The 139,144-nt window shown below is 47.3% G+C and overlaps 7 protein-coding genes across 16 annotated transcripts; 5 read left to right on the plus strand and 2 right to left on the minus strand.

Moving 5' to 3' along the window:
• Nucleotides 1-14,479: 14,479 nt before the first annotated feature.
• Nucleotides 14,480-58,909, plus strand: SLF2 (SMC5-SMC6 complex localization factor 2). Of its 2 annotated transcripts, none has more exons than XM_069460446.1 (20): nucleotides 14,480-14,769; nucleotides 17,482-17,525; nucleotides 18,108-18,844; nucleotides 20,221-20,278; nucleotides 24,293-25,281; nucleotides 26,269-26,339; nucleotides 29,668-29,790; nucleotides 30,193-30,360; nucleotides 31,425-31,527; nucleotides 37,689-37,764; nucleotides 38,526-38,667; nucleotides 43,780-43,882; nucleotides 44,442-44,618; nucleotides 45,918-46,015; nucleotides 46,582-46,669; nucleotides 48,157-48,288; nucleotides 48,733-48,810; nucleotides 50,791-50,877; nucleotides 53,547-53,615; nucleotides 55,625-58,909. In XM_069460446.1, the coding sequence occupies exons 1-20, from the start codon at nucleotides 14,630-14,632 to the stop codon at nucleotides 55,658-55,660; spliced, it is 3,519 nt and encodes a 1,172-aa protein (XP_069316547.1). In that variant the 5' UTR covers nucleotides 14,480-14,629; the 3' UTR covers nucleotides 55,661-58,909. The 2 variants fall into 2 exon arrangements, with proteins under 2 accessions (XP_069316547.1, XP_069316548.1); XM_069460447.1 differs by having other exon boundaries at nucleotides 14,555-14,769; nucleotides 24,296-25,281; nucleotides 55,625-56,188.
• A 4,619-nt stretch (nucleotides 58,910-63,528) lies between these two features.
• On the plus strand, nucleotides 63,529-75,916 carry SEMA4G (semaphorin 4G). Of its 4 annotated transcripts, XR_011231667.1 has the most exons (16): nucleotides 63,529-63,605; nucleotides 66,503-67,008; nucleotides 67,100-67,248; nucleotides 67,518-67,580; nucleotides 70,381-70,479; nucleotides 70,597-70,690; nucleotides 70,824-70,937; nucleotides 71,127-71,296; nucleotides 71,379-71,548; nucleotides 71,793-71,937; nucleotides 72,066-72,288; nucleotides 72,520-72,635; nucleotides 72,772-72,932; nucleotides 73,119-73,180; nucleotides 74,662-75,719; nucleotides 75,854-75,916. XR_011231667.1 is itself a non-coding variant. In XM_069460757.1 (15 exons), exons 2-15 carry the CDS (start codon nucleotides 66,885-66,887, stop codon nucleotides 75,489-75,491), a joined length of 2,535 nt encoding a protein of 844 aa, XP_069316858.1. In that variant the 5' UTR covers nucleotides 63,529-63,605; nucleotides 66,503-66,884; the 3' UTR covers nucleotides 75,492-75,900. The 4 variants fall into 4 exon arrangements, 3 of the variants coding, with proteins under 3 accessions (XP_069316858.1, XP_069316856.1, XP_069316857.1); XM_069460757.1 differs by having other exon boundaries at nucleotides 72,772-72,947; nucleotides 74,662-75,900; XM_069460755.1 differs by having other exon boundaries at nucleotides 74,662-75,900.
• A 2,112-nt stretch (nucleotides 75,917-78,028) lies between these two features.
• On the minus strand, nucleotides 78,029-78,831 carry MRPL43 (mitochondrial ribosomal protein L43). Its single transcript, XM_069460758.1, has 3 exons — nucleotides 78,660-78,831; nucleotides 78,456-78,562; nucleotides 78,029-78,345 (listed from the first exon to the last, which is right to left on the minus strand). The coding sequence occupies exons 1-3, from the start codon at nucleotides 78,788-78,790 to the stop codon at nucleotides 78,104-78,106; spliced, it is 480 nt and encodes a 159-aa protein (XP_069316859.1). The 5' UTR covers nucleotides 78,791-78,831; the 3' UTR covers nucleotides 78,029-78,103.
• Nucleotides 78,832-78,918: 87 nt separating this feature from the next.
• TWNK (twinkle mtDNA helicase) lies at nucleotides 78,919-84,292 on the plus strand. 2 transcript variants are annotated; one of them, XM_069461218.1, is made up of 5 exons: nucleotides 78,919-80,829; nucleotides 81,017-81,257; nucleotides 81,500-81,607; nucleotides 81,917-82,058; nucleotides 83,009-84,292. In XM_069461218.1, the coding sequence occupies exons 1-5, from the start codon at nucleotides 79,587-79,589 to the stop codon at nucleotides 83,282-83,284; spliced, it is 2,010 nt and encodes a 669-aa protein (XP_069317319.1). In that variant the 5' UTR covers nucleotides 78,919-79,586; the 3' UTR covers nucleotides 83,285-84,292. The 2 variants fall into 2 exon arrangements, with proteins under 2 accessions (XP_069317319.1, XP_069317320.1); XM_069461219.1 differs by having other exon boundaries at nucleotides 78,919-80,808.
• Nucleotides 84,293-86,689: 2,397 nt separating this feature from the next.
• Nucleotides 86,690-96,363, plus strand: LZTS2 (leucine zipper tumor suppressor 2). Of its 5 annotated transcripts, XM_069461023.1 has the most exons (6): nucleotides 86,690-86,793; nucleotides 87,222-87,531; nucleotides 92,048-92,497; nucleotides 93,123-93,785; nucleotides 94,305-94,562; nucleotides 95,352-96,363. In XM_069461023.1, exons 3-6 carry the CDS (start codon nucleotides 92,090-92,092, stop codon nucleotides 96,033-96,035), a joined length of 2,013 nt encoding a protein of 670 aa, XP_069317124.1. In that variant the 5' UTR covers nucleotides 86,690-86,793; nucleotides 87,222-87,531; nucleotides 92,048-92,089; the 3' UTR covers nucleotides 96,036-96,363. The 5 variants fall into 5 exon arrangements, with proteins under 5 accessions (XP_069317124.1, XP_069317125.1, XP_069317126.1 ...); XM_069461024.1 differs by lacking the exon at nucleotides 87,222-87,531; XM_069461025.1 differs by lacking the exons at nucleotides 86,690-86,793; nucleotides 87,222-87,531 and adding an exon at nucleotides 89,411-89,526.
• Nucleotides 96,364-97,324: 961 nt separating this feature from the next.
• On the minus strand, nucleotides 97,325-114,198 carry PDZD7 (PDZ domain containing 7). The gene is made up of 16 exons (XM_069460176.1): nucleotides 113,973-114,198; nucleotides 109,878-110,018; nucleotides 109,372-109,546; nucleotides 108,730-108,906; nucleotides 108,359-108,506; nucleotides 107,129-107,189; nucleotides 106,325-106,720; nucleotides 105,657-105,851; nucleotides 103,926-103,973; nucleotides 103,173-103,348; nucleotides 100,036-100,127; nucleotides 99,806-99,897; nucleotides 99,620-99,691; nucleotides 98,521-99,114; nucleotides 98,105-98,205; nucleotides 97,325-97,708 (listed from the first exon to the last, which is right to left on the minus strand). The coding sequence occupies exons 1-16, from the start codon at nucleotides 114,196-114,198 to the stop codon at nucleotides 97,325-97,327; spliced, it is 3,078 nt and encodes a 1,025-aa protein (XP_069316277.1).
• A 2,141-nt stretch (nucleotides 114,199-116,339) lies between these two features.
• Nucleotides 116,340-123,621, plus strand: SFXN3 (sideroflexin 3). Its single transcript, XM_069460252.1, has 11 exons — nucleotides 116,340-116,391; nucleotides 117,609-117,772; nucleotides 118,202-118,376; nucleotides 118,735-118,829; nucleotides 119,213-119,288; nucleotides 119,451-119,536; nucleotides 119,807-119,934; nucleotides 120,128-120,177; nucleotides 121,410-121,459; nucleotides 121,938-121,985; nucleotides 122,248-123,621. Exons 2-11 carry the CDS (start codon nucleotides 117,612-117,614, stop codon nucleotides 122,342-122,344), a joined length of 966 nt encoding a protein of 321 aa, XP_069316353.1. The 5' UTR covers nucleotides 116,340-116,391; nucleotides 117,609-117,611; the 3' UTR covers nucleotides 122,345-123,621.
• Nucleotides 123,622-139,144: the final 15,523 nt, after the last annotated feature.

Below are 139,144 nucleotides of genomic sequence, written 5' to 3' on the forward strand. Positions count from 1 at the left end.
CTCTTCGCCACCAACTGGCCGCCGTTAGACTGGCTCTGTGTTCCTGTGGCTTAGCCTTCATCCCTAGGCAGTCAGGATACCGGTGAGCATCCTCTGCCTGGGAGAGGCTGACTTTTGCTGGTGTCATTGCCACCACCCATTTAAACACTGCTTTATGAAAACCCACTGTGCTCAATACCTTCAACTGATCACATCCACATTTCGCATTTCTCCAGCTTGCCAGAACATTTACATAAAGTTCTGAATCATACAAGGAAATAGCCTGAGGACCTGTTTACATAGGAAAAAGAGCTGAGGTTTTATTGGAGGGTCTGAAATAATGTCAACTCCAGGGGGTCAAGATAAGCTGGAAAAGAGAAAAACAGAGTTTGGAGTCTTAACAGATGAATGCCTACCGAGTCCAGCTGGACAAGGGGAGACGGGTAGAGTGTGGCCAGGAGTCAGAGGTGGCAGCGGGAGGGCACAGAAGAATCAGAAGAAACCGTAGTGAATCAAGGATAAGCCTTCAGACTGGGCAGCAATATCTCAGTAGCTTAAAATGGAGCTGAGACCATTCACACAACCACAAAACTGATGAACGATATTCCCAGACAAAGCCTAACTGTCCACTGCCTGCACTTTATGTTTAATTTTGTATTTAATCTTCATTGTTTTCCTGATTACAAAAATAACCCATACTCATCATAAAAATGTCAAAATTTACAGAAACATATAACATAGAAATTTAAATTCTATTCATCAGTGATATAACCACTTTTAAGTTGAGGTACATTTATCCAGATTGCTTTCTCTGCATATATGAACATTTAATGATATGCATATATATGTAAAATTTTACAAAATTAGCATTATAAAATCATGGCCAGACTTAAAGCTTAAGCAGCCCTAAACCTGGAAATGTTTACTGTGTCCCCTGGCCTCACACATGTGTAATTCAAAATAAAAATACTAAACAATAAAATAAGCAAAAAGTCAAAGTTTTGATTTTTCCTTTAATATTTATTTCAGTGCTTTTTAAAATATATATATTCTCTCAAAAAATTATAGGGTTTCGGGGGGTTTGGTTTTTGTTTTTTTGCTTTCTTGGTACCCCAAGCATATGCCTGCTTTGCAAATTTTACAATCTAACGATTTGTAAAATACACATTACACAATGTCTTGCAACTCGTTTTTTTTCTTTCATATATCTGTCCATGTCAGTATCTAAACATCATTGTGATTGGCAGGTGTGAGCTCCTTTCAGAGAAAAAACAAGGTCTTTCAAACGCTAATGCTTGTAACCAAGTGTTAGGATCTTGGAGGAATTTTCATGGCTTTAATAAATTAGTATTACAACCACTGGCAAGGAGGGTTTTTCCATTCAGAATTGAGTTCACAAGCAACTGAACTGCTTTTAAATCTTTATGGAAAGAGGTGAGATATAAATTAACTTGTTCATTTATTCATGTGTAGTTCAACTCAGGAGCAGTGAATGCTCTCATCATAATTAGGGGTGAAGGTAAAAATCAGGGAATATTGGCCAGGCATAGTGGCTCATTCCTATAATCCTAGCACTCTGGGAGGCCGAGGTGCTAGGATCGCTTGAGGTCAGGAGTTCGAGACCAGCCTGAGTAAAAGCAAGACCCTGCCTCTACTAAAAATAGGAAAAATTAGCCAAGTGTGGTGGTGCATGCCTGTAGTCCCAGCTACTTGGGAGGCTGAGGCAGGAGGATCACTTGAGCCCAGGAGTTTTATGTTGCTGTGAGCTAGGTTGATACCACAGCACTCTAGCCCTGGCAACAGAGCGAGACTCTGTCTCAAAAAAAAAAAAAAAAAGGCAGGGAAAATTAGTTATCAGTACAAGTTTTTCCTTTATGCTATCTCTGTTAGAGAGAGAATTTAGAATTAGACTGTGTCTTAAATTGGTTAACTATCACTTAAATATGGTACTTTTGTCTCTGATTTCTAATTTTATTGCATTGTGAACAGAGAATGTTATTTGTATGCTATCAGTTTGTTGATATCTCATTGAATCCTGCTATGGCTTAGAACATGGTCATTCTTTGTAAATATTCTACATATGCATGAAAAGAGTGTGTATTAATACTGCAATTTTGTCCACCCTCTTGAATGAAGGAAGAAGTCATAAGACTGAAGTCCATATTTTTATTTGAAATTAGCATTGAGAGAAAAGCTTTCAAACATTATCAATCCTGAAATTCACATGGCTCAAACCCTCAATGGCTTTTACAAAAAAGAATTTTTAAAAAAAAATTATAAATGGTTTTTTAAATTTTCAAACAGATAAAAGATTATGAAGTTGAAAGTAACAATTCCCTGGTACCTCCCTTAATAAGTCCCGGTCCTAGAGGACTGAGTGGAGTGAGGCACTATTAACAATTTTGTGTATTTCCTTCCAGATATTATCTATGGACAGTACACACAAGAATCTGTAAGAGAATATTACATGCCTCTCCTTAAGAAGAAAACCCACATGCCAATGCGATTTCACAATATACCTGCTGTTGTGCACTTTGCTTTTTCCACTTAACCTACCCCAGGTATCTTTTCATATCAGCACATTTATATCCTCTACAGTCTTTTAATGGTTATATAGTATTCCATGGTAAAGCTGTTCCATAATTTTTTTAATAATCCCCTTTGATGGACACTCACACTGGTTGTTTGCAGTTTGGCTGTTAGAGACAGCACTGCTACAAGCAACCTTCATTCACACATGAACTTTACTGCTATTGGATCCCGTCCGCTCTCAGGACCAACTGCTGCCACCTTGCACAGAGTACCTCCCCCAAAGCTCTCCTCTTCCTCCTTTGCTACAGACTCAGCTACTCAACCTGCTTCCTCTCCTTTGGAGGCTGCCACCCATCCTCTGGGGTCCTCCACCTCTAAGTGCCTGGCTTAGAAGCAGCACTTGGTTCCCTAAGCTCCCTGCTTTGTTAATGCTCCTGATGACTCATACACAGGCCTTTTTGGTTTAAGTGTTTTCTGCCATCACTCCAAGAAGCAAACAGGAAATAGCAACAACGAGTGTGAGGTGGGACAAAGCTTATAAAGTTTTTTCTTTAGTAGCCCCTAGCTCTGGTTTCTGCCTATCTTATGATAGTAAATGGAACGCCTGCTTTCTGAAGTTCACGAACCCCATTTCTGATCCCAGCATTAGGGAAGGTTACATTGATTCTTTTTTTCTATAATATACCTTCTTTCCCAGCCTGAAAGTGTCTTCTTGTTTTAAGAGAGCACTTTCCGACTCTGAGGACCCTAGACTGGCTCCCAGTTCAACAGGTCTCTGTTGCATCAGTTGTGGTTGCCCCTGCACATTGGCTTAAACCAATACATACTTTTTAATTATAATGCAACATCTGTAGGTAGGCTGCAACGTTCTATGACTAACAAACAGCCTGAAAATGTCAGAACTTTGAGTCCAAAAGCCAGCTAATCCTGAGTGAGTCACACATAAACTCCTGGTACCTGTAACATAAGGTCAGCAGAATACATAATTTCGAAGGCCCTGCAGAGATTGGGTGGTGGGGGCTGCACAAAGAGGGGGCAGATTTCATGAGAGAATTCAATCCCAAAGTGAACTTTGAGTATGAGTGCCTCATGGGTCGGTACATCTGTGGACACCTGTTGTTTTGCCATTTGTTCTGCTGAATTGGAGACTCCCAGAATCCCCCAGGCTGATCCCTTGACTTTCACACCTGTTCACAACTGAATTTTTCATTTGTGATCTAAGCCAGCAGCGCTCTAAGAGCCTCCAGAAAATCAGGCACGGCATTTCTAGGCATGCTCTACAAAACAAAAACAAAGCACATTTTTTTCCTCTGGACTAGCCCGGAAAGGTTTGCTTCTACTCTAGTCATAGGAAGAACACAAAGTACGGATTTTGTGCTAGGAAGAGTTCAGAAAGGGAACATTACGGGAAAGAACGTTTGAGGCCCCAACACGGGAAACTAGAGATTCTGGGGGATCTTGGAACGGATGGTTTGGGGTTACCCCATGTTGAGACCTCAGACTGAAGCCTGCTTCAAGAGCGAAGAGAAGAGAGAAAAGGCGGATTTGGTGAGTGGCCTGGAGAGGCCTGGGGTGGAAATAGCACAGAGGGGCTACTAGCCAAGCTCTGTAAAAGCCAAAGAATGTTCTCAGGTTCATCTTGTGTAATGCGTTTCTCTAATGCCCTCAGGTGTTTCTGGTGGGGAAGCTAAGTGCCTGGGATGGAGGGGCTGGGAAAAGAAGGAAGGAAGAAGGGGACACTGTTAACTAAGACTCAAGCCAGAACTCAGTGAACAGTGTGAATTACTCCTGAAACTTTAGTTGGGGATGCATGAGTACCGCATAGGCTAGCACTGCTCCTGCACCAATGCAGCCTTTTGCCCTAGGAATCTCCTTGCAAGGAATGGGCCTTGTGTCAAGAAATCAGAGGATGTCAGCACTGGTCAGGAGATAGGCTGGGGGACTTGACCCAGCTGTAGGAGATAACCCCCATGGAGGATGCCCCACCCCAAGAACAGTGGACAGATGTTTCAACATCCTCAGTCCCAATACTAAAAAAGACATTAGGACATTCAGGGCAGGTAAATAAAGCACGTATGCAAGTATGCCAGGTGCCTACTATGAATAAATAATAGTTATTAATAATGGGTTAATAAGTAGGGATAATCAGAATTAACCTTTATTGAGCACCTACTAGACACCAGACACTATTGTAAGCACTTTATATGCATTAACTGATTTAATACAAGCCAATAGAATGAGTACTATTACTACCTCCATTTTACAAATGAAGAATCTGGGGCATGGAGAGGCTGAGTAACTTCCTGAACAGTAACAGAGCTAAGAATCCAACCGAGGCAGTCTGGCTTCAGAGCCCACACTCCTAACTACTCTGCCTCTTGAGATGAAGAGACAGAGCCCTGTCCAACTGAAGCTTTCAATCTAGAGAGATGACATACATAATAAATCATTTCAATGCAAGGTCATAAATATTATAGTGGAGTCATATCATATATAAGAGGTGAGCAAGGAGCAACCAGATCTCTTTAGGGATGCCAGGGAAATTTTTACTAGGAGGAAAAGTAGTACTACAGATGATTTGCACAAAAGCCCAGAAGCATGAACGAGGCTGATATGTTTAAAGAATGGCCAATACTATTGTTCTGAATGGCTCAACGTACGATGCATGGGGAAGAATGGAATGACAGCACAGAAGACGGGGGTCAGATCATGGAGTACCTAGTATGGCAAATTTTAAAATTTGCTTGGGGGTTTTGTGTGATTTTGTTGTTGTTGATGATGATGTTTATGTTTTATTTTATTTGCCTGTCAGTCATCAGTTTGGGAATGGCATTCTCAGATTTGCTTATTAGAAGGACAGTTCAGGCTGCAGTGCGGAAGATGGATTGAAGGAGGCAGGAGACCAGTTTGGAAGCTATTGCAAAAGACTTTCAAGGGCTGACCAGGACCGGTATAGGGGTGCACCAGGAGGGATGGAAAGGATTTCTGAGTACTCAAACTACATATTTTTAAAAATTACGCAAATCAATGAGAAAATATAAACAACTTAGTAAAATAAGTAAATAAACAGTGGAAAATGGGCGAAATATAGAAATAGGCAATTAACAAAAGAATAATCCAAATGGGCCCTCCCCCCAAAATGATATTCAACCTAATGATTAAGATAATGCAAAATAAAACAATGAAAAATCATTTTCACCCTTCATATTAGGAAAAACCAAAAAAGGATGACGATACCAAATATTAGAGCAGACATGAGGAAAACAGTGATCTCATACATTGCTAGTGGGACTGTAATTCAGCCATTTATACAAAGCAATTTGGCAACATACAATAAACTTGATAATGCAAATACCCTATGACCCAGTAATTTCCCTTCTGATTACATAAACCATAGAAGTTCTTGCACATAGGCACAAAGAAACATGTACAGAGATGTCCATGACAGCATTGTTAGTAATGGACAAATAAAATGTGGCATATTAACTACATGCATAAATAAAATGTACATGTGTGCAAATTTTTTAAAACATATACAAAATAATCCTACATATTCTTGATGACTAAATATATGTGTATGTAAAAAATGTTTACTGGCCTTGAAAACCACAATAGTAAGGGAGAAGAAAATTAAATTGGGAGTGGCAGTGGGAAAGGACCTGTAATGTTTTATTATAAAAACAAAAAGACCAGAAAAGAAGAGAAGCAACTGGATAAAATGTTGAGAGTTGTGATTTTGGAGTGGTGATTATGTGTTTGTAATATTATTCTTTGTATTTGTCTACATCTTTTATACTTTTTTTATAAGTCAAATAGGGGTGTGTGTGTGTAAGAGAGAAGAAAGGATACAAGAGCTATTTCAGGTGCAAAATCAATAAGACTTGTTGACTGAAAACACATAGTGGCTGAGGGTGACTCCCAGGTTTTTGGCTTGGATGTAGGACTCCCAGGTTTTTGGCTTGGATGACAGGTCAGGGGAGATGATGAAATCATTCACTGAGATAAGAAATACCAGAAGAGAGAACATCACATTTGGGATTTGGGCAGGGAATATAGAGTTGTTTCAGACACACTGAGTTTGAGAATCCAGCAACAAATGTTTCTGCTACCAAATCCCTTATCAGGCAACATAACGGCTGCTACATTGCTTGCAAGGAGCAGATAGGACCGGGGGTGTCAGTGCTGAGTCCTGAGAAAAAGAGTGGGAGAAAGGAACAGAGGCTAACAGAGATAGCAGAGGCTGTCTGGCAAGGTCTCCTCTGAAGGCATTGAGCAGAACATTTTGCATAACAAGTACATTTTGCACTTTTTGTATAAAACCATTGTTCTTTTTTTATGAGATAAATAGATATAAATAGATATACATATGTATTTACATATTTCTTTGGAGAAATTACATATGTACCTGGTAAAATATAAATTTTACAAATAGGGGAAAACCTCTTTCTAGAGGCTACCGCTGTCATGAGTTTCTTTACCTATGAGCAAGTTGGACATTTAAAAAGCCCAATGGCTGATATCTACCAAAAATATAAAATGCAAATGTCCTTTGTCTCAGTAATTCCCCTTCTAATGTCTTAGAGATACACTTCTGTGTTCACAAAGATGGATGTATAAAGGGATTCACTACAGCATTATCAGTAACAGAAGGTTGAAAGGAACAGCTAGTCCAATAATAGGGAACTAGTTAAATAAATGATGGCACACCCACATAGAATACAAGGCTGCAGTCAGAAAAATCACTTAGGAAACAGCATCCTTCCAGAGATAGACTTAGCATATCCATGCAAATAACTCCTTTTGTTTATATGAACAATAACATAATATATCCATAATTGTAGCATCCACTGTTCTGCAACTTAATTTTTTCATTTAATATATCTCAGAGATTATTCTACACCAGTTTATGTTACAAGTAATAATAGCTAAACCTTATACTTATTACATGCCAGGCACTGTTCTGGGTGCTTTACTTGTATTAACTCATTTAAAACTGACAAAAACTTATGAGGTAGATACTATCTGTATCATCATTCCCTTTTCTTTTCTTTTCTTTTCTTTTCTTTTTTTTTTTTTTTGAGACAGAGTCTCACTCTGTTGCACAGGCTAGAGTGCCGTCGCATCAGCCTAGCTCACAGCAACCTCAAACTCCTGGGCTCAAGTGATCCTCCTGCCTCAGCCTCCCGAGTAGCTGGGACTACAGGCATGCGCCACCATGTCCAGCTAATTTTTTTCTATATATTTTTAGTTGCCCAGCTAATTTCTTTCTATTCTTTTTAGTAGAGATGGGATCTCGTTCTTTCTCAGGCTGGTCTCAAACTCCTGAGTTCAAAGGATCCGCCCGCCTCGGCCTCCCAGAGTGCTAGGATTACAGGCGTGAGCCACCGTACCCGGCCCATCATTCCCTTTACAATATGAGCACAGTAGCAAGAGAGAAGTTAGGTTATTTGCCCAAGATCACAGATCTACGGAGTGACAGGGCTGGGTTTTGAACCCAGGCCTTAGGGCCCTAGGTCGTGCACATCTTGTGTATCTAACTCAGACTTCCTAACTGCAGCCTAGTATTCTACTGTGTGGATGTGCATTTATTTAACTAGTCCCTTGTTGGTGGACTAATTAATTCTCTTTCAGTCTTTTCATGCTGATAATGCTACAATGAATACATTTATACATCTACCTTTGTGAACATAGAAGTTTATCTCTAAGATACCTTAGAAGGGAAATTGCTGCATCAAAGGACATTTGCATTTTATATTTTTAATAGATATTGGCCACTGGTCCTTTTAAATCCCCATAGGTATTGACCATAGGTAAAGTATGGCAATTTCTTTAAGAACCCCTGAGAATCTTGCCTATTCCCTGTAATGCTCCTCTGGGCACCAAAAGCACTCACTATTTTCTCCTCTTTGGGCTCCAGGAGGTGTTTGCTTTAAAAGAACATGATCTCATAGCACTATAGAAATAAACGAATGTTTGAGTACATGTCAAAACATCCAGGGGCTGCAGGCTTTCACTGCAGGTCTGTCATGTCTCACCCCACTACTTCCCAGGATTTGACACTGAGAAGAGAGGAGGCAAGACTGGCCCAGCATTCCCCCACGGACACTGTGCCCTCGAGAGGCTGCCCCTATTCAGTGGGGAACGTGTTCCTCGATTCTCCCATGGTGTCACCTCTCTCCTCTCTGAGGCTAAGTACCAGGTGCCATTTATCATCATTCTTGTGCAGACACTGGACAAATGCCACCCTTTTCTAACCGCAGGAATGTGATGAAGAGTAAATGGGTCAGTCAGTATCCATGAAGTGCTTAGAACAGAGCCTGACCCATACTGGCCAATAAGTGTTTGCCATTGTCATTGTTGTTAAGAAAGATACCTCTGATATCAAGTCTCTATAAGAGTTAGGAAAATGGACCTGATTTACTTACTTAAATTGCCTACCCAGCCTCTGTAGGCATAAGTGTGAGGACCACCCTCCCACCTTGCACCTCTTGAAGCCCAAAATCTAGAATTTTGTGTGAAATCTCTTGATTTTTTGTTTGTTTGTTTGTTTGTTTGTCATTTTAGAGAAAGAGTCTTGCCATGTTCCCCAGGTTGGTCTCAAACTCCTGGCCTGAAACAGTCCTTCCACCTTAGCCTCCCAAATACCTGGATTAAAATCACTTGATTTTAAAATGTTGTTCCATGTTTGTAAAAAATCTCTTTGGAAGCTAAGACACACATGTTCAGGAGGCCATATTATCATGTCTGGCACAGAGGGTTCAGTATTTTGGTCTTGTTGAAGATTAAAGCTTGAGGGGAGTGGTGGGGAATGGTCCTGAAGAGGCCATCCAGAGCCCTGTAAAGAAAGGCCTCATGGGTTATGATAGGTGTGTTGAGTTCTCTAAGAGCATCAAGAAGGTGCGAGATCAAACCTATTGTCCCCAATAGACCCTCTCCTGTTCCAGAGCAACGCGGTTCCATGTGAGCAGCAAGTTGGATGAGAAACATAAGATCTTTCTGCCTCCTTTGCATCATTCTCCCTTTTCTCCCATTGTTCACCTACAGTCCTGAGGACGGGGTGGGACCCAATAGGGTCACTTTGGCCACTCCTCCCCTTCTAGAAGCTATTACAGCATGGGAAGGGTAAAGGCAAGCTTCTTTAGAAAGGTGCTTGATTATTCCTGGCACTCCCTTGACAAGTCTCCCCCATTTGTGGAGGATATAGCCACAAAAGGGCCTAAGGAGAGCCCCTAGCAGCTTGAGTGACCAAAGGAAGCCCATCCCGCAGACGGCTTCTGCTGTTCAGTGCCACTGATGCACAGAATGAAACAGGAATACAGGTTATAGCAGTGACTTTGAAACATTTTGACCATGGCCCACAGCAGCGGCCACAGAAACACTTTTACATCACCACCATATAAAATATATATACAGGCCGGGCATGGTGGCTCACACTTGTAATCCTAGCACTCTGGTAGGCCGAGGCAGGAGGACTGCTTGAGGTCAGGAGTTCGAGACCAGCCTAAGCAAGAGCAAGACCCTATCTCTACAAAAAATACAAAAATTAGCTGGTGTGGTGGCATGAGCCTGTAGTCCCCACTACTCGGTTGGCTGATGAAGGAGGATCGCTTGAGCCCAGGAGTTTGAGGTTGCAGTGAGCTATGATGATGCCACTGCACTCTAGCCAGGGCAACAGAGCAAGATTCTATCTCAAAAATAAAATAAAATAAAATAATATACAACTGGAGAAACATTTTGCAAAACAACACATGCCCATATGCTGTATGCGGTACACCAATATTTTCTATTCCTATGGTCCCCAACCCCTGGGCTGCAGCCCAGTACTGGTCCGTGGCCTGTTAGGAACTGGGCTGCACAGCAGGAGGTGAGTGGTGGCTGACCTAGTGAAGTTTCGTTTGTATTTATAGCTGCTCTCCATTGTTCACATCACCACCTGAGCTCCACCTCCTGTCAGTTCAGCAGCAGCATTAGATTCTGCCTAATGGTGAGTTGTGGAACTATTTCATTATATATTACAATGTAATAATAATAGAAATAAAGTGCACAATAAATGTAATGCACTTGAATCATTCCGAAACCATCCCCCCATGCCCCCCCCCATAGAACAATTATCTTCCATGAAACCACTCCCTGGTGCCAAAAAGGTTGAGGACTGTTGCTCTATTCCATTGTCTTTTTCTTTTTTTTAAATGTGGTCTGTGACCCATTGCATCAATTTCAAAACCCTTTAATGGGTTGCTAACCAGGTGTGAAAAACACCTAACTAGAGGCTGGAGTCCCTAAGACCAATATTTTCTAAAGAGTTTCTTATATTTTAGATGTATGAGTAATATCTATGCCTACCACCACTGGTAAACAAGGTGACTCTAGAAGAAACCTGGATATATTTATGTAACTAGTCCCTTATTATTTATTAGTTTTTACAATTATCTTCCATTTTAGGAAAGTGATACTGATTTTCTACTTATGGGAATGACTTAAAGTTTTCTTCTAAAATAAATGTTAAGTTTAAAAAGCGATTTAAAGAAAAATTTTAAGTAAATAATAGTGTAGGAAATATTCAGATATGTCAAAAATCACAGTTCCTTATCCGTCTAAAGTGTGAGAAACTATTTTGTACCGTTCCATAATGAAATAACAAGAAACTGACTTTCCTTAACATCAGATCTGCTTTTGCAGTTTTGCTGATTATGCCGAGGAAGTACAGCTTACATAACATTAAGGGTGTTACATCTAGCTTTTCCCCAGCAGCCCCTTAATAACCAAGCCTGTGTTTTTTCCAAACACTTGGGCAGTTTTGAGATCGGCCTCCTTTTGTAAAACAATTTGTGTGGATCTTGAGATGCTGTGAGCTTGCCATCTCCTCTTGAGAGCATCACGTGGTCTTTCTTTCTCTGTCAGCCTTTCAAGTTAATTATTTCCTGTTTTTCTGAGTCTGTTCCTTATCCCCTTCCCAGGCCACCCTCTACCCTCACCTTCATGCATTCTTGGCCCCCCAGCAGTTCCATAGCAAATTGGTCTTTGTCTCTTAGCCTGCCCTAGAGCACCTTCCAATAAGAGCCTTGAAGTTAACTCCATGGCATAGCAATCTCAGAGCAAAAATTTATTATTACTGTAGAATCAAAGTTACTTTTTAGAGTTACTTTTTAGTAACATTCCTTGTAACTCACTGACCTTTTGTTCTCTTAGTCCCTGCCTGCTAAGGTACAGTGTGAGCCAATCTGCCCAAGATGTTTTCTCTCTCTGTGACTGCTTGGAATCTCTGGCATGAGTTATACTGTCACTCCTCTCAGAACTCCCACTTTGAGCTTGAGTTTCCCAGCAAACTTTATCTGTTTTTCATGTAACATTGTTTCCACTGCTGTCCCATTCCTTCCCATCAAGGCCAGAGCCTGCTCTCCTCCTGCTGCCCTTGTCTTTAACAACTCGGGGTGCTAAACTGAGCTGAGTTGTACCCCATAGAAGCTTCATGCATAGAAACCACTCCATTCCTGTGGTCTTTGCTTCCTCATCCCCATACCCAGAAATGTTCCCAAATTACACTTTTATGGTCATCTAGCCTTAATTTCTCTACATTTTTTTCCAATCTCAGTTAAGGTTTCATCCTAAATCTCTAGTCTTAGTCGTCGTCCTTTCCCCCAGCTCCACCCCACTCCTTCTCTCCCCTCCTTGTCCCCTCATGTGCACACACCTGAGCTCTTTAACATCTTTTACCTAGTGTACAGTTTCCTGGCCATTTCTGGCTTACTACAAATTAAAGCATAAAAAGCCCTTACAATAATTGTGTTAGTGTATTTGTCTCTGGTGTATAGGAACACATTTAAAGTAGGAGAAAAAGGGGTATAAATACTAAATAGACTGTCCAACACTATTTGAGGGCAGGGGTAAGGAGAGAGGAGAAAAGACTTAGAGGCTCCCAGCTATTCTTGTTAGTATGTTGAACATATGTCACCTTGCAACCCAAATCTGTACCATTTTCAAACACTGCTTAAGCAAAGAAGAGCCTTGATGCTTATTGAGGATTTAGAGAACTACTTTCCCGTTAAGAAGAGATTTTTAAAATTGTGCTTTCATTATGACTACATCTCCATTTATTGATCAAGGGATTTCTTGCCTCACTTAACTCCATAATCTGTTACTCAGATTAAGAAAAGTATGGAAACTATTGTTTTGTAGCACAAGTATAGACTTTAAAGTGATACCTTAGAGGCTGGATAATTCAAATACCATAATCCCAGAAAAACAACTAATTGATCACGCAGAACATGTTTTTATGCATTAGTCTTTATGGATCAAGCATGCAATGAAACAAATCGGATTAAATGTTTTAGATGTGCTGTTATACAAGTAGGAACTTCCTAGTGTAGAAATAGAAAGCACTAAGTCAAAAGATAGGAAATAATACATGTAAAAAGCCCTTAATAAACAAATGTATAAGTCATTATTCATTGAACAGATTTTAAGCACTTGTTATATTCTTTTCCATGTAGGAAACAATGGTAGGCATAGTAAATTTTCAGTTTACCCTACAATAAAGAGCAGAAAAGTGCCCTGTATTTTAGGATTTGCTTTCTTGCACAATCATTACTATACAGCTGTGCATATATGCTTTTTAGAGGAGAGACCTGTATGTTCACTGTTTACCTTCTACCCTCTACTTTGCCAGCCTGTTGCCCACTTTATTCCTCATTAATTCTTCCTCAGGGCTACCTGGGAAGGGAAAGGATGAAAACTTCAGGTCAGTCAGGCAGGCATTCTTAGCAACCAAAGCAGTTCACTTTCTATACAATAAACTTAAAAGACCTATCCAAATACTTTCGTGTCATTTAAGATTTTGTTCCATACAATTGATTGAACAGCCCTGTCAATTAAAGCTTGGGCATCTTAAGATTTGGTTGTTAATAGTTATAACAGTATTTGACCTGTCTCTGGAAGATTTTGTAGGACTTTAAACTCACTCTAAGAATCTGTCTGGAGAACAAAGGAAACTATAATTTGCTCAGTACCTATTACATGAGAGAATCTAAACTGTGCAGTCTACATTGCTTTTTTCTTTTATGGTTTACAATTACCCAGAAAGTGAGCAATATACCCATTTTATACATGTGGAAACTGAGGTTCAGAGATACTCTGACCAGCCTCTCATTTCATAAGGAAAACCCTAGCTAACATCCTCCAAAGTACAAGCCCTTTACAAAGGAGGATTGGAGATTGCTGGCAGCTTTTATGAATCTATGCTGTCCACGTTTAACATGAGAAATTGAAAGCTGACCGTGTGTTCTTTTCAAAAATCTCCAAGGAAGCCGGCTGCAGAGACTTCATGGATAACTCATGAGAAACAAAATGCTTTTGTGGAATAAAAACTGTCTTTATTTCAATGTTTTTTTTTTTCTTCTTCTTCTTAACAAAAGACAAAAAAAATCTACCACTAACACTTAAGAACCCTCACAGAACAGACGTCTTCAGATTGGGCTGTGTAGACTACGAAGGCAATGGTGACAGCATTATGGCATTTTGGCCTAAGAAGTTAAAGAGATGTAATGAACAGCTGGGGATTTCCGAGGCACAATTGTGTGACACAGGAAGCCCAAGTGTTGCCCACCCTCACCGAGGGCAGCTGCTGGGCTCGGGTTTGTTAAAGCAAATCTCATCCCTCGCCTTCAACCAGGCGGGTGTCACCAGCTGCTGCAGCGCCCGCGGCAGCCCTCTCCTTTCCACCCCCGCACGCCCGCCAAGGCCAAAGAGGCCCCAATGCGAAGGCGCGCGCCCTTGGCGCATGTGACAGGGTAGGGGAGCAGTTTTCTTCCTCCCCTCCCCCTGCTCCAAACCCCACCTTCTCCGGAGAGGCTGCAGCTTTCTATTGCGCCATCACCTGAATGACCTTTGTGCCAGCCAATCAGAACGTGACGCCTCAAGTAAGACCCGCCCCCTGCTGGTCCTCAGGTTCCTTCCCGCTCACACCGGAGTCACTTCCGAAGAGAGAGAACCGCCATGAAGAGAGAAGGGGGTGCCGCCCACCTCTGCTCCGACAGTCTCCCCGAGTCCCAGCAGCAAGACGGCAACCACGCACCCAACTTCTCCAGCCACAGCTCATGCCGCCGTCGACAGCGGCGCCGACATGACAAGGCGCTGCATGCCCGCTAGGCCAGGTTTCCCCTCATCCCCAGCCCCGGGGTCGTCGCCCCCGCGCTGCCATCTGAGACCCGGTAGTACCGCTCCTGCTGCAGCGGGAAAGAGAACAGAGAGTCCTGGGGACAGGTACCGTGCAGAGGGCTTGAGAAGGGGCCGGGTCGTGGGGGCAAGGGTACAAGGGGAGGACTGCAGACGGCCGCTCTTCCAGTTCCCGCCATCCTCCGCGAGCTCAGGCCTTGGCGTACCGGGGCCAGGCAAACCTCTGCCCCGCCTCCGCGCAGGGGCTTCTGGGAGTTGGAGTTTCCTTTTCTGTAGTTGGGCAGCTGCTCGATGGCTACGGAGAACCCGCCTTAGGTAGAGCGTGATTTTTGTCCTTTAAGAAAGCTTGACCCGGGGCCCTAACTGCTTAATGCATATTTAGGTCGTTTTTGGTATATTCTCAGTTCTACTGATCCTAGTGATTTAGTAGTATAAACCTTTTCTATGTTGTGGGTGAAATTATGTAAGATGTGATGAGAAAAACCCTTCCACGAATTACTTTGTAGTGCGGTGGACACGCTAATTCATGCCTAAAAGAACATACAAATTTGGAATGTGACATGTTTTCTCTTTGAGTAACTTTGTGCCTCTCCAGGAGGCCAATTTTTTTGTAAAGGTTTTTGTGGGAGCTGTGTAATGAGATGGGGAGTTTTATCAAATGACATCCTCTGACAATAAAACATGTTTAAATTCTCTACGAACTTGGTACTGTCTTTTTTATTTTAAGTTTAAAAGCCTGTAACAGAAGTTTAACAGTAAATTCATGTTCTAATATTGTGGTATAGGTGCACAATCCCTTATCTTAATTCTGAAAGCCAGAAAGCTATGAAAACCAAATGTTTTCAGTAGGTTTGGCACCATGTCTTGCTTGGCAGCCAAACCTGACCACGACTAATGTAAGGCTGTTTATGGTCTATACCCCATTAAGTGTGAATATTCATAAATTTTGCTGGAGAAATATCAATGGTTTCATTACAGGTTGCTGCACCAGACCCCACTGGGGCCTTTACATAATGCATCCCAGTTATCCCTTTTCTAAAATCCGATAAAGTCAGAATTCTGAAACACTTTTGGCCCCTAAAAGTTCAGATAAGGGTTTGTGAAGCTGTTAAAATTGGCTTTTTTAACCAGTTATTTATAAATAAGTATGTATTTCTGTACATTTGAACTTAGGGAACTATTACCTCTTGAAAGTTACATTCCTGGTTATTTTACAGGTTTCTTGTGTTTTACCCCAAACCATTTTTCTCTTTCTGATCTATTAATCTTTCTGATATATTAATCAAAAAGGAGTCTCAGATCTAATATTTTAGGGAAGAGATACAGTGTTACATATCATGTTTAGTAATTAACATAAAATGTATTTAGTATTAACTTGTTTTGAATAAATTAGCTGCTTCTGGGTCCTTTCCCATCTTTCCTGAACACTGTAACAAGGCATCATCATTCTCCCCTTTGCAGAACCTCTAGCATTTCTTCCTTTACTCTTTGGTGGATTTAATTTGCCCAATATAATTTATTTTATGTAAAAAAATGCATATATTCTTCCATAGCCTGTCACTCATATTCATCTCATAGCCATTTAGTTTTTCTACCAACATCTCAAACACAGTAGAATTTCAGTAAACCAGTAAAGATGTGCAGTGCTTTTCTATCATGACCAGTAAAGTATACAGGAAGCTTAACCTTCAAGGGACTTGGATTGTTCAAGTTTTCACAGAGTATTCCAACCTCATAGTAGATAAATGTTTAGGTAAGCCAGTAGTCTACAGCTTATTCTCTTTCAGTAAAATGAATTCATTTTAGCAAAATTTGCCATAAAGTTAATTTTTGCCCTGCATATAACATCCCCCTTTGTGCAGCTGACAACTCTAAATAAATGAACAAATCAGAATACAAATTCTGCTAATGTCCTATTTGATTTTAGTATTATTGCCACTATCAGAACTTGATTGGATAGTGAAATTCAGACTTTAGGGTACAGAAATCCTTAAAAATTAAAGCAATTTGTTTTTTGTTATTTTTGTTAACTTTCTTCCTTTTTTCCTTGTCTTGTGTTTTTCCCAGGCAATGTGTTATCTTTGTAAACATCTTGAGGATTCTTAGATAAAAAATTAAGAATTTGAAAGTACTTATTTAGTTGTTAAGGCTCATTCCAATTTCTGCTGTTACTTAGATTAACATTTTACTGTAGTATGTAAAGAGAGTAATAGAAATTTAGTATTTGATCCTTTCTGCCTTTGTCCTGCGCACTCCACCTGCCTCCCCAGATCAACTAAATCAACTGTGTTGCCATTCTTCCATCTACTGTTCTACTCTTGTTATGAGCATCTGTTCAGGTTTTACTCCATTTTTGTAATATCCATTATTCAGCATGCATCTATTGAGTATTATTTTGTACCAATCCCTGGAGAGGTCAACAAATAGGATCATATGCCTGTCCCCAAGTTCTTCCATTCTGCCATGCAGCAGTGAGCATTTTACTTCTAAGAAGTACTCTGTACCAATTCCTTGGGTCTATACTATAGTCTTACCAGTTTAGTATTATGGATTATGTAAGCCTCAGTTGTGTTTCTATAAATAAGGTCTTATAGGAAGTGATGAATTATGTTTTCAACTTTTTTGTGAACAGCTTAACAAAGCGTGATTGCCATTGTCAGAACTTGATTAGTTAAACCAGATTGTGAAATCCAGCCTATGCTTTATTAAATATAAATCTTACATTCTCCATTTAATCTGAATTACTGAGGTTTTAATATTTGCTATGTGATGCTATATTAGTTATGCTTTTATTTTCAGGAAGCAGTCAATTATAGATTTCTTCAAACCAGCTTCAAAACAAGGTATGTATACTGTTAATGACATTTTTTATGGGATATTTTGGGGACAGGAAAGGAGATGGATTTGACATACTCTACACAATTTTGTTTGATTAAACATAGTGTTCAAAATTGAAAATAGAATGAAGATGCAGTGTTTATTTACAAAGATAAACTTAAGTTCTAAATGTCATGAAGAAAGTCTTTTTGTTATGCTTTCTTACATTTAAAATGTTATTCCAATCAATAATACAATGTTCATAATGCATAGTATTTTGATTCTCTAATACAGTAACCTACAGAGCCATAGGAAGGTACATGATGTAGCAAAAGGGAGCTTTATGACAGTTAGGCTCTTAACAAATCATGCTTTAATTTCTCTTACACCCCTCCCAATAAAATGTGTGTTATCCAAATATTATTGGTTTGAAAATTTTTGTAGTAGCTTTAGAATAATTTAATTTAGCATTTTAAATGAGAATAATTGAGATAGATACTACTTTTTTCATTTAGAACAATTCAAGACATGCAAGAGATGAAATATTAACATAAAATGTGTTATTTTTAGTAACATGCAATTTGTATATGTTTCAATTGGCTATTTAGACAGACATATGTTGGATTCTCCACAAAAATCAAACATCAAATATGGAGGAAGTGGATTGTCCATCACTGGGACAGAGCAGTTTGAGAGGAAACTTTCATCACCAAAAAAATCTAAACCCAAAAGGGTACCGTCGGAAAAGAGCCCTATTTTAGAAGCTTTCATGAAAGGTGTTAAAGAGCACCATAAAGATCGTGGTGTACATGAGTCACGTCGGCCTTGTGTGTCACTAGTCTCCAAATGTTTATCCAAAGGAACAAATATCTATGTTCCCTCTTCATATCGCTTGTCAAAGGAGATGAAGGCACTAAAGAAAAAACATCGATCTCCAGAGAAGAGAAAGTCGCTGTTGATTCATGAAAACAGCAGGGAGAAGAATGATAGAGAGCGAGACAAGACCAACGCAGACTCCAAAAAGCAGGCCACAGTGACAGAAGCTGACATGTTCAAGAACAGCTCTAGAAGTCTTAGCAGCAGAAGCAGCCAGTCCAGGCACCAGCCAGGAGAAAGTGCACTGGGAGCTAAGTTCCAGTTGTCACTAGCTTCTTACTGCAGAGAACGAGAACTAAAGAAGTTGAGAAAGGAGCAAATGGAGCAGAGAATCAACTCAGAAAATTCTTTTTCAGAAGCAAGCAATCTTTCCTTCAAATCCTCTAGTATAGGAAGAAAATGTAAACCAAGGCAGGAACAAAGTAAACAAAATGATGTCATACCTGGAAAGAGTAATCTTTCAAACCTGGTATGTGCAATAATTACTGAATTAGCTTTGCTACTGGTATATCATTTTTGCAATACTGAATTTAAAAGTATTTAATAACTGTTACATCACATTGGTATCTTTCCTTAAAGAAATACTGATGCATAGTTTGTATATATGTTGTTATCATTGAGTTTCCTCCAACTGCTTCAGTGAACTAAGTAAAGCAGTGTTCTTGCTCCTAATTTTTTTCAGACCAAGGACAAAGATCTTTTTTAATGAGAAAAGTAAGCATTCTTTTTTTTTATTTTAAGGCAAGTACAGTCATTTTTAAATTGGGCTCTGCTGATGGGAAATACTTAGGAATGAAAAATCTAAAAGAGTAGGATTACATAGCATTTACATTGTATTAAAAAAATAAAATAAAAGAGCAGAAAATGGTTTAGAGCTGTGGTTCTCAAAATGTGGTTCTTGGACCAGCAGTAGTAACATCACCTGGGAACTTGTTAGTAATGCAAATTGTCAGGCCCCGCCCCAGACCCATTAAACCAGCAACTGTGGAGGTAGAGTCCAGCAATCTGCAGTTCATCCAATTCAGTATGACTCTTAGGAAACTCAGAAGTTGATGGTGACTTAGAAAACTGTCCAGATTCATCTTAATCTCATCAGATTTTTCTTTTCAGAATAGACCACATTTAGATTAGCATAAAAGCTATCACTTTCTTCTACAAAGTCAAGTTGTTAATCTGAAATTGCTTCTCTACATACAGAGCAAATAAAGGAAGATCAGATGTCAAGAAAGTGCAATGTTAATAAGGTGCTAGACAATTTTAAGACCAGATAGACCAAAAATAAACCAAACTATGACATTGTTAGAGTGAATAGAGATTACTGCATTGTATATTACTGAAAGATATATTTGTAAATGTATACCCTAAGCCTCATTTGCAAGGAGTTTGATGCTTTCACCAGTGAGATTTGCTAATGATTAGTAGAGGTTAGTAATATATGGCCCATTTTTAATAAGATTTCTGTGTGTGGCTGTGCATTAGACCTTAAACAGAATTATTGGAGAGTGAGTTGTATCCATTTGATTGGCAATATTAGGGTTGTGATTTCTTTATCAAAATAATAATACAGTGTCTAATATAATATTAATCTGGAGTTATTGATATAAATCTCTAAATTAGCATTATGAAAACTGACTTCATTTTTAACATTTTATGATACAAATGCCCCTTTTTTGATAAAACTTAAGACCTTTCAATATTTTATTATCAAAGTTAAACTTTTACCTCCAAATATAGGTGCTTGCTTTATTTAATCTAGAAATCTATGTTTAAATGTTATGAAGAAAAATTCACATTCTTTACTGCCCCCAACTCCTAATTATTTTTTTTTTCTCATTTTGCTAATAGGAAAATGGACATGTCTCAAGAAAAAGATCCTCTTCTGATTCATGGGAACTTACTTCAGGTAGAATCAAAATTAAATTTCTCAATTCCTATTAATAAATAAATTTGCTACTTTTGGTACTACTTAAAAAGTACAAATTTGTTTAAAAATGTAGTTCCCTTCCTAGAGGTGAATTGAGCATCTCATATTAATTAGGACTTTGGTAAAATTATATTCAAAAAGAATAGTCCTTAAATTTAGTATGTATAATTTGTGATTTGTCTTTAATCTTCTCTGCCTTCTTCAAGAGTTCCTAACACTGTGTTTCTCATATTGGCATTCAGTGTTCTACTTCTGAATCGTTGGCTATATCAAGAAGCATAATCTTACATTCTTGGAATTGTGGACTATCTGAGGTCTTGATATTATGTTGAAGATGCTTTGTTTTTTTTTTTTTTTTTTTTTTTTTTGAGACAGAGTCTCACTTTGTTGCCCAGGCTAGAGTGAGTGCTGTGGCGTCAGCCTAGCTCACAGCAACCTCAAACTCCTGGGCTTAAGCGATCCTACTGCCTCAGCCTCCCGAGTAGCTGGGACTACAGGCATGTGCCACCATGCCCGGCTAATTTTTTCTATATATATTTTAGTTGTCCATATAATTTCTTTCTATTGTTAGTAGAGACGGGGTCTCGCTCTTGCTCAGGCTGGTCTCGAACTCCTGACCTTGAGCGATCCACCAGCCTCGGCCTCCCAGAGTGCTAGGATTACAGGCGTGAGCCACCGCGCCCGGCCTGAAGATGCTTTGTATAAGGTTGAAACTGTTACCATATCCAAGATAGTGTTTCCCAATATTTCAAATACAAAGATCCCATTTTAATAGCAAATTTCAAGGACATCCACATGATATTTTAGTATCTATTGGATGAGAAAATATATAATAACAAACAGCTACTGTTAATTCAGTACTTCTTAAAGTATCTTTCCTTTCTTTTGTAACTAGAAGATAGAACATTAAAGTTGAAACACTGCAGAAATTTGTAACACAGAAAATGAAAGGCCTCCAGAAATAAAAACTGTTAATAGTCTGGGGTATCAGATTTTTTTTTTCCTGCTATAACTACAAAGTTTGAAAAATGAACTTTACAAATTCCTACATTCAATGAGGTACATTAGAGATAATGATAATAATAGCCAAAATTTATACTATGTCCTATGCCCTGTTCTATATGCTTTTAATTGATTTGATCCTCACAATCTTATAAGGTGGTTTACTTTAGAGATAAAGAAACAGAGGTACAGAGAGAAAGTTCTGACTCATTCTTCAGGTTTCACGTATTACTTCATTTTATTTATATTTTAGAGGTGCATTGCATTTGACCAAGCACTTTCAACTGTTAAAATCAATCTTCAGCCAAGGCTGAAACCATATTTTACCATCATGGAAGCAACTTCTAGGATACAGGAATAAATCTGAAGTTTTATGTATTTTTTGTTCATTTAATTTTTACAGTGTTGATTTTATGATCAAATTTTGGTGAATTTTGACATTATTGTACAGGAACAATAATTTCTCAGCCAGGAGATTGCTCCTGTATTCACTGTATTGCACATTTGTCGTACTAAATAAATGATTACTTTGCACTGAAGTGAATGGAAGAACAAAATATTATTAGGCTAGTTCTGCAAGTACAAGGGGCTGTTGCTCATGATATTGCCACCAAGTTATTCAGTTTTTGTCTCTGATAATGACAGGATAAAAACAAAATTATTCTCTTCATTTCCAGGATTTGCAAATTTCATCAGTGGTGGCTGAAGTAGTTTCATTTATATAATTCCACATACTGAAGTTTTTTTGTGTGTGTTAGGAACATTCCAGTTCCACTCTTTTAGTTATTTTGGATCATACCCTAACTTACTGTTGATTATAGTCACTTTGTTGTGCTATCAAATGTTGTTCATTCCATCTAACTACATTTTTGCACCCATTAGCTATCCCTACTTTACCCCCCCTCCCTGTTGCCCTTCCTGAATAATTAATTTTAAGAATGAATTAATGAAGCATCACATTTTTAAGCACAATGTGAATTTTTTTTTTTTTTTTTGAGACAGAGTCTCGCTCTGTTGCCCGGGCTAGAGTGCCGTGGCGGCAGCCTAGCTCACAGCAAGCTCAAACTCCTGGGCTTAAGCGATCCTCCTGCCTCAGCCTCCCAAGTAGCTGGGACTACAGGCATGCACCACCATGCCCAGCTAATTTTTTCTATATATATTTTTAGTTGTCCAGATCATTTGTTTCTATTTTTAGTAGAGATGGGGGTCTCGCTCTTGCTCAGGCTGGTCTCGAACTCCTGACCTTGATCGATCCTCCCGCCTCAGCCTCCCAGAATGCTAGGATTACAAGCATGCGCCACCACGCCCAGCCCCACAATATGAATTTTTTAAAACTGGTTGACTAAAATATATGTGGCTATTAAGGTGCTTCTGGGTCAGGCTATAATAAATATAGACAGTGTTAGGCCAGGCACAGTGGCTCATGTCTAATTGCAGTGCTTTGGGAGGCCAAGGGAGGAAGATGACTTGAACCCAGGAGTTGAGGCTGCGGTGAGCTATGATGATGACACTGCACTCCTGCCTAGGAGACAGAGCAAGACCCTGTCTCTTTTTTTTTTTTTTTTTTGAGACAGAGTCTCACTCTGTTGCCCAGGCTAGAGTGAGTGCCGTGGCGTCAGCCTAGCTCACAGCGACCTCAAACTCCTGGGCTCAAGCGATCCTCCTGTCTCAGCCTCCCGAGTAGCTGGGACTACAGGGATGCACCACCATGCCCGGCTAATTTTTTCTGTATATATTTTTAGCTGTCCATATAATTTCTTTCTATTTTTAGTAGAGATGGGGTCTCGCTCTTGCTCAGGCTGGTCTCGAACTCCTGAGCTCAAACGATCCGCCCACCTCGGCCTCCAAGAGAGCTAGGATTACAGGCGTGAGCCACCGCGCCCGGCCAAGACCCTGTCTCTTAAAAAAATTATTACATATATATATAGAGAGAGAGAGAGAGACACACACACACACACACACACACACAGAGCTTGTATTAGTTTGCTAAGGCTGCTGTAACAAAGTACCAAAACCAGGGTGGCTTAAAACAACAGAAATTATTGTCTCATAGTTCTAGAAGCTAGAAGTCTGAAATCAGGGTATCAGTAGGGCCCTATTCTCTCTGGCAGCTCTAGGGAAGACTACTTCCTTACTTTTAGCTTCTAGGAGTTTACCTGCAATACTTTGCATTCCTTAACTTGTAGCTGCATCACTCATCACATAGCATCTTCTGTGTATTTTCACTTTGTCTTCCCTCTGTGCATGTCTGTCTCTGTGTCCAAATTTCCCCTTTTTGTAGGGATGCCAGTCATACTGCATTGGGACCCACCTTATTTTATTTTAATTCCATTATGCCTATATAAACCCTATTTCCAATTAAGGTCACATTCTGAGGTACCAGGGATTAGGACTTCAACATATCATTTTGGGGGAACATAATTCAACCCACAACACAGCTGAAAACTAGAGGCATTCACGGGAAAGAGGAAACAGCAATTAAATACTTGGGTAAAAGACTTGGGCAAATTTTTTTTTTCCTTGACACGAGGAACCAAATTTTTTTTAAATGAGAAAATTTATCTGCCTTCAGTTTTAAAGTATGATACATTTAAATGTAGAAGTGTTAACATTTCAGGAACCAGGTAATCCTAGGTCTAAAAGAGTATCCACTTTGAGGAGAAACGCCTGTGGAATCCTTTCCTTGGTACAGATATGCAGTTATTTATGTTTTAGGGAGTGACACTTTTAATTCTGTTAAGGTAATAAACTTTTCATAGCTTTGGAATGAAAATGAACATTTGTCATTAGCTTTAAATTTCTTGGACACTAGTATTCATCTAGTTGATAAATGATAATATTAACTCTTTTTCCTTATTCCATATGTGGTGAATAATCTCAACCTGAACTTTTAGAATTTAAACATTTCATCAGGGTGTTCTAGACACCGAGTAAACTTTACTAAAATAGGAAAGTATACTTTTCACTAATCTGGCAAAAATTAAATTTTAGCAGGCTCTAAGCAGAATAAATTCCCTGACAAAAGAAAAAGGAATTCTGTGGACTCAGATCTGAAAAGCACAAGAGAATCCATGATACCAAAAGCAAAAGAGTCCTTCCTTGAGAAGCGTCCTGATGGACCACATCAGAGAGAAAAGTTTATAAAACATATTGCACTGAAGACACCTGGTGGTGTGTTGCGCTTGGAAGATATATCCAAGGAACCAAATGATGAAACCGATCGCTCCTCTGCAGGCTTGGCACCTTCAAATTCTGGCCACCATTCTTCCAGGAATAGTGACCAAATCCGTGTGGCAAGTACCAAAGAGACTAAGATACAGAAACCCCACTTACCTTTACCTCAGGAAAAATCTGCAATTAAAAAAGCTAGCAACCTTCAGAAAAATAAAAGTGCTAGCTCTGTGACGTCAAAGGAGACAAAACCTCTGCCTTTACTTTCCCATGTTCCAAGTGCTGGTTCCTCTCGGGTACCATTAAATGCTAAAAATTGCACTCTTCCAGTTCCTAAAAGAGATAAAGAGCGTTCCTCATCTAAAGAATGTTCTGGGCATTCTGCAGAATCCTCCAAACACAAAGAACATAAAGGAAAGACTAATAAGGCTGATTCTAATGTATCTTCAGGGAAAATTTCTGGGGAATCTTTGCGTTCAGAATATGGCACTCCTACAAAGTCTCCCCCGGCTGCTTTGGAAATTGTGCCATGTATCCCAAGCCCTACAGCACCTTCAGCTGAAGTCCCTTCAGATAAAGAGAGTTCAGGAAATTCCAATGCAGGTAGCAATGCACTGAAAAGAAAACTAAGGGGTGATTTTGATAGTGATGAAGAAAGTTTAGGTTACAACCTAGACAGTGATGAGGAAGAGGAAACATTAAAATCACTGGAAGAAATAATGGCTTTGAACTTCAATCAAACTCCTACAACTACAGGAAAGCCTCCTGTTCTTTCTAAGGGGCTTAGATCTCAGTCATCAGACTATATGGTAAGTAACTCTGTGACATTTATCTTTACTTGAAGAGGGAAAGATGGATTGATTAGTGAAAAGAGGGATAGGTTGTTAGAACTTATTTTAAAATTCACTTTTTGTTACAACTCATAATTAGACTAAAACTGGTATAATTCTTGTTTGGTAAATAAGTTCCCATATCTTTAGTTTTATTACCGTAAATCAGTGGTCTCCAAACTTTTTTGATCTCAACACACTTCTATTCGTAAAAACAATTTTTGAGCATGTATCTCAATATATATGTATACTTAAAGATTATATACATGTGCCACTATAATACTGTTTACTTTCTAAAACGTGCAAAAACAGAATTTAAAAGAAAGAAGAAAAAAATAAGTATTTTCCTATAGAAGTTATGTAGAAGTTACTATAGACTAAGTTCTACTGGAGTTTCTATAGAAGTTCCATATAAATAGAAGTTCTATTATTTTCTTTCTGCACCCCAATGGATCACCTTGCACACCCCCTGCTTTGGAGACCACTGCTGTAAATGAAGGTAGAGTGTAGAAATGTTGTTAATTGTGGTGTGCAATTTTATTTATAAAATGCTTCATTCTATCTTGGGAGTAAACTAAATTAAATTCTAAGATGTCTGTAAAATTTGGTGGGGAAGGTATTAGTATTCCATGGGAACACCTAAAAATTATTAGTTTGATTCCACTAAAATAGAACTTAAAAGTAAAGACAAGGTAGCCACAGAGCCCTTGGGTGTTTGCAGTCAGATCCTAAGCCTAGCAGGGCCTTCTAAGTAGTGGATTTCCTTATAGATGATAAAATCAAATTGCCTACAGTGCAAAATACTAGATGTAAAGCATGATGATGAAAATTCTTCTTTAAGAAAGGTACCATCCTGGCCCAGGTTATTAAAATAGAAAATAGTCTCTGGTACTCTGAATAACTTAAAACATTCCAGTTCTTCTACTAATTTATATTGTAAAGTATTTCTAAATTTTCTTGTTTTAGGAACATGTTCATACTGGCACATATACAAATACTTTAGAGCGTCTAGTGAAGGAGATGGAAGACACACAAAGGTTAGTTAGCATCAAGGTTAATTTGCTAATTTTAACATTCTCCTTGTTTGTGTGGTTTTTTATTCCTTTTTTTTTTTTGAGCACTTTATACTTTCAATTTACCTTTTAAAAAAATGAGAAGTTAGCATGCATTTTGTGTTAGTACCATTATAATAGTTCTTCTGTTGTCAATTGTGTTAGAAATAAGATATGCTCTCTTGTTCATAGGGTGGATCAGGAAATTCAGGTTTTTATAGTATATACTGCATTAAGTAATGATATACATTCCTTTCTGTTTGTCGCAATTAGTATCTAACGGCTGAAATTCTTGATCAAAAACATGGGTAGAGTTTTTTGTGTTTTTTAAGTGTACAGTTCAGTGACATTAAGTACATTCACATTGTTGTGTAACCATCACTACCATCCAACTCCAGAACTTTTTCTTCTTTCTAAACTGAAACTCCATGCCCATTAAACAATAACTTCCCATTCTCCCCTTCCCCGCTAACCTTAGCAACTACCATTTTACTTTCTGTCTCTATGAAATTGACTATTCTAGGTCCCTCATATAAGTGGGTTCATACAGTATTTGCCCTTTTATAACTGGCTTCCTTCACTTAGAGTAATGTCTTCAAGGTTCATCCATGTCATAGCATGTATCAGAATTTCCTTTCTTTTTAAGGCTGATCATTCTACTGTATTATGTATATAACACATCTTGTTTATTCATCTGTCAGTGGACACTTGCATTGCTTCTACTTTTTGGCTATTGTGAATAATGCTGCTATGAACATGAGTATAGAAATATCTCTTCAAGTCCCTGCTTTCAATTCTGTTAGGTATATACTTATAAGTGGACTTGCTGGGTCATATGGTAATTCTCTTTAATTACCACCACACTGTTTTCCACAGCAGCTGCATTATTGTACATTCACACCAATAGTGTGTAATGGTTCCAATTTCTTCACATCTTTGCCAACACTTGTTTTCTTTCTTCTTTCTTTTTTTTTTTTTTTTGATAATAACTATCCTAATGGGTGTGAAGTGTTATCTCCTTGTGGTTTTGATTTGCATTTCCCTAATGATTGATGATGTTAAATATCTTTTCAAGTGCTTATTGGCCTTTTGTATAGCTTCTTTGGAGAAATGTCTTTTCAGATTCTTTGTCTGTTTTACATTGGGTTGTTTAGGGGGATTTTGTTGTTTGCAAAGGGAGAATTTTTTAAATATTTGTATGAAGTTATTCTTGAGGAAAAACGTAAAGTTAGGATGAACACCCCAACCATATACATATTCACACACAGAGAAATCAGAGAGTTGAGGATCATAATGAGCCTAATGACATTTATATGACTAGTTGCAAACTGTGTTTGCTAATGAGAAGGGGAAAAATATATTCCTTATTAATTTAGGGAATATCCTTGAAACTAGCCCAGAGAGCTTCACTAAAAGCTCAGCTGACTTGATTATGTAGAATTTGGTATGCGTTATGAATCTCAAACTCGATAACTGAATAGCTGACTATAGGAATTTTACAATTATTAGGTCAAAATTCTTTCCCTCTCTGAATTCAATTAGAGAAATTGTGTTTCTATTATAAAATTCTTTAAATGTTTCATGAATTCATGTGATCTGTGATGTGAAATCTGAAATTGTTTATTTAAAATTGAGCATTGCACAGACCAGAGGCAGAAGTGCAAGTTTTATCAGATCTTCTTTTCTGTAGCGATAGAGCAGTACATTTACTGGTCATTTACTGTTGTATACTCATACACTGGGAATAAGAACCTTGGTTAAAGGCAGGAGTGGTGGTGCATGCCTGAAGTCCCAGCTACTGGGGAGGCTAAGGTGGGAAGGTCGCTTGAGCCCAGTAGTTCAAGATTGCAGTGAGCTATGATTGCATCACTGCACTCCAACCTGGGCAACAGAATGAGATACTATCTCAAAAAAAAAAAAAAACAAAAAAAAAACCACAAAAAAAACCCAAAACAAACAAAAAAACAAAACCGCAGCGCTCTGGGAGGCCGAGGTGGGTGGATCGTTTGAGCTCAGGAGTTCGAGACCAGCCTGAGCAAGAACGAGACCCCGTCTCTACTAAAAATAGAAAGAAATTAGCCAAACAACTAAAATATATACAAAAAATTAGCCAGGCATGGTGGCACATGCCTGTAGTCCCAGCTATTCGGGAGGCTGAGGCAGAAGGATCACTTGAGCCCAGGAGTTTGAGGTTGTGAGCTAGGCTGACACCACAACACTCTAGCCTGGGCAGCAGAGTGAGACTATGTGGGGGGGGGGGGGGGGGGGGAAGAACCTTGGTTAAAATAAGTTAATCTTGGAGAGGTGGTATAAGCAAGGACTCTGGAACTAGACTCTCTGGCTTTGAATCCCATCTCTTTGCATTGCAAACTCTTGCAAGTTACTTAGCTTTTCTGATGTCTGTTTCATTATCTATAAAATGGGTAATAAACTACTATATGGAGTTCTTGTGAGGATTAAAAGAGTTAATACATAAAGCCCTTAGTACAGGGGCTGTCACATAAGTGCTCAGTAAGTGTTAGGTATTTTGATGATCATGATGACAATGACAACAACTGCTGCTACTAGAAAGCACAATTAACATTATCAGGTTGTTGGTCTGCTAGAACCCAAATGAGCGTTAAATATTGGAAAGGATAATCAAATTAGTGATGTTTATTTCTTGCCATTTTTTTTCTTTCCCATTTTCTAAATGATTTGCACAGATAATTCTTGAAGTCCTAGCTATAAAGAAATAGTCAAGTCTTTTATGCAATGTAATACTATACTGGTAGCTGGGTAAAAAAGCCTAAGACCTAAAATAGACCTTGTGTGTTTTAGTAAAAATTGTGCATCATGATATATTTGGGAGACATAATTTGACCTGTAGTATAACAAAATTTGTCATATAACGAGGTACTTAATAAGGGTTTTCCTTGGTACTGCTTTTAGATAAAAACTAAAGATTTTTATTTTTAGGGTAAACTATTATATATATATATATATTTTTTTTTTTTTAATTTAATTTAGTGGGGTTTTTCTTGAGACAGGGTTTTGCTCTGTTGCCTGGGCTAGAGTGCAGTGGTGTCATTATAGCACACAGCAACCTCAAACTCCTGGGCTCAAGTGATCCTCCTGCTTCAGCCTTTCTAGTGGCTGGGATTATGGGCACATGACCCCATGCCCGGCTAATTTTTTAATTTTTGTAGAGACGGGTCTCACTTTTGCCCAGGCTGGTCTCAAACTCCTGGCCTCAAACAGTCCTCCTGCCTGAGCCTCCCAAAGTGCTAGGATTACAGAAACTATTTATTATAGCATTCTTCTCAATTCTTAGGCTAGATGAACTGCAGAAGCAACTACAAGAAGACATAAGGCAGGGCCGAGGCATTAAATCCCCAATCAGAATCGGAGATCAAGACAGTACAGATGATGAGGATGGCCTCTTGGAAGAGCACAGGTACAACATTTTTCATAATGTATTTATGCCCCTATTAATTTTTTACATTTTTTAGTTGTTTTTATAAAATAAATGAGCTGTTAATGGCCATTTACTTACCGAATAATCTTTGATGGGTTTGTAATCCATCTGTGATGGGTTTGAAAAACAGACGTTAGGGCCAACTTACATCTTTTGTCTTTTCTCCTGGTTATTGTTCCTTTTCACACGGACACATTTAGTGGCTCTTGAATAACTATTAGCAAAAAGTGGTAGAAGCAAAACATACTTTTTCTCACACTAGCCTTCTAATTTGGGATTAACATTGGTTTTAAAAAATAGTTTTCTTTGCACCCAGCTTTGATGTACAAAACTATGTGTAGTGTAACTATTTGGTATTCATTGACTTCGTTTGCGTTTCAGGGAATTTCTAAAGAAATTTTCAGTTACAGTTGATGCTATTCCTGATCATCATCCAGGTGAAGAAATATTTAATTTCCTCAATTCTGGAAAAATTTTCAATCAGTATACCTTGGATTTAAGAGACTCTGGTTTTATTGGACAAAGTGCTGTAGAAAAGCTTATTCTTAAGTAAGTAGAAAAATAGACATGTTACTTTTTTATGTGTAAAAAATTACTCTAAAAGACTTCTGAACAATGTAATCTTCTAAAAGGTTAATTTCCATTATGATCTATCAAGTTTCCTAATCCTCGTATTACTACTGCTCTTGGGTTTTCTTATTTAATTATAGCAAGCAGTGTAGGATAGTTGTTTGGCACATTACATGCCTTTATTAGGTAGGATTAAGATCAGTATGTAATAGTGGTAACTGTCAAAATAACAGTGGCTTAAACAAGAAGTACATTTCTTTCAGCAATTGGAACTGTTGAGAAACAAAAAAACAAAAAAAAAAAAAAAAAGAAAAGAAGAAGTACATTTCTTTCTTATGTGAAAGAGATGCAGAGGTAGGAAGTCCAGGGCCAGTGTGTTGGTTTCACCACATGTTTCTTTACCATTCTTAGCACCTGGAGCTTCCAGATGGTGTTGAAGCTTTAGCCTTTATGTTCAAATTCCGATAAATTCCACATAACATTTCTACTTATGCTTAATTGGATACAGGTTAGTCAACAGGGCCACACCTGGCTACAAGGGAGGCTGGGAAGTGATAGTTATTTGAGGAGCCAGTGTTCTCAGCTAAAAATCAGGATTCTGTTATTAAGAAGAAAGGTAAAAATAGGTGTTGGGATGGGCAGCTAGTAGTCTTTACCCAAAGTGGTCTAATTTCTCTAAGTGCGTGACATCTCAGGTCTAAAGAGATCATATTAATTCTGGCCCTGAGTTTTATGAAGTATATCCCCAAGCTGGCAAAAGCAGATGTCCTGAGACTTGATAGGGTCTCTTTCCACACTGTCAACAAATGTAGCTTTGTCAACCAGATAAACGTGGAGCCAAGCCAACAGATTGGATCAGTTGTAGGCCATCAATTGTATTTCTTTTATGAGCAACTCATCCATATTGGTATAGAGTCCACCTCCATGGACCAAGGGTAATATGCTTGCTCATTTCCCTGATTACATCAGGTGTGGTGCTGGTAGTGGTAGAAGTGTTTTGCCATGAAGCTAACAGTTGTATTGATTTTACTTTATTTTTTCAGATCAGGAAAAACAGATCAGATTTTTTTGACAACACAAGGTTTCCTTACCTCTGCTTATCACTATGTCCAGTGTCCTGTACCTGTGTTAAAGTGGCTGTTTCGGGTAAGAGAAATGTTTGGAGGGTTATAGTTGCCTCCTACTGTATTTCCCAGTCAAAAACAAACTATTTTAAAGTATAATTTTATTTTCACATTACTAGAGAAAAAGTTAACCCTGTATATCAAACCCATGATTTCAGTGGGTGAGAATGAGGCAAAAAGAGTTAATATAAAGAGATTAAAAAGGAAATGATAATGTAGACAGTTGTACAGGATAGTCAATAATGGTAGTTGTGCCTGAGACATTGCATCACATCAGTTAATACTATTACAGTTATTTTTTAATTCAGTTTTTTTATAACTTGTCACTAACTTGAAGCTCATTGTAGTTAATTTTGGAAGAGGTCTTCTAATGCTTACATACCTAAATTTCTTTTTAACTTTTTTTTGTTTATGAGAATACCTATATATATATTTTTTCAGGATTTCTAATTAGTATAATTTCTAATTAGTATACTAATATTTTCCCATTTGTAATAAATGTATTGGGGAGTGTAAATCCAACTATCTATTTTCCTCCTTCATATTTAATACTTATATCACTTAAATAATTATCTTAATTTTTGTTTTATTTAAGTGGTAACTTTTAAAATATCAGTGATATCATTGATTTTATGTGTGGAGTCCTAGTGTTACTCTAGATACTTTGGACCTTCAGGCAAAAAACATCATTAACATAGAATTTTATTGCCCTTGACATTTGTATCATCAAGAAGACATCCATTTAAGATTAAATACAATGTATGTGGTCAGAGCTGGGAGGCTATGGAAAGGCTTTTCCTAGTACAGTAGGTTCTATAGCTACAAGAACTGTAGTAAGTGCCCAGTTAGGTTGGAATTATCCTCATTGCATGGACAAGAAGGATTATGAATGATAAAAGTTGTTCTCAGGTTACTAGAGTGTTCACTTTAATAAACTCTTAAATGTATGAATAATATATATTAGAGGAAAAGGATTCATAGTATAAAAGGATCCATTATAATATGTAAATGTTATCCCAGAAATCCTATAAACAAAAAGGAAAAAAAAAAATCAATGATACCAGAGAACTATAGTTATTATATGTGAAGCTGTGAAATAAGAAATGGGAAAAACATATGGAGTTTCTCCTGGGGGCTTTAAGATAGCATTTCAAGGAATCTTGTATTTGGTGAGAACTGAATAGATATTCTAGTACAGCCTTTCATTTTTTTTCATTTAGTTGGCATTTTTGAGTGCCAGCTGTACCAGGCACTGGAGAGAACAGCAGTGAAAAAATCAGTGTCTCTGATCTCATGAAGCCCATGTTCTAGTATAGATGAGACAGACAAGTGTGTGTGTGTGTACATTTATAGATATATTGTGTCAGATGATAAACACTGTGAAGAAAATTAAAGTAGGCTAAGGTAGATACAGGGAGTGCCAGGGTGGAAAAGTTTGCTTTTTGTATTTTTTAAATTTTTATTTGTTTTGAGACAAAGTCTCGGCCGGGCGCGGTGGCTCACGCCTGTAATCCTAGCACTCTGGGAGGCCGAGGCGGGTGGATCGCTCAAGGTCAGGAGTTCGAGACCAGCCTGAGCAAGAGCGAGACCCCGTTTCTACTAAAAATAGAAAGAAATTATATGGACAACTAAAATATATATAGAAAAAATTAGCCGGGCATGGTGGCGCGTGCCTGTAGTCCCAGCTACTCGGGAGGCTGAGGCAGGAGGATCGCTTGAGCCCAGGAGTTTGAGGTTGCTGTGAGCTAGGCTGACGCCATGGCACTCACTCTAGCCCGGGCAACAAAGTGAGACTCTGTCTCAAAAAAAAAAAAAAGACAGTCTCACTCTGCCCTGGCTAGGGTGCAGTGGCATCATCATAGCTCACTGCAACCTCAAACGCCTGGACTCAAGCAATCCTTCCTGCCTCACCCCACCAAGTAGCTAGGGCTACAGGTGTATGCCACCACGCCCAGCTAATTTTTCTTATTTTTTATAGAGGCGAAGGTTTTGCTGTGTTGCTCAGGCTGGTCTCAAACTCCTGAGTTCAAGGGATCCTCCCACCTTGGCCTCCCAGAATGCTAGGATTACAGGCATGAGCCACCTTGCGGGGCCTGCTTTTTTTTAATATAAGTTGATGATGGTCTTGCTGTTAAAGTGAGATCTGAATAAAGTTATAGCTTATCAGTGTCACTGCTGAAATGTTCCTCCTCCCCTCACCCTTGCTCCCCCAAATAAAGGACACATCCTCCAGATAGGTCTGCCAAACCTTCAGTGAGACTCTTACCTATCTAAAGAAAGTGATGGAATGAGCCTTGCTGCTATGTGAGAGGAGAACATTTTAGGCAGAGAGAACAGCAGGTGGTGCAAAGACTGTGAGGCAGGAGCAGTTTTTTCAGTGGTTAGGAGCTCACTATTTGGACCCCAGTAATTTTTTTTTTTTTTTAACAGGCTTAATTAAATCAAAATTTGCCTCCCTATGTTTTTTATCTAGTGGTACTAATTATCTTTTGTACAGCTTCCCATAATAAACCTCATCAGTCTAACAGTCTTTCAGTTATTTTAAAACAACTATCATGCTTCCCCACACTAAACATTCTCTTGTAAAAGATAATAAATTTCGAATCCCTCTTACTGTCCTGATCATCTCTTTAAATGACCTTTAGCTTGTCAGTGTTACTCCTAAAGTGTCTCCTCCATAAATGTACATATGTTCCAGATAAGGTCTGTCTTACCAGCAGTCCAGTGAGCCTCTTACCCGTCTACCCCACCCACATAATTGTAATGATTATGATTCAAAACTTCATTTGCTGTCATGCCAGGGCTTCATTATTCTGTAATTGTATGTATTGTTTCTTAAACCTACAAGTAAACCTACAAGTAAACCTACAAGTAAGACTTTGCATTTATCTATCTTAATTTTGTCTTATTGTTGTGGGCCCCAATCATTATAGCCTTTAAAACCCTAATTACGACATATACAAGCATATCTTCATTTAAGCAGTGTGTTATACTCTTCATATTTATTCTTCGAAAACCAACTAATAATCATTCAGTAACCACTTTCTCTGTGTAAGACACTTTGTCTTGTTTCTCCCTTTCAATTCCAAGTCCATTTTCATACTGGAGAGGCTATATTAACTTTTAAGCATTTTTTAGAAAGTATGTCAGAATTCATGCCATAGTCCTAACTAGTATTTTGTAAATTTAATTGTTAAAATGTAATAAAAATGTTTGCATTTTTGTGATGTTTATCACGAACATCTAAATTTATTGTAGTAGACCAGAAAGAGTTTACTTTTCTTTTACAGTTTTCAAAAGGAATTCATATTTGATTGTGAAAAGTTCAAATGAAATGGAAAGGAGATTAAATTTTTTTTAGAAAGATGGCTGAACTCTTCCCAAGTTCTGATTTTTAGGATCTGTTACATGTTGGTCAGTGTTTTCTAGAGTGTTCACTGCACACAAAAATTGCTATGTAACTTAACATAAACAGAAAATGGGAATATGTTTCATAACTTTTTTGTCTCAGGTAACAATAAATTTATTGAATTTTTCATCACAGAGTATAGATATGTTATCCTTTTTAATGGCTTTCTAGTATTCTTTTGTCAGGCTATACCATGATTCATTTATTTAACCCAATCTTTTTTTTTTTTTTTTTTGAGACAGAGTCTCACTCTGTTGCCCGGACTAGAGTGCCATGGCATCAGCCTAGCTCACAGCAACCTCAAACTCCTGGGCTCAAGTAATCCAACTACCTCAGCCTCCCAGGTAGCTGGGACTGCAGGCATGCGCCACCATGCCCGGCTAATTTTTTTCTATATACTATTTTTAGCTGTCCATATAATTTCTTTCTATTTTTAGTAGAGACAGGGTCTCGCTCTTGCTCAGGCTGGTCTTGAACTCCTGAGCTCAAACGATCCACCCGCCTCAGCCTCCCAGAGTGCTAGGATTACAGGCGTGAGCCACCGTGCCCGGCCTAACCCAATCTTAATTGATAGACATTAGATTGTTGCATATAGTTCTTTATACATTTATTTAAATATCTGAAATGACTGTATTGCCCACCTAGAATTCATCACCACCCCTTGCAGAAAAGATTGTTATCTAAACTTTGTCCTGTAACATGTCTGTGAATAGTGCTGCCTCCCAGTGGTGGAGCTCAACAATGCAAGTATAGATAGCAAAGACATTTTTTCCCATAGTGTTTGAAATGACACAGGCCATATTCCTGATTGAAAGCAGAAAACGGAGTTTGGGTTATTCCTCCTTACGTTTTAGATATAAATTTATTATGATATACGGCTCCTAAGCAAAAGAGAAAGACAGTAAAACAGCAACTGAAAGTACTGAAAAAACAAGAGAAAGAAAGCACTCTCTATAAACCCACTTTAAAATTACTTTTATTATGTTTTTTTAAGATTTTTTTAACTTGAGATTTTGTTCCTAGAAAATTGTCTTGTAAAATTTGTATTGTCTCTACATCTAAATTTCTGTATATAAAAAGGCTAAATAGGCCGGGCGCGGTGGCTCACGCTTGTAATCCTAGCACTCTGGGAGGCCAAGGCGGGTGGATCGCTCAAGGTCAGGAGTTCCAGACCAGCCTGAGCAAGAGCGAGACCCCGTCTCTACTAAAAATAGAAAGAAATTATCCGGCCAACTAAAATATAGAAAAAAATTAGCCGGGCATGGTGGCGCATGCCTGTAGTCCCAGCTACTCGGGAGACTGAGGCAGTAGGATTGCTTGAGCCCAGGAGTTTGAGGTTGCTGTGAGCTAGGCTGATGCCACGGCACTCACTCTAGCCCGGGCAACAGAATGAGACTCTGTCTCAAAAAAAAAAAAAAAAAAAGGCTAAATATATCAAAATATAAATATGATAACTTTGCATAAATATTACCAAATTACTTTAAAATTTTTACCAAATTGCACTCACTAGCCTAAGACGCTTACCTCTTTTCTAGTACTCTTGTAAACACTAGGTGTTACCAATATTCTTGATCTTTGCCATTTTTGAAGTCAACCTCAAACAAATGATACTGGTTTTTATCGCATCTCTTGATTACTAGTGATATTGAGCATCTTTTAAAAAGTATATTAGGGCTGGGCGCGGTGGCTCATGCCTGTAATCCTAGCACTCTGGGAGGCCGAGGCAGGAGGATATCTTGAGGTCAGGAGTTTGAGACCAGCCTGAGCAAGAGTGAGACCCCATCTCTACTAAAAATAGAAAAAATTAGCCGGGCATGGTGGTGCATGTCTGTAATCCCACCTACTTGGGAGGCTGAGGCAGGAGAATCACTTGAGCCCAGGAGTTTGAGGTTGCTGTGAGCTAGGCTGACGCCACAGCACTCTAGCCCAGGTGGCAGAGCAGGACTCCATCGCAAAAAAAAACAAAGAAAAGAAAAAGAAAATATATTATTATATTAATTTGTATAATTGTATCTTATTTTTTCAATTATTTTTACTGGTTTATGGTTTGGTTTTTGCCTCTGATGTGATCAACCTTAGTAGCCTTTTCCTTTATGGCTTTTTGGTTTCATGTCATGATATATTAGAAAGATATTTTTTGATAGTTTCAGTTGTTATATTTGTCAAATTATAAATGGAAGTTGTAAAAACAAGCAGCATGTTAGAATGTAAAGAGTCCTGATGCTGGGCCTAGCCACAGTGGCTTGTGCCTGTAATCCCCACCACTTAGGAAGCTGAGGTGAGAGGATCACTGGAGCCCAGGAGTTTGAGACCAGCCTAAGGCAACATAGCAAGACTCCTCTCTAAAAAATTGAAAAAATAAATAATAATCTGATTATAGTGGCACGCACCTGTAGTCCCAGCCACTCAGGAGTCTGAGATGGGTGGATTGCTTGAACCCAGGAGCTTGAGGCTGAGGCTGCAGAGAGCTATGATTGCATCACTGCACCCCAGCCTGGGCAACAGAGCAAGACTCCCTCCCAAAAAAGAAAAAAAAAAACAGCCCTGACTTCAGAATCAGACCTGGATTTAAATTCTAAAAAACCTTCTCCGCATGTCACATTGGGCATGGTATTTAATCTGTCTGAACCTATTTGTTCATATGTGTAATAAGTACCACTTCATAAGGTTATTGTAAGCATTAAATGTACATAAAACACCTTTATATGTGCCTAACAAAAAGTAAATGCTAGTGGTTTCTTTCTAATACCCTATCGTTTATCTACTTTTGCCAGATGATGTCCGTTCATACAGACTGTATTGTATCAGTGCAAATTTTAAGCACGTTAATGGAAATAACAATTAGAAATGGTAAGTATATAAATTTACTATAATTTAAAGTATGTATTATATGGAATAAAAAATTATTTCTGTATTCAAACATCCTTAGTAATGAAATGAAACTCGGAAAATGAGTATTAGCATTTTTCTAGTTGCATAGAGAAAAGGGGTATATGATCTTGCAAGTGGCGACTCTTACCTAATATTTACCAAATCATGGCTTACTTTGCTGAGTAAGTGGAAATAGTTGCACAAAATAAATATTTATTTGTTTAGCCAATAATTTTAATTGGCTTATTGGTAAGCAACAGTATTGTACTGATAATGCACTAAGACATATTGAAAGCATCCGTTGCAGAAGTGTGACAGTTGCTTTCTCATCTTTTAGAGGCCCAATAATAAAAGAAGTTTTGTAGTTTACCTGTTTTATCTGTTTTGGGGATTGGTACTATCCCAAGCCACTGAAGGGGATAAAATTTTCCTGTGTTATCAGTAGCTGGGATGTTATTGCTAGTCATTTCAAAATGTTTTGCCTCCTTCTAGAGTTACACCATTTTATCCATCACTCTCAGATATTTTCTTCATAAATGTCATTTTCTTCATATTCATCTGGAAATCTTTAATTCCTATGATCATTGTATAACTTAACTATGTTGTTAGCCTATAATTAGCAGCTGTCATTTCTATAAAATTATTGTAATAATCCATGTTTCACATGCAGACTGTCAGCTTGCAAATGTGGGGTTTGTACACCAACAATTTGGAAAAAAATATTTTCTTCTGTTAACTAGATACCTTCAGTGACTCACCAATTTGGCCCTGGATCCCATCATTGTCTGATATAGCAGCTGTGTTTTTCAATATGGGGATTGATTTTAAATCCTTGTTTCCTCTGGAGAATTTTCAGCCAGACTTTAATGAAGACAATCTAGTGTAAGTTTTCTTTTCATAATTAACTCTAAAAACATCATTTCAAACAACTTTTACATATATTTTCAGTTAATTTATTAAGTTCAAGATTCAGTCTCGAATTTCTTTAAATCTCTCAAAGTTGAGATCACTCTTTTTTTTTTCTTTTTTTTTTTTTGGAGACAGTCTTGCTCTATCACCCCAGGTAGAGTGCAGTGGCATCATCATAGCTCACTGCAACCTCAGACTCCTGGGCTCAAGCGATCCTCCTGCCTCAGCCTCCTGAGTAGTTGGGACTACAGGAATGCGCCATGACACCCGGCTAATTTTTCTGTTGTTTAGTAGAGATGGGGTCTCACTCTTGCTCAGGCTGGTCTCAAACTCCTGAGCTCAAGCAAACCTCCTGCCTTGGTCTTCCAGAATGCTAGGATTACAGGAGTGAGCCGCCACACCCAGCCAAGGTCACTCTTAGATATGTTTTTAACATCTGTCTTAATCTAAAAACTGTCATGATGTTTAGCAGAGAAATAATAGAAACATTAAGACTGTCCATTGTTACTTAACACTGTTTTGGAGCTCTTAGCCAAAGCAATTAGACAAGAGAAAAAAATAAGAGATAATAAAAATTGGAAAGGACTTATTAAAAGATTGGTTATTTGTAAAAGTGATTTAATCTATACATAAAAGCCTAAGAGTCAGCTGAAAAACTATGACAAATAACTAAGAGAATTTGGTATGGGTGCCAGGGTATAAAATTAATAAAGAGACATCAATAACTCAGAGATCTGGATGGTAACTAGTTAAAAGATACACTGGAAGAAAAGGCTTCATTTACAATAGTAAAAAAAACAAAATGAAATATCTAGGAGTAAACTTAACTAGAAATGTGTGAGTGTATAAAACATTACTAAGGGACAAAAAGACCTTATTAAATGGAACAACATACCATGCTTTCAGATATGAAAGTTCAGCATCATAAATAATAAGAAATGTCTACAAGATTTTTGCAAGCGGGGAAGGGAATTGCTTCTACACAAATGATGCTAAAATCATGGGGAAAAAATAAGTAAGACTATCCAGGAAAGTTATGAGGCAGGACTGGCCTCAGCAGATAATAAAATAATATGGTACAAGTATGAAGATACAAAGCTCCATCAGAGCAAAATAAAGAAATCCAAGGTAGACCCAAATATGTGCAGGTATTTAATATATACTAAAGGTAGTATTTAAAAAATAAGGAAAGAGTGAGCTTTTCAGTATCTGGTGTTTTCAAGAATCTGGAAAACCAGGTAGGCATCTGGAAAAAAAATTTGGATTCATACCTTAAACTTGTAGATAGATCAAAGATTTAAGTGTATACAGTGAAAACATTAAAGTATAGAATAACTGAGCATGGTGGCTCATGCCTGTAATCCTAACACTTTGGGAGGTCAATGTGGGCGGATCATTTGAGGCCAGGAGTTGGAGACCAGCCTGGGCAACACAGCGAGACCCCATCTCTACAAAAAATTTAAAAATTAGCCAGGCGTGGTGCCACAAGCACCTGTAGTCTAGGTCTGTAGTCCTACTCAGGCTGAAGCAGGAAGATCACCTGTGCCCAGGAGTTTGAAGTTACAGTGAGCTATGATTGTGCCACTGCACTCTAGCCTGGGCGATAGAACAAGATCCCATCTCTGAAAAATAAATAATAGAAGAAACTGGCAGAATTTTTTATAATCCTAGAAAAGGAGAAGATAGTTTTATGTATGAACTAACACCCAGAAACCATAAGAGGAAATACTAACTCATATGACCACATTTTTTTTAAAAATCTGCATGACAATAATCGTTGTAAACAAAGTCAAAAATTCAAAATGTGTGAAGAAGGAGGAAGAAATGTGTGTGTTTGTATGTATATGAAACACAAACAAAGGCTTAATTTTAAGTCAGTGAGAAAAAGACCAATAACCTATTAGAAAAATGGACAAAGGAATCAAATAGAATAGAATAGAATAGACTGATCACAGAAAAGAAAGTAAAAATGGTTCTTAAACATCATGAGAATATGTTCAACTTCACTTATGAGAAAAATGCAAATTCTTATAACTTATCCAAAACCAAAGTCTTCATTTCTCCAGTTCTGTTTTCACCCCATACAGGATCATTTGTTACTCAGGTATAATCTGTATCTGAAAATATGTTGGATAGCAAAATTTCAGATAGAGACTATATTTCATCATTTTAAATAGGAAAAATCATGTTTTCTTCACCCATCCAAAAACCCCATTTCCCCTCAATATTACTAGAATACCTAGCTTTAAAAAAAGTTACCACGAACTCATTAGTTATGTGGTAATTTTGTATGTTATATGCAACAGGCTTTAATTTTTCTTTCTACAGCTCACTGTAGTGAGCTGTACAGTATTGGAAATAAACAGCGTAATAAAGATGTATAATGATTGCATTAAGACATAATAAATGCAAATATAATTTAGCAAAATAAGATTTTTTTTTATTGGTTACTTACCAGTTGAAGAGTTGCTTCAATCAGATTTAGTGACTAGAGTAGGTAGTTTTGGCTGTAGTCACTCTTGTAGAGTGGTGAGCAAAGGTGGGCACAGTGAAGCAGGAGTGAGCTGGTGAAAGAGTGTAACGTAGTGCCTGTTTAAACATGAGCACGAGTCTGGATCCTGTCGAGATGTGATCACACTCACTATTCTTTTTCTACCAGGACTCACATGCAACTTATCCATTTTTTGCTGGTGTGTATATCCATATTCATTTTCCCCACCCCGCGCCATGCATATTCATTATAGCAAGTTCTCTATACAAACAGTAGATTTGGATTAAAAATGTTTGCATATTGTTAGAGTAAATATTCAGATAAGTGGAATTGAGATGTTAAGGTATACGGGTGTAGTTCTTTTCTTAATCGTTATCCTGCTAGATACAGACTTAAAATTTGAGTCCTAAGTATGTCCTAACTTCTTTCTATTCTATATCCCATCAATTCTCACATCCGTGTGTTCCTTTTCTCTACCTATGTCATAGCTATTCCTTCCTTTTCATTCCCAAGGTCAGTCTAATTCAGATCCTCTTTTCATGCCCAGCCTGGCAAAAATCTCCTTTCCTTTCCTCCAAATAGTCTTTTCACTGTTGAAGGAACTTCTCTCTCCCCTATTCTCAAACCTTTATACCTCATATTTAAGACTTTACAATTTTACTCTTGTCCATTTTCTATTTTGCTCTTGGCCTGCTGTTCCTCCACATCACAGTGACTAGCCCTTATATAGTGCTTGCTATGTGCCAGACACTATTCTAAGGGTCACTTAATAGTCTCTACAAATATAAGTAGTATTTTCATTTCCATTGTACAAGTGAAGCAGGAACAGAAAAGTTAAGTAACTTTCCCTAAGGTTATATAGCTAGGAATGGGCAGAAAGGACTACTAAGCAGCTATTTTTAAAAATAAGAAAGTTCTTCACATAGAGTTATGTAAGTATCTCCAAGATATTACTGTTAGGTGAAAAAAGGAAGGTACGGTACAGCATATAGTATGCTACCATTTGTATTAAAGGTTGTGGGGTGGTAAAGGGTAAAAAAAAACCTTCTATTTTCTCTATACTCACAACTCTTCTGACACCAAATATGTGTGTTTTCCACATATTGTAATGTCTCTAATTATCTGCGGTCACCACATGGGTATCCTAAAATTTAATGCAATTCTGGCACTAACTACCCAGAGTTAGTGCAGACCCCACAGGTTAAGATCTCAGTCCTACAAGACTGCCCTCACTTCATATGCCAGTCACAAGTCCAGGCTTCTTGTACTTCTGACCTGCCAGCTATAAATTGAGAGTTCCCACAACCCCCTCTTTATGTTCGATAGTTTGCTAGAATGGCTCACAGAACCCAGGAAAAGAGTTTATTATTACTGGCTTATTGTAAAGGATACAACTTAGGAATAGTCAAATAAAAGAGATGCATAGGGCAAAGTATGGGGATGGGAATGCATGGAGCTTGCATGCCCTCTCCAGGTACACCACCTTCCCAGCATCTTGATCATTAACCAACTTGGGAGCTGTTTGAACTTTAGGATTTTTATGGAGGTTTCATTACACAGAGATGATTGATTAAAACATTGGCCATTGGTGATTAACTCAATCTCTAGACCTCTAGGTTGAACTAAAAGTTTCAACCCTCTAATCACCTGGTTGGTTGCTCTGACAACTGGTCTCCAGTACTTCAAGAGTCATTTCATTAGCATAAACCCTGGTGTGGTTGAAAGGGGCTTATATGATTAACAAAAGAGGCTGCTCTTACCCCCATCTGAAGTTCCAGGGGTTTTAGGATCTTTGTGCCAGGAACTGGGGACAAAGACCAAATATATTTCTTATACCACAGTGGGATAAATATTCATATTTGTTTGTTTGTACATAAAATGCCTGTGGAAGGAAGAACTAAAACTAGTAGTAATTATCTGTGGGGAAAGAAAATGAATAGCTGAAGAACTGGGCTGGGAGGATAGTTTATCACAGCATACTGTACCTTTTGATTTTTTTAGCCATATGAATGTATTATTTTTTTTCAAAAAATTAAAAATATCTGTCTTTTCAAAGCCAAGTTCATGCATCTCCTCCTCCTTGAAACTTCACTGATAACCTCAACCAGAATTGGAGTGCTTTAAATTGTTTGTTTATACACTATGGCAGTTTCTTTAGGCCACTATGAATCCTTTAACTATTGAGTTCTTTATAGTCAGAGCCACCTTCTACATAGCTTTCTGATAGCAAGAGCAATGAAGATAATACCTTATAAAAAGTAGCTGGTTCAAGGGAAAACTAATGCATAGATTAGAAATCAGATCGGTGTTTGCCTTGAGTGGGGGATATTGGATTGACTTGAATGTGGCATGAAGGGACTTTTGGGGGCAATGGAAATGTTCTATTTCTTGATTCAGATAGTGGTTACGTTAATATACATATACACACACACATTTATCAAAACTTAAAATGGGTACATTCCTTTTATTGTATATAAAATATACCTCACGAAAATAGTTTTTTGAAAGTTGTTTTAAAAAGTTGTTCAATATTTCTTAAAAGTGAGTAATTATTTTTTGCCTAATTTCACATTGCTTTATTCATTCCTCAATAGTTCTAAAACACAGACGACATCAGGGGACAAAGGGAATGAAAATTCGTCTTGTAAACCAATTTTTTCAACTCTTCCTGAAACCAACATTTTAAATGTGGTTAAGGTAGGAGAAAACATTTTTGTGTATCTTTTGTGCAGAATTAGAACCATTTAGTCTTGTGGTTAATGGTTTAAAAAAAAAAAATCACTGGTTTCTTACCAGCTGATTTCCAGTCTCTAAAATTTCTTAGCAATAAAGGTGGTTATTGCTATTTTTATTTTTATTTTAATATTAGAAATGAAAGGGAACTTTAGGTCAGAGTTATGTTATTAAAATAGTTTGGAAACCAGTAATCTTTAGCAGTGTGATGTATGAAGAAAAAAGTATTACTTACAATATAACTTAAGGATCAAGAATTAGTAAGTGTGAAAACATTTTTAGCGGCTGAATCAAATCATTGATACTGAACCATTCATCAAATCTTGAAAACGGAAAATGAAGAAGAGAATACCATTTAATTCAACTACTAACACTGAGTATTTCTTACCTTCTTTGTTCTAGACATATTAGTTTTCTATAGAGTTCTCTTTTGCATCTTTTTTCAAAAAGATTTTATAATTAAAACTCTTCAAGTAAAATATATCTGCTGAAGTTATTTTGTTTATGCATTTATGTCAAAAAGTTTCTAGGCTTGTGCACATCTATACATCCAGAAGGTTACCAAGATCGTGAAATAATGTTGCTGATTTTAATGTTGTTTAAAATGAGTTTGGAAAAGCAGCTGAAACAGATTCCTCTAGTAGACTTCCAAAGCCTCCTGATAAACCTGATGAAAAACATCAGAGATTGGAACACAAAGGTAACATTACTTAAAACTTCAGTATTCATTTTTTGCACAGCATCACAATTTTGCTTTTATAGTGCATGCAGAATTAATGCCCTTTCTAAGCTTAATTAAGATCTTTGGCAGATTAAAAATGAACAGAAGAAAGGACTGTGTTTGATGGAGCTGTATTATTTAAATTTATGATAATTTTTCTAAAACTGCAGCTATTCATTCAACAAAAATGTGTTTATTGGAGATTTCCTGTGGACTGAGCATTAATGTAAGTGCTTGAGATTCAGCTGTGAAAAATACAAAGCCTTTGCCCTCATGGGGCTTGCGTCCTAGTCAAAGGGTTAGATAATAAGTACATGTAGAAAGCAGGGCATGGGTATAAAAAGTAGCAGGGCAAGGACGGTATGCTATTTCGTTTGAGGCAGTCAGGGAAGGTCTTTCTGAAATGACCTTTGAGCAGAGACCTAAATAAAATGATGGGATGAGTCATACCTACAACAAAAATTTGAGTTGAACTTCTGCAGCCTTGTGGAGGAGGAACATATGTAATTTTTGTTATATAATATTTTGTTAGACCTTTTAAAAATTATATTTTTTAACCTTTTTTGGTGGAAAATGTAAAACATGCAAAAAGTGGGACAAAAAGTATAATGAACCCCTAAGTACGTATCACCTAGCTTCAATAATTGTCAGGATATAATCAATCTTATCTAATCTGTTAAGCCTACCCCATATTTCCTTCCTCTACTCATCAGATTATTTTGAAGCAACTTTCAGGCTTTTTAAAAAATTGATAATATTTGTATATATTTTGGGGGTGGTAGGCTTAAAAATACTGGAATAGGATCCCTAAAATGTAAGAAATCCCAGATCAGGAACATCTGTAATCTTGTACAACTCCCATTATGCACATTTGGAAACTGGTACTTGTGTTTAGATCAGTTTATTCTTCCAAGAAGGACTGTTTAAATATAGATGAAGAGATGATGTAGCACAAAACATGAACGCCAAGTGAAATTCTGATCAATGTATCTGTTCATTCTGTTTAAGATAAAACTGAATCTGTGTATTGTGTGCATTTTGGCACACAATGTATAAATTGTCATGACATCTATGTTAGCTAATTCATGGGTGTTAATTTTATTCATTTCTCTAACAGGCATATTACCTGTTATCTAGACTCCATGCTATTTCTAAAAATGAGTGCTCTGTTTTGCAATAATGCTTCCATTAGGGCAAGAAGGGATGTAGATGATCTGTTGGATGTTTGATTCTGCTGTACTGTTTGAAAAATAATATTGCTTGTTCTTTTTTTTTCAGGTGCCTGAACTCTGTCTGGGCATAAATGAACTCTCCAGTCATCCCCACAACCTTCTGTGGTTGGTACAGCTGGTTCCTAACTGGACATCACGTGGAAGGTATTGAAAAGTGAGAATTAAACGTTAAGAGATTTTATAATGTTTACATTATTGAAATGCTTTGGATCCTTTATTTCCATTCATCATTCTTTGAATGTTAGATCAGATTTTCATTTCATATTCAGTATGTGGGAAAAGGCATTGATAGCCTAATTCTGATTCTTAACTCAGATCATTATGTAATATTCTTAATTTTTAAATTTTAGTTTATCTGATAATACAGATGACACATTCTATAACAGCGAATGAAATGGCTTCTTTTTTTCTTTGTTTAGTAAAAAGAAATTCCAGCAATAAAATAGGTTTTCTTTCAGTAAATCAGCAGAGTCAAAGATAAAAGCTCTTAATGATTTACTGAACTTTAAGCAATTCTATCTAACTTTATCTGCAAATATTTATATGAAAATTTTACTATTCTCTAACAGCTTCTATGTTCTTGTACAACTTTCCCTTGAAACATTTCCTGTGTTTCCAATTAGAACTAGAATTCCTATTGGCTCATTCATTTGCTTCTCAAGCAGTATTGATTAAAATACCTTCTAAATATTTTTAAACTCTAATTCCAGGCAACTGAGACAGTGCCTCAGTCTAGTGATTATTTCAAAGCTTTTGGATGAGAAACATGAAGATGTCCCTAATGCCAATAATCTGCAGGTATATGTACATTTTTGTTTTTAATAAATGGGAGCAGTAGTGAAGTGTAAGGAAAATTGATAAATCCTAAGTCAGAAGTCCTAGAATTAGATCTCAGCTCACAGGCATGAATACTATTCATGTAATCTTTGTACTTAATACATGATTACTATACTATTCATGTAATCATTGTACTTAACTAACAAGATCCAGTTTCTTCATCTGTGAAATGGAAATAGTATTACACCCTCTACCACATAGGATAGTTGTGGACAGTCAGATGAATTAATGTGTAAATAAGCTACTGGGAAAATCATAGTGTGCAATTACATGAATATGACATCATTTATGGAATTAGTTCCACTTATCAAGCAATTTAATCACAAGATTAGAAATTGCAGAACCGCCATACATTAATTTCATCTTTTACCTATTTTAATATTAATCTTTTTAGATCGTAGAGCTTAAAATGTGGTTGCTGAGAAGTGAATATATCATGTGTATGTAAGTGTGTATAAACATGTCCTTTGGAAGTCATACTCTTTGAGAAGTTCTGAAGGCTTTTTATAAACATTGATAGCACTAATAGAGCTACCCTTACATAAATTTGAAAATTCAGCATAAAAGTGGATATGGATGTCCTTGCATTCTTCTTGTCTGAATTACAGTTCAGTACAGGGTACTCTACCGGGTTCTGGGGATTTAAAAAAATGGATTAGATCAGAGACTCTGCCCTTAGAAACATAATCTAGTGGTTGAAACAAAATAAACCATCGTGAGTTAATGTGGTAGTGATGTGGTAGTGATGTGGTAGTGATGTGGTAGTGATGTGGTAGTGATAGAAGTATGTGTAAGGTGCTGTGGTACAGAGAGAATGATGGCGACAGCTGATTTCTGCTTTAGTAGAGTTGAAGTAGATTTGATTCCAGATATGTGGGGACCATTCTTGAGCCACCAAGGTGAATTAGCAAATAGCTCTCTTTCCTGTCAGTGATATTTACTGCCATCAAAAGAGATCCAGGGATAGAATTTCTACCGTCTCCTCCTAACTTTTATTCTGTTACCTTTTCCTTTTTTGCCCATGTAAAAACTGCATGGATAATTAACTCTCAGACTCACTAGTTGATATTCAAATTACACAATCTAGTTGTGATTTTTACCGCAACTTGTAATGTTTCTTTTCAGAATTCAGTGACTTCTATCTATAAGGAGATTTGACTTTGTTCACTTTTAAATAATTTCACAGAGGAAGCAATCCCTGTGGCCTCTCTTGTAATATCATTTGGTTTCCTCCTAAGCATTTATCCTAAACTACAAGTACTAAATCTTTAACTTAAAATCCTTTTTAAGCAATTAAGGAGTTTTAAGTAAAGGGAAAATGGATATCACTGGACTATGGAAAAAGCTAAAGGGACAAAATGAACAGGGAAGACACTGGGAAAAAATAACTTAAGAGAAAACAATTGTATTGCTTAGTATTGTTCATTGTCTCCTTTTTCTTTTGATAGATATCGGTCCTACATCGTTATCTTGTACAAATGAAGCCTTCTGATTTGTTAAAGAAAATGGTCTTGAAGAAAAGGGCTGAACAACCAAATGGCACTATTGATGACAGTCTTCATTTAGAACTTGAAAAGCAGGTATCCAGGGCTAGGTCTCAAAGAGTACATGTGAACATAACTGATACCAACTTCCTATCCATAGACTGATAGCATGGGCATTTCTGGGTTTGGAGATAAGATATAGTCTAGCAAACATAATTATGAAGTGCATGATTTCTTTTTTTATTTATTGCTGTTATGAAATTCTTTAGTAAACTTCAGAGTTGAAAAAGGATGGTTGTTGGTAATTTAATACTGAGAGTATTTTTTGTAACCCTTTATTAAGGCAGTCAGTCACAAGGTAGTAAAAAGAATGCCCTTGAGTTAGAAATCATAAGCCTAGTTTAAGCACAACTTACTTACCAGCTGGGTTAACTTTAGGATATCCTTTATCTTTCCTGGGAAACTTTCCTAATGTATAAATTGTCATGACATCTATGTTAGCTAATTCATGGGTGTTAATTTTATTCATTTCTCTAACAGGCATATTACCTGACCTACATTCTTCTTCATTTAGTCGGTGAAGTTAGTTGTTCTCATTCTTTTTCTTCTGGACAACGGGTAGGTAGTGTTTAGTGTTTTTGTTGTTGTTGCTGTTTTTAAATAGGTGGCACTACTGATGGACTGAATCAGCATGCTTTATATAGGAGAAAACTTAATAAAAGTTAACTAGTTTTGCTATAGAAATCCCAATGTACACTGGAAAGAAGGGAGTAATAGTAACCTTGCAGCCATATCATACTGAAAAGAATTGCCAGCAAATGTTAGTTCTGTTTGTTGTAGTGGAACTTAACTATCATAACTTGGCGACAGTGTAATATATTCATAAGATACGAAGGTCACCCAAATGGGTCAGCTTTTAGCCGGTTTCTTCCCATCCCATCTCTTCTTCCACCCCCCTTTTTTAAATTTAGGAATAACATTTGCCTTCAGAATTACACTGATGATAAGTCAGGCTACTTTAGAAGTGCATTTCTAAATTACCTCCCCATATTAAGGTTTTCATTTTGAATTATTCTAGTCTTCCCATATTCCTGGGGAAAATTCTTGTTTAATTCCTCGTTTCATATCTTAGCTATTCCAATTCCTGTTTTAAAACTTAGTACCTCCTAGGCATGATAGAAGGGACACAAGACTGGTTCATGTGTTTTTATAAATGCTGTAGTACATAGAACTATGTTTGTTCTCCTGATTGGAATCTAATATAGTCATCTATCTTGTGGTGTTCTTATGGTTTTAATGTTTTCTAAATTGTTTTTTCTGATTAAAAACCAGTCAGTGATTATTGTAAAACCATATAAGGTAGAAAGTGAAAGACTCTTACAATCCAGTGTCCTCTTGTAAATTTCTCCATAATTTATGCATATACTAGCATAATTATTTTAATAAAAATGGAATCATACTATTAGTATTACTTGCAACTTGTCTTTTTTTTCCACTTTAAGATGTTAGCACTTGTGTCTAATAACTATGATATTTCAAAACCTTTATTAATGAACATCACATTTTTTGTGATTATACATAGTGCTAACATAAATATGCTTATTCATATATATCTCTGCCCACTTGTGCAAGTATATCTATAGGATAAATTACTAGAAGTAGAATTCCTGGGACAAAGGTTATAAATATTTCAAATTTTAATTATTTTACAACAGTTATTGTCACATTTCCCTCCCAAAAAGTGTTCATTTATATTCTCACCAAGGATGTATGAGAGTATCTGTTTAGCACTATACGTTCTAAAACTTAAGACACTTAATTTCTCAAATTCATTATTCACTTAATGTTTCCAAGTTTTGGTTCAGTATGGTCCTCTATTAATAAAAGCTTTTTTTGCTCATAGAGAGAAAAATAGGTTAGCTGTTATTTGAATATTCCATTAGATACTGTGTTAAAGGGCTGGGCACTGTCGCTCACACCTATAATCCCAGCACTTTGGGAGGCCAGGGTGCGAGGATCACTTGAGGCCAGGAGTTCGAGACTGGCCTGTGCAACATAGTGAGACTCCATCTCTACAAAAAAATATAAAAATTATCCAGGTATAGTGGTTTACACTGGTAGCCCCAGCTACTCAGGAGGCTGAGGCAGGAGAATCACTTGAGCCCTGAAGTTCAAGGATGCAGTGAGCTGTGCTTATGCCACTGTACTCTACCTGGGTGAGCAAGACCCTGTCTCTTTAAAAAAAAAAAAAAAGAGAGAAATTGAAAATGTATTAAAGGAAGCACTCTTCTAATTTCTTGAGTTCTACATCACCCAGTCTGAGCCCTAGGGTTAATTTTCATTAATGTGAGTTAATATGTAGCAAAACAACTTTTAGTTTTGTATATATTTTTAAAACTATGAATAAATTATAGCAGTCTTATTGTCATGGAAGTGACTACTTTTACTGATATGACTGCTGTTATGTTAGATGGTTAACATCAGACTGGAAAATGATAAGTTTTTAAATGATGTAGTTGCTCCAAATGTATGATCTCTTCTTTGTTACTTTGTAATGCTTCAGAGCTGTTTTTCATCCCTTGCATTTGTGTTGCACAGAAACACTTCGTGCTACTCTGTGGAGCTTTGGAAAAGCATGTTAAATGTGATATTAGGGAAGATGCAAGACTTTTTTATAGAACTAAGGTAAGTGTTTTTTTCCTTATATATTAGTTTTTTGTTTAATCTTGGCTACATTAATATTTAAGGAAGAGAAGCATATAAGCCTCTTTTCAAAAAAAGAACATACAAGATTAGGAATATGACTTTCTCCTTTAATAACAGAAATCAGCTTCTGCTAAATACTTCTAGCTAGATTGAAAGTGAAAGGAAAAAAATCTCAAAGCAAATACACTTTTCACTTTACTTTGTGTTCTGAAACTCCTATTACCCAAGGAGAAAAATTCTTCCAATACTAATGAAACTTCTTAGTTTTTCTCCATTATACAAATTAAAACCTTCATGTTTAAGTTAGCTTCAAGGGTTGAAGCATTGTTTCAGTAAATATACAAGTTATGAAACAGTGGTTATGAATTTTATGATGGTTGAAAACTTGTTTTATTCATAGAGAAGAAATAGATTAGCTGTTATTGTTTGAATGTTCCATTGAAGAATGTGTTAAAGGAAGGACTCTTCAAATCTGTGGGTCCTACATCACCCAGTCTGAGCTCTGGGATGGAAATGATTCAGCAGTAAGTGTGCTAAGCTTTTTTTCCTAAAAGTTTTATATATTCAAAGTCAGTAGAAAAGCCAAATATATGAGTATGGAGTAGGAAAGCAGTTTTAGGAGTTTTGTTTTGTTTTGTTTTGTTTTGTTTTTTGTCTAAATGTATGGGGTACAAGTGTAATGTTGTTACATGCAGAGATTGCATAGTGGTGAAGTCAGGGCTTTTAGGGTATCCATCACCCAAACAGTTGTACTCATTAAGTAATCTCTCATCATCCACCCAACCTCTCACCCCAGAACTTTAGTATCAATAGAATTATTTGACAGTTATTCCTGAAACATAAAATTAAACAACTCTTTTTTAAAACTTTCTTCTAAGGACTTTTTTATTCCCAGATCATCTTTTAGCTTTGCAATGTAATGCAATGCTGATTCTTTTTTGCCTCTTGTGTTTGGATAGTCACTGAATGTGAAATCTTAGCTTTGTAACTTTATATCTTACATTAATTAGCTGCAAAGGTTAGTCATTTGAACAGTGCCATTTGGATTTAGTATAGTATTTGTTTTATTAAATTTAGGTTAAATATAAAAGTAAGCCACTAATGAAATTATATCAGATTTCAGATTTTCAAATATATGTAGGGGATAGCTTAGAGTAGAAACTCTAGTTTCAGAAGCACATGCTTTTGAATGTTGACTAGAGTTACTGGCCTTTAAAACTCAGTGGTAATGGCTGCTGGTGACAGACATGCTAAAAGGGGACCACCCAAAGTTTATGCTTCTTAAAGCCAGGAGCCCAGGCATAGATTGGTAGCAGGGCTCCTCTTACTTAGTGTGGAGAGTGACACAGTGCTCTGTGGAGATTGCTTCAGGGGATAGTCCTGCTGAAATAGGTGAGTCCTGTGTCTCTCCAAAAGCCTCTTGTAGAAAAGTTGGTGATTGTTTTAGAAAAAATTTATTGAACTCTAGATGGAAGAAAAAGCAGAGGTTGCAATTTACTTTATAAACTTAAAGCAGCTATAAAATTCCTGACTTGTTTAAAACATTTTTCTCTAGCAGTTATGTTCAATAGCTAATTGAGAATCTCTGGAGTGGTACAGTTTTATTATTGTGGTAAAGTCTGAGTTTAGCACAGAGATTTGCTAAACCTCCTAACGTAGGAATATATCAGGTACTTAAGGAGGATTCATAGTACTTTACAAAAACATGGAGAGAAGTAACAGTGAATTTTGGATCTTCTGATGTGGAAACAAACAAATGACAAATATTTTTTGTGGCCTTGAGTCTTTCAAACTCAAAAGCTGGGAAGGCAGGGAACAGCCAAAACCTTGGGCCCTATAACACAGAGCACCCTTCAGCTTCTCAGTTTGGGTGTTCAAAAGCCAGCAAATCTAAAGAGTAAGCGTAAGTTCCTTTGAAGGCAGAGATTATGTTTTTCTGGGTGATCTTTTTGTTTATCTTATTTTAATTTTTTTTATAATTTCTACCTCTCTCAAATGAAATGTACGTGGGTGATATTTAATAATTAACAGAAAAACTGAATTCTTAGTATTCAATATTTTCAATGATAAAGGCGATAAAGGAAAGTCTTTTTTGTTTGTTTGTTTGTTTGTTGTTTTGTTTTTGTTTTTTGAGACAGAGTCTCACTCTGTTGCCCAGGCTAGAGTGCCGTGGTGTCAGCCTAGCTCACAGCAACTTCAAACTCCTGGGCTCAAGTGATCCTCCTGCCTCAGCCTCCTGAGTAGCTGGGACTACAGGCATGTGCCACCATGCCTGGCTAATTTTTTCTATATATATATATTTTTAGTTGTCCATATAATTTCTTTCTATTTTTTCTAGTAGAGACGGGGTCTCGCTCTTGCTCAGGCTGGTCTCGAACTCCTGACCTCGAGCGATCCACCCGCCTCGGCCTCCCAGAGTGCTAGGATTACAGGCGTGAGCCACTGAGCCCGGCCGGAAAGTCTTATTAATTGCTGTGATTTGAAAGCCCCTCCAAAAGATGAGTAGTTTTTTTTCCTCTTTCTTGACAGAAATCAAATTGAGTTGTTGGGTATGGGCTTGTCACAACTATCAGATCTTTGTTTCAAGTGTTGATTTAGATGAGGATGTTTTGATCTGATCACTTTTTCCCTTTTTGATTACTTTTAAGGTGAAAGACTTGGTTGCCAGGATACATGGGAAATGGCAGGAAATAATCCAGAACTGTCGGCCTACTCAGGTGTCATTTTATTAAATAGTTTTATTCTTAATATTTTTGCTAAATGGTACTCTTCGCATTATTTGAAACAAAGTACAGTATAACAGACTACATGCTTTGTGTATTTTTTTAGTTTTTGTTTGCCTTATATTCATTAATTTATTTCCAGGAGTGGTTGAGCCCATTTTAAAATGTTAGATTGCATCAAATGGAGGTTATTCAATGAGGAACATTTTTTAAACAGCTCTATTGAGATATAATTCACAAACCATCATTTCACTCCAAGTGTACAATGGTTTTTAGCATATTTACAGAGTGAATACCATCACCACAATCTCATTTTAGAACATTTTTGTCACCCCAAAAAGAAATTCCATACCCATTAACAGTCACTCCTCATTTCTCCACCACCCTCGTTCCCCTCCTCACTGCCCACATGCCCTAGGCAAACACTAATCTACTTTGTCTGTATAGATTTGGCTATTCTGGACATCGCCTATAAATGAGATATATTGAGATATACTGTGTGGTCTTTTGTGACTGGCTTCTTTCGCTTAGCAATAATGATAAGTGAATCCAGGTTGTGGCTTCTATTACCAAATGATATTCCATTGTATGACCATATCACATTTTACTTATCTACTTATTAGATGGACATTTGAGTTGTTTCCACTTTCTGGCTATTACAAATAATGCTTCCATGACCATTTGTATACAAGTTTTTGTGTGAATATGTTTTTAAATGAAAACATCTTGAGCATGTACCTGGGAGTAGACTTGCTGGGCCACATGGTAATTCTAAACGTTTTAAAAAACTACCAGACTATTTTCCAAAGTGGCTCCATTATTTTACATTCCCGCCAGAATGTATGAGATTTTGAATTTCTCCACATTCTTACCAACAATTCTTATTGTCTCTCTTTTTAACTAAAGCCACATTAGGGGTGGGAAGTAGAATCTCATATGGTTTTAATTTGTATTTCCCTAATGACTAATGATGTTGACCATCTTCTCTTTGTACTTACTGGCCATTTATTGTATAGTTTCTTTGCAGGCATGTCTATTCAGATCCTTTGCCCATTTTTAATCGGATTATTTCTTTTTGTTATTGAGTTGTAAGAATTCTCCATGTTCTAGATATAAATCCCTTATTAGATATATAATTTGCAAATATTTTCTCCCATTCTGTGTGTTGTCTTTTCATTGTCCCAGTGGTATCATTTGTAGCACAAAAGTTTTTAATTGTGATGAAGTCTAGTTTATTATTTTGTTTTCTTTTGTCACTTACGTTTTTGGTGTTATATCTAAGGAGCCTTTGCCTAAGAGGGGCATTTTCTAACACCTGCTAATAAGTTTTCTATCCTGCTTGTTTACAAACTAACTTATGGAGAATTGTCTAAAATGATGCTTCTCAAATTTTTTAACATACATAGAAATCAAGTGGTAACTTGCTGAAATGCAGATTCTGATTCATAGGTCTGAAGTGGGAACTGAGATAGATAGCCTGCTCTTCTAACAAGTTCTCAGACTGATGCCAATGCTGCTGGTCCACAGACTGACTAAACGTTGAGTAGCCAGGGCCAGGAAGTTACTTGTATTTTATCAACATAACAGGAACACTGAATATTAACTAGGAAGAGCAATCCCACTAATTCATGTTTTGTTATTGTTGTAATTTCTAACCTCAATAGGTTTTTTTTTTTTAAGGCTGGCCATCTGTGCTGATGTGGCATTAAAACAATAATTTAATAGCAAAACTATATTAGCTTAACATATTAATCTCCTTAAATATGTCCCTTTCAGTGCCTACGGGTGAGAAAAATATCCTGTACTTATTTTAGACATTTTTTATTGTTCGACCACAGAATGTGAAATTTGAATCTGATCACCATAACTTTTCAGAGACATGTACAATATAAAGATTTTATTACTTCCATTATCAAAGTTTATTGTCTGATGTTTCATAAGGATTAATTCATAATATGATTAAATTTTCCTTTATCTTCTTTTTTCCCCCTTCCCTTTTTTAGGGGCAGCTTCATGACTTCTGGGTACCAGATTCTTAACAGGAGTTGCAGCAGCAAAAATATGAACCAAGAGAAACTAAATAAGAGCCTTTCCTAGAGGAGAAGAAAGGATTATTACAGAATTCAATGTAATGCTAAGAAAATGTACAGCAAATGTGCCAGTTGCATATCTAGTATGATGCTGGTAATGAAGTTGTCATTTCTGAAGCAGATATGAAATGTGATCTGCTTAACTGTTAAAGCAACTGACCTTTTAAGAGAGCAGAGTCTTATAAAAAGAGGAGGGGTAAAAGCAGCTAATACTTAAATGTCTAACCTATCCCTATTAACTCCTCTTGTTAAATTGTAAGCCATTATCTTTCTTTAGAATAGTATTTGTGGCACTGGGGAATGACAGGAAATATGTAAGAAAAGAGTTTGGACCAACTTAAGGAGTTGGACATGGAAACCAAGACCAAGTTCCATTTGGATTTAATTTTCCTTCTTTGTTATTTTAGGATCAAAAGGGAAAGCATAGAACTGAGTTTAGTAATAAAACACATAAATCTCTTCTTTAACTCCTGTAAACCACAGGGAAGTTTCAATCCATGCATTTTCCTTCACTATTCAAGATTAAAAATCTATTAGATTTTAAAAAATACATTTAAACAAATAATTGAGAAACACAAGTTTGGTATATTGTCAGATCCCCTTAAGGGGAATAAGCTAAGCTGTAAAATAGTGGCTCTGTTTTTATGCCAAAATAGTCATGTGCAGTTTGTTTTGAATTTCTTTTAAGTGCATATATTTTTTTAAATACTGGTTAAATCTTAGAATCTTGGCTAAATCTTAGAATCCTGGCTGTTGATAACCATATTACAGAAGTCTATATTGTAAAAGCCTAAAGATCTGAACAAGTTTCCAAAAACCTGTTTTTCATGAGTATATAACTTTGGCAGAGACCTGGATAATATCTGTTCTTTGGGACACTATGTGTATGTGTGTGTGTGTGTGTGTGTGTGCGCGTGTGCACACATGTGCTTATACCTGAAGTTGTTGCACTTGAAAACCCCAGCTGCTCTAAATTCTTAAACACTGGAAAGCCATCCTTTGGTTTAAATGGTGCAGGGTTAGGAGAAGTGCACATGCTGGTTTTAGCCAAGGGCCCTTTGAAGTCTTTGGTAATAATAGATTCTCACTAGCCAACTGAAAAATTCTTCTATTGACTGAGTGTCCCTTTTAGGAGGATTTGTTTGCTGAAAGAGAATGCCAACTTTTTTTTGTTCTATATTGGCTTGGGTGACCTGTTCTCCTGAGCACTCTAGTGTCTCCAGTTGTGCAGGAGAAAGATGACGGAGGGGGAAGGGAACTGGACTTGATGTTTATGGTTTGAGAAAATGAATTTTGAAAAATAACTTTCTACCTCTAAATTGAGGCTTAGGAGTAAAAAACATTTTATCTTCAATTTATCATTTAAAAAAGCATCAGTAATTTTTGAGCTCATGTCAAGCATTGGGCAGTTAGAGATTTTATAAGGAAGAATAAATAAGTCCAGTTTCCAAGAACCTAACGCTGACTGAGGCTCTAAGAGTCAGACCAACAAAGTTTTATTCTGTGTTGAGTTTACTGGTAAGAATATTATCTTGATACTACCTCTCAAGGGTATTGTTACAAAATGCCACTTACAGTTAAAGAGATAGATACAAAGAGTTATATTTGACAGAACCTTGAAACTCTGGCATCTATCTGCCCAACAATGGGGGCTTTCACTCTGTAATTTAATACTTTGTAGATACATTATTTGTGTGTAATTTTATAAGTGTTCATATTTTTCTCATTTTGCATTGTGTAAAGTGTACAAAACCTGAAAAGTATAAAATACTGCTTATATTGCTTGTAATTACAGTGTGTAAATATTTTCTAATCGTGTATATTGATGGGGGGACAAGTGGGTTATTCAGGTTTTTTTTTTAAGTGACCCTTTTATATTGCAGTTTCAATAGATAACTGCCCATCAAATTTAAAACCACTTTGATACATTTTTATTTAACAGTTCCAATAAGAAAACTCTATTTTTAATTGTCTTTCTCCATTAGAGAAAAATACTTCATGTGTCCCTTTAAAATAAATGGCCAGACGTCAGTTTAGGCCCTTGTATTTATGACTCTGGTAGAGGTCTTCAGTCTCCAGGTTACAGTCCAGTATTTGCATTTGGGTTGTCATAAAAATTTTGTGATTCTCTTTTAGCACAAGTAGCCCATGGTTTTTCTCTCAAATCAAGTATTTTCCTTCTCCCTCTTAAGTCCCCACGCATTGTCTCCCTCCTGCTGTTGTTGCCCAGTGAATGGGATAGTGGAGAGGGAGAAAATGTTCATTGCACAGAGAATGTCAGGCCACTTTGGGGACTTGGCAAACAAAGCTTGCACTGAGTGGCGGTGTGTTTGGCAATATTACTGTGCCAAAAATCACCTTGTCTAATTTTCTGGATATGTATGTCAAACTGATTACCCTTCTTGCAAGCTGAAAATCAAGGTACTTGTGTTTATGCTTTTGTGTGTAACTGCCTTTTCTAAACTGCTTTTCTTGTTATCTGAAAATATAATTCTATTATATTATGCTAAGTGAAGAGGCTCTCCATGCACAAAATGCATCTATGTAGCAGTCAAGTAACAGCATTTGTACATTTTCTGTCTTATCTCCTGATGGCAGTGGTAACTTTGTCATCTTTTGGGAGACTGGCATTTTTTGTTTTGAAGCGCAAATAGTAGCTTGCTTTGGACTTCACAAAAATCTCCCCAGATATAAAAGATAGCAAATGGTGTGTTATAATCCAGGCTCCGTTGGAGCATTTGCATTTTTATTTTTATCAAAACAAATATGATCGGTGGGGACTGGCCAGTAATAATATGTGGAGTCTTTTAGCCAAGAGTAATTTTTAAATTTAAAAAAACAGAAATTTTAGGAGGTGGCCCATTAACAAGCGACTGAGTTGGAAGATTAGGGGATGATTGTCCTGGTTTGTCTCTAAGGAGGCAAGAGTAGGGTACAGGAGGCTGGGCATGTAGAGCAGTTAGCATGATCTGTGGGTGTTATTCTTACTCATTAACGGTGTTGGTTCTCATTATTTGTGCATTTGTTTACCCTGGGCGGTCCTGTCAGCCAGTTGATCCACCAGCTCTTAGACAGTAATGGCAGATTTCCTTTTTATTTTCTTTCTTTTTTTTTTTCCTCAAGATGTTATACATCTTGTTTTAAAGTCCTATGAATGTATGTGTGTGCGTTATTAAAACTGCTTTTTCTCAGTTTGAACATGTGTTTGGTAATATTTGTTTGGGAGTGGGGATGGCTAAGTATCTGGAATGCCCTGTTTCCTCCCCTGCCCCATTCCTAGTTTTTAAACTGATTTCTTCCTCTTGCTTTTGATTATCCAGTTTTTTTAGCTTGATGTCTCCTGTTTCTGGAAAATATAAAGCCACAGTTGTACGCAGTTCACTTTTATATAACCCAGTTAATAATCTGCTGTATACTTTGTACTCAGGAATTCAGTAATCTCATTCTTACCTCATTTACTATGTTCATTCAGCTATTCATTCATTCTGACAATTGAGTATCTACTACATGCTAGATATTCTTGAGGACTCAGTAGTGAACACAGGGCTCTCATGAATCTTACCTGCTGGTATCCATAGTAAATACTTTCCATTCTTAGGCAAAGAGAACTGGAAAAGAATACCCTTGTCCTGACTCCCTTGTTCTAGGGCCTGAGACCAAGAAAGGGGAAGCCACACAGTGCAGAGGCAGGACCATCTCCAACCTGCCAAGCAGTACAGCTCTGGGTATACCAACTGGGGGGAGACAAGTTGATACCTTCTCCCAGGAGAAACTGTTCTTCGGAGCTCACAGAAAGGCTAGGCATTGTTGCCCAGAAGCCTTGAGTTCTAGAACCATGCCAGTGTTTCTTTATCCTTTCTGACAAGCTGGCTAGGAGGAAACGACCTGTGAGCATTTTGTTCCAACAGTGGGGTGAAGGGATGGGGAAATAAGAGCCCAGGCAGAAGCAGAGACACTGCCATAATTACTTACCAGGGGGCAGACAGCACAGTCTTGTACAAGTTAAGGACCTTGACCTTGCCCCCAGGCCTGACCTCAGATCCCAGATTCACCATACTGGCCATTTGATCTTTGACAAGTTACTTAAACCCTCTGAGCCTTAGTTGCTTCATCTGTTAAAAGGAATGATAACAGTGTCTGCCTCAGGGTTTGTGAGGACTAAGTGAGCTATTGCATGAAAAGTGTTTAGTATAGTGCCTGGCATATAGCATGAAGTCTATAGATGCTAGCTGTTATTATTTAGCTCTAACTTGAGGCTCTTCTCAGATGACAAGTAAAATTGATCTTAAGAATATAGACACCTTAGTGTGTACTGACACCTGAGCAAACCATATCTCCAAAGACTATAATTGTAATTGTACTCTCTTCCTTTGGACACAGGGAGCTCCAGAGGCTTCTCTGTCCAGCTCTGTTTCTGCTGATTTAAAAAAAAAAATTTTTTTAAACAACCCAGCATGCTAAAGCTGAGAAATCAGTTGTGGGTGGTAGTTTTCCAGCATTTATGGACATGTCCTGACACTCCCTTTTCCTTGCTAACCATTCCCTAGGCTGGAGTCAAGAGAGGGCAAACAAGAAGACCCAGCTTTGGGTCTGACTCCAAGACGACTTGCTGGGAGGAAAACTTAACAGGCAAAACAGGCTTCTGAGGCACAGTCGAACTGTGAGACTACAGCATTGTTGCACTGGTAACAGTCCCTACTGAAGAAGCGCCTCAGCTGTGTATGTGGCCAAAATAAAGATCACGCCACCTAAAGGGAAAGTGCTGGGCAAACAAGAGGTGGAGAGATGGCAAAGCAGGAACAGAAATGCTGCCACAGTGAACAGGAAGCAGGACAACTTGACTAGGCCAGAATTCTCTTGCCTCAGGGAACCTGCTCAAGTTTCAGGAATCATACCCACCCCCTTCACCTAGGATCCCTGCTACAGTGAGTAACTGCCCTGTGCAAAATCTGGAGGTAAACCCTGGCGTGTAGGTGGCTGAGAATCATTGCTAAAGACAGCCAGCACTACCCTCAGCTGCATTCTTACGTCAGAGTTGGGGAAAATAGCCTAGCAAAAGCAAAACTCATATTTGTGGGGGGGGGGTGTGTGTGTGTGTGTGTGTGTGTGTGAAGTACTCCAGAAGGTTTCCAAATGGTATCCTGTAGCAGCCTGCTCAAAGAGTGACCTGCCTGTGTCCCAGAGCACAAATTCATGGTTAGGTTAGCATTCATTTCTTGGTTTGATTTCTTTTCCACTGTCAGTATTCACCTCATTCACATTTTGTCGGCTGGATTTGCATAGAGAAATATTACCAAAGGGCTCCCTATAGGCAGTTCAATTAATGGCCTTTATATCTGATACTTTCATTAGGTTCAGAGATTTCAGTGGGAGGACAGCAGAGAGAAATGGATTGTGGTCTGGATCTATATTATCAGAAATACTGAAGTAACTGCCCAGTGACAGTTTGGCAAGTGCCATCTAGAACTCAGCATTGAAATCATACATTTTTGCTCATTTAAAAATGTCTGAGTTTGCCATCAGCACCTCAGAGGAGCAAGGCTTGGCTCATAGAATTAAGTTGAATGAGATGCTGAACCTACCACGTTGGCCTACTTGCCACCTCCAGAGGTATCTGAAGTCAGCTCTGCGAGTTCTCTGAGAACTTGGGCAGTTGTGCCTCTTAGCTCGCTGGGCCCCTGCAGTTTAATTTCTCTCCTATCTGGTACCGTGGGTCTAGCAGTCTTCCTGCCCTACCCCCAGCTCAGGCTTCCTTACTTAATCCATCAGCATTTCTTGGGTTTTCTTCTGTGATCTTTTCCAAACTACTGGCTGATTTTTTCCCTTCTATTTCCCACTAGGAACCCTCCCATCAAATCAAACTCACTGCCCTCTTTCATGCCACTTCCCTACTCCCCCAACACAAGTCTGTGCATAAACTTGCACATTTTTGCCTTTGCTAATATTTCCCCTTCAGGCTTACCCTGCTTCCCCCTTGTCAGACCTTACCAGTCTTGATTGTTCTCTCTAAACAAACACAAGAATGAATTTCAAGGCAAGTTACTCAACCTCCTAAAGCCTCTTTTCCCATCTGTGACATGGGGCTATTAATTCCTCGGGATGGGATGAGGATACAAGTAAAAAATGAAGCTGAGGCCAGGCGCGATGGCTCACGCCTGTAATCCTAGCACTTTGGGAGGCTGAGGTGAGAGGATTGCTTGAGGTCAGGAATTCGAAACCAGCCTAAGCAAGAGCAAGACCCTGCCGCTACTAAAAATAGAAACAATTAACCAGGAACTACTAAAAATAGAAAAAATTAGCCAGGGATGGTAGCATGCACCTGTAGTCCCAGCTACTTGGGGGGCTGAGGCAGGAAGATCACTGGAGCCCAGGAGTTGGAGGTTGCTGTGAGCTAGGCTGACACCATGGCACTCTAGCCCAGGCAACAGAGTAAGACTCTGTCTCAAACAATGAAGCTGGACACTCTGTCAAAATATTTGTACACTTTTTACTCCATTTCTCCCCAGCTAGCTTCCCTTCCCCACCCCACACACTTCCTATTTGCAGAGTGCTGGGGGAGGTGGAAGTGTGATGTGGGCCCTGCTGTCTAGCAGTCTGCAGTCACACACACCAGCCCAAACTACAAGATTGTATATGGTTATGTGCCAAACTGTGTAAGCTTTGGGGAATCCACAAAGAAGGATGAAGTGTTTTTCCCAGGGTCTCTTCAGTGAAATATGCCAGTTGAATCCTGTACAGACTCCTAGGCACATGCAAGAGTCAATTTCATATGTTCCCCTGGACCTTATCATTTTGGTCCCTCTTGGGCCCACATCAATACTGTCATGGTTGAAGAAGGGAGGACCAGGCTAGGTCATGGCCCTACAGGCTGGGTGCACTTTAATAGGCGGTGGGAAGGAGGCCTGTGTTTGCACTGGACCATGCTAGTTGAGTAAAGGAGTTGGGGAGTTGATTCTGAAGGGGTTTTCTAGATTGCTGCTGGGTGAGCTGGTTCAACCTGGGAGAGACAGGATATTTGATTGTCTAGGAGGGTGCACTGGAAGTAAGAATGGTGTCCAAGATGAGCCTTAGGGGAAGGCAGGTGTCTTGAGTGACCCAGTCCCTGAAGTGAACCTGGGTTAGGGCTAAGATTTGATGAGTGAACAGGTGCAAAGCTTGTGGCTTATTTATGCAGAAAAAGAGCGTTTTCTGTGTGCACTACAGTTCAAGCTGATACTTCATCCCTTCCAGGCCTGACCACATCTCACCCCCTCAGACCTCAAGCTGAACAGCCAGGCGGCGGGAGGCCGTTGAACCTGGGAATCAAGACTCTGTCTTGTGTTCAAGAGCTTTCCCAACGTCCGGTCTCCACCTACTGTAGCCATCTGTACCCTAGGCCGAGAGCAGAGGGGGTGGCAGGAGCACGAGAAATGAGGTCCCGATTAAAGGACAGGCCAGTGGGCTCTCTGAGAGGGCAAGCGCTGCCCACCCCCATCCAGAGGACAGGTTTGCACGTTCCTAGCAGTGGGCAAGCAGGAGGGGCCCTAGGGTTACCGGGAGGGGAGGGCGGGTTATAAGCATGTGGAGGGCGCACGGGGTGGTGAGGCCACCACCAGGGGGCGATACGAGGGCCGCAGCTCCTGGAGGAGGGGGGACGTCAGATACCCGGAGGGCTGCGTGTGAGCCTCGCCCTCAGTCAGTCTCTATTGCGTTAGGGTGGGGGGCGCGAAGGAGAACAGCGCCCTTCCCCGCACCCCACCCTGTCGGCCCCGCCTTCCAGGACCCCGCCCCACCCCCGGCTCCGCCCCCACTCCCCGCCCCGCCTGCGGCCGCGGCCCCTTCCTCCCGCAGCTGGTGCCGTGGGGCCGCCGAGCCGCGCGTCGCTGTCTCTATGGCCCGGGATCCGAGCGCAAAGGTGAGGGAGGCGGGGAGTGCGAGCGGCGGCCGGGCCTGAGCCGGGGGGCGGAGGTCAGGCAAACCCTTCCCCACGTCCTTTCCACCCTCCGATCTGGGCCAGGCCTTTCTCACCGCCAAGTCCCCCGGTCCTGCATAAAGGCTTTAGAGGGGCGCGGGCCAGGCCTCGGGCCGCGCTGGGTGCAGACTGGCCACCATGGAGTCGGGGACCGGCGCGGGGAGGGGGCCGCGTGGCGAACAGTGTTCCCCGAGATCTGGGTCACGTCTCCCGGCGTCCGGCGGGATGGAAGGAGAGGTTGTCCTCGAGCTGCAGCAGTAGAGACTGAGGTTAGACCTGACAAAATGAGAGAACCGCGGACTGTCCAGGATGTTGGAGGGAGGAGGGTAGCGGGGGAGGGGCTCTCTCAAACGAGGAGAGACCGCCATCCTGCTGGGCAGAGGGAGATACCGCCTACTCTAAGCAGGTGGACGTCTGGGATGAAGGTCGAGAACCTGCTGATTCTCCATTGATCCTGTTTGGAGGGTGCGGGTCTCCCCTCCCCAGTTCCCTCCACCCTAGGATCTAATAGAGGGAAGATCAGAGTTCAGGGGGCTGGCCCTGAGGAGGAACCAGAACTGTGGAACTCAGGGTGGAGTGTGGGGTGTGGACTGGAGACCTTGAACCCGCTTCCCCACAACAGGGGGGAAGGGGGGCATGCCCCGCCCATTTAGCCCCACCTTCCCTCCCAACAGGTTAAACGGGGGCTGAGGTACTCCAGCCCAACTCCCCCATCTAGAACTGCAGTATACATGGGGGCAGGGGAGTGCTAAGTTATGTGTTCCATTGCATAGTCCCTTTGCTAAAGCTAGGAGCCTCCTCCTGCCTGGGTTAGTTACCTGCTCCCTCCCTTGCAAAGCAGCCTGATCCATGCACCCATCCCATTTGAGCATCTGGGTCAGAAGCCTCCCCCATCACCACACACACACTTGGAATCTGGCCTTAGAATTGGGACTTTCGGGAAGGGAGGCAGGGTTCTGCTCTGCATCTCACCCCACTGGACACTAGCAGCCTCCAAGCCTGCAGCAAGAACTAGACCTTGTATGCACATGTGTTTGTCTCTGCATGGATGTACTTGTGTGGTGTGTTGAGGATTCTGTGAACACACATGTACTTGACCCTTCTATGAATATGGTTGTGCCTGACCCACTGTATCAATGTGTTTGTGTGCACATCCCTGCATATACCTATGTATGTGCGGGGCCCTCCTGTTGAATAGGTGTACAATCTTTGATATAAACCCACATGTGTGGGTTTATTTCTCCTTGTCGATCTCAGGCTGTGTGACCTGCTGAATGGATGGGCATGTGAATACAACCTTGTGAATATGTATGACTACATGTGGCCATGGCCCTCCATGTGAACATATGTGTGCATAAACCTCACTCTGTGTGTGTGTGTGAATGACCCTCCTGTGAATCCATGTGTTCACTGTCCTCCTTGTGAGCGTGTGTTCCTCTGTGCCTGCATATCACCTTCCTCTGGCCCCATGCGATTCTTAGAGTAAACCTGTATAAGTGTGCCCCCTGCACCGCACTGAGTGGTTCCTCCAGCCTAGAGTGTGTTCCTCCTGCCCAATCCTAGAGAATGATCCCTCCTAGCCACAGGCTCCCCCTTCTATGCTGAGCAAATAGGAGGTCCCAAAGATAAACAGGTGTGCCTCTACAGTGAGGGGTGGGGCATGGGCAGCTTGCCTAGAGCCTCCTCTGCCCCAGCCCCCAAACCAGGAGCTGGTGACCTTTCTATGGTCCAAGGACCCTCTTTTCTCCCTTTCATATTCTACTCTCCCGCCCCTGGGCTCTGCCACTACATTGTTGACCTTTGCCTCTTGAATAAATGCTCCAAATTCCTGTTATCCTTCTGGCCAGCTCCTGATCCCTCCCCTCTCTTCAAGGCCAGAGAGTTAATATTTGACCTGGAAAGTAAGGGTGATGCCTGCCAATGGCACCCTCTGGCACTGCCTGTGGGTGTCTGATGAGATGGGCGGGGGTCAGGTCTCCTCCACACCTGGTCCAGCCCAGGAAGCCTTCAGCAGCCCCCTCAGAGATCAGGAGGTCTGCCACCCATCCCCAGCTGGTTGGCTTGAGGGAGGGTCCAGATGTGAGAACAGTCTCTAAGATGTGCCAGGGGAGGGGTCCAAGAGCTCAGCGATCCCATTGTTTACCTTCTCCACCTTGTCATGTCTCAAGTAACTGGCCTTCCACACTACAGCCTCCTGCACAGACACTGTAACTGTGTGGCTAGGGGGACCCAGATTCCCACCCCCCATGCCTGTGAGTGCCTGACTGCAGGCAGGGACATGTGTGGATGCCTAGCCAAAGGGTGCGGTACAGACTTGCATGGGCAGAGATGTGCACCCCCTTGGAGAGGAATGCCAAGAAAAAGTTATAATTAAAGAGAAATTCCAGAAGGAGCTCTCAGGCAAGGGAAAAGAAAAAAACAAAGGGAAAACAGGACAAAATAAACAAAGGCCCATTAAACGTCTCTGGTCAGGCCTTCCTGCATGAGGCACCCCCGCAGCTGCCCGAGTTGAGTTTCATTGTTGGGAGGAGCAGGCATTCTCTCAGAACCTGACTCCACCAAGATGGGGTCCTAGCAGAGCTGCTGACTCCGCCAGAAGGCGCTATTACCTTGCTTTTGGGTTGAGGGAGTCTAGGGTCTTCTAAGGACGGTGAGTTCCACCCCAGCCTCCTGCATCGGAGCAGAGGGAAGGAAGGACAGAATGACTGTGAGTTGATCCTGGCGTGGGAGTTCTGTGGAGGCTGGACCTCCTCCCTTCAGTGCCCCCTGAGGTCTGGGTAATGCCATACATCTTCCACCCACACACAGATCAAAGAGCTTTTTTTCCGTTTTTTCTTCAGAAAACGGACCTCAGAAAACCAGGACTAGCCCTGCTGTTGGGGGCAGGGTGACCCCATCAATAACCTACAACCCTTCTATAACTTCACAACTCCCTCTCACCATGGAGTTTACTTCTGATGCAGAAAGGCATGTGATCCATCCCTCTCTCTGACCTCTTAGCTGGGATTCCATGGCCACACAACCCTGTGACTCTATGTTCCCCCAGTTCCAGGACCCCCCTTGGCCCCATGACTCCTTGACCCCCATGGCCTCATGACCCCTGGACTTCCAAGTGACCTCGCTAGACTTTGACCCCTGTGACTGTTCTTCCCATCCCTCTCCCCCGTGACTCTGGCCCTGGCTCCCCCTGGAGGTCTTGTTGGTCTGGGCCTCCCCAGGAAGATGTTTGGGAGGCTCTGGCCCCTTCTCCTGAGCTTCTTCACAGCAACTGCAGTGCCCGGACCCTCGCTGCGGAGACCATCCAGAGAACTAGATGCCACCCCCCGGATGACCATCCCTTATGAAGGTTAGACCCTCAACCTCGAAAGGCGATGGGAGCCCAGGCTGGGGGTTGGGAGGCACCCCAGAACTGGGCTCACTGCTCCCGCTCTCCCCAGAGCTCTCTGGGACCCGGCATTTCAAGGGCCAAGCCCAGAACTACTCAACACTGCTGTTGGAGGAAGCCTCCGAGAGGCTGCTGGTGGGAGCCCGAGGCGCCCTGTTCTCTCTCAGTGCCCACGACATAGGAGATGGGGCTCACAAAGAGGTCAGCCCCTGGAACCTGGACCACCCAGAGGGTCTCCAGCCTCATCCAGCTCCATGGGACCTCAATTTCCCAGAAACCCTGCCAGCCTTCCACAGCTCCCTAATCAGACAGCACTGCCCATCCCAAACCAGGTGTCCCTTGCATCCAATGCTCCTCCTGAAATTCATCCTCACCCCAATTTCCCCAGCTCCCTGGGGTCTTGTTGCCTGGTCCTGTGAGTAATGAGTGTTGGGGTCAATGCATCAGCCCATTCCCTTTACTCCTACTAGATCCGATGGGAGGCCTCACCAGAGATGCAAAGCAAATGTCATCAAAAAGGGAAAAACAACCAGGTATGTGACCTGCCCTGCCTCCAGCTCCTTTCCTCCTTTCTCCTCCTCTTCCTCCATCAGGGATGCCAGGGTTGGTGAAGAGACAGATGGCGGGGGGCAGCAGGGGTACAGACCCACCAGTCAATCTCAGCAACTGCAATAAACATCATAACTATTACTGAGTGGCAGGCCCTGGGCACAACATTTCTAATCCAAACATCTGGTGACCTATTAGCATGCTTTGCAATGGCATCTTAATCCCCTCTGGGCTCCCAAATAATAATCATGATAACAATAAGTAACCTCTACGTATGCTTCTCAATTTACAATGGGATTATGTCCTTATAAACCCCATTGTCAAGTAAAAAAATAGTAAGTCAAACCATCATAAGTCAGGGACCATCTATAATAAGTGCTGACTTAGCTATTACCCCAGCTTTTTTTTTGACCAGGAATACTGTGTAGAAATATCTCTGCTAATTTAAAAATAACCCTACTAAGTAGTATCATCCCCCATTTTACAGATGAGAAAAATAAGGCTTTGGTTAAGGAATATAGCTTAAGTACCCAGTATTCCATGGAGGGGCATTAGTGAAGTGTCAGCCCTTCTGGCTAAAGAACAGGGTGTCTGCAGAGATCCCATGTCTAGCTATGTAACAGATCCACCTGGTGACCTTTTAAAAAAATACACATTCCCAAGGTCTACTTGCCCAGGGACTGATTCAGTGGTCTGGGGTGGTGTTGGTATAGCTGCGTTTAAAGAGACATCTCCGGGAGATTCTGTCAAAGGCTGCCTCTTAGCCTGGGCAATAGCGAGACCCCAACTCTACAAGAAATTAAAAAATCAGCCAGGCTTGGTCCCCAGGTACAGTCCCAGCTACTCGGGAGGCTGAGGCAGGAGGATTGCTTGAGCCCAGGAGTTTGAGGTTGCAGTGAGCTATAATGATGCCACTGCACTCTAGCCTGGATGACAGAGCGAGACCCTGTCACCAGGGAAAAAAAAAAAAGAAAAGAAAAAAAAAAGGCTGCCCCTTAGTGCAGCAAGGGTAGAAAATGGTGGTGAGACAGGTGGCACCCAGGTCGTGAGGGCCATAAATGCCCAGCTGGGAGTTTGGACTTTATTCTGTGACAATGAGCACCCTCACAATTTAATACTTTAGAGTCTCTTAAACTTTAGTGTGCACATGAATCACCTGGGTGTATTATAAATGCAGGTGCTAACTCAGTAGGTCAAAAGAGGGGTCTAATGGCCAAATGAGTTTGGGAAGTGCTACATGCTCAATCCCACAATGCACAGCAGCATCCTTAAGGCTCTGAGAAGTCCCCTAGTAAAGATAGGTTTTACCCATGGTTTCCAAATTTATTTGACCATAGAATTCCTTCCTCCCCACTTCTAAAAATGTAAACATCTTGGGGCAACATCACTAAAGGAATATGTATCTGGCACTGGATGGATTAGAATAGGGTGAGTCTGGGGGCAGGAAAAACAGTGAGGAGGTCGGGGGGGCACCATGTGGGTCAGAGGAAGGGGCCTGAGCAGGCAGGTGGAGTGGAAGGACAGATGCCGGAGGCCTGCACCAGGTGAGGGAGTGGGAGGAGACAAAGAGGCCTATGTGAATTCAAACCCTGGGTAACAGGGCAAAGAAGTCAAGAGGGCAGCCGCTGAGGGCACTTGGTCGGCAGAGGCGGGTGGTGTGGCTGGAGGAGGAGGAGTGGGGCCATAGAAAGGGGCAGCGCTCTGTCATACAGGGCCAAGAGCACGTGGGACTCTATATTCAGGGCACTGGTGAGCCACTGCAGTGACGTGATCTGGTTTACATTTTTAAAATATGCCTTTGAAAGCAGTTGGAGGGGAGCAAAAGTGTGTTGATTGGTAGAATCTCTCTGAAAGGAAACACTAGACAACAGCAACAGCAGTCCTCTTTGCAGGCGGCCTAGGAGACACGGACGAGTGGGAGACTTTCTGTTTACAGCATATCCCTTTGTACCTTTTTAATTTTATACTATGTGCATGTATTCCTCATTCACTAAGGAAATAAAGTCGATTTTATAGAAAGAGTGGTGGAGAGTTGAGAGGGCTGTCAGGTGGCCACTGCGGTTGTCCAGGGAAGAGGTGATGGTGGTAATCGGCACTGGGTGGTCGCGGTGGTGGCGGAGGTGAGGTGGATCAAGTCAAGAGCCATTCAGGACAGTAAGTTAACCACGGACAGGAACTGGATGTGGGGCGAGGGAGTGGGAAGCAGCAAGGATGATTCCTAGATTCTGGACTGAGTTGTAGGATGGATGGAGGAGTGAGGTGGGAAAGACTGGATGAACAGGTCTAGGAGGGAAGATGCAGGTAAGGGAGGAGACGATGAGCTTGGTTTTGACAAGGCGAGTTTGATGTGTCTCTGGGATATCAGGTAGAGGGAGAGCTGGGACATGGGGACAGGTTTGGTAGTATCATCCTGGAGGGGCAGGGGATCCCAGGATTGGGGCAAGTTGCTGAGGAGCTCGATCAGAGAAGTATCTCAGGGCGGTGGCATTCCCGGGAACTCCGGAACCGGGGGTGGAGGGAACTGTAGGAGACACAGGAAAAGTTGGCAGAGTGGTGTCAGGTAATCTGAGGGATACAGGAGAGAAGAGTGTGATGTCACTGGGAGGCCAAGGACAGTGAACTCTAGGGAATATTCTGTGTTCTGGGCAGTGAGAAAGTCCATGGGGATCTTGGAAAGAACCGTTTGTCCTATGGATGGGGACAAGAGCCAAACTACAAAGCTAGACTAATGGAGGTCTCTAGCCAGGCAGGGGGCTCACAGCCCTCCCCCACCTCATCCCACAGACTGAGTGCTTCAACTATGTGAGGTTCCTGCAGCGCCTCAATGCCACCCACCTCTACGCATGTGGGACTCACGCCTTCCAGCCCCTCTGTGCAGCCATTGTGAGTATACCTGCCCCTAGCCCTGATCGCTGATCCCTGACCCCAGACTGGTCTGAACTTGAGCCACTACCCCCACCTGTCCCCAGAACCACTTACTGCTGGCCCCTCGTTCCCCAGGATGCCGAGGCCTTCACCTTGCCAACCAGTTTCGAGGAGGGGAAGGAGAAATGTCCTTATGACCCAGCCCGCGGCTTCACAGGCCTTGTCATTGGTGAGCAGGCCCTTCTCTCCACCCCGAGCATGTTTTTTAGGACATGGATCTCGTCTCTAGGACTAGCCACCAATGTATGTCATGCGCCCTCTTGTCTATGACAAGTCTCATGTCTGGCATGTCCCTGTCCCAGATGGAGGCCTCTATACGGCCACGCGGTATGAATTCCGGAGCATTCCTGACATCCGCCGGAGCCGCCACCCACACTCTCTGAGAACTGAGGAGGCACCGATGCACTGGCTCAATGGTTAGGAGCATGAGGCACAGGATGATGGGGGGTAGGGGACCATTTCTTCATTCTTACTCCCTTGGCAGCTGACCATCCCGCCCCCAAATCCCCAGGTGAGCCTGTCCATTCCATTCCTGCGTGGTGCCAAGGGAAGCTGTGGGGGAGGGCTCCCCAGCTTGTCTCAGAAGCCACTTGAACTGCCCACAGATGCTGAGTTTGTATTCTCCGTCCTCGTGCGGGAGAGCAAGGCTAGCGCAGTGGGCGACGATGACAAGGTTTACTACTTCTTCACGGAGCGTGCCGCTGAGGAGGGCTCCAGCAGCTTCACTCAGAGCCGCAGCAGCCACCGTGTGGCCCGTGTGGCCCGTGTCTGCAAGGTGACAGGGCTGAGGTTGGAGCATGGGTGTAGAAGCTGGACCTCTGACCCTCGCCCCTGACCCTGAGCCACTACCTCCCCAGGGAGACCTAGGAGGGAAGAAGATCCTGCAGAAGAAGTGGACATCCTTCTTGAAGGCTCGTCTCATCTGCCACATTCCACAGTATGAGACGCTTCGTGGGGTTTGCAGCCTGGATGTTGACACCTCAGCCCGCACACACTTCTACGCAGCCTTCACGCTGACCACACAGTGGTTAGTGCAGGGACGATGGGGAGGCAAGGAACTGGGGACAGCACAGGGGCTGGAGCAGAGGTCAATGAGGATGATATATGATCACTGTGGGGAGCGCTGGCTGCAAAGTGGGAATTTCAGGAGAGGCTCTGTGGGCTTGTGGCTGGGGTTGGCCAGGATAACAGTGGGCTCCAGGCTAAGCATGGGTCGCGGGACAGCCTCCACTCTGTGTGACTCAGCCCCCTCCCCTATATCCCATTCCTAGGAAGACCCTGGAGGCCTCAGCCATTTGCCGCTATGACCTGGCGGAGGTGCAGGCTGTCTTCGCAGGCCCCTACATGGAGTACCAGGATGGTGCCCGGCGCTGGGGCCGCTATGAGGGTGGGGTGCCTGAGCCTCGGCCTGGCTCGGTGAGCACCCAGGCCTGGGGCTAGTGCTGAGTAGACAGTCCCTGGGAGGGGCAAGAGGGTGTGGCCTTGTGGAGAGGGCAGGCAGGTGGTGGAGTCCTGAGGTTCACCACCCCCTGCCCCTACCCCAGTGCATCACAGATTCGTTGCGCAGCCAAGGCTACAACTCGTCCCAAGACTTGCCATCCCTGGTCCTGGACTTTGTGAAGCTGCACCCACTGATGGCTCGGCCCGTAGTGCCCACACGTGGACGGCCCCTGCTGCTCAAGCGCAATGTGCGCTACACATACCTTACAGGGACACCTGTTACCACGCCTGCTGGACCCACCTATGACCTGCTCTTTCTGGGAACAGGTGCTTCAGACCCAAATCCTTGATACCTATTGACCCTGATCAGTAATGCTTCTGAATCCAATAATTACTGCTATGAGTAGCCTGGAGTTTCCAATGTCCTGAGGGTCCGCTGCTACTGGCTGACTCCTTGTCCCTGACCTCATGACTCCTGAGCTGTTCCCATTAGGCCTCTTGTGGTGCTGAGAGCAGATCCCATTGTTGGAGTCTGACTCTCTGCTCTTTCCATGCCAGCTGATGGCTGGATCCACAAGGCTGTGGTCCTGGGCTCTGGGATGCACATTATCGAAGAGACACAAGTGTTCAGGGAGCCCCAGGCTGTGGAGAATCTAGTCATCTCTCTGATGCAGGTAGCCCCTGACTTGTGACTTTTAATATAGCCTTGCTGGAATAGGAGGAGGGAGGGGGGAGGTTGGGCAGAGGCTGTGTGTGTCTGTAAGTAGGAGTGGGGGGTGTTGCCAACCAACTGTCCTCTCTGGCTCCCAGCACAGCCTCTACGTGGGGGCCCCTAGTGGAGTCATCCAGCTACCACTGTCCAGCTGCTCCCGCTACCGTTCCTGCTATGACTGCATCCTGGCCCGGGACCCCTACTGTGGTTGGGACCCCAGCACCCATGCCTGCATGGCAGCTACCACTGTAGCCAACAGGTCCCAGGGTAGCAGGTGGGAGGTGGTGGGAGGTGAGGGTCACATGTGGCCTGAGTGGAGGAGGAAGGCCCGCCAGCTGCTGGGGGAGTGGGAGCTAGTTATTGGTAACTAGCCCTATAGACTCTTTCACTGGGGAAACTGAAGCCCAGTTCCCTTTGCTCATGAATCCTGAACTTCTGTCCCCAGGACAGCACTGATACAGGACATTGAGAGAGGAAATCGAGGCTGTGAGGGCAGCAGAGATACAGGTAAGTGACACTCATGAATGTGTGTAGGTCTAACAGCATCTGTCCTCTCTACCATTTACTGTCATCAGTTATGTGCATGTTTGTATGAGTGGCTGTGTCTGTGTGCTTTTGGTGAGGATGACCCAACACAGAGCCTGGCACAGAATAAGTGCTCAACAAACATTTACTGTCCAAATGAATTATAAATGAGGAAACAGGTTCAATACGAGAAGTGTCTTCTCACTTCTGGTGCTCATAGCAAGTGGTGGTGGTGATGGGGGAGCAAGTAGGCAATCAAATGATCACACAAATAATTACACTTATTAATGACAACTGTGAAAGGGGTTCAAAAGGGTAATGGGCGATGATCCCCAAGGAAGATCAGATATCTGAAGGTGGAAGAAAAGTTAATAATCATAGCTAAGATGTACTGAGTACTCACTATGTGCCAGGCACTGATCTAAACACTTCTACACACAATCTCATTTATTCCTATGGCATTCCTGAGATAGGTGCCATTATTATTATCCCCATGAGGGACAACCTTTTTGAGGCACAGGAGCGTAAGTAAACTGCTAAAAGTTATTCAGCTATTAAGCAGCAGGATCCGAATTCAAACCTGACTGCAAGCAGTCTGACTTGAGTTTGTGCCTCCATAGCGTAGTTGCTATGCTGTCTCCCACAAGTGGAGGGCTCAGGGTAGGGCAAACATGCGCAAGCAGAAGGAACAGCAGGCAGAGGGAGCTTGGAGTGTCTGAGCAACAGAATAGGCTGGAGAAGTGGGCAAGGGACCATGCTGAAGATTTGGGTCTTTATCTGAAAAGCAAAAGGTTTCTGAAGAATTTTAGGTGGGGAAGTGGCATGATTAGATTTGTGTTTTTAAAAGATCGCCCCATTGCTCCATGGCGAATGGACTAGGTGGGGGCCAGAGTGGGCTGGCAGTCTTAGAAGGAGAGAAGTGAAGGGGTCTGAGACAGATTCTGGAAACAGAATCTTGGTGAGGGTTGGATACATAGGTGAGGAAGAAAGAGTGGCAAGGAAGACTCCCAGGTTTCTGACTTAAGCAACTGGGTAACTGGTGGTGCCATTCACAGTAGTGGCAATACAAGGAAAGGGCCTGGTGTAGTTTGGGAGACATGCTTTGACCTTAGTGAGGTGCCCAAGAGACCTCACATGGGAATGTCCAGCACATGGTAGACATTCAAGTCTGGCACTCAGGAGAGAGGTCTGTGTTGGAGGTAGAGATTAGGAGTCATTGGCAGATGGCAAGAATTGAAACCACAGGAGAGGGCGAGAGCATGGAGAGAGAATGGAAAAGGGCCCAAGGCACTGCCTGCTTCCTGGTAAGAGCCAGTGTGAACCTTATGTGGAAGCATGAGCAGAGAGGCCTGCTCAGCGGTCCCTGTGACTCCAGATTCTGTGCTTGCTGTCAGGGACTTAGCAGTAAATGATCTGGCTTGCCATATTCAATGCAAGTGTTGACCTCTCCCCTCCCCTCCCAGGGCCGCTACTACCACTGAAGACCCGCTCTGTGCTCCGGGGTGATGATGTCCTCCTGCCCTGTGACCAGCCGTCCAACCTGGCCCGGGCCTTGTGGCTACTCAATGGGAGCACGGGCCTGAGTGATGGGCAGGATGGCTACCGCGTGGGTGTGGATGGGCTGCTGGTGACAGACACACAGCCCGAGCACAGTGGCAACTATGGCTGCTATGCTGAAGAGAACGGCCTGCGCACCTTGCTGGCCTCCTACAGCCTCATGGTCCGGCCGGCCACTCCTGCCCCAGCTCCACAAGCCCCTGCCATGCCTGGGGCACAGCTGGCACCCGATGTGAGGCTGCTCTATGTGCTAGCCATTGCTGCACTTGGTGGCCTCTGCCTCATCCTGGCCTCCTCCCTCCTTTATGTGGCCTGTCTGCGGGAAGGCAGACGAGGGCGCCAACGGAAATACTCACTGGGTCGAGCCGGCCTAGCAGGAGGATCTGCTGTGCAGCTGCAGACAGTCTCAGGCCAGTGTCCTGGAGAGGAAGATGAGGGTGATGATGGGGAGGGGGCTGGGGGCCTGGAGGGCAGCTGCCTCCAGATCATCCCCGGGGAGGGAGCCCCAGCCCCACCACCCCCACCGCCTCCACCGCCACCGGCTGAGCTGACCAATGGGCTGGTGGCACTGCCCAGCCGGCTGCGAAGGATGAATGGCAACAGCTACATGCTCCTGAGGCAGAGCAACAATGGAGTACCGGCAGGGCCCTGCTCCTTCACGGAGGAACTCAGCCGCATCCTGGAGAAGAGGAAGCACACGCAACTCGTAGAGCAGCTAGATGAGAGCTCTGTCTGAGCCCAGCCTCCCAGAACAAACGCTCTTCCAAGCCAGCCTGTCTACCCCAGGCTGGGCAGCTGCCCTCCTAACACAGCCACCCTACCTTCACAGCCCCCACTCCTTGCCCTTCTCCCAACTTTTTAGTGTCCCTGTAGGGCTGGCCAGAGTCAGGCCTAGCCAAAGCCCCCTCCTCAGTCTCCACAGACCCACATGTGAGCAGCCCAGGCCCATCGGTGCTCCTCAGAGGTAGGTGCTCCCTCAGGACCAGGTGCTCTGCAGACCCAGACCCAGTTCCTTTCCCCTTAACCTACACACTTGGGAGGAGAGGACTCCATCCTCCTGTCCCATTCATCTGCCCAAACCCTTTCTCTTTCTCCCAGGCAGGGCTCTGCAGGTCCAGATGGCCTCAATGTCACCACCCTCTGCATGGCCCTGTGTGCTGGATGGTCCTGAAGCCAGACAAGACCTCTGCCAGCCACTTGAGCCCTGCATACATTCACATGTGCACATGGAATAGTTTTTATCAGCTGGGCTGCAGTGTCCCCACTCCCACCTTCTCCGGGTACACTCTTGTTTTCATCCCTTTTTCCAGACTTGTCATATCCCATTCTAGTCCTCTTCCCCAGTCCCAGCTCCATGTGGTGACCTCTTTGGCGAGAGCTTGAAAACAGGCCGGCCTGGGGAGGTAAGACTGCATCGTTCCCCTCTTCTCCCTTCCTTGCAGCCCTTGTGAGTCAGCCTCCCCACTCCCCTGGTCATTCTCAAGAGAGAGACAGACCTCCAGGCATGTCCCTCCCTTCCCCATGCACATGTGCTTACTTCTACTCACATGCACCTTCTGAGCCGCCTCTTGCTGCCTCGGACCCACCTGTCGGGTTTGGTCCGTGGACATTTCAGAGGGAGATCCCCCTCCTATTTAGCTGTCCTCACAGACCCTTCCCTAGGATGGATGACCAACACTGCACTCAGTGAGCCAGCCTCCCTTTTGGGGACCAAGCATTTGCTTCCCCTAAACCACAGCAGGGGAAGGGAGGAAAGATCTGATGTCTCAACTGGCACATGAAGCCCGTTCTTGGAACTATGCAAAGGGCAGAGGCTGGGAGTTTGAATGTTTCGCTCCCACCCCTGTCCTACCTCACCGGGGCACTTTCAGGGTCCAGGGGCCTCTGATGTCTCTAGGCCCACATGGGACAATCAATCCTGAGTTCCCCCATGCCCTCTGGATGAGGATGACTTATTTTTGTAGCTGAGAACATGGAATCCCACGGGTTTTTACTGCCCTTCACCCAACCTCTCCCACCTCCACCCCACAATGAATGTATTTATTGTGAGAATGGCTATACTTCTTTAGGAATGCCCCCACTCACCACCCAGGTGGGTGGAAGAGGCATGTGAGAGTGGGGAGCCTGGGCTCAGCTCCTCCCCCTGTGTTGGTTAATAAATACCCTCTTTCCCCACGGCTATGAGTAGTCTGCTTGGTCTAGACTGGCCTACCCCTGATCACCAGGGGACAGGCTCCTGAGCCTATAGGGAAGGTGCTGCAGTGATTTCTGCATCCAGGGTTGCCTCTGCTCCCCATAAAACCACTTGCCGAGAAAATTGGGATCATCAGCTTCTATCGTGGCTATCCTGGGCAGGCACACAGGCCCTTTTATTAAGGCTCATGCTATTCATTGATCATGGTGATAGGGCATGACAAACAAGGAAAATGACAACAGTTCAAGAATTCATACAAGAGTTTCCAGATTTTTACTTATTGGCTCTCATTTTCTCACCATCCCTCCCTTTTAAAAACTAAGCCTAGAACGTACTCCTGATTTATCAGCCCTCCTGCTCTTCCTTAAGAGGCTTTTCAGCGCCACCCACCCACTGGCCCAAGGGAAGACATGGATTCATTTCTGTACAAAGAGGGGCCTGGGGAAGGGGGGTTGTGCACCCGGGACCAGGGAAAGCTTGTTACTGGGGACCTGGTCTGAGAATCACTCCTTCCAGGTGTCAGGCCTAGATTAACCACATGGCCTTTGGTACTAATCACCCTGAAGTGTTGTTACATGTTCTGCTTCTGGTTTTAGAATAATGAAAAATAGGACTTATGCTTAGAATATGCACATATTTTGAAGTAAGACCTCAAGTGTGACCTTGAGTAAGTTTATTAACCTCAGTCTTCCAATCTTTACACAGACATTCACACAGATGTAAAGTGCATAGCCCAATGCCAGGCTCACAGCAGAGAACAGCTAGTTCTCTCTGGCTCAATGGTTGTAGCAACAAGGTATCAGGGATTCTTTAGAAGCCAGACTTGAGAATCCTCATTGTGTTTTGAGGTCACTATTGCTAATTTAGATTTCAGAAAACAAGGGCCCTTGTAAAACCCTTGAAGGCTCTCTCAGCTCAGGTTTCAGGGATGCCACTGGGTAAGAACTAGGGGATTCACAAGGTTACTGCCCCTAGAAATGGGCACTGAAAAGAAACAGGCAGCTGTTCTTTAGCCCAAGCAAACCCTCTGGTGTCAACTTCCCCTTTGGTGGGAGCTCCATTTGTCTGCCAGGGCTTGGAATCCCAAAGAGGAAGAACCAGCTCTACTGGAGTAAGAGTCCAAAGCCTGGGTTTGGAGTTGGTGGGGCAACTCTTCACTGTGCTTGCACCTGGGCTGAGGCAGGATCCAGGATCTCTCGGGGGCGTAGCCCACCAAACGTGGTGGGTTTGTTGGTGAAGGGGTGCCACTGGCCCTGGATGCTAGGGCTGTCCGTGTGGAAAGGCTTGCGGATGCGGATCACCTCCAGGCCAGACTGGTCTGCCAACTTCTGCACTAGCGTCACGATCTCCTCGACCGACTTGCAGTGGATGCTCTCCTCGCGCACAGCCCCGTTAACTGGCAGAAGGGAGGTGGGGAGTAAGTAGAAGGCCAGTCAGGTGTCAGATAAGGAGGCTAGCGGGCTGAGACCCGATCCCGCCCTCCAGCCCTGGCCCGGCCCCACTCACGGTATTCGGCCACTACTTTGGGCACGCAGCAGGGCCGCAGGTTCACGTACATTACGACCCCGGGGTTCCGTCGGGCGAAGTCGGTCACCTCCCGCTCTATGAACTCCCTGAGGAACCCGAGAAGGGTGAGCGCTGTGACCGGGGCGACCTCCGCTGGGAGTCGTTACTATCCGCACCCCCGCCCGCGCATGTCCTCCGGCTCACCTGGCACCGCGGGAAGAGGGCCCATCGCGGCTGAGGCTGAAGCTGAGACGCTGCAGCTGCTGCACATAGCGACCCAACCCGTTGTGGAGGACACTGGTCAGGAAGCGGCTCGGAGTCCCGCGCCCGGTCATGGATGCAGCTCTGAGGCCGCGGAGCCAAACGGCGAGGAATGGTGGGCAGGACTAAACCTCGAGGCTTCCGGTTCCGGGACACCCGCTCCCGGGGAGTTTAGTTTCCGAGGTCAAAGCGTGTGGCGCGTTCCAGTGATACACATTGCGGGCGAGAAGGGTGAGACGACAGTGACGACTCTGGGCCAGGGTCCCGAGCCGCGGAGCTGCTAGTGGTAGAGCGGAGGGGAGGCACGGGAGGCTAGCGAGGTGGGCATTCTTTTGGGCTCGGAGAGCCCCGGAGTCGTGTAATGGCGCCATAGCCGTGCAGAGGTCCCGGTGAGGAAAGGAGCAGCGAAGAGGGTCTCCAGTGGGGGCCTAGAGAAGGACTACAAAAAAGATGCAGGTGGCTGTAGAGATGAGGACGATGAGGAGATTCTGTAGAGGGGCAGTGGAGGTGAGGAGATGATACAGAGAAACCATATCAGGGAGGAATTGTGTAGAGTTCTATAGACGGTCAGAGGTGAGTTGGTGGTGGAGAGAAACTGTAAAAGGACCATCAAGGTAAGGGAGCCATTTTGGAGGGATATACACATGAAAGGGCGGTGTAGATGGGCACAGATGTGAGGTAGCAGTGCAGAGGGGCTAAAGAGGATCCAGAGGATGTTTATGAGGAAGACGTTTGAGGAGAGAAACAAGCCCCCCAGAGTGAGCTCTTGTAGAGTGCTGTATGGACCATCCCTAGAGTCTGGCCTAGTGAAGACACCCAAACCAGGCACCTAAGGCATTTCAAGTATTGACTTCCTACATTTGGCTAGGAATGTGGGTCCTTCTCCGAGGTGGGTACCCCTTCCGCATCTTGCTGCCCCTTCGTGGGGTGTGGATGGGTCTGAGGGGCTTACCCCGAAACTTGGTCCCAGGCCCTCCTCGCAGACGGTACAGAAAGGAGGCTCTCCCAGCCTTAGAGGTACCAGTATTGCCTGTAACTGCAACTGAAATCCGCCAATATTTGCGGGGTCATGGGATCCCCTTCCAGGATGGCCACAGCTGCCTGCGGGCACCAAGCCCCTTTGTGGAGTCTTCACAGCTCAAGGACCAAACTGGTGTGACCAATTCCTTCAGCCTCTTCATTGACAAGACCACAGGCCGCTTTCTCTGCATGACCACCCTAGCAGAGGGGAGCTGGGAAGACTTCCAGGCCAGCGTGGAGGGGCGAGGGGATGGGACCGGAGAGGGGGTCCTGCTTAGTAAGGCCCCAGAAGCTGAGGACATTGAGGAGGTCCAGAGGATCTGGGACCGAGCTGTACCTCTCTGGGAGCTGCCTGACCCAGAGGAGGTACAACTGGCTCGGACAATGTTTGGCCTTAACAAGGTTACAGATGATACACTCAGGCGTTTCCGTGTACGGTATCTGCGGTCTGCTCACAACCTTGTCTTTCCTTGGTTCTCCCCTGGGAGCTTGACATTACGAGGCTTGAAGCTATTAGGGGCTGAACACCAGGGAAATGGAGTGCACTACGTGGAGACCACCATTCCCCGGCCTGGTGCCTACCACAATCTGTTCGGATTACCACTGATCAGTCGTCGAGATGTTGAGGTGGTACTGACCAGTCGTGAGCTTGACAGCCTGGCCTTGAACCAGTCCATGGGGCTGCCCACCCTTGCCCTACCCCGAGGAACGTCCTGCCTACCCCCTGCCTTACTCCCTTACCTTGAACAGTTCCGACGTATCGTATTCTGGTTGGGGGATGACCTTCGGTCCTGGGAAGCTGCCAAATTGTTTGCTCGAAAACTGAACCCCAAGCGATGCTCCTTGGTGCGGCCTGGAGACCAGCAGCCCTGTCCCCTGGAGGCACTGAACCGAGGCTTAAATCTTTCTCGTATTCTTCGTTCTGCCCTGCCTGCCTGGCACAAGTCCATTGTGTCTTTCCGGCAGCTTCGGGAGGAGGTGCTAGGAGAACTGTCAAATGTGGAGCAGGTAGCTGGTGTCCGCTGGAGCCGCTTCCCAGATCTCAGTCGTCTCTTGAAGGGGCATCGGAAGGGTGAGCTGACGGTCTTCACAGGTAACCCTTTGGGAAATCACAGCTTGGGGTAAAGGGACAGAGGATCAGGTGACAAGAGCATGTGGGTTTGGGCCACAAAAATGTTGAAAAGGAGATTTCCCCTCCCAACTTTGAAGCTCTGACCTGTGTCTTGGTTTCAAGGGTGAGACTTCCTCCTTACCTGGGTTCCTGTTCCACCCCCCTGCAGGGCCAACAGGCAGTGGAAAGACGACATTCATCAGCGAGTATGCCCTGGATTTGTGTTCCCAGGGGGTGAACACACTATGGGGTAGCTTTGAGATCAGCAACGTGAGACTAGCCCGGGTCATGCTGACACAGTTTGCCATGGGGCGGCTCGAAGAGCAACTGGACAAATACGATGAGTGGGCCGACCGCTTTGAAGACCTGCCCCTCTATTTCATGACTTTCCATGGGCAGCAGAGCATCAAGTAAGATCCCTGTCCCCCACCCACATTCCAGCCACTTTGCTTTCCCAGACAGATCCCAGCACTCAGGAATTTTGGTTGCTTTTCCAGCTCCAATGGGAACTCGTTCTAGGTCTCCTTAGACAGGTTTGAGAGGGCAGAATAGGCGGCCATGAGAGTTTTCAGGATGCTAGCTCTTCTGCCTGGGGTGGTCTGGAGATAGCTTGTAATTGACTCTTGAATTCTTTGCCCTTTCCTCTTCCCAGGACTGTAATAGACACAATGCAACATGCAGTCTATGTCTATGACATTTGTCATGTGGTTATCGACAACCTGCAATTCATGATGGGTCATGAGCAGCTGTCCACAGACAGGTGACATCCTCCTCTTGTCTAGCTTGAACCCAGGTGAACTCGCATGTCTTCTCAGGCAGCTGGCCTCTGGGCACACACACTGTACTCTCCTATTTTCTGGGATGTGTACAGGTACATACCACCCCACATGCACTATATGGAGGTATGGGGTGTGGTAGCAGAACTATGGACAGGGACTTGACTGTGAGTCCTTGGGGAGAGGGAGGTGAAATGGGTTGTGGTGGTTTGTGGGAGGTATGAGTGAATCAAAAATATGTATGTGTTCTTGTCCTCCTGTGTCTAATAACCTCTTTGTGTTGTTGGGGACAGGATTGCAGCTCAAGACTACATTGTTGGGGCCTTTCGGAAGTTTGCAACAGATAGTAGCTGCCATGTGACACTGGTCATTCACCCCCGGAAAGAGGATGATGACAAGGAACTGCAGACAGCATCCATTTTTGGCTCAGCCAAAGTGAGTGGCCTGTAGAGGAGCTCAAGCTTTGGAGAGTACAGGGGCGGCCACCATTCAGCCTAAAATCATGTTGAGAAAAGTTTGAGGTGGAATATAGTATTCTCATTTTTAACACGCCTTGACTGTCCATCTGGAGCAGGCAGGAGGCAGTGCCTCTGGGCCATCACGTGAGGAATATATGTGTGCTAGGAATACACAGTTTCATAATAGTTTGTCCTTTGCCCTCCTTGCCCTTCAGGAGCTCACAACCTCTTGGGGGAAACAATGAGATAGTAATTGCAACTCAGTGTTAGAAGAGTTATGATAGACAGCACAGGTATTTGGGGAACAACGAGAAAAGATACGAGTCAGCTGGGACATCTGGGGAGACTTCCCAGAGGAGGTATCAACAAAGGTTGAGTTGAGGTTTGGAAGACAATAGATATTAGATAATCAAATAAATGGGAGGGCCTTCTGGTAGCAGGACCAGCCCCATCCTGGAGCTCCCAGTGGTACACTGAGTGCCTATTACATGTCTGGCCTGGGCTGGGCACAGGAATTCAGGACAAGGAGCACAAACTCTATGTGCCACACTAGAACAAACATGGAATTGGGAAAGAGAATTATGCAGAAATAGAAAAACAGTGGTGCTTGCTTTATTTAAGGAGATCGAGAATGGTCTCTCTGATAAAGTATGACATTTGGACTGAGACCTGAATGAGGAGAAGAAGCTGAGGTTGAGTGGGGTGGCCAGCTATGAAGGTGAAGGAGGAGAGGGAACAACACATGCAAAGTCTGAGACAGCAGCAAGCTTGTTGTCAGGGCACTAAAAGATGTGAGTGGCCCCAGCATTGCGGTCAGTAGTTCAAAGACCTTTCCCCATTCTTACCACTTCTCCCTGCACCCTCAGCCTGCCTTTCTGCTTTACTCATATGTCTAACTCTTGCCTCCTTCTGCCCCCTTTCCCTTAGGCAAGCCAGGAAGCGGACAATATTCTGATCCTGCAGGACAGGAAACTGGTAACTGGGCCAGGGAAACGGTATCTGCAGGTGTCCAAGAACCGCTTTGATGGAGACACAGGTGTCTTCCCACTTGAGTTCAACAAGAGTTCCCTCACCTTCTCCATCCCACCAAAGAGCAAGTCCCGGCTCAAGAAGATCAAGGATGACAATGGACTAGTGGCCAAAAAGCCATCTTCTGGCAAAAAGGGGGCTACACCCCAGAACTCTGAGACTTGCTCAGACTAGGCCCCCAATCCCTACCAGCCGGATACCTCCAAGCCTTCAAGGTGAAGGCTGTGCCCAGCTGGCCACTGAAATGAGCCTGATAGGACTGGCTGGGGCATAGACTCTCCGGGCCCTCTGCTAGGGCTCCTCTGTCCTGAGGTCCTGAGCTACGGGCCCTTTTCAGTCTGAGGGAGCCTAACCTAAGGCAGGGTTCCACAGTGAGAAAATTCAACTTAGCAGATATTTGAGAACCTACTCTGTGCCAGGTTTTGTTCGAGGTCCTGTATACAAAGCACTGAAAATATACGTAAGGTCTCTGCTTCCATAGAACCTGCATTCTGGTAGAAGAGACAAGCAAGCAATGAACAAATAAAACATAGTTTTAGTGAAAAATGCTAGGAAGAAAATAGTAATGTGATAGAGCGCTTGCAGGGTAGTTGAGATAAGTAGTCTAGAAAGGTGTCTCTGAGCAGAGAGCATGTGAGCTGGGACCTAAAGAACTAGCAGTGACCCAGGTGAACATCTGGAGAAAGAGGGATCCAGGCAGAGAGAGAAGTAAATACAGAGCCCTGAGGTAGGAATGAGCAAGTCAAATTCAAGGCCATGAGGTCAGACCCCCTAAACTTGGAGGAAAGTAGGAGACTTATGGCCAAAACCCCAGCAATGCTTTCAGAGCCAAAGGGTGATGTGGTGGGTTCCAAGCCCTTCTGCCCCCTGCATTGTAGAGCCTGGCATGAGGTAGCACTTGCTAGAATTGGATCCTAGGTGCTTAGCCCTATAATCTCTGGGCCTCAAAGGTAGAAGCTACCTCCTGCTGAATTGCTTGGCCATAAGAGCCGTGGAGAAAGCTGTGAGCCCAGAGTGCCTGCCACCTGGGCACTGATTTTACTGTATGCTGCATCAGACAGACAGCTGGAGTTAGGACTTTTTGTAGAGCCTTTTCCAGTTTTACTGAAAAAAACTTTTTCCGTTGCAGGACTTTTTGTAGAGCCTTTTCCAGTTTTACTGAAAAAAACTTTTTCCATTGCCTTTGTTTGTGTGCTTTTTTCTATTTGTCCACCAGGTGTCTCCTCAGTCTGTAACTGGGTTTTCCTCTATGACTTGGAGTGGATGGGTCCCCTCCCCCACTTCTGGCCTTTGAGCTGTGGGCTTCCAAGGAAGCAGGGACACAATAAAGGGCCTGCACACCCCCATCTCCCCCATACATCTCTTCATGGCCTAGGGGAGACAAAATGGTGTGTCTTCATCCCTGACTTCCCTGAGGATCTCCATGCGATTCCTGGCAGAGGTGTGGGTCACTGGGCCACATGCCCAAACCCTGCCTGACCAGCTGTCCCTGTGATGTGAGCCACTCCCCTCTCCTTGTGGACTCAGACTCCACGTATTCTTATCTCTACCGCCTTACCATTTCCCTCCTTCTGTACCTTCTCCATGTTTCTCTTATGCTAATGTGTGTCAGAACCCTGTGGGTTTGTTAAAAATGCAGAAGCCAGGCCTTATTCCCTCCCCTTCCCCCTCCCCATCCTATCACATGTAAATGTTTCTAATTCTGGAGGTTTGAGGAGGGGTACAATAATCCTCATTTTTAACAAGCCTTGCAGGAGACTAATACAGGTGATCCAGAGACCCTGTCAGAAATATCCCTAAATGATGACACTTTCTCATCTCTCGTCCTCTGATACCCTGAAGTCTCGGTTTCCCTTTGGATTTGCCTGAAAGAGTAGTGAGAATGCAAGGTGTTCTGAGGGGACTGAGAAGAAGCCTTTTGTAAGGGTTGGGGGAAGGTTTCCTGTTCCCCAGAATCAGGACTGCCTTGTCAAAGTCTTCCTAAGAGGGGACTTTTGGGACCCTTTAGAAGGGTCTTTGGTCTCTGGTCTATAGTGTGTGAGAACTGTGGCCACAAACTTTTGAAACAGACCCTGGAGCAGAGCTGCTGCAAAGCTGTTCTCTGTGCGGGAGAACCTGGGTGTGGGGATAGCTCCTCCAGGGCCTCCCTTCTTGGGGGTCTCTCCCAGACTGGCTGGAGCCAGGCCTCCCTAATCCTGCAGTAATCATTCCCAGCCGTCGGCTGATCTAGGCCTCATCCAGGGTCTGTACCATTGAACGTCAGCCATGCCTTGCAGACGCACACCACCAGATAACTACCTATAAGGATGCAGGTTCCACATTCTGGTCTCCCTATAATGTTTGGTGTGTTCTCAGGAAATCCTTGAGGGGTTCCCTGGTAGAGGACCTTTGTGAGGTCTCTGTGAATTGGGGATAGACACAGACTTGCCTGTTTGTCTTGCTCTACTCTGCTAGTAGACACCCCCACGCAGCACAAACCAGAATGATGAAGGGGAGGGGAAGTTAATACTCCTGACCCCACCCCTTGCACAAACATTCCACTCCATACCTGCCTTAAACTCCCAATCTCAAGATCTGTCCCAAAGTATGTTCAGGAGTCCCTAGAGCCTAGAAAGCAGTGGAGGATCCCTAGGACCTGTGTAAATGACCTGGGACAGGACTGGTAATCTGCCTATGTCCAACTGGCTGTAAAGAATCTCCCTAAGAGCTCAGGAAGGGCCTGGCTAAGCTGGGGGCAGGTGGATCTGCAGCCCTGTCCTCAGATTGACAGTGTCTGTGTGTCATACTTGGCTGTGAGGGGGCAGCTTTGGTCCTCCAGCAGCTTCCTCTCTATTGTAGATGGGTTTGAGAAGAAACAACTCAACCAAGATCTCCTGCAGCCCAAGTACTGGGCTGCAAATATGGCCCAGATACCTGTAGACCTGCGCCTTTCCACAGGCTGCTCTGAGTGCCGTGGAGGGAGGGAGCCCTTGGTGCCTCCCTGCAACACAGGCCAACTTCCTGTTTGTGCCCGTGGGTGGGACTTTATGAGTTTAAGGGAAGCCTAGCCATGCCATGTGGGGGGCCAAAACTGGCAGGCCTACTCACCTGTGCCGACACCTACTCCAGGGAAGGGGGAGGTGCTGGTTCTGCTTGGGCAGCCCCCAGCCGAGGTGTGTGTATGGTGGTGGTGGGAGTTGTTTTGGTGAAACCCGATCCTACTGTCTCTGCTTCCCAGGGGTTGTCCTTGTGTTTGGAGTGGGTTTTAGAGTTAGCCCCGTTGGGATCCCTACAGAGCAGGGGAGGGTGGCAGAGTCAAGCCCTATAGCCAGCTTAATTAGGGCAGCCAGGTAGCTTAGCTCTCGGTCACGTGCTGAGCACCCCTTCCCCAGGTCGCAAGCCAAGCCCAGTAAACTATGAAGTCAGAGGCCAGAGGTACAACGTCGGACCACCGTCGAGCTACTGTTGGGGTGGATACTAGGTCGGCTGTTGAGGGGGTGCTGGGCAGACCACTCCCCTCCCTGGGTGGGGGGCGCGGCTTCAGCTGCCCCGCCCCGCTCCACCAGGTCCGGCCTGGCGGGCACCCGGAATCCGGAGTCCGGAGCCCGGAGCGGGCTGGGGAGCCGGCATTCTCGCGGCGAGGAGGTGGGCGCGCTGAAGCAGGAGTTGGGCCGGAGCTGGAGCGGAGGCGCAGGTGGCGCTGGGTGAGTGGCGGGGCGGCGGAGGTGCAGGAACTCCTGCCTCCTACACATCCCCGCTCTGGAGCGAACTTTCCGCATCTGAGGAATCTAGGGGTAGAGGTGAGGAGGGGTTCCCCACTCGGTGGGACGCAGGAGAAGAGTCTGAACAGGGAAGCAACACAGAAACTTATATCGACAGTCCCTTACACAGGCGTGCACAGACCCACGCACGCACTTGGGACACACGAACACACGTGCACTCGGAAAGGACGCGCCCAGTGGCTTACCCTTAGACTCCCAGGGGCAGCGCCAACCGGCGCAGCACCCCCACCGGGCAGGGCACTCTGCTGTCGCGTTGGCGGAGGTCTAGGAGAGGGGCAGCCCCGTGACCGCCGACGGGGGCGGGCCGGGTGGGACGCATCCGGAGGTTCCTGCTTCCCGGCCGCCCGCAGGTGAAGATTAAGACGTAAACAGGCGCCGGGCACGTGATCGCTCCGCAGACTAGTGGACTGTGCTCCCCCAACCCCACCACAGGGCGAGGACCCCCTTCCACAGTTCGGGCAAGTTTGCTTGGTCCCATGCTGGATTGTATTCCCTCCTCCGCCGGGAGTGGCGGTAAGCCCTCTCCCAGAAACGGGAGCACAACGCCCCCTGGAGCCGGGGTGGCGCAGGAAGAAGGAAGACTGTTGGGCCGGGGTGGGGTGACTTGGGCTCCTCGCTTTCCTTCTCTCCAGCATATTCCTGGTGTCTGCATCCCTGAAGGTATGGGATAGGCCTTTGATGGCCCTGAACAGCTGCCCCCACCCCTTACCCCCAGCCCAGGGAGCAGCTGCCTGAGCGCCTGTGGTCCCTCCCCTTCCTACCACCACCTCCATCCCTTGCAGGAGTGGGAGTCCCCCCTCCCCCAAGAGAATGCATGAGTGTAAGCACCCCAATACCGGAGAGGGCCTACCCACCTCTAGTAGCAAGGAGGACGAGCTCCCCTCCCCCCAGGGAATGAGGGAGTGGGCAGCAGCCCTATGCCTCCCTCCCCGCTCCCCATCCCCCATCCTCCACCCTCCACTCCCCACCCCTGCACACACGCTGAGCCCAGCTGCTGCCTGAGCTGGGCAGGCTGCCAGAAGGGGGAGGCGGCTTTTGGTGCCCCAGGAGGCAGGGATCAGGGCAAGGCCAGAGGAGGAGGTCTCTACCGGGGAGAGGGGCTCAATCTGTTCTTGTGAAGCTGAAAGTCTGGGGTGAGCCTGAGGGTGGCTGGGCTGTGTTTCCCTTTCCAGGGAAAAAGAAAGAAAAACAACCCTTTCCATAGAGCTAAAAATAGAACTGAGAGCTGGCCAGGACTGTGGCCTGGAAGGGGGGATGCTCCTTCCTGGGGCCAAGGCGAGCTCTGGCAGGCCTTGGCTGAGAGTGGGGGCGTTAGGTGGAGAGAGGCTGTCCTTGCCCAGGGGTACGGGCATCAGCTGACCTTACCAGGCCACAGAGACCCCTGGGGGAAACGCTGAGTGATAAAATGTTTGTGAAACATGATGTGGCTGTGTAAGAAGTTGTCTCAGTGACTAGGACTATCAATGTGTGAAAGGTGGTCAGGACACAAAGTCAGTGTGTTTAAGACTGTGGCTGGGTGTGAAGGACTGCGAATTGTGAAAGACTATACACAACAGGCGTGTGACACCGAGTGTGTCTTTGTGTGAGTTGGACTGGAAGGTTATGGAAAGAAGAACCGTGAACCCACGTGATGGATGAGACTGATTGGGCTGCACGGTGAGACTGAATGTGGGAAAGGTAGTGTGGGTGTTAAGACTGTGTTGTTTGTGAGAGGGTGAGAATATCTGTGACCCCGAGAAAGTACAATGTTGTCTGCAGTGAGGTTGGTATAGATTTCGACTGTAGGTCTGGACTGGCTCACTCCAGTGATTGTTGGGGGGCCAGGGGCCGCCCCTCTCCGAGAAATGACCTCTCTCTTAGAAGATGACTCCGAGGGAAGGTTGGGGATCACAGGGCCGGCGCAGGGGCAGGCCTGGGTTCATGGGGGAGAGCGAACAGCGCTGGGGAGTCGGCAGGGCCCCCGCGGTGGGGGGCGACTGAGTGTGTTCTCCGAGCCGGCCGCCAGGTGGCGCCGCCTCCACAAATCCTAATGTGCCGCCTCCGACCCGCTGGGGGTGGGGCAGACACTGACAGAGCCTCGGCCCCCGACTTGTGCTGGGGCGCAGGGCCCGGGCAGCGGGAAAGTAGGGGGCAGCTGACCCCCTGTCTCCCCCTCGACTCTGAAGCTCGAGAGTGTGTCTGGGGGAAGGCCTCGACTAGAGAAAAGGAGGGGGAGGGGCGGCCGCCACCTCGCCTTGGCCCTTTGTGCTCAAACAATGACCAGCTGCCGCTGGCCCCGGGGCCCCGGCTGGGGTAGAGGGTGACCTGCCGCCCCCGCGTCCCGAGCCGACCGAGCCCCCAGACACAGTCACCGGGCATCGGAGGGAGGGACCCTGACTGCCGCCGTGCAGCCCCTGCGTACGCCCCGGCGGACACGCGTGACGTGGGGTCTTGCGCGTGTCCGCGCCCCAGGGGCGGGGACGCCCCTCGGATCCTCCCCGGCGCGGCGCCGCCCACTCGGGCCGGGCGGGGGCTGGCCGGGGCCGGGGGCGCCGCGAAGGCGGGGCGGGGCCGGGCCGGGCGCTCGGAGTGGCCGCGCGCGGGCTGGAGCCGGGCGGCGCGCCTGTGGAGCGCTCGGGGGCGGCCCGGGGCTGAGCATGGAGCAGCGCGGCGGAGGTGAGGGGGGGCCCCCAACTCTGCGCGGTGGACTCCAGCGGGGAGGCCGCATTCCACAGCTGCCCCCACTTTCTGGAAGCGGGGGTTGGACTCTTGAGGGTGGGTGGGGGCTCCCGGCCTCCTGTCGCGGAGTGGGAACTCGAGACCCCAGACTTGGTCCCGCCTGACTGCTCCTTGGAGTTCGGGTCGGGGGGAGACTTTCCTCAACTCCTCAGACCCCTCTCTAGCCCGGGCTGAGCCCCAGCCCTCAACTCTCCCCAGCCCACTAAAAGGGAGGGGTCTCCCGGCCGGAGTGATCGCTCAGGGAGTGCTGGGGAGAATGAGGGGTTCCCTTTTCCCACAGCCACAGACGCATTTCTCAAAATGGAGCCTCCACTTGCCCCTCCTTCTCGCTCGGCTCCAGGAGCGGAGCCGGCTGGCTGGGCCTGGCCTTCCAGACGCCTGGCTCTGGCTGCCTGGGTGTCTGGCTCTCAGGGCCCAGCTTTATGTCACTCTGGATTTAGGGCCCCTTGGCTTGGTGGGCTGCAGGAGCCCTGGCTCACTGGGTTTGCCTGCCTGTCTCCTTGTCTGCCTGACCCTCTAGGCCTCTCTGAGTCTTTGTCTCTTGGGTCCCTGTCTTTCTCTGAGTCTGTCTGTCTCCTCCCTTCAGTTTTCACTCTCTGTGCTCACTGAAGTGGGGAAATGCAGACGGAGGGGTCTGCCCCAGTTGCCCCTAAGAAGTCCCTTCCCCACTATTCTCTCCATGCCCTGGAGAGGGGAGAGGAGGGGGTTCTCTATCTGCTTTGCGCTGCTCTGGCTGGGATTTGTGGGTGGTCTCAGCTCCCAGCCCTGCAGAGGGGCCTCTGATTGCTCCCTGCACACCACCCACCTCTACCCCCAGCTCCCAGCAACTCCTGCCTTAGTCTGGACACTTTCCTGGTGCTACCTGGCTTTTGACTTGCAACTTGCGAGGGGAGGAGGGGGGTGGACTTAATGGAGCACAAACAAGAATGAAGGGGAACAGAATCAGATGATGTGTGTCTCACCTCTCCCCACACAACAGAGAGTGAGGAAAAACAGGCTCCCACTCACCCGCTGGCCTGCACACCCCCCAGGCTCCCACCCACTCCCACATGCGTGCACACTTCTCTGTACACACTTGTACACACTCACCTTCCTAGCCACACACTCGTGGAAAGTACACACATGGGAATTCACACATAAACTCATGTTGACATGAATGTGCTGATGCCTCTATCCAAACATATTTTCTCATATGTTCATATACCACGTTACGTGTATATGCATTTGTAACTATCCTATTCTTTCTAATAACCACCCCGTTTACCCACGTTCTTTTGTAAGATACACACATATGAATTCACACGTGTTCATGTATATATGAATGTACTGATACATCTGTTCAAACATACATACACTCGTACACGTTTATGATGTTTTCCAACATTTTAGTGTACACACAGTGTTCATTTTCATGCTGCTGTGCATTTAGTCACGCACAATAAGTACATGCACACACTCCTACTCCCCTGCAATTCTCTGTCCACTTCTTGGCCCCTACTCTGCTTGATGACTTCAGCAGATGCCTAAGTCCTGGTCATCAGCAGCCTCAGGACTGGGGAGGGAGTTCCGGGTGGAGGCTTGCTGTCCCCTTCCAGGAAGGAACAGGGCCTGGAGAGTGGAGCCCTCTTGCCTGGGCTCCGGGTAAGTGAGGTCTTGGAGCAGCTGCTGGAGGTGGGGCTTCTACCTTCATCTCTTCAGGGTTACTTTGGGGACCATCTAAAGCTGGAAGGTGTAACAGAGGTTGGCAGTGGGGCAGGGCCTGTGTGGGCTCGTTTAGGCCCAACTGATTGGATCTGGAGAGGCTAGGAGTTGTCATGGAAACAAGCATGAGCCTGCATCCACCTCTGGGAAGCAGGAGACCCCAGAGGGCACCCGTGGACTCCCTAAGAGCTGTGGGTTTCTTGTTTGGCCAGATCCACCCTTGCCGCCTCTCTGTCTGGGAGAAACTGAGGCCCAGCAGGGGAAGGCAGGGCACTGCCCAGCCTTGGCTCTTTGTTCCCTAATTACCATCTGAGTTACTGATTGCATCCCTGAGGTTGCCTCTGTCCAAACTGCCCTGTAATGAGGCCACCTGTCCCAGAGGACCAGGGATCTGTGCCAGGAGCTGGTAGAGAGGGCTCCCTCCCTAACCTGAGTCCTGTCCTCTGTGGACTAGGCTTGGGCCTGGGCCTCTGCTGCCAAGGGGCCCTGTGTAACCCCCCAGGCCTCCCACTGCTGTCGTCTCTGCTCAATGCTCAGTCCTGTTCAGACCAGAGTTGGGCAGTGGTCTGGGGCCCAGAGAGAACTGAAGTTTATGCCAGTGCTTGGAGGGGGAGCCTTGAGCAGGATCAGGGCTTGTTACTGATGGCAGGCGGGTATTTGGCCTGGATCAAGGGGTCAAGACAGGGACTTGGGCAGGGCCTTGTATAGGAAGGGGGCTCAAGGTGGAGGGACTCTGATACCACTGCCCTGCTCACAGGTTGCCTTGGAGGCCCCTGGCCAGGCCTGAGCCTCTGCTGCCATGGCCATTGTGCAGACTCTGCCAGTGCCACTGGAACCCACTCCTGAAGCTGCCACTGCCCCAAAAGCTCCAGCCATGGGCAGTGTGAGCAGCCTCATCTCAGGCCGGCCCTGCCCTGGGGGGCCAGCTCCTCCCCGCCACCAAGGCCCGCCTGGGCCCACCTTCTTCCGCCAGCAGGACGGGCTGCTTCGGGGTGGCTACGAGGCACAAGAGCCACTGTGCCCAGCTGTGCCCCCCAGGAAGGCTGTCCCAGGTACTACCTTCACCTACATCAATGAGGACTTCCGGACAGAGTCACCTCCCAGCCCAAGCAGTGATGTTGAAGATGCCCGAGAGCAACGGGCACGCAACGCCCACCTCCGTGGCCCCCCACCAAAGCTCATCCCTGTCTCTGGAAAGCTGGAGAAGGTGAGGACCGGCTCTTCCTTAGGGACCTGGGTAGAATCAAGACCCCCCCCCCTTGGGAAGCTGGAATTTGGAAGCTTATATAGAGGAAAGGAGCATGGGCTCCAGATTCACCAGACCTGGGTTCTAGTCCCAACTCTGCCTCATTCTGGCTGTGTGACCTCAGGGTATTCACTTAACCTGACTGAGCCTCAGTTTCTATACCTGTGAAATGGAAGTAATAGGTCAGCCCTCATAGGATTGATGTGAGAATTAAATCAAACAATGCTTAGCATAATGCCTGACACCTAGCATGCACTCACTAGATGCTAGTTGCTTAAATTATTGTCATTCTGCAATAGCTATGCATTTGACTTTGGGCAAGGCCTTTCACCTGGCTAAGCCTCCATTTCCTCATCTGAAATATGGGGACAGTGATAGTATTTTGCTCTTATGGCTGTTGTGACCAGTAGAGATGAACCTTTCAAAGCACTTGACATAGAGCTGACACTCACGGAGGCCCTCTGCCGGTGGTAGCAATTGTTATTATGTGGGGACTGGGGACCCCAGATGGGAGGGCAGGGAGTATCATGAGGCCTTTGCAGGATCGGGCAGCTCACTCCCAGTGTCACATGGCACCTCATTTCAGAACATGGAGAAAATCCTGATCCGCCCAACAGCCTTCAAGCCGGTGCTGCCCAAACCTCGAGGGGCACCATCCCTACCTAGCTTCCTGGGTCCTCGGGCCACTGGGCTATCTGGGAGCCAGGGCAGCCTAACGCAGCTGTTTGGAGGCCCTGCCTCCTCCTCCTCTTCCTCCTCTTCCTCCTCGGCTGCTGACAAACCCCTGGCATTGAGTGGCTGGGCCAGTGGCTGTCCATCAGGAACACTGTCCGACTCTGGCCGAAACTCACTGTCCAGCCTGCCCACCTACAGCACCGGGGGTGCTGAGCCAGCCACCAACTCCCCAGGTGGGCACCTGCCCTCCCACGGCCCTGGGCGGGGGACACAGCCCGGGCCAGCCCGAGGGGCCCCTACTGGGCCCTCCCACTCGGACAGTGGCCGATCCTCCTCCAGCAAGAGTACAGGCTCCCTGGGGGGCCGCATGGCTGGGGGGCTCTTGGGCAGTGGTCCCCGGGCCTCCCCTGACAGCAGCTCCTGTGGGGAGCGCTCCCCACCGCCCCCACCCCCACCACCCCCTTCGGACGAGGCCCTGCTGCACTGTGTCCTGGAAGGAAAGCTCCGTGACCGTGAGGCAGAGCTTCAGCAGCTGCGGGACAATCTGGACGAGAGTGAGGCGTCCATATGCCAGGTGTGGTCAGCGGCGATAATGGGGAATGGCATGGCAGAATGTCCCAAGGCCCTGGGAATCCAGGGGACATTTCTGTTTTGGGGGGAGGGGGTTGGGCAGTTGCAGTTGAGGAGCCCCCTTTGTTTGGCTACCTGTAGAGTGGGAAGGAGCCAGAGTGCATGATTCACATCCGGCACTGCCATCTGCTGTCTTGTGGACTTGAGCAAGTTACTTAACTTTGCTCAGCCTTAGTTTCCTCGTCTATAAATGAGGGTACTTCTGGCTCCATAGCGTTATTGTGAGGATTAAATAAGGCAAAGGGTATAAAGTGCTTAGAAAACTGCCTGGCACCTAGGCAGTGCTATGTAAGTGCTTGTTATTATTGTTGTTGTTGTTTCTGTTGTCATAAAAGTAGTTGCTATTGTCATAATTATTGTTTAATGGCATCCGCCCTCCCCAGGCCCAGGGCAGTGGGCCACCAGGGCAGTCGGAGTGGGGTTGGGGGAGCTACCCAGGACGGGTCTGCCTTGTCACCCACAGGCGTACGAGGAGCGGCAGCAGCACTGGCAGCGAGAGCGCGAGGCCCTGCGAGAAGACTGTGCAGCCCAAGCGCAGCGGGCACAGCGGGCCCAGCAGCTGCTGCAGCTGCAGGTGTTCCAGCTGCAGCAGGAGAAGCGGCAGTTGCAGGATGACTTTGCCCAGCTGCTGCAGGAGCGCGAGCAACTGGAGCGGCGCTGCGCCACCTTGGAGCGGGAGCAGCGGGAGCTCGGGCCACGGCTGGAGGAGACCAAGTGGGAGGTGAGCCAGAATAGGAGGGACAAGAGAGCAGGGTCATACAGGGATGAGCCCTGGCAAGAGGGTCCTAGCCACACCCCCCTCAGCCTGCCATCCCCAGAGGACCCCCCCCCCCCCGTCCTCAACCCTACGAGATGAGAATCCCCCTCTGCTGTCCCTTTCTAGGTGGGGGTCTCCTTGTGCCTCCACATGGCCAGTGTCCACGTGGCCAGTGGCACTCCCGTCCCCCCACCTTCCAACCAATAGAACGTAGCGCTTGCTATGTGGCAGGCGCTGTTCTAAGTATATCACATATTAATCCTCGTAGCAACCCCATGAGGAGGGCACTGTTAATACCCTTTTTATAGATGAGGAAACTGAGGCCCAGAAAGGGTGGAGACCCGGATCACACCTAGCAGTGGCAGAGCGAAGATCTGAGCCCAGGCAGTCTGGCTCTGATGTCTGTGCTCTTAGCCGAGACACTGTAGTGCCCCTCTACTGACGGCGTGGGCACTGCCCGCCATTGCTCCACTCCTGCAGCACCTGTCACCACCCAGTCCCCAGGGCTAGGTGGTGCTTCCACAGTGTCTGGTAGTGGTTTAAAGACATGAGCTTTGCAGGAAAAAGCTCTCTGCTTTCCGCTTTAGCCACATACTAGCTGTATGACTTTGGACATGTCACTAGACTTGCCTCTGTGTCCGTCTGTAAAATGATGATGATGGAAGCTTCTCTGCCCAAATGCCCAGCATGAGCAGGGCCCGTCCCCCAGGTGAACCCTTCTCACCACCCTTCCCGACTACCTCCCACCCCCAGGTGTGCCAGAAGTCAGGTGAGATCTCCCTGCTGAAGCAGCAACTGAAGGAGTCTCAGGCAGAGCTGGTGCAGAAGGGCAGCGAGCTGGTGGCCCTGCGGGTGGCGCTGCGGGAGGCCCGAGCTACGCTGCGGGTCAGTGAGGGCCGGGCGCGGGGCCTCCAGGAGGCGGCCCGAGCACGGGAGCTGGAGCTGGAGGCCTGTTCCCAGGAGCTGCAGCGGCACCGCCAGGAGGCCGAGCGGCTGCGGGAGAAAGCTGGGCAGCTGGATGCTGAGGCGGCCGGACTCCGGGAACCCCCTGTGCCACCTGCCACCGCTGACCCATTCCTCCTGGCGGAGAGTGATGAGGCCAAGGTGCAGCGGGCGGCAGCAGGGGTTGGGGGCAGCCTGCGGGCCCAGGTGGAGCGGCTGCGGGTGGAGCTGCAGCGGGAGCGGCAGCGGGGCGAGGAGCAGCGGGACAGCTTTGAGGGGGAGAGGTTGGCCTGGCAGGCGGAGAAGGAGCAGGTGATCCGATACCAGAAGCAGCTGCAGCACAACTACATCCAGATGTACCGGCGCAACCGGCAGCTGGAGCAGGAGCTGCAGCAGCTCAGCCTGGAGCTGGAGGCCCGGGAGCTCGCCGACCTGGGCCTGGCCGAGCAGGCCCCCTGCATCTGCCTGGAGGAGATCACTGCCACTGAGATCTAGGGCCCTCGCGCCCAGCTCTGCAGGGAGCTCTGCCGAAGATGGGCAGGAGCTGGCATCCATTCAGGCCCTGGGACCCACTGAGGCTCCCAGAGTCTGAGGGCCCACAGCTGCTCGTCCCCAGGATCTGCCAAGAACTCAAGGTGGCCCTGTGACTTGGAGGAGCAAGAACAGACCCTTCAAAGGTCCCTGCGTTCACTGTCACCCAGAGGCTCCTACTCACTCTACCCATTTCACTCCCCACTGCTGCCAGTGCCACCCTGCTCACTCAGACACCTCTAGCCCACTCCTGCCGGGAGCTGGAAGGAGGAAGGGACGCCCTCATCTCCACATTCTCCCCGACCCCAAAGCCAGAGAGAGCCAGATGGCACCAGCTGCTCCAGATGTGCCTACCCCCACCCTGCCCACACTGGGGGACAGGGCTGGGACTGGGGTCTGGCCCCCAGGTTCCAGCTCTGCAGCCTCTCTCCTGGAGTGAGGAGGCTGAAGTCAGACCAAAGGAAGAACTCAGAAATGTCTTGTTTATTTGTTTGTGACCAAGCGGCCCCTCCCTTCACCCAGGTTTATGGCCTCGTTTTCATGTGTATATTTTTCACACTGTAAATTCTTGTACAAACCCAAAGAAAACATTAAAAAAATTCTTTTTGTTTAAAAAAAAGTGTGCTGGGTAAAGATTATTGGAACTTGTTTGACCCCCACCCCCCCGCCCCTCTTTATTTGCTGGCAACTCCCCTGCCCCTCATACAGCTCTTATGGGGAGAGAGGGCGATAGGGGAAGGAAATATCATAGAAAGTAGAAAGTCTGAGGTCCTAGTGGACCCCAACATGAAATGGTCTCTTGGGGTTCAAGGGAATGAATAGCCTTTCATCCTGTCCCTTGCACAGAATGCTGCTGGGGGCTGGGGAGTGTGTGCATTGACCCTTTGAGGGCCTTGGGACTCCATGTCCCTCAATATTTGAGGGAAATCAAAGGGGCATCATGAAAAAGTGCCCACCAATCCCAGGCTCCAGATGTTGGGTTTCTCAGCCCCTTTCCCATCTTGGGAGGTTGGGGAGCAGTGAGTGTGGGTTACACAGGCTGCCTGCTAGCACCTTGTCCTTGGACACTAAGTTTAAGGCAGAGCCTTAGTGACAGCTGAGGAGGGAAGGAAGTGGGGAGATGAGAGCCACCAGTGTGGAGCTCAGAGTGGGCAGGGCAAGCAGAAGGGGGAGATTCCTGCGTCCTGAGGAATTTAGCAGGTGAGGCCTAGAGATGCTGGGGGTCAGCAGGAGTCTGAGGTTAGTGGGAAGGGTCATGGGGTAAGTGGCGAGAGCTTGGGGTGGGTATCAGGAGTCTGGAGGGTTGGAGAGGGGGCTAGGCTGGGAGTGGGCTGGAGGAGGCCAGCATCCGTGGGAGTGGGCTGGGTATTGGTGGGAGGTTCTGGGTGCCAGGGGGCAGGAGCCTCAGTAGCATCACAGGCTTGGTGGGCAGGGGAATGGTCAGCAGGAAGGCACTGGTCGGGGAGGGCTGATGAGTCAGAGGGTAAGGGTAAGGGGCTGGGCCTGGGGACCCTGACCACAAGCTCCATGGGCTCCCGAGCCTTGTTTCGATAAGCCCGACGGATGGTGTCTACTGCTCGCTGGTGGGTCACCTGCTCCAGGCTCTCTCCATCCACTGCCACGAGCTCAAAGCCAGCCTAGGATGGAGTGGGAGAATCACCCACACCACACCACTCCACCTGAAGGCAGTGTCCTCTCACCTCTACCAGCTAGGACACGCCTCCCCCATCTGGGTGGAGGGGATGGACAATGGGACTTTTGTGCCTGGAGCCGTTGGGGGCAGGGTGGGGCACAGACAAGGGCCCTTTGTCCCTTGGGGCGTGGGGTGGAACAGGATGGGCCGGCCTCAGGCTTGGGCTAGCATGAGGGGACAGATTTTTCTCTAGGCCTGCTGATCCTGCTCATCTGAACCCCCTAACCTCAAGCCTCCTCCCTCAGCCTGGTCTAAACATGTCTGGCTGGAAGGTGAGCATGTGCCAGCCCGACCTCCCACCAGGTTTCCCCAGGAGTGGGCCTGGGCGCTCTTCACCCACCTGCAGGGCCCCACTGAGGAAGGCGGCCCCCCCGGGGAAGACCTTCTCTATCTTCACCATGGGCTGCACCTTGGACTCAATGCCCCCGGAAATGCTGATGCCTAGTGAGGGTGAGAAACTGTGAGAGTGCAGCACACCCCAAAATGCAAGCTCCAGGACAAACCTAGGACCCCATCCCAAAATCCAGGGCCCCCAACTTTTCCCAACCCCCTCAGATTCTGTTACTCCTCAGATCTTACTCTAAGATCCTCCAGATCCCAACCCTCTCAAATCTAGACCCCCCAAGCTATACCCCAACACTCTAGATTCTCTTCCTAGGCCCAGGCCCCTTAGTCACACCCCAAAACCAAGCCCACCAACCTCATCACCCAAATCCCAGAGTCCCCCCTGCCGGCCCCAGTCCCACCTGGACTCACCCAAGGACTGCTTCATCTTGGACAGCGTGACTGTCCTCAACTCCCCACTGGAGGCCTGCGTGGCTGCTTCCTCCACTGTCCCGCCAGTTCCATTCTCGGAGGGCCCTTGCCTGCCCCCCGCCTTGGCTGCCTGCCCATCCAGAGGTCGTGGCAGGGGGGGCCTGGCCCTCCGAGGCTTGTGGTAGCGCCCATTGGCCATGCTGGGGGTGGGGATGGGTGCCGGAGATGGGGAGCGCCTGCGTCCAGGGGACTTGCCTCGACCCCGGCTGCGGCTGCGGCTGCGGCTCTGGGCCCGGCCCTGGCTCTGGCCCTGCCCAGGGCCCTCTAGGCTCAGGGGCTCTGTCAGCAGCCAGTTAGGCCGTGGGGGCCAGGGAGCCACGGGGGGTGGCTGGGGAGGGGGTGTGCAGGCGCTTCGGCGGGGGGCAAAGGCATCTACTGGCACGTCTTGGAGAGGGGGGATCCCTTTATGAGAGTGGCAGGGGGCAGGGGCACTCAGGGAGACCTTGAGGCCCCCCAGCTGCTCCCTCAGCTCCCCAGCATCGTCCTCCTCCGAGAAGCCGTTTGCGGGCAGCAGGTAGAAGCCTCCGCGGCTGTCTGGGGAAGAAGGCCAAGGTCAGCTTGCCCCCTCCCTCGCCACCCAGAGCACCTTTCCAGCCCCAGACCCTGCCAGTCTGTGAGGGGCCAATGCGAACCAGCCTGGGCTTTCCCAGGCCCTACTGCAGCGGGGACATGGCCCCCTGGGGCAGAAGGACAAATGCATTCTATTATAATGACATTTTAATGCTTTCTACTGTAATAGTTACAGTTCTATTTTAATATACCTAAGAAAAAAATATTACCATCACACCAAACAGGTAACTTCTCAGAGATTATTGCATAGAATGAGACTAGACGTTAAAAGTGAGTGGGTTTCAAACCAGCCATTAAGTAATGGTATAGGAGGTGAGCAGATGGGACAGAAACGGCTCTGGCGGGCGAGGGCTTTCCTTCAGGGACCCACAATGTGTCCCTACGTGGGGGCTGGGACAGAAGGCCCGTCCTCCCTCCCTGAGTCTCCCCAGGCTTGTGCCCCTCCCTGGGCTGTGGAACTCTGACTGACCAGGCACAGGGGTGATGAGGTGACGCTTGGGTGGTGTGTCCTGCCGGGCAGGTCGCAAAGCAGGAGGCCAGACTGGTTGGAGAGAGGAACAGGTCATAGGCGAGACTCCTCACCAGGCTCCCTGGCAGACGCGGCTCCAGGGGCTCAGGATGCGGAAGTCCTGCCCCCCCACCCCCAGCTGCTGACCTGCCCTGCTCTTGAGGGCCTCGAAAGCCTCCAGCTCCACTGGCATCACCATGCTGTCAAAGCGGCCCAGGTCCGTGGGGGCCACCACACTCCTGGGAGAGGACAAGGGGAAGGGGGCGGGCAGGGGCTCAGTTCTGGAGCTGCCGGGAGGAACTTCAGCCCTGCGGAGATTGGGGGAAGTATCAGGGATCCCTTTCCTACCCCCAGCTCTCCTCTCAGCCCCTCCCCACCTGATGTCCCTCAGCAGCAGCAGCTTCTCAGGCCTGTCGAGAATGGCCAGCAGGGGCCTCACCAGGTCTTCCACGCCACCCTCGTGCACGTACTGCAGATAGAGGCGCCACAGGTCAGACAGCTGGGGGGACTTCCTGAGCTGGGTGAGGGAAAACGCCAGGGCCTGAGGGGCTCTGGGAGGCATCCATGCCTTAGGGAAAGTTCACTCCACCCCCAGGCTGTCCCCGGGATGGTCTTATCTTGGTGACTAGGTAGAAACCTACAATAATAACAACCTGTAGTAAACAGCAACAATAACAGTTTGGGGACAGGCACTTTTCTAACTAAGCCTTTTTCATATGATCTCTTATTTAGCAACCACCCTGAGAAATGACATTACTTATTCCTGTTTTACATATGAGGAAACTGGGGTTTAGAGAGGAGGACTTTGTTCAAAGCCACGCAGACAAGGAATTGTGAAGGGATTGGAACCTGAGAAGTCTGGCTCTTGCCTGCTCTGGTGCCGGAAAAGGATGTGCAGGGAGTGGACTCTTCTCCCCACCCCCACCTCCCAGGCAGAAGGAAGGAATTTGAGCCAAACACTAGGCTGCGGCCTGGCGGGCCCAGCGGGCCCAGCATGTGTCTGCACACACACCTACAAGCTAGGCTTCGCTCAGGGCTGGAATGGGGGCCCTAGGGAAGAGGGGCTCTACAGAAAGCCTCTCCAGTCAGTGTCCTGGGGGCCGGGGTGGAGCCCCTTCTGCCTGGCACTGCTGGGATGCCACCAGCCACACCCCACTCCTTCTGAAGACCTGAACACTGGAAGCCACCCTACTTGGACAGCACACCGCACCCTGGTGGCGAGAGGGAGGCTGATTCAGGGACACACACATAGACCATCTCCTGTGGGCATAGACACAGAGATAGAGCGAGCCCTGGCCGTCAGAGGGAGTCATCCATAAATGTCTAGAAATAAATAAAATACAAACCGTGTGGCCCTGAACCACACATGAGTTACAGGGACTCACATATCCACATATCAACAATACACTCCCTTTGTCTGAAGAGAGATACATCCATTGCACAGAACCAACCACATATGCGCACACATTTCGAGTCCACAAACCTGCATTGAGCATCCACTAAGTGCCAGGCCCTGTACCTGGCAGTGGCGACACAACGATGAAGACCCTGTCTCAGATCCTCAGGAACTGAGTCTAGTGAGAATGAGGGGCAGATGAGTCACCTACGCCAGTGAGCTACAAACCACTGGCAATGGGGCAGAGGGAGTCTCAGAGGAAGGGAGCATCAGAGCGGGCTTCATGGAGGTGGTGGTACTGCCACTGATTCTTAGAGGATAGATGCAGGGAACAGGAGTAAAGTGCTCCGGGACTGGTGTGGAATAATCAGTAGGTAGAGGTTTCACTTGGCCACAGGGTTCATGAAGAGCCTCCATGCAGGGCTGTGCAGGTTGGAACTATCGTGCAAGCAGCACGCCCAACAGTGGTGCAGTTCAGAAGCTGTGCAGACCTGCGTGGTGGCCGCGGGGGAGCTGAGGCAGGTGGGTTAGGAGTCAAATCAGGGAGGGCCTTGAATGTGAGGGTAAGGAGCTTGTCCTCTATTCTGCCAAAGACACTGGTCACTAGGTGGCTTGGGGAATGTAAAGCGACAGGAGAGGGGATGTGTAACACTTGGCCTGGTGGCTGTGGGGAGACGGCTCAGGGAGGAGAGAGGGGAGGCCCGGGGCTCAGGGCCACACATCGGAGTAACTAGGGGAACCTTACTAATCACTCTGGCCAGGGCTCCATCCCGGAGTCTGATCTGTGGGTGTGTGTGTGTGGAGGGGGTTGGGCCAGGTTTGGGTGGTACCTGGAGCCCGGCAGGTGGTCAGAGCACAGTGAGAGGAGGCCTGGCTTGTGCAGGGGAGGGGAGTGGAGGGGTAGGGAAAAGGAGCGGGCCAAAGAAACAGACACAGAGCTCCACCTCGTGGCCACAGCTGGAGTTGCAGGCTCACTGCAGGCTGGTACCCACAAGCCCACTCAGCGCAGAGCGCCCAGGGTGACACCTGTGAGTTAGCCCAAAGCCCCTTAGCTGCCCGCTAGCATGCACCCCCATCTGCAGCTCTGCTGTGAACCAGGCCTTGGTAAAGGGATGCGTGGATGACTGTGTCTCAGTCTCCAGGTGACAATGCACAAACACTAGCCAGCCACATGCACGCTCACACACATGGACGCAATCAAGCAGTCACGGCGACACAAACCAGGTACCCCACAGACACACCAGTGCACACCACATGGACATACAAAACAGTCCCCCGCTAAACAAGGCGGGGGCAGGGGGAAGCCACAAACGATATTCCGAGACCCCTGAGTTCGCCCTCGCACACAGCATGCGCTGACGCGTGTGCTCACAGGAAGCCCACCACAGGCCGCCACACAGGTTTACACGGGCTATGAACTGCACACCTGGGCTTTCCTGAGACAGAGAGATAGGAGGGGACCTTCCAATCCCCCCAGAGGGGGCAAGCTGCGCCTCCACAGCCTCCCCAACTTCAGGCTCCAGGGACTCCTTCAAACCCGACTCCCCTACCCTGGGGCCCTGTGGTTCTGTTGGAAGTGGAAGGACACCGAGAACAATATAGGTGTTGGGGGGACTGAGGGGGGCCAAGGATTACTTATGTGGGTAACAGGGGAGCAGCCTGGCATGAGGCCAGTCCTGCTGGCTGACCCAGGAGCAAAAGGAGGCATGGGGGGACAGTGGGGGCTTACTTAAAGAAGGCAGAGGAAGGTGACTGCAGGGACTCTTCCCCCAGTCATCACCTGTCTGGCTTCTTCTCTCAGCTTAAATATCACCTCCTCCAGGAGGCCTTCCCAGACCGCACCACCTAACGTGTGTCCTCCAGTTGTCTGCTCATGCTCCTTCCCTTCACAGCACTTCACATGACCGTCACCATGGGTGTTTAGGTTCTAGTCACTGTCTATCTTCCCTTCCTGACTGTGTGCTTAGTGAGGGTGTATGTGACAGGAGTGACTTCTGCTTTTACTGACCATTGGCTTCCTGTCATCGAGCCCAGATACTGGTCAGTGGACAGTGGCCTGAATGAATGAGGGGCTGGGTGACTGAGTGACCATGTGCTGGGGACAGGCTGAAGGCTCACCCGGGAGCAGTGGCGGGTGACAGCCAGCACCTCGTCGTCAGTCAGCAGCCGCCGGGCCAGGTCCTGAATGAGGGGCCGTCGGCTCTCCCAGGCCTGCACCCGCTCATCCACGCCGGGCAGCTGGCTGGAGGGGCTCCCGGACCTGGCAGAGAGCAGGGCCCGGCCCCTCTCCCGGTCTGCAGGGCAGGAGCAAAGGGTATGACGGAGGAGCCAGGAGCCATCGTGGCAGGGCAAGGGCTTTCCTCGGCAGATCAGGGTCCCGAACAGGCCAGCTGAGAGGCCCAGGCACCCGGACGGAATCCCAGCCCCGTGCTGCCTACCATGGTCTTCCATGGCAGCCTTCCCACCAATGGAGTGCAAACCCCTGCCCCTCCCCAGACCCCAACGTGGACCCTGTACCAGTCTGCTCCTTAACAGAGGCTTAGCCCAGTGCCCTCTGGGCCCCCTGGACAGGCGCTGTCATAGGGAGTCTGTTCCCATTGGAGTCCCAGCCCAGGCTCCCTCATTGCCCCAAATCTGTCTTTGGGAGTCCCAACACAAGCCCCCAATATACCCCCTTTTCCTAGTAAGCTTCGTCTGATTCTTTTAGCTGCCCCAATATGCACCTCCCCAGCTGCCTGCTCCCCGTGCTTGACCCCAGCTGAGTTTAGTCCAAAGCCACCCAGCTGGCCCCGCACACACCCCCCCCCCCCCCGCCCCGCCATCTGCCACTCCCCTGTAAACCAGACCTTGGTAAAGGCATGCATGAATTACCACGTCTCAGTCTCCAGGTGACAAACTTCTGCACGGGCCCCACAACCCCTGCATGAAGAAGAAAGAGGCTCAGCTGCAGGCTCTGGCCCCCAATCTGAAAATGGGGCTTGGAAGGGCTCAGGACTGGTGGAAAGGGGGGATTTAGGCCAGAAGTAGGTGGGACAGGGGGGCAAGAGGCCCGGCCATGATGGGCTTGGAGGTTGCGCTGAGGCTAGGGACTCGCTCCATAGGCAATGTGGAGCCAGTGAAAGTTCTGGATCAAGAGAGGGTACAGTCTGAGCTCTGCTTGTGCAGATTCACTGGAAGTAAATGGGTGGAGAGAGGAGCCTCGAGAACTGAGCTTGGGGGGCACCTACCTTCAGGGGACAGGGGAAAGAGGAGCCTTTGAAGGAGAGAGTGGCCAGAGAGGAGAGGGAGAACCGGGAGAGAGCAGGGCCCTGGGAGCTGTGGGAAAGAGAGATGGGTTGAGAGAGGGGGGCTGGCCAGCCCGAGTTTGAAGGAATTTTCTCTCCCATGGGACTGTCACCCTGAGACCCCAGAACATCTGACTCCAGGGTGGAGCGGGGTCCAGCCCCTTGTCCTCTGGTTGTTTTTGCCCACCCGACATCCACTCCCCCTCTGGAAACAGCACCCTGATTTTTCCCTGTGGAGTCCCCTCCCCCCATTCTCAGCCCATGTACTCTAGGGTGGGCACGTGCCCCAGGCTGGCCACATCACAGTGACTTGTTCAGCACGACACGGGACCCCAGCTGGGCCAGTGAGGGCCTGTCCTGGGACTTCTGCTGGAACTGTTTAAGGAGAAGCTCTCTTTGCCCTGGAGTTGCTAAGCAATGGTGGCCACTTTACCTCCAAGTTGGCAAAGCCCACGTGATCATGAAGCTAACCCATGGGAAGATGGAAGGGGAAAGACATCTGCTGATATTGTTCAGACCTTTGGACCCAGCTTAAATCTGTAGCAGAGCCAAGAAGTGCTTTTTAAAAAAGCTACTTGGAGTTGAGTTTCTGTCACGTGCAACTCCAAGAGTCTTAACTAACTCAGCCACTCTTGGTGTAGTCTCTGAAACTCAGCAGAGAGAGGACAGGGCCTCTTGTGAGCGTCCTTGGGAAGTCCCTGAAATGAGTCAGCCTGCGCAGGACCCCCCTGCCTGGGCCCTGACTGAGAAATGGCCTTGCTTAAGGATGCTTCTAGAAATGAGTTGGGCCAGTGGAGCTCTGGCCAGGGGAGGTGACTGACTGAGAAATGGCCTTGCTTAAGGATGCTTCTAGAAATGAGTTGGGCCAGTGGAGCTCTGGCCAGGGGAGGTGAAGCAAAACACTCTAGGAAAACTGTGCCCTGCCACCACCACCATCACCACCACCACCAGGAGCACAGCATCTGATCCGAGCTCTCCTGCTTCCTTGCTGTGCTGTGACTCTAACGGTTTCCCCTTCTGTAAAATGGGGAGATGAGGCGATAAGGATACCATAACAACCACTACATTTCCTGTGCGCCTGCTGTGTGCCGGACAGCGTTCTAAGCGATTTACATACATGCATTCTCTTATTCCTCACTACTCCTAAAGCACAGGTGTTATTACTCCCATTTTACTCATGAGGAAACTGAGGCTCACAAGGGGTTTAGCGGTGACTCACGGCTGGTGAGAGGCAGTGCGGAGTCTCACCCCAGGACTGCTGGGTGCCATGGCTAGCGGATGTCACCCTGCCCTCCTGTCTGATCAACCCAGCACTCACCTTTCTCCACGTCCGGGCAAGGGCAGGCTTTGGCCAGGCTCCCGCTGTCCAGCGTCCAGGCCTCTCTGTGCCCGTCCCCTGCTAGGCGCCCCTGCCGCCCTCCCTTGAAGAAGAGGTTCATCAGCGTCTTGGAGCGCTGCAGGGCACTCTTGTCCCCGGGGGACCCCGACTTCTTCTTTCGCTGTTTCTTCTCCTCTGCAGACACGAGGGAGCACCCAGGAGGGCTGGAGGGGTGGGCAGAAGGGAAGGACGAGGGCCAGGGGTGTGGGGAGGGGCAGAAAGAAGGGAGAGGAGGCGGGGCAGGCAGGATCTGCAGCCGTGCGGGGTGGGAGGGGATAGGGGGCTCTTCTTCCAACTTTCTGACTCCTTCCCGCAACCCCACAGCTGTAGCTATGTACGGAATCTCCACTGCGGGCCAGTTGGAGGAGTGGGTGCCTGCATGAATGCCTGTGCGTGTGCCTGTGCGTGTGCGTGTGCGAACAGGCCTGGGAACTCCAGGATGGAGGGGCTGCGGTTGGGCTGGTTTGGAGCCCAGGACTAGTTTAAAATGGAGCCCAGAGTAGGGTCTGAGTATATTCTGGGGCTGAGTCAAGGCCTGGGGCAGAGGGTGGGACAGGTTTGGGACCAGAGACTGTGGAGAAAGCAGCAGCCACCCATCCCCCACGTACCCCACAAGGTCAGGTGGCTCTGGGAGCGTGTGATGGGGGGCCGGGGTCGGCTAAGGGCCAGCAGCAAAGCGGTCTTGGGGGACTCAGAGAGCGCAGAATCGAGGCGGCGGGCGGGTGGGGGGCCGTCAGCGCGGATGGCTGTGTCCCTGAGGATGGCCGTGGGCCGCACGCTGTACCAGGTCTCCACACGGGCCCCCGCATCAGGCTCCGTCTGCATGGCTGTGTCCGCCCGCCCCCAGCCTGGCCCGCAGCTGCCAGGCTCCTCAGGGCCCAGGCAGACGTCCATGCGGTCCGAGGGCAGGGAGCCTGAGCTGTAAGGGGCACTGGAGGCACACGAGGAGACACTGGAGCTGCTCTCAGAGGCGGGGGACAGCTGCTGCAGCACCCCGTTGCTCACTGCAGGGAGTGGGGAAGGCAGGGACATCTCAGGGGTCTGCCGGTTTGTTTCCGGGCCCTGCCCAGCTTGCAGACCACCCCTGGGCTCGGGGTGGAGGAACGAACATCAGTCAGGCAGCAGCCAAGGTTAGAACCGCCGGGTCTGGGGAACCGGCTGCTCCCCAGTCCTGCCTCTGACTTGTTGGGAGACCTTAGGCGAGTCACTTCTCAACTCACCCACTGGGACGCCAGACCCTAGGGGAGCCTGGAATTGGATCTGCAGCTTCGCAGCAGGGAGCCCAGAAATAGCTCTGGGCTACAGGAACGTCCTGAGGGGATCTTGGTCTCCCCCTTTCTTCTTCAGAGATCCTGGCCCCACTCTCGGGCCTCAGCCCTTTCCCTCCAACCTTGGGGACCCGAGCCACTTACATCGGTCCAGCCAGCAGTACTCAGAAACCATCTCCTTGTAGGCAGGGTAGCGGCCAGTTTCCTGGGGAGGGAGGGCACAGCGGGCACAGAAGGGCATGGGAGAGTGGAAGAAGGGAGGGTGAGAATGGGGGGGCAACAGGACAGGAGTAAATTTTCAACCCCATTTCTCTCCTCTGAGTTCATCATGCTCTGGCCTCACAGGCCACTTTATTTCTGAACATGCCAAGTTCCTTTGTACCTCAGGGCCTTTGCATTTGCTGTTCCCTCCGCCTGGATTCTCCTCCTTCCGCCCATCATGGGCGGCCTGCCCTGACCGCCCCCCCCCGCCCCCTGCCAGCTACAGGGGCCTTTCTAAATCACTCCATCCCTCTCTCTGTTAGTTTCCTCATAGCATCTGTCACAATCTGCAAGCATAGAGTTTGTCTGTCTCCCCCAGCAGCACCGACTTTGTCCTGTTCACTGTTACAGCCCCAGTAGCTGGCATAGTGGCTGGCACACAGGAGTGCCCTGAAATATTATTGAATGAATTATTATTGAAGGAGTGGGCAGAGTGGGAGTGAGAAGGGGCGTTTGGGGTAATCTGAGAGGAAGGAAAGGGAGAAATGGGATGTGGAAGAGGTGGGAAGTGGAGGTGGGGGATGGCAGAGAGGGCAGCAAACAGTCAGATGGGCGAAGGCTTGGGGAAGCAGAAGGGTAGAGCAGGGGCTGGGATTGGGCCCTGGGGAGAGCGGGGTGTCACCTCCTCCAGGAGCCAGTGTGAGAAGGACCCGATCCTCAGGCAAGGGTGAGACCCACAGGAATAGTGAATGCAGCCGCCTCCCCTGACATCCAATCTCTGGCCCCAGCCCTCCTTGCCCTGTGTGTGGGGTGCCCACCACGCAGGTCCTGCCCAAAGCCACAGCTACCAGCCCACCCTTCTGGGCAGGGCATTTGTGCCTTTCAACCCCAGGCCTCCGCCATTCAGAAGAAGGGACACTGCTCTAGCAATCAGGGAGCAGCACTGGAACCAGGCCCCGCTGCTGACCAGCTGAGTACCTGACTGCTTCCCTCCTTTCTCTCTGAGTCTCAGTGTCTTCTGCAGAGTAGAGATGGGAACAATGCCTGCCCTGCCATCCCGCAGCTAGGGAAACGCCATAAATTGCAGAGCAATGAACACAGTTAGATACCAGGGTGGCCCAGGAAGCCCTTCCTCTGGGCTGGCCTCTCCCTGACTCCCACGGTCCTGCCCACCTTGATGGTCAACATGATGTGCGTTTGGCCCTTGAGCACCTCCACGGCCTGGCTGTGGCTGATGTCATCGAACCGGACACCATTGGCCGCCAGGACCTGGTCCCCCACCTTGATGCCATTCTCCTCGGCCAGCCCACCGTGGTCCACTCTGGGGGCAGACAGGCATCAATCTAGGCCCCTGGCCTGCCCTCCCGCCTCCCATTCCAGACGCTTCACTTGGACGCAGGGATGCCCCAGTCAAGCTCCTGGCCCCTCCTCCTGGTGACCCTCCGACCCAGGCCCTCATTCGGACAGGCAGCTGGCCAGGCCTCGCTTGCTCACCGTCCCCAAGTCCCAGCCCTACCCCTTCCACTTCCTGCCCCAGCCCTCACTTGGACACGTAGATGCCCAGGCCAAACTCCTTGCCCCCACGGATGTTGAAGCCCAGGCAGAAGTCGTCGGAGGTTGTGTACAGGTGGACGATGCGCCGCACACCATCCTCCGAGCTGTTGTCCGACGGCGTCGAGCCACACTTCTCCACCACCAGCCGCCGATTCACCACATCTACCCTGGGGCAACAGCAGGGGGCCTCGGCTGGGTCCCCATCCACCACCACCCACCTGCCCTCCCAGCCCTGTCAACTGTACGGGAAAGGGGGGTTGCCTTTGGGGACCTGCCTGGGCCTGAGGCCCTAAGTGGGACATAGGTTTCATTGAACTTGGGAAACCATCCTGATCGCCTTTGTATGGAGCCTTGGCAAGGTGCCAGGCACATTTCTAATCCTTATAGCGCCCCCATGGGGAGGTGCTGTTACTGCCCCCCGTTGCACAGTGGCAGCCATGGGAGCAGGGCCACTGGTATGGGGAAGGGCTGGAGAGAGACACGCTTCTCCTCGTGGCCAGGTCAGGCCTTAGGATCCCCTGTGCCCAGAGGGCCAGGAAGAGCAGAAGCAGCTTCTGCCAATGGGTTTGGGGGGGGTGGTGCCGGGTGGGCTGGGGCAAGGCGGGGGCTGGGATGGGGCAGGAGCTGCTCACCACGTGGTCTTCTCTTTGGAGAACTTGATGCCCGGCACGCGGCCCATGCGCCGTACCATCATGTGCAGGCGGCTGCTGCCCGTCAGCATCTTCACGGCGCTGCCCATGGTGGTGCTCTCCAGGCTCAGTCCGTTCACCTCCGTGATCTTGTCCCCCACGCACAGGCCAGCCCGCTCTGCACCAGGGGACGGGGGTGGCTGGCATGGGGCACTTGGGGAAAGGGTCTCCAGGGTCATGCTGAGCCTCCCCCATCAGACGGGGCTCCCTGGGGTAAAACTGAGCTTCCTCAATCAGAGTGGGGATCCCCAGAGCAGGGTGGACTGTCTCCTATTAGCCCAGGGATCTGTCCCTTAGTCCCCTCAGCCCTGAGGGTATTCCCTATCTCTCCATCATGCCCTCCAGAGCTGAAGACTCTTTCCCCTACCCCTGACAGCAGCACTCTTTGCCTGTCACTCAGGTAGGTGTCACATCCCAAGCCAGGACCTCACCCTAGGGGCCCCGCTCACCTGCGCTGCTCCCCTCCTCCACTTTGCTGACGAAGATGCCCAGGCCGTGCTCTGAGCCCCCACGCACGCTGAAACCCAGCCTCCCTGCTGCACTCTTCTCCACCCGGACTGCGTGGATGATGTCACTTTCGTCACTGTTGGCTGTGGGGATGGGGACATAGGCATGACCTCATGTTCATTCTGGCACAGAGGGTCCCTGGGTTCCCCAACTTGGAGCCAGCACAATCTGGGTTGCAGAGCACAGCCACACAGGCACCTAGGGCCCTAAATGGGTCAGAGGGCAGCCAATTTCTAAGTCCCCTCTGGGTGATTTTGATACCATGTGGGAGGGTGTGGAAGCAGCCAGAACAGCAGGGCAGGACTCCTAATATGAGGGTATGTGTGTATCAGTGCTTACCAAGCTTCACATGCCCACAGGTCTGGGTAAGCCAAATTCCTAAAAATCCCAGCACCTTTAGAGTCAGATGGACAGAAAGGAAGGTTCAAGATTCTGTTCTATGTAGGCACAGTTGAGGAAGTCTGGGCTCTTCAGCTTGCAGCAGAAATGAGTATATTAACTCTATCTTCAAATAGTTGTAGAGCTATCCTATGGAAGGCTAGATGTTTTTGTGAAACCCAGAGGGCAAAAGCAAGCCCACATAGTAGAATTAGACAGAGGCAGATTTTGTAAGGAAAAACTTTGTAAAACATTCAGCTGTCAGAGAGTGGAATGGGTTTTCTGGGATAGTGAGCTTCCCATCTTTAGAGGCATGCAAGGTGAGACCTGGTAAATCGCTGTCTGGATGTTATGGAAGGGTCCCTGAGGCCCCTTCCATCTTTAGCCTCTGAGACTCTGGAGGTAAGGGCCCTAGGAATGACCTGGCTGCACGGGGAGAGAAGCCCACGACAGCACACTGCAGCACGTGCCCAGAGCCCGGGGCAGCCCTCTCCGTCAGTCTCGAGGCAAGTAGAGGGGGACGGGGTCCCTAGAGGCTGGAGCTGCTCAGGTTTCTTAGGAGACTGAGATGGGTGGGATTTGATGGGTGGAGGGGAAGGGAGGGCGATGATGAGGGGATGGAGGGAGCCAGGCTCAGCTGCCGGCCCTTGAGGAGGCCTTTTGGGCAGAGCACAGCGAGGAGGCTGCAGGGGTAAGTTGGGTCCCAGGTGAGAAGCTGAGATTTCTTCTTGGGCAAGAGTTACTCTAGAGGTGTTTGAGAGGGAGAAATCTCACATAGACACATACACACACACACACAGGCACACACACCACGCTTCAATTTAATCTAAGAGAAATCAGGTTACAGCGCATGGCCCGGGCAGCTCAGAAGGAAATCCCCAAGGGCGGGGGCAGCGCAGGACAGAGGACAGACGTGAGGGAGCCTGGGGCTCCCCAGCTGATTATATCTACACAGATGTCAGGACCTTTTCGGCCTCATTTCAGCCAATGAGCCCTTTGCTCTCTGCCCCAAACCCCCTTTCCCCTCTCAGGCCCTCTCTGTGGCCTTCCCAGGGCCCCGCCGGCTGGCAGGTGGTTTGGCGGGGGTGGGGGGGGGGGAGCGATGCCCAGTTTGAGGCTTTGAGCCCAGGAGCTCAGGTCCTGGAAGGTTGGTACCTTCCCTACCTCTGCTGCCCCAGCCCAGCCCCTGGCCTCTCCCCTGAGGCACCCCCAGCAACCCTCTAATTATCTCCCTGATTTCTGCTCTCACCCCTCTATCTACTCTCTATGCAGCCGCCAGAGCAGCTTTCATATTAGGTCATGCCTTTCCCCTGATTGAAAACTTCCACGTCTGCTCCTGCTGCTAGAGGAACTGCAACCCCTCCCCGTGCTCTGTGGGGTTTCATGGGCTTCCCTCTGCCCAGCCCTCTGCCCTCACCTCCAGCCACTCTGCCCTCCCTTGCTGAGCTCTGGCCACACTGACCTCCTTCCTGCTCCCTCTGCAAGGCCAGTTCCTTTTCCTCACTCAGACGCCACTTTCTCAGACACACCTTCCTGGGATCTCCTTCCCTCCTCCCAGTGAGCGCCTATTATAGTGGTTCTCAAAGCGTGGTGCTCAGACCAGCAGCACCTGAGAACTTGTTAAAAATGTGAATTCTCACGCTTTCCCATGGACCCACTGAACCAGAAGGTCTGGGAGCAAGCCTGCAATCAATCCATCTCTTAACGGGCTTTCCAGGCAATTGTGATGCATCTAAGGTCTGAGAACCACAATTCTATCATATCATCCAAATGATTTCCTTCAGGATTCTTCCTGTCCTTTGTCACTATTTGCTTCTCTGTGCATTATTTATTATGTCTCCTCTCACTTGGCTGTGTGCTCAGTCTTGGTAGTTTTTGTCATTCTCTTCCCCTGTATGTTGCATGGTGCTTGGAAGTTGATAAGTACTTTTTGAATAAACAAAATAGTAAATGGATGAATGAATGAACTAGGAGAGTGAGGAGAAAGGGCTGGTTTGTATTAAAGATAATGAATTTTCTTTGGGACCAGTTGAGTTTAAGGAGCTGGTGGGACTTCATGGAACTGATGTGGGTGGCAGTGTCCTCCTTCTCACTGTTTCTCCCTTATCAGCCACTTTATTCCCATGAAGTGGTCTCAGTAATAACACAGGGCAGGAGGTCCCAGCTGTGGGGAGTTGGAGAATGTTTCTGCTCAGGCGATGGGGAGGATTCTGAGCTCTGAGGCTCCCAGCCCAGGCAGGGTAGGGGCCAGGTGGTCAGGGAAATGCTCTAGTCCTGGTCCTTGGATTGTTGGGAGATGCTGCTCCCCTGCACCAGGGGGAAGCAGAGGGAGAAAGAAATCATAGAACTTCCAGAAGAGGATCTTTAGAGGGACAGTATAAACAGCTGCTGCATCATACATGGGTGTGGGAGATGCTGGGGGGTACAGCATAGTTGTGTTCTTTCAATAGAATGGAACTAACGAGGGCAGTGCTGCAGTGCCTGCCTCTCCTCCCCCGCCCAATGTTTCCTAGCTCCCCTGGGGACTCTCTGCCTAACCAGAATGATGGTGGTGACCCTGAGCAGTGCCTTTCTGCTCACCTGAGGGTGAGGCTCACAGTGGTGGGTGACAGGGGCGAGCAGGCTGGGCCACGGATGGAGGAAAGCCTGCTCCCTGAGCAACACACCCCACCCTGGTCCCAGCAGCCTTGGGAGGGGAACAGAGCTGCCCAGCTGGTGACAGAGCTGATGAAGGCAGGAGCAGGGCCTGAAAAGTCCAGTCTGGGATCTAGCCAGAGGTGCTACGCTGGCTGAGAAAGAGGAGATGAGCTGGAGATATTTATCTGGTCCTGCCCACAGAAAGCACAGGCCCTGGGGGCCCCCACTCCACCCCTGACATTCAAGGTCCCATCTTGCTTACCAGCTCTTTGTTGCTTCACATCTGTCACTGCAGACCGACTCCTAAGTGCTCACCCCACCACGCTCCATGCTTTCACTGCCAGCCTTTGTTGGCGAGAGCTCCATCCCACCACTAGCTGTTCTTATTACTCTAAGTCCTGCTACATTGCTGGGGGAAGGTGAAAAATGGGTCCTATTTCTCTCTAGATCGCCCGAAGGACCTACCTAGGGCTGGGGTAGAATCAGCCCCCTTGTTCTCCCCCCTCTTGTAAACATTTGCTGCTCTACCCTCATTCCCCTCTTTCTGTGCCTGAAACCTTTAATTCTGTCTACCCGCCTGGGCATTGACTCCTCACAGCCAGCACAGAGCTGGTCGCACAGTGGACTGGCTGATGGAGGATGTCCTCCTCCATCCTGCCCCACCCCCAAAGGAACACACAAATGAATTTGCAGAGCTTATGGGAGGGTGAGGCCAGTTCAGTGCCCTGCCTTGCTCACTTGGGAGCTAGCATGCCACACACATGCCTTTCCCTGCTGCCATGCCCCTATCTGCCACTTCTGACCCTTCCACAATCCTAGAACCCTAAAGGATTGTCCTGGAGGAGAGGTAAGGGCAGGCAATGAAAAGTTTATGGGTTCCCAGAGGCCCCCCCCCCACCTTCCCTACACTCCCATCTCTTGAGTTCCCCCACCCATATTGGCTCTGCCTCCCCCTGCTTAGCTCCCACTCTCCTCCACTCCCACCTCCTCATCCCAGGCCAGTGGCTGGGCCCCGCCCGCACCTTCGATGGGGGAGTTGATGAGGATGACACGGCCCATGGGCGACGAGGCTCGGATTCCGCGGGGGGGCCCATTCAGCAGCCGCTGCTGCCTCTTTAGCAGGTATCGCGTTGCGGTGGAGCCGGAGTCGCTGCCCAGGTGGCCTCGGGAGGAGAGGGAGCTCAGAGAGCTGGAGCTTAGGTCTCCTAGGCCCAGTGGGTCAAAGCCCACTGCAAAACCGTGCGCCATGGTGGCTGGGCTGGGGCAGCGCCCTAAAGATCCAGGAGGAACCTGCTAGCCCCGGAGAGGCCAGCCGTCGGTGCTCCGAGCTCCATGAGTCTCCTATGCAGAGCTGGGGTCTCAGTAACGCGGAGCCTTCCCTTGTGCTACCTCTGGGAAGTGTGCGCTCCAGACCTGGGCAGGGAGGGCAGGGATGGGGGAGGGGTGTAAATGCTGCCCCCCAGAACTTCCGCCACCGCCCCCCATGTGAACATCCTGCCCTCCCATGCCTTAGGCCCCCACACCTCTCCCACTCCAGGCCGGAGACCTCCATGAACTTTCGTGGACTTTATACAAGGCAGGTGGGAACCTGTCCTTCATCCCTCATTCCTGTTCTCAGCTGAGTCATCTACTCAGGTCCCCAGTCCTCAGTAGAGGTTGGGATTATTGCGGGACCTGGAGCTTCAAACGGTGAGATAATGAGGGGCCAGGGCAGTTCATTCCACCCCCTCTCCTGTGCATGCGCATAAGGGGTCAGCCCTGGGGGGTTGGGCCCCAAGGTCAGGGCTCCAGGACCTTAGACAGCTGCAGCCAAGGCCCCCAGACATTTCCCGGGCCCCAGGTCGCTGCTCCCGGTCTAAAGAGGTTGTGTGAACCTCTCCCAAGCTTGGGGGAAGGATCCGCTGGGGAGGGTCGCACAACATCCCACGCAAAACCCGGGGCCAAGTCTCTCAGAGCAGCTCTGGGACCCAGAACGCAGCACTCAAGCCTCAGCTCGGCTCTCCTGGCCCCCCCACCTCTCAAACTCGGCCCCCTCACCTGTTTGCCTGTGTAGTGGCTGCCGGCCTCGCCCGCCCGCGGGAGCCAGCGACTGTCGCAGACTGGGAACCCCGCCCACGCTCCTCCGGGGCTGCGGGAATAGGGCTGGCCTGCTCAGCCTCGGGCTCCTATTGGTTGGTGGGGCCGCCAATCACTCCCTCCCGGCACCTCCCTTGGACGCCCAGGACAGTCTCTCTTTACCTGGTTTGGAGCCGCTGAGTCCTACTCGCTCCAGTTCTACTTCTGACGTCCCATCCCATCGCTCCAACTTAGGGCTTGGGTCTCGGCTCGCCTCGCTTCCGCTAGAACCACGTCTTCTCCGGGCCAAGCCAGCTACTGGGGCTCTTAGAATTGCCACCCCTCGGCCGTCACCCCTAAGGCTTCAGCGGGGTAATGTCACCGGGACAGAACGGGGCTTGAGCCTGCGTTGGCGGCAGGCGTGCTCTGTACGGTGACTGGGTGAGTTGTGTGTGCGTGGCCGAGGGTTGCCTTCCTCACTTGCATCCTCCTCCTGCACCACAAGGTGTCTCTCTGGCCACCCAGTTCCTGAAAGGCTGCAGGGCAGCTGGCCACAGGACACCAGGGGAGGAAGAGTCCTAAGAATTCCCTTCTGGTGCAATTGCTTGGATGCAGACAGACGTTCCTGGAGTCTTCTGCCCTCCCACATCCCAGGGGTGGGGTTCAGGTCTGTGGTGCAGGGCTAGGGGTTGGGAGCATAAGGAGGCTGGGGACACTGGAGCTGGGGGTCACAGAAGGGCAGCAGGGAGAGGGCTGGGGACATAAACGGGGCACAGGCACTACTGGGACCGGCTGTGAAGGCATGCGAATGCCGCGGTGCTGCAAGATAAGCTTGTGGGTACTGGGGTAGGTGCCCAGGGAGCCAAACAGACAGAGCCATTGCTAAGGCAGTCATCAAGTAAACAAGCTGGGCAGTAATCCGAGTCCCTCCGGACGCACCTTCAGGGGACCGCCCCTCCACGCCGCCCACTTGGGCCCTGCGCACTGAGCATTTTCTCCTTGGGCACCTGGACCCCTTGCTGCAGGGGCCGGGTGCCTCCCGAGGCCCGCCGGGGGACTGCAAGCCAAGGGGGCAGCGGGGGCGGCTCCTCCCCTCCTCTATCTGGCTGTGGAGGGGGCCAGGACTGATACGCGCGGTACGATTGGCTCTGGGAGGCAGCGTAGGGCCTGGTCCCTGTGGCCCCGGCTGGGGGCATCGCTCCAAATGACACCCACCGCCCCCAGGCTCTGCCAATCCTGGATTCCGCCGGGCAGGCGCGGCAGAGAAGCCCCCGCCCCTCCCTGCTGGGCAGCGTCACGCGTGACGTCCCGTGTGATGGCTGGGAGGGCTGTGGCGACGCCCGGAGAGGAAGGCGGGTCTGAGAGCTGCGGAGAGCTCCGGAAAGCGTGAGTGCTAGTTGTCCCGGCCGCGTTCGGGAGTCAGGGGAGTGGAGGGTTAAGGGCTGGGGGGAGGAGGAGGAGGTCTACCTTGAAACGCATTCTCCATCCTGTGGGATCCAGTATCTGCGGCTCTATGGAGGTCCGCAGGACACAAGGGGAAGTTGGTTGGGGGAAGGAATGTCAGGGTGGGGCTGTGTGTGCTCACCAAGCGTCAGCAACTGGTCGGAGTGTGCATATCGGTCCTTGTGGGCCGGTGTATACAGAGTGCGTTGGTCTTGTTTGTGTATCTGGGTAGGGCATGCTCGACGGTGTCTTTGTGTGTGGGTATGTGAGTGTGAGTGAGAGAGGAGGATGTGTTTGCCGGTGCAGGAGGAAGTGTGGTTGGAGAGGATTAGTCATTCTGTAGGATTTTGCCCCGTGCTGCCAGATGGCTGCTCCAGGCTTTCTTTTGTGCTGGGTGGAAGGGAGTCCACTGAATCCTGCTATTTTCTGTAGGTGGGTGGCTGGAGGGGGGCCGGGCCAGCCCTGCCAGCCAGGGAACAGGGACAGCCTGGAACAGGGAGAGCCTGGGGTCTTTCAGTGTGGGTTGGGGAAGATGGGTCTGGAGAGGGGATTTGTGCGTGCTCACGTGCACACACATGGCTGACAGCAGAGTCCTCTGTTTGAGATCTGGAACAGATAAGCCCTGGGTGGCCAATGAGTCCTTGCTCCCCTCCAATCAGGGCCTGGAGTATGGGATGTCTTATGGCATCTTCCCAAACAGCCTTGGGGGCTTGTATCTAGGTCTCAGGGCAGCTGGGGCCTAAAGCTAACATAAGCATGGGTATGTCATGCATATATTACATTTTTTTGTGTATCTGCAGCACATGAGTAGCTGCACAGGAGGTAGCTGCTGTTCATGCATCAAACACATGTAAATCCTCACTCATGAAAATCTGCACCAAACCAGAGCCCAGGGAGATCTGTTTTCCTGGTTCTGGTCTTCCCTTCCCCCTCCTCCTGTGGCTGTAGGTTCTTAGGCTGGGACATTGCCTAAGAAACGCTCCTCCCCAGCCCTTGCTTACCTATCTGGAGTCACCTTGAGCTCTTGAAGGGACTGGTGATAGGCTCAAGGACCAGGGCAGGGCCACCAAAGTTTTCCCCAGGTGGAGTTCTTGGATGCCTGCCCCCCCCCCCCCCGCCCCCGCCATCCCGAGCCCTCTGACCCTCATCTCTGCCTGCAGAAAATGGGTGAATTGCCCTTGGATATCAACATCCAGGAACCTCGCTGGGACCAAAGCACATTCTTGGGCAGAGCCCGGCACTTCTTCACTGTTACTGATCCCCGAAATCTGCTGCTATCTGGGGCACAGCTGGAAGCGTCTCGGAATATCGTGCAGAACTACAGGTGATGCCCGCTCCCTGCCATTAACATAGTACATTTTGTGCCTTCCTTTTCAAGGTTGAGAGTGACCCTGTCCCAATCCTCAACCCCCCTCTCTCTGCTGGCATCATGAACAACTATGACACAGTGCTTTAACCCAGAGGATTTTAGGGTGTTTGGGTTGAGGAGGTGGCATAGATATTTACGGGTGGGGGGCTGTTCTATGCCTCACAAACACTTTACAGCAGCAGTCCCCGACCTTTTTGGCACCAGGGACCGTTTTCATGGAAGACAGTTTTTCCACGGATTGCGGGGGTGGGGGGATGGTTTCGGGATGATTCAAGCGCATTACATTTATTGTGCACTTTATTTCTATTATTATTACATTGTAATATATAATGAAATAATTATACAACTGACCATAGCCTGTCTGCTCCTTGGCAACTTCTGCAGGGCCGGCGTGGTGACCCCAGGGCTCACCGAGGACCAGCTGTGGAGGGCCAAGTATGTGTACGACTCTGCCTTCCATCCGGACACAGGGGAGAAGGTGGTCCTGATTGGCCGCATGTCAGCCCAGGTGCCCATGAACATGACCATCACTGGCTGCATGCTCACCTTCTACAGGCAGGTCTTGCCCCATGTCCCCTTCCTGAGGGCTCTGGGCTAGAGCATGGCTTGGTGACTAGGTACCTCCTCTCTGGGCCAATTAGGGCAGAGAAGAGTGGGTAGGAGCCAGCTTGTGTTAGAATCCCCGCCACTCCTCAGAACTCAGCCTCAGGGTCCTTGCTCCCCAGAGATGGTGGGTGTGTTTGTGTAAGTGTGTGGCTGGGTGGGTATGCAGGGGTTACCAGAGCAAGTTCTAGGGTCATCAACTGGGGTCCCTTCTTGGGGTGTGGGAATAACCTCTGGAGTTTCATGATAGGGATCCAAAGATGAGGGACACTGTTGAGGGGGGCAGAAATAAGTGTCTTTGTTCCCTCAGGAAGACCCCAACCGTTGTGTTCTGGCAGTGGGTGAACCAGTCCTTCAATGCCATCGTTAACTACTCCAACCGCAGTGGCGACGCTCCCATCACTGTGGGGTGAGAGAGAGCTGGTCCCCGGGAAGAGCTGCAGCACCGTGTGGGACCCTCCCCGCCAGCCCGCCATTGCTCTCTGCTGTTCGCGCCTGCTCCCTGTGGGCCGTGCAGCCAGGGGCTCGGCTCTCATCAGCCCGCCCCCTCCCTACTTCCCCTGCCTGAGAGCAGGAGGTCCTCTTATGTATGCCTTGGGGCACCCGCCCCTCTTCAAAGGACAGGACTGGGGCTTCCAGACAAGGTTGCGCTGGAGCTGGGGGGAGGGCTTTCTCTGCACCGAGACCCCCCTCCTATGCCTCATGCATTGAGGATTTGGCATGTCCCTAAAGGAAAGAGCTACATGCTGGGCTCTTCACCTCCCTCTGGTGACCTGGCTCTTTTACCCACAGGCAGCTGGGAACAGCCTATGTGAGTGCCACCACAGGGGCTGTGGCCACGGCCCTGGGACTCAAATCTCTCACCAAGGTAAGGCTCCCCACTCTATCGCCCCCCCCCCAATCACCCTTTATCCATCTCCTTCTTCCCTCACCTCTCCAGTCCTGACCTATGGGCTCCCCACAACTCTCCCCAGAGTCCCTAACCTCGCCCTGGTCCTCAGGGCCACTGAACAACACCTTTCCTCCCCAGCACCTGCCCCCTCTGGTCGGCAGATTTGTGCCCTTTGCAGCTGTGGCAGCTGCCAACTGCATCAACATCCCTTTGATGAGGCAGAGGTGAGTGGCCCCAGCTCCTGGCACGTGCGTGCCCCATGTGCATGCGGCACACCATCCAGCCATGCAGATCAGCCCAGAGTGGGGACACTCCTCTTCCTCCCTGGACATGAGCTGGTGGCCTGTCTCAGTCTGACACTAAGATCCTCTGGGGTTGGGGAGAACCAGCCTTTGAGTCTAGGATGTGTGCGGGAATTCCAGGGAGTAGCTGCCCATTGGAGCATTGCAGGTGGCACTTGGGGCCTGTGATCTGACTCCAAGCTCTTTTCCCAGGGAGCTGCAGGTGGGCATCCCAGTGACTGACGAGGCAGGTCAGAGGCTTGGCCACTCGGTGACTGCGGCCAAGCAGGGAATCTTCCAGGTGGTGATATCGAGAATCGGCATGGCGATTCCTGCCATGGGTAAGGCAGGGGCAGCTGGGTGGGCTATGGGAGGCTCTGAGAGAAGGGGGGTGCTGTTCTTGGGGGCTGTTACTCTGGGGGCAGTAAGACTCTGGGGAGAGTGGGAGGAGCTGTGAAGGGGACCCCCTTCCTTAGGGTTCCCAGCTTTGACTCCACTAATCTGCTCCTCCGTCCCTGTCCTGCCCTCCCTCAGCCATCCCCCCGCTGATCATGGACGCCCTGGAGAAGAAAGACTTCCTGAAGGTAGGCCACTCTCGCCTCCCCCATCCTGGAAATGGTGGTGGCTGGGAGAAGTGACCAGTCCCCAACCCTTTCCCCAGCCTGGCCTGGGTCTAAGACCTGTCACCCATTCTCCTGAGCCCTGCCCTGTCCCTTGCACCCTCATTCATTCAGCAAAAGTGAATTGGGCTGGGGTGAAAGAATGCAGATGTAGCAGGAGGAGATGAGAGAAGAAAGGAAATGGGTTCTGTCCTGAAGGAAACTGTTGTCACTCTGGAAGCTTCTGACACATACAGGAAAGGACTGTCATTGTCACACTTGATATCACACTTATCTGTCACCCCCCAATACCCCCAACATACTCAGGCACACACAGGCACGAATAAGACAGGGAAGCAAGGCACAGGAATACAAGCTCTGGCTCATTCACAGGATCATCTATTCACAAATATTTATTGAGCACCAACTATGTGCCGGGTATGTTTTAGGGCTGAGAAGACAGCACTGAACAAGATGGTCATGGTCCCTGTCCTCATGAAGTTTACAGTTTAGTGCAGAAACCAATAAACAAGGAGGCAGCCAATAAATATATCATAAGTTGCACTATGTGCTTTGTAGGAAACCAACGGGATACGGGACATGGTAATCGAGACTAATGGGGGAGAGCTGTTTAGACAGGGTGCTGGGAGAAGGGGCCTCGGAAGACCAAAAGGATGGGAAGGAGAAGCTGGGCAAAGAGCACAGAGAGGAGTGTTTCGGGTAGTGAGAACAGCCAGTGCAAAGGCCCTGAGGCAGGAACAGGCTTGCACATTTGAGGAACAGGTGGTCCCTGTGGCTACAGTGAATCGGGAAGGGTGTGCTGAGCTGGAGATGTGTTGGAAAGGGACAGTTTCATGCCACTGGGATGGGAGACAATGAGTAGAGGCTTCGAGGAAGTTCCCTCTAGAAAGCAGCCTCTGGAGGAAGTGAGGGAAGAGAAAGCGGGCCAGGGAGTGCCCTGGGAAGCAACTCTGAAGGGTGAGAATGGGTGGTGGGATGCCAGGGAGGGTGTCAGCACGCAGACCTAGCTGGAGTGGAAGGCTGCAGCCTGGAGGTCCCACCCCAGACTTGGGCTTGGGAGAAATAAAAGGGCCACAAGTCCTGGGGGTCAAAGGCAGGACCAAGCCGATGGGGGAGAGCTGTGTTGGGTGAGATGGGGTGAAGGTTAGCGAGGCAGGGGACACAAGCCATTCCATGGTCTCTCTGTCTCCCCACAGCGCCGCCCCTGGCTGGGGGCGCCCCTGCAGGTGGGACTGGTGGGCTTCTGGTAAGTGTGCAGGGAGTTCATGGTGGATGTGGGTGGGTATTTATGGCCTCTAAGATGTTTATAGATATCATTCATTCATATATTCAGCTGGTGCGTGTCTTGGACACCTGGAGGACATACTGTGTGTTATGGGGTGGTCCCTGTTCTTGAAGGTCAAGAGCTTAGTCAGGGGAGTTCCAGTCTTCATCTAGAAGAGGAAACCATGGAAATACAGCTTTTGATATCATCCAGGAGCTTCATGCCCACTTAATTCCTGATTCTGCCACTTCCTGGCTGTGGGGCTTTGAATCACTGCTCTGAAGGCTCTTCCCTCAGCCGGAATCTAATGTCAGGGTTCGTTTTAAGGTTCCTAAAGGGTCTTTTTGGCTTTAATCAATCTCCACCACTAGGGGCTATCTCCAAGGATGGGGTGGGGTGTGGGGAGTGAACACCCTTAGACCAAAGCTTTACAAACCTTTCCAATGCTCTTCTCCCCCAGCCTGGTGTTTGCCACCCCTCTGTGCTGTGCCCTGTTCCCCCAGAGGAGGTAAGTGCTGCCCCCAGGCTTGACTGGGGGCTCTGGATAAGACTGTGTCTCTAGACAACCAAACCTAGAGTCCCGCAGTGTGTTCCAGGAGCAGGCCTGGCAGGCACTCAACTGAGGGGGCAGGGGAATGACAGTGAGCCAGTCCTTCTGGCAGTAGGAGGAGAGGATGCTTACTCCTGGGAGGAGGAGGTATGGTGGTCCCTGGCCCTGAGGAGGGCTGGGTTCAGGGGACCTTCAGCTGGCCTGTGCTGTTCTGTTGCAGCTCCATACACGTGAGCAGGCTGGAGCCAGAGCTGAGAACTCAGATCCATGAGCAAAACCCCAGCATCGAAGTGGTTTACTACAACAAAGGGCTTTGAGGAAGGGTCAGCCTGTCTCCTCCCTCACCTCCTTGGGCTGCTACTTCAGTGGAACCTTGTCATCCCTGCCACTAGCCCTACCGCCTGGTACCAGGCAGGGGGCTTGGTGGGCAGGCAGCCATTGAGCCAGTAATCCATTAGGCTGGGGGATGCACCACTATAAGCCTTTTCTTCTCCTCTGGTTTCAAAGAACAAGGTCACATAATCCCTCCCTCCTGTGTTTGAATGTCCACACATATACATATGTGATGTATGTGTGTATGCGTACATTGTGTATATGCTCTTGAAAGCTAGCAGCAGACACGCTGTCCTGGGATGTTCTGATATCTGGCTTCCTGCACACCTGCCAGCCAGCCAGCCAGGCTACAAGTGGAGCTGCATTCCCCAACACTTCCACCCGATAGCACCTCATCTCTTCTGAACATAGGAGGAGGCCCAGGCTCTCAGAGACTGAGGGACACTAGCAGGCCAAACTGGGCTCAATCATCCAGGTTTCTGATACCTAGCTCCCAAAATGGACTCAGGAACTGTGCTGGCAGAGGAAGACATGTTGGGATAAGGGAGGCAGGGGACTAATGCATCCCTTGGTGCCATCCCTCAGATCCTGTAATAGCTCTATTTCCTCTGTTTCCCTTCCAGAACAAAGGAGCATCAGTATCCCATACAGCCCTTGCTGTCTCAGCCTCTCCCCACACTGCAATGTGGGCATCTGCAGGCACAGTCTTAGGAGTTCTTGGTCTGCTCTGACATGACCTCAAATCTAAATCCTACAATCCCAACCCCATCCCCCAGCCAAAACCCATAGAGGCAGAGCAAGATCCCCCTTTTAGGCCTCCCACTGTGTCCTCTCACGGAGGGGCACATTGTGGGAATGGTGCTTAAACTCCACAGGTAGCTGAGTGGGTGTGACTAGGACAACTTCAAGGGCAACTAGGCCCCAAGTGTACAATCTTAAGACAGAGAATTTTGTATTCCACTGACCCTTGGTAGACATTCACCAACCCTCTTACCATAACACCTTCTCTTGCTAGAGGTTGGTACTGCCCCACCTCCACTCCCACCCCCAAGAAGAGGAAGGGCCCAGGCACCAATGGTTAGTCCATATGCAAGATGGGCTTGGGGATGTGATGGGTGGTGGTAAAAATTCACAATGTTGTTAGATCTCAATTCCAGCTCCCATGGCCCTTGCCTGAAGATGAAAGGGCCCTGGTGGGATCCTCCTGCTCCCCCCAATCAACCACCACCAGTGATAACAGCTATGATGCCGTGGTTACTCAATAAACAGCAAACCTGTCTACTTCTTGATCATCTACTTCTTGATCTTTGCTTGATTCATTAGTCTCTTCTCCTTCTTCTGTAGGGAGCTGGATCTCCCAGCAGAGGGCGCCCTGAGATTAGACAATCAGTCTCCACTGGCACCTGAGTATGTACTCAAGGGTTGAGGGCGGGGATGTCAGTGGAGGCTTCCGTTTTCTAGTCCCTCAGCACATGGAGTCCTGCCGTCATTTCCGTCTTTGTTATAGGGGCTGATCACATATCTACGCACAAATTCAGGCTCTGGGGTAGTTGGTTTCCTTCAGGCATTGGGCACCGGTTGGCAACCTCTGCTCCCCAGGGAGCCCTCTGGAGAGGAGGAGAGAGGACTGAGGGCTACCGAGCTCCATCAGACAGAAGCTGCCAGGGCAGCAGCACACCCTCCACACCCTTCCACACCCCCATCAATTTGCCACGGGAACAAGCCTAGCAGGGACCACTTGCCAGTTAACACCCCTTCCCACCTCCCCAGGGCCCTCCACTCCGTCCCTTCTTACGTAACCTCCTTTTTTCCCTGCAGTATATGAAGCCAAAAGTTTGTTCCTGTATACAGTTGGTAAGAGGTACTATTAAACAGTTTATAGTTGTCACTCTTATCCTAAGTATTAGCATGGGTAGATTCAAGAAAATAAACATGAATGAGTCTATAAAAAAATCCATTCTCCACTCCCTACAGGGAAATTACCCTTCATTTTCCTTTTTTCAGCCCAAAGCTCTCACACTAGTTGATGGGGAGAAATCTTTAGGGCTGAATGGCCCCCACGGCAGCCTGAAGTGAACCTTGGCCTGGGGTCACTTCTCTGGGGGTAAGTAGAAGTTTACTTGTACAAGAAGCAGGGCTGAACACCAGCTACTGTTCATTGAGTCCCGCTGTGTGGAGCGAGGCTCAATGAAGCCAAGTGCTTTAAGTCTTATCTCTTTTGATTTTTACAACCACTCCTGTGAGGCCAGACATGTTATGCCCATTCTTAGCAAAGACACAGCCTTAGAGACATTAAGAAAGTTGCCTGCAGCTACACAACTAGGAGGTGGTGGGGTTGAGATTCAAGCCAAGGTCTGTGTGACTCTGAAGCCACCATGCTATGTTTCCTCTCTCCTGCCAGCCACCAGCCAAACTTGAGGTCATTTTCCTGGTCCTTTTGACATTTCAGTTCATCTTCTCCTTGGGCCCAGTTTGTTTATAGACCAGCAAACCAGAGCCACAAGAATACATATACACTAACCTTTTACTAAAGCCACTGAGGAATTTCCAAACTTGAGGGTGTTATAGCTGGCATATAAGCAAAAATTCCCATTCTTTTTTTTTTTAATTTTTTTTTTTTTTTAGACAGATTCTCGCTCTGTTGCCCAGGCTAGAGTGCCGTGGCGTCAGCCTAGCTCACAGCAACCTCAAACTCCTGGGCTCAAGCAATCCTTCTGGCTCAGCCTCCCGAGGAGCTGGGACTACAGGCATGTGCCACCATGTCCGGATAATTTTTTTTCTATATATATTTTTAGCTGTCCAGATCATTTCTTTCTATTTTTAGTAGAGACAGGGTCTCGCTGTTGCTCAGGCTGGTCTCGAATTCCTGACCTCGAGTGATCCTCCCACCTTGGCCTCCCAGAGTGCTAGGATTACAGGCGTGAGCCACCGTGCCTGGCCTAAAATTCCCATTCTTAATTAAATATGGGACAACATTTAGATAGAAAGTTTCAATTCCATCCTGTCCTGACAATCAGAGCAGTGCCTCCCACCAAGACCACTGGAGTCCTGGGTTAACTCAACTCTTGAAGCTCTTTCTGCAGTTACAGCTTTTGGCCTTTGGTAACCCCTTTGAAAAGTGGCCTTGTACTTTGGAAAAATCTATGTAAGATAAACCCATCTGGGAGTGAGGTGCAAGAATCTCTGCAAAACAAAATCATTAAGAACATTTTATAACAGAATTATCTATGCTCCACAGATAACACCAAACCATAACTGAGAGAAGACTGGCCAGGGCACCAGTGGGCAATTAGGTTTTCCTGCCATTTTCCCTTCCCAATTGCACACCAGTTTCTCAAAAGATTTAGTTACAGGGCACTTCACTGGCTCTCTAGGGACAAATGATAGCCAGATACACTTTCCAAACTGCCTCCACATACTTGGAATTTTCCTCAGAAATTAGCATTTGGGCAGAGGCAGAGTGTTTCTCACTGGAAAGTACTCTGCCTTGTTCTTGGGTGAGTCTCCCCTCTTCCTCCCAGAGCTCAGTATCCAAGAACTTTCTCTGGGAGCCAGTGTTGGTGTCCTTGGCTTTTCCTCCCCAGTCTTCTTCCCCTTGCTTGGCCTAATCTGCTCCGGAGCCACCATCCTGCCTACTATGAAGGCCAGAAAGATCACAACCCTTCCTCTCTCCCTGCCCATAAGGGAAAAAATGGCTTGGGTCTGAAGCCCTGGCTTAGCCTGGCCATAGGGAGGGGACCAAGTGGGCATATCCTGCTTGTTTCCCAGGTCACTCGGACTAATGAGGCCGACATCCTAAGGACAAGTGGTTAGGGCCAGATTCAGCTCAGGCCCTGCGGGGTTATGCCAGTCAGGCACTGGCCTAGTCCCACCAGGGCCGGCATCCTACCGGTGTAAGCCAAGCCCCATTCTTCCCCGAGTGAAGCCGGTCAGTTGCAAGCCCCGCCCCTGGCACTATCAATCATAGGTAAGCCACGCCCCCGGGCTATAGCCAGTCAGAAGTGTTCTGCCCCTGCTGTAGCCCCTTGTCAGTCAAAGCTAGGTTCGGCTCCGCCTCCTTCCCGTTTCCCGGGCAACAGCTTTATTGCCTCGGGCCGCGAGTCAGGCTCACCTTCCTGGTCTGGGCTTGGAGCCTACCTCTCAGATCCGCTTCTTCGCTGACCTCGGTCCTGGACTGCTAAATCCGCCAAGTCCCTCCCTCTTTTTCGGTTTCGAAATCCACGACCTCTCAAGCGCCCGCCCTTTGACTTCCTACCGGGAAATCCGCGAGGTTTTCGAGGAATCACGCGAGGCCTCTCCTCCTGGGTCCCGAGCCTGGATTTTTTCAGCCGCTTCGGAGGCTGTTGGCTTTTCTCCCACGCCGTCCTCTTCCTCTCCCTTTCTCCGCCCTTGCGTCCAACAGTTTAGGAAACGTTTACTGAACTCTGTTAAGTGTGGCTCGGTTTCTGGCCCTGGGTAGAAATGGGCGAACAGAGTACCTACCCTCCCGCCTGCAGGGACACAGCCAGGGCCCAACTAGCATTAAGGCGCCTCTCCCCGTCCCCTCTTCGTTAATCTCCCCGCACGTTTTAGTAATTTCGGGTCCTGATGCGGGACAACATTTTGCTAGGTATTGTGGAGGAATCGGAGCTTCCTGGGATGCTCCCTTCTCTCTTCCTTTATACACATCTTTTTTCTCACAGGGAGTCCCCTGGGCTCCAGTCCCCAGCTCCAGGCCACTGCCTCCTGTAGCTTCTTCCTTCCAGTCTTCTCAGACCAGGGAGGTTTTGCAACTGAATACAGACCATGAGGATGTGGGAGGAACCCTGGGCTACACACACAACCCCATCCTACCCCCATCACGCTCAGCAGCAATATAACCCCATGCCATAACAAGCAAGAAGAAGCTCCTTCAGGGTAAAGTGCCTGCTTATGGGGCACGAGTTTGCTATGTTAGTCTATAAATTAGCCAATTAACGACCCATGTTATTTCTCTTGTGACTGAAGACCTCCCCTCCCCTATCACCAGCAAATCCTCAGTCCACTGGCAATTTTTATTTCCTAGAAGGATCACTTTTGATTTGGTTTCTAACTGAAGTTGTTTTGTTGAAAGCAACAGAGAATGATTGTGGCTAGCTTCAGTAAGTAGGGAGATAGATTGGAAGGACTCTGCTATAGCTTTCAGAACCAGAGATGGAGTAACCAACAGGGCCTTAGATAGGGCAGGAAGCTGGGCAGCTCTAGGGGCCTCAGCAGCTGGGCTTTATGGGCACTACCATGAAGGTAACAGCTTCAACCATCTCCAAGCTCTGCTCTCTCCATTCAAGTTTCAAAAACTTGTGCAGCTTAGATCAGTGGTCTACCCCTCGGAGGTGGCCAGGGGTCAGGGTCAAGTTGCACAGACGTTGGACATTCAGGTTTACCTCTGAGGTTGGGGCTGTTCCCAAAGAAGGGCAATTGCTGTGAACCAGGAAACACCCTGATCGGTATTTACCACAACATATATTATTGGTCTTATACAGATATTTCTCTCCAGTTGAAATGAAAACACCCCTGGGGGTAGGTACCATATCTTCACTTTTAAAAATTGTGTTTAAAAAAACACACAACATAAAATTTACCATCTTAATGATCTTTAAGTGTATAGTAGTGTTAAGTATAATCACATTGTTGTGCAACAGATTCCAGATTTTTCATCTTGCAAATCTGAAACTCTATATCCATTAAACAACAATCCATATCTTCACTTTTATATGCCCACGTTACCTGTAATAGTGCCTGATCCACAGTGGGTACTCAATACTTAGTTGTGACACCTTCATAACAGAAAAAAATGGCTCCCCAGCTTTAGTGATTTTCAGCCTGGAGGATGGGGGAACATGTCCTCTCAGTGAGGCATATCAGAATCTTGGGGGTAGTGTGGCTTAAAAAGTCCCCTAGACAAAATGAAGCTTGTCCCTGGTTATTATAGCGAGCAAGAGGACAAGCTCAGCCCTCCCTCTTCCTGTGTCTCCCTAGGAGTCTCAAATGCAGGGAATGGAGTGACAGAGAGAGTGTCTCATCTGTAATCAGAGCCACTCTCTCCAAGTCTGTTGTTTATCCATTTCCCTGCGCATGCCAATGCCTATTTCCTTTGGCAGTTCCCTGTGGGGCTGTCCTGCCTTCTACTTCTGCAGCTTCTTGGGGCTGGCACCTACCTGCTATCACTTAAGGCATGCTGGAAGGGAGACACCTTCAACTTATTGTTGTCCATTTCCTACAAAGTGGTCCCACAGCCGAGTTCTTGGGCTTTGGTGATACAGTTTCATTTTCATGGCCTTCTTTCCAAGGTACCAGGGCACAGTGGGGTAGGATGGTATTGCTGGACACTGGTGGTGTAAAGTAAAACATCACTCTATGATATGTTTGTCAGCATTGATTTCTATAATACACAAGCCTCTGCCAGTCTGGTTCATCCTGCTAGACTTGCTCATCACTACTAGTGATTTCCTCTCAGGGCCCCATTTCTGCAAGCTGGCTTCCAACACCTGGACATCCAGGCTGTTAGATTCCTCTGCATATAGCTGACCCCCAAATTGTGGATAAGATTCAAGTGCTTTTCCTTTGGCTAAATCAGATGACCTCTGTTCAATTGTCCCAAACTTTCTAAGACCACGTAAGGAGGCTTGTTGCATAAAGAGAACAGGCAGACTCCCTAAATCTGCAACCTCCAAACTGTGTACTGAGCTACCCCAGAGTGCCCCAATGAACTCACAGGACCGCTGAAAGACATTTAAAATTTTCAAGGGAAACACAGCAGCACTGGGCATCTATCAGACACTGCATGAAGTAGTGCAGAGTTTCAGTGTTAGATTGTGCCACATTCCATTTGATGACGTCTTTGCATAACTGGGCTTTTGATGGTTGCTGTGATAAGAACTACACAAAAGAATATGGAACAGGAAATGAGGGTGGCAGTGTTCAAGGTGAATCCAGGTTTTGTTTTTTCTAATTATTTATTTCTTTTGTGAGATAGAGTCTGGCTCTGTCACCCAGACTGGAGTGCAGTAGCATGATCACAGCTTGCTGCAACCTCCACTTCCCAGGCTCAAACGATCCTCCTGCCTAGGCCTCCCAAAGTGCTGGCTTGGCTGTGCCCAGCCAAGGTGAGTCCAAGTTTTAAGAAGGTATGCTGAGCCCAACAGGCACACACATCCCATTAGTAAGTAATTGGGGTTAAGAGTGAAATAAAAATATCCTTTTTTTCCTTCCAATTTGTGTGCATTAGTTTTTCAAACAGCTACAAGGTTGTTAGGATGTAAATTCTTTTCTTTTCTTTTCTTCTTTTTTTTTTTTTTTTTTTTTTTTTGAGACAGAGTCTCACTTTGCAGGCTAGAGTGAGTGCCATGGCATCAGCCTAGCTCACAGCAACCTCAAACTCCTGGGGTCAAGCGATCCTACTGCCTCAGCCTCCCGAGTAGCTGGGACTACAGGCATGCGCCACCATGCCCGGCTAATTTTTTTTATATATTTTTAGCTGTCCATATAATTTCTTTCTATTTTTAGTAGAGACGTGGTCTCACTCTTGCTCAGGCTGGTCTCGAACTCCTGAGCTCAAGCAATCCTCTCGCCTCGGCCTCCCAGAGTGCTAGGATTACAGGCGTGAGCCACCTAGCCCCGCTGAGGATGTAAATTCTTAAGTTGTTTGGACCTAAGTACTTTAAAGGAAACTGTTAGCTATTTCTTTTGACCTAGGGCATTGTGAAAATTACTGAAAAACTAAGGGTTCCATGAATGTAGAAAGTTTGGGAACCTCTGTCTCAAATGAATAAAGAAAGAAATGAAGCAATATTACTGGGTTGTATTGGGTCTTAGACCTGCCCTTTGTAAACCCATTAGGTACTGTGCCTTTGTGGGAATTTTTCTCTTATTGGATTCTTAATAATTCCATCTGGGATGTTCTAACCTTCGTTCAGTGATTGGGGTTGTTCACAACATGATCAGAGGGTGTTAGGGAGACCATATGGACTGGGCATAGTGGTGGAAGCCTGGAAGTCAGAGCTCCCCCCCCCCCCGCCCCCCTCCCCCCCCCCCCCCCCCCCCCCCCCCCCGCCAGGCCAGCTCAGAAGGTCAGAGGTAAAGGAGAGAATGGAGGCTGAGGAGGAGGGCCCCCTCCTGGCCTGGCTCTGCTCTGCCTGTCCAGCTGGGCTGCACCAGGTAGGCCAAGTCTCCTTGGCAGGCTGGATCCCCAGGGACTTGCTCCAAGCTTCCCCCACTGGAGGCCACGCTGGGTCTATTGTAAGGACTGACCTGCTATCTCCTGGTCACTGGAAATCTGGGAGCCTTTGAGTGCCCCCATCCCAGGGAAAGAAGGGGATGGGCACCGCTGGGGCCCCCGGGAAGGTCCACACCCCTCCCTCCTTTCCCACCCGCATCCTCAGGTGACTGGCAGGCGCCTTGCCGGCGCGAAGACCGCAAAACCCGCGGGTCCCTAGCTCCCTTGCTCATACATTAAAGATGCGAAGGCGCCGGGACTGCGGTGCCACAAACATGAAGACAAATTTTTAATCCCGAGCAAGAAGATGCCTGGAGATGGGGGGAGCGGGAGAAAAATGAATTAGGTTTTTATTATGTGTTTTATTATGCTGTAATTGAACAGGATTAGGTGAGAATACAATATATTTCTGATGCGGCTAGAGGAGGGAGGGGGCGGGAAAGAGGATGACAGCGAGCGAGAGGCAGCCAAGCCCGCAGAGAAGCTGCGGCTCTGGGACACAGAGGGTCCCAGGGGAGGGCCGAGGAGCGGCGCCACTGGGGCTGAGTGTGCTCAACTCTTCTCCCCCAGCACTTTGGGCCAGGATGGGGGGCGGGAGTGATGGTGACTGCACTGGGAGGACGGGGTTAGTGACAAGTCCGCTAGCATGTGCTGGAGGAGGGGGCGGGCTTGGGAGTTGGCGGACTAAGGAGATGGTAAACCCTTCTCAGAAGGGAAACTGAGTCACAGAAGAGAAAGGGGCGTGGCTACAAAAAGACTGGACGCTCTGCATCACTGGGGTCCGGAGGCCCTAGGATTCACACTTGCTCCTAACACCTCTCCCCTGCACGCGTTGGGCACAGGCCTTGTAGGTCAGTCAGCAAACATTTGGGAGCGCTCACTTTGTGTCCCGTGCTCGCTTATTGCAGGGCGACTCTGGCTCCAACACCAACTCCTGTCACCTCTGAAAAGATCCGTATCCATACAGGCCTAACCCAGCATCCTCCTCCTGCCCCTGTCCCAGCACCGCGCCGAAAGGGGCCTCCTCAGGCAAGGGGCGCCCAGGTGAGCCCCGGCCTGGGCGCGGGGATGCGCGAACCTTCCTCTCACTCCTGGATCCACCTCGTCCCCCGAGCTCGCCTCTCCGTCCGCCCCGGCCGGGGCAGCTTCATTAAGGGCCGGCGCCAGCGCCGCGGCTCACCTGCTGCAGCGCCCCCCGCGCTCCGCCAGGGACCGGCTCCTGGCGGTGATGAAGAGCCCCATTAGCCGCCTCTACCTTTAGGGCGGACTGGGCTGCTCTCCCCACCTCCCAATTAGGACATTAGAAACCGTCAACCAAGATTAATAGTTGCCCAGCTCCGGGGCAGGGAGATGAGCCCAGATACCGCGGCTGCGCCGCTCGCTCTGCGCGGGCCAACCCTGCGCCGGCCGGGAGCGCCACCTGCGCCGCCACCCTCCTCGCCGCCTCCTCCCCGCCCCGCGCCGCGCACCTGCTGCTCTCAGGTGAATCCAGCCACCGGCTTCCGAGTGTCAGTGTGTCCTGCTACGTCTCCGATCTGGGCGCGCTCCAAGGCCAGGCAGATCATGGCATGCGGGGCAGAAAGGCTCGCCCTCGCCAGGGGACTCCCCCAGCTTTCCCGCGGACGCAGTTAGGGACTTACAACCTTACAGGATGAATCGACCATCCTTGCTCCGAGAGGTTTCTTTGACCCCCGCCCTCCCTTAAGTCAATTCCTCCTTATTCCTGCTCTCGCACCCTGTCATTACTTTTCAGTATAGTATCATATTTGTGCTTTTACCTTTAGTGGTGCGATTATGTCATTGATGTCTGTCTCTCCCACTAGACTGGGGGAAGAGACCACATAGTTTTTGCTTACCGCAGGCTCTCTTGCGCCTTCAGTAATTGTGTTGAATGAATGAGTGGGCAACAGGCTTGCTTCCCCTATGTGTTTATTGGAACATTACTTCCTGTGCAAGCTGCCCCCCTTTCTTAAACACTCTTACAGCACCTGCACTCTTTCTTCTAACTCATAATTGTTACATTATTTCCCTGACTATCATTCAATGTCTTCTCCCCCTTGAGGCCATAGCTTCTGAGGGCAGGTGGGGCGGGGCACACCGCCGCCTCCTCATTGCCTGCCAGCAGGGAGAGAGGCACTTTGGCAGATTATGGTGTCTGAGAGTTCAGGAACTTTAGGGCTTTTCCAGCCCCATTCTTTTGAGGTCTCTGTGGCCTGGAGAGGCAAAGTGACTTGCTTGAGGCCACACAGCCAACTAGAAACAAAACCAGGATGAAAACAACTTTTCAACACACTGTGATTTTTCCACAAAAGTCACACCATATGGGACCCTGAGGAAGCCCCTCCTGACGTTTCTAAGCCTTGGGGAGCCTGTGGAGTGGCCCCAGGAATCTCTTCCTTTGGCGATGATGGTGACGCAGAACTAAGCCTTTCTACTTATCTAAAGGATAAGGGGTTTGGGGCCCAGGGATGCCCCACACTGTGTCAAGAGAGGGAAATTCTGTCCATGAAGCCTCAACTCTGGTTTCTCCTCCTTGGATGAAAATTAGGGGAGTCCTCTCTCTCCAAGCCTGGAGAGATGTGAACTCTCTGGTCTTTCCCGCTCCCCAGCATCAGCAGAAATTTGAGACCAGAAACTGCAAAAATGAAGGGAACTGAAGAGAAAGTGCTCCTCCACCTCATCACACCCCTGGTGTCACTTCTCTAGAACCCACATACTTTAGGGGGAGGGTGGGAATGGGCTTGGGGGAGGGGCAGGATCGATACCTCACTGGGTTTTCATGACCGCAGGCTTTCACCTTGCAGATAATGGGGTGAGCGGCGGTAAACTCTCCCCGACAGAGCGGGCTCCCCCGGCCTTAATGAGATAATCAATACTTGTTCTCGGCTTAATTTCCATCTAATTGCTCTTTAACGACGCCGGATAATGGGCCGCCTCCTGTGAGGAGGGAGCTGGCTGGGAATCCGACCCGCCTCGGACTCCCGCCTTTCCTCCCCCGGGCGGGGTGCCCTCGCGCAGGTGGGAAGGGGGCGCCCAGCGTTGCGGGCGGGCTTGGCTGGAGCTCCCTGCGCCCGCCTCTCTACCCGGTACCGCCACCTGCCTGTAGTGCTCTAGGCCCCCGCTAGGGGGCGCCTCAGGCATTTGATGCGGGATCTGGGTCAAGGCTCCGGGTTTGGGGCTTCGGGCTACCCACCTAATAGGCTGCAGAACCGCGCGCCTCTGGACAAGCCCCTTCGTTTTTTCACTTCCCACTACGATGCACTTGCCCAGGGCGGTGGCCCCGAGGCCTTAAGTAAATTGCTGTGTTTCTGCCCTTAAGGAGGGCTTCGACCACATTTTCCCCTGTGAGATAGCTGGGCTGCTTCCTGCAAAGGAACCTGGCTGGTCACCACAGACCACTCAGTCAAGGAGGAGAGGGGAGCAAGAATAAGGAGGAGGAGGCCCCAAGCTCAGAGAGCCACCTGATTTCCACTAACCTCATCCCTACTCCAACCACCATAGGCAGGAAGGTTCCTGGGAACACCAGCAGCTCAGATATTAGCCCTAACTTCTCCCACCGCCCACCTGCCCGTCTCAGCACTAGCAACGCCTGGAGGCTCTCCCTAAGGACGCTCAAATTTCCTGGTCTCACAGGAGCCCAACCTACCTTCACCCCCACCCCCAGTCATCTCTCTTGTGCTCTCTTGATGCCAGCCCTGATGCAAGGACTTTGGCCTCAGGTGCCCAGATACTGTGACCTATGATGTTCCCTGTCACTTCCCTATCTCCTGATCTTCTGCCATCTGGGCACCACTCACCTGCACTTCTACAGCTTGGCTCCTGAATATGGGCTATTTAAATTTATAAGACACCTGCTGCAATTCTGGCTCCAGCTGCAGTGAAGTTAGGCTGACAAAGATACACTAATACTGTCAGGAGAATGTGATGGTTAGAATCATGCCTGGGACCTAAGCAGCCCCAGCCTCAAGTTTTAGCTGTGTTGCTAACTGGCTAGTGTGACACTGGGCAAACTTACCTACAGGTCTGAACCTCAGCTTTCTTATCTAAAAATTAAGGTTAGTAATTCTACCTTACAAGGTTGTATAAGTCTGAAACAAGTTAATGTCATGTAAATTGCTTGTCACAGTGCCTGGCACACTGTAACCATTTGACAAGTGGTAGCTATTATTGTTATTGTTATTGCATGTTAGAGCTGAAGGAACCACCTAATTCAAGGAACAGAAACTCAAAGACTACAGGGGCAGGCAGGAATCTTAGCCAAGGGAAGCAGGCTAGGTCAGGCTTGTGGTGAGTTGGAGAGGGCCAGCCCTATCTAAAACAGCAGCCAGTACTCACCTGCAATTGTTGCTGCGTGGACCAGATTTTCAGTTTTGTTTGTTGTTTGTTTTCAAAATCAGGCGACATAGCAGTTCAGTTATTAGCTGACTTTTCTTACCTCCTCCCTCCCATCTTAGCACCGGGAGCAACTGGGGGTTCCCCTCAAGGCCTCTCTGAACATCCTGGCCTGACAATTCTGACTCCCAAATTCTGGATTTTTATATAAATTTTTTTAAATAACACAATTTATAATTTGAGAGAGAAGACTTTCTTTCTTTCTTTCTTTTTTTTTTTTTTTTTGAGACAGTCTCATTCAGCCAGTATAAAATTTTTCAATGTTTAAATATTAGCAATTAACACCAGGCATGGTGTCTCACACCTGTAATCCCAGCACTATGGGAGGCCGAGGCAGGGGGCTTGCTTTAGGCCAGAAGTTCAAGACCAGCCTGGGCAACATAGTGAGACACTGTCTCTACAAAAATAAATTAGCCAGGAGTGGTGGCACATGCCTGTATTCCCAGCTACTCAGGAGGCTGAGGCTGGAGGATCACTTGAGCCCAGGAGTTCGAGGCTGCAGTGAGCTGATCTAGCCACTGCACTCCAGCCTGGGTGACAGAGCAAGACCCTGTCTCTAAAAAAATATATATTAAAAAAATTAGCAATTAAGCAGAAAATTAAAAACATGGTTCTGAATATAACATGTCTGAAGTCTGAATTCACTCTTGTTTCTCAGAAGAAACTGAGGTTCAGATGGCTCTCGGCTGCTGGCAAAGCTGAGACTGGAAGCCTGGATTCTAAGTCAAAATAAAAACTTCTCCTGGGAGGCCTTTCCTTGATGGTGGGGCCCCTTTAGCTGCCACCCACTGCAGATGCTGCCCCCTTTGCAGACAGTGCCTGGTGGCTGGGCCAGTGTTACCACTTGGCAGCTCCAAAAGCACAAGACCTGGGTCACAACAGCCTCGTCTCTTATGGTACATCCTAATTCTTTTTAAATGTAGAGGAGAGTGTGACAGCAAGTCAAGTTCCAGGACCCAGGAGACCTTGACCCCCAATTTAAAGCCCCATATTTCTACACACTTCTTAAGCTTATCAACTTCTGTATGATTCTACTCAAAAATTCCTCACTTGCATCTCCCCAGTCAGGGGACAGAGCCAGGGGGAGGTTTGCAGGACAGTTCTCCCAAATGCCACCTTTTGTTACCTTTCTTCCTGTACCTTACCCTTGGGGAAAATTATAGAAAAGGCAAGAAGGAACTCAGGGTTTGGTGAGGCTGAGCACATTGAAATGTAAAGCTATGAACTTCTGAACATGTGCGGCATTCTACCAATCACATTCTGATGCTCCACTGGGACCCAAGATTCTCCACGTGGTTTGGTTACCTAAAAGCCAAGTATTCCTGGCTGATGAATTAGTCCTCTTTATTTCCCACCATCCCTTGAGAAAGCACCCACTATTTCTTGCTTGGAGTTCTGAGCACACATTTAGCAGCTTCTTCCTTGGTTTCAGTGAAATGGTCAGCTCAGGGGATTCTTGAATGTTAACCTATTTCCAAACTCTCCACAGATGCCAACACTAGACTCTGTTATCTCTCAAGAGCAAAGGTTGCAAGTGCGGTGTGAACAAGCATCTAGTCACAGTGTGGTTTTGGGGTCCAAGATCTCTTCCTAGCCCACATGGTCTTTCTGGGGCTCTCAGGAGATGGCCTCCTCCCTTTACAAAGGTTGTCTTAGTTTTGCTTCCTCAGAAGCAGATCCTGAGCAAGGATTTGGGTACAAGTGGTTTATTTGGGAGTTTATCCCAGAAAACACAGTGAGGGAGAAGAGAAGTAACAGAGGGGAGGAAAACCAAATAAAAGATGCATTAATGAATGGGTTACCACTGAAGGCAACTGGGACTCAATCTCACTGGAGACCTTTGGCAAAACTGTACAGAAGATACCTCAGAATTATCCCCCTGAAAGGAAAGGAACAGGGGTATTTGTCCTCCAGCTTTGTCCCTCATTGGATGTGGCTTGCTGCCGAGTTGTTACCTATGTGGCATGTCTAGCCTGTCCTGTGTGCCGGCCAACCTCACTCTAGTAGGAGCCAGAGAACTCCTTCAGGCAGACAGACCCAGGATATCCTGCAGGAACTGTCTGCAGGTAATCTCTGATGTAAATGGGTGAACATTGACTACATCTGCTACTGGGAGTTTCCTGGTCCAGGGTGGCAACTCTTTGGCCATGTGATGAATTCCTGTTCAATAAAAGATTTCTGAGATTTGATATGCTGATGTTTTCTCTGGGAGACATAAGTATGATGCAGGCTGGAGCTGTTTACGGGCTTCCTCCTTGGCTGCTTGGAAGAAAACATCAGCAGTAGATTAATCAGTTTGGATGTATTAGGGTGATGCTTGGGAAAGAGGTCTAGACCAGAGATAGAAATTTGGGAATCTGCTGGAAGGAAAGAAGAATCAATGTACAAGTGTCAGCAGAAAGTTATCTCTCTGGCCTCACCTACAGAAAACTGTCTTCAAGCAAAAAGTAGATATAAGGGAGTTGCCTTCTGAGAAATAGGAAGAAAGGTAGACTGAGGCCTGATTTCTTTCTAGATAATCTTAAAGCTCACTCAATTTGCCTTAATGCCTAGGTATTCCAGAGAGCCAGTTCCTAGCTATTCCAGCCTTCATTTTGTAACATTATTTGTAGGTGAATTACAATGTTTATTTTCCTACCTGGCTGTCCCAACTTTCTACTTATCTCAACATTCCAACTTACCTATAAAAACAGCCTCTACTTTTTTATTATGAAAAATAATTTTACAGAATAAAGGAGTAGTGAATATTACACTCAGTCATTACTCAGCCTCATTCCAAATTCTCTTAGGGTGTTTTTTGATGATTTTTTTTTTTTTGAGACACAGTCTCACTCTGTTGCCCAGGCTAGAGTGCCGTGGTATCAGCTTAGTTCACAGCAACCTCAAACTCCTGGGCTCAAGCCATACTGCCTCAGCCTCCCGAGTAGCTGGGACTACAGGTGTGAGCCACCATGGCTGGCTAATTTTTTTTTCTATTTTTAGTAGAGACAGGGTCTCGCTCTTGCTCAGGCTGGTATTGAACTCCTGAACTCAAGCAATTCACCCGCCTTAGCCTCCCAGAGTGCTAGGATTACAGGCGTCAGCCACTGCACCTGGCCCTTGATGATAAATATATGATAAATATTTACACAGTTGTGATCAGTATCCATATACTTCTCCTCTTCTCTTAACCTTACCTTCCTACACTATTTTTCACTATTTTCTACACATATTTTTCACTTTGACTGAGTTTACCTGTTTGTCATACGTAGTAGGTAGCTACAAAGTATGTCATCTTAATAATTTATGTTGTGCCTTTTTTGACTTAACTGATTCTAATATTTACAGGAAGCACAATTCCTCTGTATACATCTCTGATAGGTCAGTATGGACAATTTGCTTCACGTCTGCTTCTTCCTCAAAGTTGCAGCCCCACTATTTTCACCAGCTGTGTCAAAACAGAGTTCATGAAGTGACAGGTTAAAATATGGGATCCTCCCAAGTAATTTCTTACCAAGTTACACTCTGACTTTTTATGCCTTGTTTAATCTGTTGTTCATTTATATACAGCCTTTTTCATTCTATCATTATATCACAGTTATTTTATGTGTCAGTGGCTGAAAGAAAGTGAAAGTCCGATAACCTGTGAACACGAGGCTAGGATTCACAGTGGAAAGCAAAGGACTACACTGTATACCTCATTCCTTCTTCAGTACAAGCATCTGCAGGAAAGAAGGGGAAAGAGGCAGGACCATCTATTCTTCAACAAACATTAACTTCACCTTTTCTGTCTGAATCTAGTCTTCCTCATGTAAATGCAAAAGACGATGCCACCTGGCTTCTCTCCTTGCAGTACTCACATCATCTAGAGAATCCTTTTCCTTTGGCCCAACAGTTTTCTGTGAACCCCGTTAAACTGATCAACATTTCCAAAATATGAGTGTGGAAAATCTTTTGCTATTTCTTTACTATTTGTGATTCCTATGGCTGTTACTGGCTGTATTTTGGAGCCTTAATGGATAAAGTATTGGATGATAAGGATTTGGAAATGTATCCAGACTATCAAGTTGTGTCTTACTCAAACAACTCCCTTCTAAAAGTATTCTTACAATATGTGTTGTTTTCCTAGAACAAAACCTCTACTTAATAAAAGTGGATCCCCCATATGGTCAACATCTTT

This window comes from Eulemur rufifrons, chromosome 28, assembly GCF_041146395.1.
Source record: "Eulemur rufifrons isolate Redbay chromosome 28, OSU_ERuf_1, whole genome shotgun sequence".
NCBI classification, from domain to species: Eukaryota; Metazoa; Chordata; class Mammalia; order Primates; family Lemuridae; genus Eulemur; species Eulemur rufifrons.

Bases quoted from the DNA above. Each gene is read 5' to 3' on its own strand.
- SFXN3 (XM_069460252.1), top strand. From the start codon at position 117,612: ATGGGTGAATTGCCCTTGGATATCAACATCCAGGAACCTCGCTGGGAC. The intron at 119,537-119,806 runs GTGAGTGGCCCC...CTCTTTTCCCAG, and splicing joins ATCCCTTTGATGAGGCAGAG to GGAGCTGCAGGTGGGCATCC. The intron at 120,178-121,409 runs GTAGGCCACTCT...GTCTCCCCACAG, and splicing joins AGAAGAAAGACTTCCTGAAG to CGCCGCCCCTGGCTGGGGGC.
- SLF2 (XM_069460446.1), top strand. From the start codon at position 14,630: ATGACAAGGCGCTGCATGCCCGCTAGGCCAGGTTTCCCCTCATCCCCA. The intron at 44,619-45,917 runs GTAACATTACTT...TTTTTTTTTCAG, and splicing joins TCAGAGATTGGAACACAAAG to GTGCCTGAACTCTGTCTGGG. The intron at 50,878-53,546 runs GTAAGTGTTTTT...ATTACTTTTAAG, and splicing joins GACTTTTTTATAGAACTAAG to GTGAAAGACTTGGTTGCCAG.
- PDZD7 (XM_069460176.1), bottom strand. From the start codon at position 114,198: ATGGCGCACGGTTTTGCAGTGGGCTTTGACCCACTGGGCCTAGGAGAC. The intron at 108,907-109,371 runs GTGAGCAGCTCC...CTGTTGCCCCAG, and splicing joins TCCAAAGAGAAGACCACGTG to GGTAGATGTGGTGAATCGGC. The intron at 98,206-98,520 runs GTGAGTCCAGGT...CACCCTCACTAG, and splicing joins CAAGATGAAGCAGTCCTTGG to GCATCAGCATTTCCGGGGGC.
- TWNK (XM_069461218.1), top strand. From the start codon at position 79,587: ATGTGGGTCCTTCTCCGAGGTGGGTACCCCTTCCGCATCTTGCTGCCC. The intron at 81,258-81,499 runs GTAAGATCCCTG...TCCTCTTCCCAG, and splicing joins CATGGGCAGCAGAGCATCAA to GACTGTAATAGACACAATGC. The intron at 82,059-83,008 runs GTGAGTGGCCTG...CCTTTCCCTTAG, and splicing joins CCATTTTTGGCTCAGCCAAA to GCAAGCCAGGAAGCGGACAA.
- LZTS2 (XM_069461023.1), top strand. From the start codon at position 92,090: ATGGCCATTGTGCAGACTCTGCCAGTGCCACTGGAACCCACTCCTGAA. The intron at 93,786-94,304 runs GTGTGGTCAGCG...TGTCACCCACAG, and splicing joins GTGAGGCGTCCATATGCCAG to GCGTACGAGGAGCGGCAGCA. The intron at 94,563-95,351 runs GTGAGCCAGAAT...TCCCACCCCCAG, and splicing joins TGGAGGAGACCAAGTGGGAG to GTGTGCCAGAAGTCAGGTGA.
- SEMA4G (XM_069460757.1), top strand. From the start codon at position 66,885: ATGTTTGGGAGGCTCTGGCCCCTTCTCCTGAGCTTCTTCACAGCAACT. The intron at 70,938-71,126 runs GTTAGGAGCATG...AACTGCCCACAG, and splicing joins ACCGATGCACTGGCTCAATG to ATGCTGAGTTTGTATTCTCC. The intron at 71,297-71,378 runs GTGACAGGGCTG...CTACCTCCCCAG, and splicing joins GTGTGGCCCGTGTCTGCAAG to GGAGACCTAGGAGGGAAGAA.
- MRPL43 (XM_069460758.1), bottom strand. From the start codon at position 78,790: ATGACCGGGCGCGGGACTCCGAGCCGCTTCCTGACCAGTGTCCTCCAC. The intron at 78,563-78,659 runs GTGAGCCGGAGG...CGGGTTCCTCAG, and splicing joins CCCTCTTCCCGCGGTGCCAG to GGAGTTCATAGAGCGGGAGG. The intron at 78,346-78,455 runs GTGAGTGGGGCC...CCCTTCTGCCAG, and splicing joins CAAAGTAGTGGCCGAATACC to TTAACGGGGCTGTGCGCGAG.